At 39.3% G+C, this 122,696-nt stretch overlaps 5 protein-coding genes and 4 long non-coding RNA genes across 13 annotated transcripts; 6 read left to right on the top strand and 3 right to left on the bottom strand.

Moving 5' to 3' along the window:
* The first annotated feature begins 2,738 nt into the window (after positions 1-2,738).
* On the top strand, positions 2,739-5,372 carry Cog8 (conserved oligomeric Golgi complex subunit 8). The gene is made up of 5 exons (XM_017155795.3): positions 2,739-2,884; positions 2,952-3,424; positions 3,478-3,691; positions 3,749-3,933; positions 4,480-5,372. Exons 1-5 carry the CDS (start codon positions 2,812-2,814, stop codon positions 5,248-5,250), a joined length of 1,716 nt encoding a protein of 571 aa, XP_017011284.2. The 5' UTR covers positions 2,739-2,811; the 3' UTR covers positions 5,251-5,372.
* A 4,955-nt stretch (positions 5,373-10,327) lies between these two features.
* Positions 10,328-11,000, top strand: LOC108066976 (tabkunin 2-like). Its single transcript, XM_017155782.3, has 2 exons — positions 10,328-10,436; positions 10,526-11,000. The coding sequence occupies exons 1-2, from the start codon at positions 10,373-10,375 to the stop codon at positions 10,819-10,821; spliced, it is 360 nt and encodes a 119-aa protein (XP_017011271.3). The 5' UTR covers positions 10,328-10,372; the 3' UTR covers positions 10,822-11,000.
* A 6,841-nt stretch (positions 11,001-17,841) lies between these two features.
* Positions 17,842-18,462, bottom strand: sala (spalt-adjacent). The gene is made up of 2 exons (XM_017155774.3): positions 18,436-18,462; positions 17,842-18,372 (listed from the first exon to the last, which is right to left on the bottom strand). Exons 1-2 carry the CDS (start codon positions 18,445-18,447, stop codon positions 17,923-17,925), a joined length of 462 nt encoding a protein of 153 aa, XP_017011263.2. The 5' UTR covers positions 18,448-18,462; the 3' UTR covers positions 17,842-17,922.
* Positions 18,463-18,757: 295 nt separating this feature from the next.
* LOC108066969 (basic salivary proline-rich protein 4) lies at positions 18,758-20,019 on the bottom strand. Of its 2 annotated transcripts, none has more exons than XM_070219728.1 (2): positions 19,861-19,959; positions 18,758-19,436 (listed from the first exon to the last, which is right to left on the bottom strand). In XM_070219728.1, exon 2 carries the CDS (start codon positions 19,414-19,416, stop codon positions 18,883-18,885), a length of 534 nt encoding a protein of 177 aa, XP_070075829.1. In that variant the 5' UTR covers positions 19,417-19,436; positions 19,861-19,959; the 3' UTR covers positions 18,758-18,882. The 2 variants fall into 2 exon arrangements, with proteins under 2 accessions (XP_070075829.1, XP_017011265.2); XM_017155776.3 differs by having other exon boundaries at positions 18,759-19,436; positions 19,946-20,019.
* A 7,850-nt stretch (positions 20,020-27,869) lies between these two features.
* LOC123003241 (uncharacterized) lies at positions 27,870-95,513 on the bottom strand. 2 transcript variants are annotated; one of them, XR_006412483.2, is made up of 4 exons: positions 29,447-29,585; positions 28,523-28,604; positions 28,082-28,188; positions 27,870-28,021 (listed from the first exon to the last, which is right to left on the bottom strand). It is a non-coding gene; the product is annotated as an uncharacterized lncRNA (long non-coding RNA). The 2 variants fall into 2 exon arrangements; XR_011417529.1 differs by lacking the exons at positions 28,523-28,604; positions 29,447-29,585 and adding an exon at positions 95,495-95,513.
* LOC138912013 (uncharacterized) lies at positions 32,885-36,916 on the top strand. Its single transcript, XR_011417646.1, has 3 exons — positions 32,885-33,450; positions 33,581-36,759; positions 36,821-36,916. It is a non-coding gene; the product is annotated as an uncharacterized lncRNA (long non-coding RNA).
* Positions 53,667-55,587, top strand: LOC108066978 (uncharacterized). 2 transcript variants are annotated; one of them, XR_001770381.2, is made up of 3 exons: positions 53,667-53,765; positions 53,818-53,999; positions 55,432-55,587. It is a non-coding gene; the product is annotated as an uncharacterized lncRNA (long non-coding RNA). The 2 variants fall into 2 exon arrangements; XR_011417613.1 differs by lacking the exon at positions 55,432-55,587 and having other exon boundaries at positions 53,818-54,901.
* Positions 77,573-89,008, top strand: salm (spalt major). Of its 2 annotated transcripts, none has more exons than XM_017155793.3 (4): positions 77,573-78,183; positions 83,016-86,860; positions 87,244-87,320; positions 87,532-89,008. In XM_017155793.3, exons 1-4 carry the CDS (start codon positions 78,033-78,035, stop codon positions 87,533-87,535), a joined length of 4,077 nt encoding a protein of 1,358 aa, XP_017011282.2. In that variant the 5' UTR covers positions 77,573-78,032; the 3' UTR covers positions 87,536-89,008. The 2 variants fall into 2 exon arrangements, with proteins under 2 accessions (XP_017011282.2, XP_017011281.2); XM_017155792.3 differs by having other exon boundaries at positions 77,574-78,183; positions 87,244-87,324.
* On the top strand, positions 94,834-96,113 carry LOC108058785 (uncharacterized). Its single transcript, XR_001769973.3, has 4 exons — positions 94,834-95,082; positions 95,138-95,212; positions 95,271-95,425; positions 95,901-96,113. It is a non-coding gene; the product is annotated as an uncharacterized lncRNA (long non-coding RNA).
* Positions 96,114-122,696: the final 26,583 nt, after the last annotated feature.

Raw genomic sequence — 122,696 nt, 5'->3', positions numbered from 1 at the left:
GCTTGGAAAAATTACTTTTTTGAATCACTCCGTGATATATCAGTATCATATCAGTATAAATCAGATCATGTCAGTATCATATCAGTATCATATCAGTATCATATCAGTATCATATCAAAAGCAATGCTTTTATGAAATGTAAATTACAATTTGTCATAAAAGATTTAAAATGTTTATACATTTCTATCATTTTTCGAAAGATAAGTATTTCTGTCACACTTTTATTTCGAGTGCAGAGAGGAAGAGTGACGAAGAGAAAGAAGCGGCGCGATCGGTCGATGGATCTCAGCTCTGCGCCAGCGAAAACGCTTTTTATTTTTTTCGGTTCGGTTCGGCTTGCTTTTGTTTTTGTTTTTGCTTTTTGGTTTGCTTTTGCAGGAAAACTTTTTCTTATTTATTATTCGTCGACAAACGCTGAAAAACGACCCAGCGCAAAAAAGAAAAGACAAAAAGGCCAGAAAGCAGAGGAGTACAAGTACAGCGACAAGAAAAAGCGCCACACGCAACGAAGAACCCGAAGACAGTCTTCGGGAGCTTGGGAGATCGCGAGTGAGAGACCCCCGATTCTCCCCAGTTCTCGTAGTGCTCCAATGTTCCAAAGCGGAGAGTGCGTCTCGTAGTCTTCTTAGTAGGTCAGTGGTGGACCCAAACATTTGTTGTTGCCCGCGCTTTGTTTTGATTCATTTGCGGCCGCTGGTGTTGCAAGTACTCTTGTTGTTGCTGTTGCTGCTGCCGTGTTGTTGTTGTTGTCGCCGAAGACGAGGATTAGACGCCGCGCCGAGAACAGAGCTTGTTTTGGCGCGCATCTTCGGGACTTGATTGCGGGAGCTGCACTTAGCGAGGGTTGACTGTGCAATTCTGCAGGCTCTTTTTTTTGTTTTAATATATCATTTAAATATCATGAGTATTGTTCATTGCTGAAAAATAATTATATCTACAAAATCATTTTATTAGGTTGTTAAAAACAACCTCTTAATTATTATTAGTTTTAAAAATAAATTGGTTCTATTGTTTTAAATTATGAAATTTATTTTAGCCTTTATTGAACTGTCTAAAGACTATTAAAGCTTTCGAATCATTAAAATTCGAGTTACATATGTACGTAAGTTTCAATGTATTTTTTAGCGAAATTTAAGTTTGTAAATGTTATTTTGTAAACGTTCTTTTGTTGTCGAGATGTTATTTTAGTAACATGAAATTAAACCCTTTTTTCACAATTTTAAGTTACGAAAAATATATTGGTATGTATTTATACTTATTAAAAACTTTTTACTTTAATATAAAAGATATGGAAAATATATAAGAATTAGATTAATAATTCAATACGTAATAATTCTTTCATTTTAATTATATTTTCTAACAGCTTTTCATTGTAACTTAGAATTTCAGTTCTCCTTTTCTTCAAACGACCCTCGCTGCCATCAGTGAACTGTTGAAAGCGGTCTGCTGGCCAGGCTAACCGCAGTTTAATTATCGTTGTGTGTTTATTATGTCCTCGCCCGCCCCTCGGGGCCGCCCACCGCCCACCGTTGTCCCCATCTCCGCCCACCAGACGCGGCACGAACAGTATTGTGTTACTGCAGTTCCCCATCGTCCGTTTTTTATTGGCCACGAAGATTCCCATTGAGTAAGAATTGCGCCACCAGGCGGTAAGTTGGTTGGTAAGGGGTGAGGTGGTGGGCGCTGGGTGGCTTGTTGGAGGGAGTTCGGGTCCATCAGTGGAGTGGGTGGTCGCTGATGGATTTTCACTCCCTTCCCCCCCCCCCCTTTCCTCGACCCAAAAAACTGGTTTTCGTTGGCAATTGCCAAATAATTGCGATTGCGAAATATTTGGGTGGATGTGTGATAAAAAAAATTATTTAAAGCAAAGAAATATTTTCTTACTTGTTCTTTAAGATTGCTTTATAATACTTATGTTAATGTTAAATAAACATTTATTTAACTGACCGTGTTTTAATTAAAACTTTGGGTTCATTTTGCGAATCTGCTACCCACAAAAAAAAAGAATTGAGTCGCCTCACTGCCATTCGATATTTGGGTCACAGTAAGTGAAAGTGCAAAAATAATAACTGTGGCTGTGGTTGCGCCTGAGAAGCAGGTTCACTCCAGTTTAACGATTTAATCGGAGGTCTGGGCCACAGGAAAGTAAAGTGCGTCTCAAAATGATAGTACTGGAAACTTTAACCAGAAAAAATACTTATACCTTATGCATTTTAACCGTTTTAAGATTTTGTATAACTTTAGTATTTAATTACTTTAAAAAATTTTTTTGCAGAAACATATATTTAGCAAATTGGAAGCTCTTATGTAAAAGAAAGCATTTGAAGCTAAAACTAAGTTAAAGAATATAAATTTAATATTTCTTTCTCTCGGTTTATAACAGAAAGGATGATGAATTTTTGATGAAATTTGTAATCATTTACTCAAATATCACTCTTGTGGCAAATTTGCGATGTAATATTAATGAATTTATAACGTTTTATCTCGAAAAAAAGACAATAATTTATGTACATCTTTTATACGCTTTATAATCTTGATAATCATTTGATTTTTCGGAATAATTTTGAAAAGACGTTACCAAAGTGACATATCAGCCAGCTTCTGTTAAACTTCTACCACGCATTTTCCAACACTCCCTTTTCGCTCATATTTGCGTTGTTATTATGAGGGTGCTATGCCAGGTGGGTGTCTTCGCTGCGCCAGGAGGTTGTCTCCGCTATCGATAATTGACATCGCTAATCAGCTGTTTTTCGTAGATTAATTTCCAAGCGAAAACAAATTGTTTAAATTCGGAATTTTAACCAGAAATCAATGGATTTTGCGGACAAAATGGACTTGGAGAACGAGCGGGTGCTGAAGCTGATATTTCCGGATGGAGTTCCGGGTGGGTTTGGCCTCGAAATATCAGGAAAAGCCAAGAATCTTATGAATGTTTCGTGTTTTTTCCCCAGACAACCTGCGTGGCAATCCGGAGCTGGACAACTATTTGGCCAAACTGGGCACCTGCAAGGTGGAGCAGCTGAAGAAGGAGCAGACGCGGCTGGCGGACGAGGCGCGCAGCATTCTGGAGCAGACGCAGGACCTGGCCATTTCGAACTACAGGACTTTCATCACCACGGCGGAGAATTCGCGTTCGATTTTCAGTGAGTTTCTGCGATCGGAGGAGCAGTTGGACACGCTAGTAAGCAAGCTGCCCGATCTGAGTGTCCAGTGCGAGCGCTTCCTGCAGGACTCCTCGGATCTCAACGAGCAGAGGCGCTTAAACTCCATCACGCTGCAGAAGAATGCTCAATTGTTAGAGGTTTTGGAGCTGCCGCAGCTCATGGAGCGCTGCATCCGCGAGGCTCGCTACGAGGAGGCCCTCGAGCTGGCCGCCTATGCCACCCGCTTGGGTCAGCACCAGGGACACATTCCCGTGGTGAAGGTGGGTGCTCTATATTCTTATTTCCTGCCCAAATCTTAGCCAATCCTTTCCAGGGCATCGTTCGCTCCGTGGAGGCTTTGTGGCACACCATGCTGGTGCAGCTGGTGGCTCAACTGAGGACCGACCTGCAGCTGCCCAAGTGCTTGCAGATCGTGGGCTATCTGCGGAGGATGCAGGCCTTCGGGGAAAATGAGTTGCGTTTGAAGTTTCTGCAGGCCAGGGATGCCTGGTTGAGCTGCTGCCTGGAGGCCATTCCTTCTGGAGATGGTGGGTTATCTTCTTTGATTAATTTACCCACAGAATAATCACTAGTTAACCCCACAGCCCAGCAGCACCTGTCCAAAACCATCGAAATCACCCGCATAAACCTGTTTAATATCATCACCCAGTATAGAGCCATTTTTCCTGAAGAAGATGGCGGTTTAAAGACTCAAAGTACCAGTTTAAGGCCTCTGCAGGGCGTCAGCTGCAATGGAGATCGACTCTTCCAGGCCTGGCTGCACAATAAGGTTCGTATTCAATGTATTTTTTTATTTTATATGAATGAATTAATTCGAATTTTGAGTTTTATAGAATTGAATGAATTTGAATTTTGAGTTTAATACTATTAAACCGAAAGTAGAAATTAGAGCACTGCATGAATGGATTCAATGAATTATTTTAAATTTTTTGTTTTATAGGAATGAATTAATTAGAATTTTAAGTTCAACAGAATTGAATGAATGAATGGCATGAATTCCCAAATAATTCAAACGACAATTTCTTTTGAAGAAAAAAGAGCCATAATTTTGTAATTAAATATGTATGAATGTTATTTTCTAAGCAGTTAACATTGATTTGTTAAAAATTTTATCTGTCAAATTCAAACAATTCATAAAAATTATTTATTATTCATTCAATTCGAAATAAATTAGAAAAACAGAATTGAGTTAAACAAATCAGAAATTGCATGGCATACTATGATAAATCAAAAATTGAATGATTCACGCAGGGCTTTAGTTCGTACATACCACTTTTTTACAACCTAATAATGTGATTCCCTTCTGCTCTCCCAGATTAACGACTTCCTGCAGACGCTGGAAAAGGATCTACAATTAGGAGTGGGCTCCGTGGAGACAGTTTTAGGCCAGTGCATGTACTTTGGTCTGTCCTTCAGCCGCGTGGGAGCCGATTTCCGTGCTTTAATGGCGCCCATTTTCGTGGCAGTGATCCGCCGACGATTTGAGAGCAGCGTGGAGCAGGTGAACGAGCAGTTCGAGCGGGAGCTGGACAGATTCACGCTGATCAACAAGGTGGCGCTGCACTCGCACGCCCGCAAGCAGTTGGATCCCGCGGAGGAGTCCTTTGCTCCGCCCGAAACGCTCTTGGATTTCTATCCCCTGGCCGCCCTGTGCAATGGCTATCTGAGCGCCTTGAACGAGCTGCGTCTGTGTGCTCCCTTAGCTCTGGCCACCGATGTCACTCGCTGTCTGCAGCATTCCCTTCAGTTGGCCGCCCAGCGAGTGCTCGCCTTCTATCGGCAGGAGCAGCAGGCCTTCGCCGGCAGCGAAAGGGAGGCGTTTATTCGACTCTGCTGCTGTCTGGCCTACGACCTGGTTCCCTATATGCAGCGATGCATCCACGGCGTCTTCCCGCCGCAGTCGCTGACCGTTCACCTGGGCATTAGTTTGCTGCAGCTGGAGCAACAGCAGCTCACGTACCTAGAGCAGGCACGCATCTTGGAGCCTTTGAAGCATTTACTCCCCACCAAGGCGCTGGTGCAGCCGCAGGAATCGCCCAAGGAAACGACGACAAGCGTTGGAGTAGCTGTCACTGCCGAGGGATAAGGCAAATCAACACTTTATTGGACACTCCCATGTAAAAATATATCCATTAATTGTAGAGTTTATTACAATATTTATGCTTTCTTTACAAAGAAACTTATTAAATCAAAATTTAGCTTATTAACGACTGCTTGTGTAAATTTACTTTGCATTTACTTCTTTAACCATTTTCGTCCGTAGCCATGTTTGTCAATTATTTTCGGATATAAGAGCGTTTTAGAAAAACCAAAAAAGAGATAGAAAGAAGGTTTGTATGGCAACTTTGATCTACTCATCAAGACCTATAAACTCAGTAAATCTGTTTTAAATAGGACTTTCTAGTCAAAAGTTATGGGCCGTCTTAACTTCTTGTATTACCATTTTCGTCCGTAGCCATGTTTTTCATTTATTTTCGGATATAAGAGGGTTTTGAGGGTCTTGTTTGTTATTACGTGATAGTATTTAAAAGGGGCTTCATTTTGTTATTATTATTCAACATCAATATCAATCAATATTACCTTAATTTACTATAATTCAACAGTTCCCCAACCATATTCATGTCATCTAGACATAGACATAGTAAGACCCTTAAGCGGTCTTCCACTCAATCGTTTTGTTAATTTTCCAACATTTTCCGGTGAATAAATTCGCGTTTGGGCGCAAGTGGTTTTTCGCGCGGCGGCTGTGTGTGCTGACCCACTGGGGAACCCCCATTTACTGGGGGCCGCGAGAGTGTAATAATATTTTTACTTGGGGCTCCGGCGATCGGAAAGCGGCTCGCTGCGGTTGGCCAACCACCAGAGCCAAAGCCAAAGAGTTGCAATCAGCCCCCTCTGAATTTGGCCCGACTAAAGCTAAAGCGTCGACATGGCAGGTCAGATTGGACAGGCCGGAAAATAGGGAAGCGGCAGGAGGGTCGCTTTTATAAGCAATTTCGCGAACAATGACTAAATTTCGGGAGAAGCGAGCGGCGTTTGGTGGCTGTTGTTCTACTGCTGGTGCATCTGAACGAATCTGAATGCAACGCAGTGCGCCGAAAATTGGAAAACATGGCAGCTGAATGGACAACCGGTTGGGGAGGGGCGGATCACAAACGGATGCACTGCTAAAAATATTTGGGGTTTTTAAAAATTTAAAAAGAGATTCAGAAATTTCTGACGGTTTTGGGAAATCTGCAGAGATATGTAGGAGTTTCGGAGTAATTCTTATGTGATTTTAGGAATATTTTTTTTAAAGCCTTCTATTTGGTTCGTTTAAACTTTAAAGTAATAGTAGACGATTTCAGGGAGGGATGGTTTGTCACAGAATCCATAGAGTTTTGTAGGAGTTTCGTAGTACATTTTTCCCGAATTTTAGGAACCTTGTTTTTAAAGGCCAATTGTTTGGTCGATTTTAAATTACTCAGAGATTTGATTTCAGGGGAAAATTAGGTTGGGAGGGTTTTCTGAGGCACACCTAAATATCAAATATTTTATAAATAGTTTTTACTTTTTTTTTCTCAAAGTTGCAGGCAAAAAAGTCCTCGTTTGGAATCAGACTTTCGGAATAAAAATTGTTGCATACTTTAAGACACATTCATTGGTGATTTTAAAACTCAATATGCGACTGATACTTTTTCCGAGTGTTTCGGGATAGGGGAATAGGACATGGAAATGGGCATAGACCGTTCGGCATTCAGCGGCGACTCATCGTTCAACGTCAGCGCCGGATGCGTTTGTGGCCACGGCCTTTGTGGGAGTTCCACTTTTTGGGGGGCCGAATCAAAGGGGTTGCATCGAGATTAGGGGTAGTGAGGGGATGGGGGCACCTGGACTGGGGGCCTCTGTATTTTTAAGTCCACCACTAAATACAAACGAAAGCACTCAAGCACAAGTTGGCCACGATTTCCCAATCGCAGTCTCTCCCAATCTCCGGCCTACTCCACTCCACACACGCACAAATGGTCGGTACGTCGGCAGTCCAAAGTCCGGACTCTATAGTCCATAGTCCATAGTCCATGGTCCCGGTACGGACTCGTCATAGTACAAATGGAATTTGGGATTTTGATTGCGAATCGAAATAGATTTTGTGGTATTTGGCAAGCAGTGCGAAACAAGCGGCTAACAACCTGAGTCTGTGTGTGTGTGCCTGTGCGTCTGTGTTTGCTCTCCATGTGTGTGTTTGTGTGTTCATTTGTTACTTTGGCATGGACAACACTGCGTATACGCGCTTTATACCGTCCGTTGATTGATTGAGTTTGCGAGGCCTTTTACACGCTCGCTGCCTTCGTTTTTGCCAGCCCCTCGTTTATTTTGCATTTTTCCAAAGCCCCTACAACCGCCCCTCCCCCCTCTGTTTGCACTTCTGCCCGTTTTTGCTGGACGCTCGCTTTTCGGTTCGTTTTAATTCGTTACCAAGTTGATTTTGTTAACCTGAAAAGCCGATTTTCCTCACCTGAAAAGTGTTGCACACAAAAAATAAACAAGAGGTAAAAAATGGGAACTTTGGGCCGACTTTCGGGGATGAGAAATTGTCATTAAAAAGGACTTAATGCTATTAATAGCATAGAATAAGTTATGATTGTTAAGAAAAAAATGTATTACAAAACAATTTAATTAATAATTTTGTTATAGACAATTTTTTATTTACTCTATTTACTTTGGATTAAGAATGCAATATTAAACCTTTGTTGAATTTAAAATTGTAAATTTGTAATTTATTCTAAGCAAAAACCATAAATTCAAATGCTTTACTTTATCTAAATAAAATAAATAATAAATAAAGTATCTCTAACTACGTTAATATAATCTTATTTTGCTGGTTTTACCTTAGATTAAGATTAAGAATGCAAAATTTAAACTTTTTTAAATGGTAAATTTTTAATTTAATCTAAATAAAACCAAAAAAGATTTTTTAATAAATTAGATAAATAAATATGCTTTATTTATCTTCTAAATAAATAATAAATAATATTTAATAAATATTTAAGTTAAATAATTTCAAATCCCTGATTATTTAAGCTGCTGGGGGAAAAATATAACAAATATATTTGATATATTAAATAGATACATTTTATTTTATTCATTCATTTTAACCTACATACGTGTATAATCGCAAGGTTAAACCGCATAAAATCGCCTAGACAATTGAAATCGCTAAATTCAAAGTCTCGAGTTACCAACCCCTGTTCATTTTCCGGAAAACAAAGGAGGAAACAGAGGGTCAGTGTGGGTGGTTGGATGGCGATGCGACGCTGCTGTGCCATTGTCCGGCTGCTAATTTATCGGGATAATTGCCAAATGACCAAATGGGGAGTTTTATTACAGTATCAAGGAGTGGCAAGGGGAGCAGGGTAGGATCAGGACTGATGAGCAAAGCACAAAAATGGCCAGACACCCCAAAGGGGCGGACACATGTGGCCGGCTCTATCTCTATGTCCTCTGCCCTTGGCGCATTTTTAATTGTAATTCATAAATTACATTATTTACCGACGACTCCGGGGCAGGTTAGTTAATGATGCTGCCTCTGCCATTTGGGGATTGCTCACCCTTCTCGAAAATAGCTGGAAATCGATATGCCCCTCAGTCGATGAAAGAAAACCGCCACGAAAATGGCGTCTCATAAATGTCAACTCGGAGCTGTATACTGCCAGCGAAATTGAATTTGCCACTTAACACCGCCACCTGTCGGTGAATATGCCACTCCACTCACTCCCTCGGCGGTTTCTATTCTGCACTGATTCAATTTGGATACTTTTACTTATTCAACTTATTCGTTATGCAAAATTATTGCCGCCGCGTATTGAGTGGCATGAGCTGGGGAAAATAAGAAAGGAAAGCGGCGAGCTGGCTGTTCAACGAGTTGGAAAACACCCTGGGAGTTCTGTTCTGAGGGTAAGGAGTGCGCTTGTATGTATGTAAATTCGCAAACAAATCACTCGCGCTTGCGAAATACCCTTAGGGGAATCCTTTAGTTATCCTTTAGCGATTTTTCAAATAAACATGCAACACATTTTTTAGGAATCCACTCCCCTCCATTGAAGCAGTGAGCCAGCGGCTGCCAAAGTTTGACGCGTTTTTCGGGAAAGTATCAGATTTCCAGCTTTTTTTCAAGGCAGTGATGCCAGCTACGGCTAAAGGGTTGGAAGATTATTCGTTTTATTTGAAGGAAAAAATGTATTTAAGTTTCTGAGTTACATAAAAAACGTAATTCCTGGTTTGATTTCAAGACATTGGGCAGAGTATTTTTTTATCGATTAAACCTTAAGCTCCAAATAATTTTTGCAATTTTTAACGGAGTTATTACCGAAAAAATGAGATAGTATGCCATAGATCATTCCTTAAAAAATCGATTTTTAACGTCACACTTTAAATTTCAAATTAATTAATAGATCCTAACTTTAAGTTAGTTTTGTATACTTTAATTTAAAATCCTAATAGATTAATTTCATGAAATTCACATGTAAGAGAGGTAAGTATTTCGAAAATAAGAGATAAATATTAAAAAAAAAAAATTCCAGAGTTGGCTCGAAAATATCCAGCATCGCAGCACAGTTCCTGGCGTGTCCTGGCTTCTGAAATGATGATAATGCCGATACTCCTGTGGATACCGATAGCGATGACAACGGGCGGAGTGCGCCTCGAGGACTTTCGGCTGACATGTGTGGGCGCTTTTATAGGCTAATGGCCTGCGATGCCAGCCGCGGGCCGAACGCCTGTGACTTTGACGGATTTTCCAAGCAAATTTCGTTAGGCTTGCCTGATTAGCTTCTGGGGAATTTACACACGCATCCGCAGGGGAGCGGGAAGTTTTCACTTGTCATATCGTTTGGGGCATACTTAGCTGAAGATTTGGGAACTGCCTTTGCTTGGGGCCGTTTTTTCATTTAGTCAAAAAAATAATGATTCTTAAAAATAAATAGCTTTCTAAAGAATTAACAACAGGAATGTTGTATATAAGCATAATATTTTAAAGGATATGTTGTATTTATTTTTAATAGGTATTTTCCCTTTTTAACCTAATATCAGCTTCAAAGAGTTTTTAGATCATGTCAATTACAAATAAACTTCCATAACATGGCTTAATTCGCCATCCAGTTGAAACCAATCGCAAAATATTAGAATAGAAACACAATGAGATCGAATGGAAGTAGTTATCACAAAAAAAGATGAATCAACTTGTATTGGTTCTTATTCTAAATGGTGTCTCCTTTGCGGTGGCAGGAGTAATGGGTGAGTAACTCTATATAAAAATATATAAATTATTCAAATTCAAATAGTAACAAAAGATTGTTGATATTTGTTATTTTTTATGCTGCCAGTGCTGCCCTGTGATCAGCCAATAGCACAAAGGGGTCCCTGCGATGCAGAAATTCCTCGATGGACGTACTACAAGTCGATGAACAAGTGCGTCAAGTTCACCTTCGGCGGTTGTATGGGCAATCAAAACAATTTCCGCACTCGCTACGACTGCAGAATCAACTGCGCCCAAATCGTAAATAAATCTTCGAGACTTCATTTGCCACCGGCTTACAAAGACAAGAACGAACCACTTTTGTGTAAGAAAAAGAAGCAGAAAAGAAACGATCGAAAATCGAGAAAACCCGATTGTGACTAAAGTATTGTCTTGAACGTAGATCACATATTGTGGAATAAATAAACCAAAACCGTGATAAATATATATGGATTTATAAAAATGATTGAAACAAAAATGATCGATTGTTAAAAGCTTTTTAATTTGTAACTTTTTAATTTAATAAATTCTTTTAAATATTTTGTAAGCACATAAAAAATAAATATTCCAATTATTCTTTATAGAACTGCTGCAATGGAACTTTAAAGTTTAGGGGATAATATAAGTTTAAGCAAAAAAATTCTTCCTTTTTCTCGGTTGAAGAATAGGTTTAAAATTCTTTCAGTGCTGTCGGAAAACAGGACATCCCATGACTTAATTAGCGAATGGCGGGCAGGCAAAAGGGATCCTGCAATCCACAGCCAAGTGCACAGGAATGCGCGTCATTATGACAATGGCGGCCACCCACTTTCGCCCATCCACTTTAGCCCACCACCCCTTAACCTCGAGGGCTGAAAAATGTCGCGTTGCAACAAAGTTGAGTTAAAATCTGCCCTCTCAGCCCGCGCATTTCCAATAGTTTTCTATGGCTTCCACCTCAGTTTTTTCTCAGCATTTTTTCCGCTTTCCTCCTTTCATTTCACAATTTTTATTTCACATATCCGAGTCTGTGTGGGTGTGTGTATATTATATTACTGCAACGCGAACCAATAACCATCGAGCGGGCAGCTGGAGACGCTGACGCTATAGAATGCCATTGGCTCCGGGTCTCCGGTCCTCAATTCTCGCTCCCATTTCCCATTTCCCAGCGCCCCCGATGACCTGATTCACCTGTCCGCACCCGAGTATCTTACGGATACCAACGGCGGATGCTTTTCTTTTTCCTTTTTTTTTTTGCTTTGTTTGTTTGCCCACCCAATTTCTTTGTATTGTGGTTATGATAGCGAAGCTGGCCCTGGCTACATAGCTCCTTCCCTATCCCCTGACTGCCCCCAGTTTCCTTTCTGCGGTCCAGAAGCAATATAATTTATTGAAGTTCTGGCATTTTTCAAAATGAAATTCTTTTTAACGATGATTGAACTACGTACGTGTGTGTGTATCCCCCTATTCCTATTCCCCTTCCATGGAGCTCTGCGAGTTCGGGTTGGATGGTCCTTTGTTTGGGTTTAGCACGTTTGGCCTGTCCATTGAACGCCATATTATTGGTCGATTGAAAAGTAAAACATTTTTTATTATCCGCACGTGTGCCAGCTCCCATTCGATCCTCCTTGCACCCTGTTTTTATGACTACGAGAGAAAAAGGAAGGAAGCGTTGGAAAATATGTGAAAGACGGAAAAGCTGTGGGCGGTGGGCGTGCTCTGACCACCTGTCGTGGCAGTGGGCATCCATAAAACTTTCGACCCAACTACCCCAGGTGAGCTCATGGCTTTTATGATACTACCAACGCCCCACAGCCGCACCACCCATCACCCCACAACCGCACCACCCAAAACCTCGACCCACTTTCGGTTCCTTCATATTTGATAAGCAAGTTGGCGTTTCTTTTTCCTTGGGTTCCCTTTTACTGTTGCGCCCCATCAATATCCTTCAGCTACCCATCTCTTTCCCTCCCACTCGCTCCCTGTTCGCCATCTCTCTTTCTCTCTATTTTTCCCTCTATTTCCTGCTCCTTGCTCGGTGTGTGTGTGTGTCTGTGTGTGTGGTTATAAAAATATTTCATTCAATTTTTTATTCCTGTTGGCGCTCGCTGCCTCTCTTTCCTTCTTGGTCAACCAGCTTGCCCTCTCTTTCGCACCTCGGCTCCTGCAACATCTTCTTCTGGCCCTTCCTCTGTCTCGCTTGCACTCGCCTGCCTTTATGTCCAGCGATTTATTTTGCCGAGCCAGCGGACCACACGGTTTCTCATTTTTTCCCAGTGTGTATGTGTGTGTGTGTGCGTCGCTTTTCCTTTTGTTATTCTGTTGTCCTTTGCTCAGGTCGGCGGTGTCCTGTACACTCGGCCACCCGCTGACCCACCCACTGACCCACACCCCTGGCTCCGCACCACCACCCCCCCGCCCCACGTCTTCAGCTTCATAATTTCCCACAATCTAACTTTCTCGCTTGCGCAGTGCTGGGAAGAATTTTGATAGTTGGTTTTGGGTACATTTCAAGAAATATGTACCTATAGGTACAAAATTTTAGAAAGTAAAACCTAAATTTGAAGCATATCCAAATCCTTTTTTATCAGTTTCCCATCTATTTATCAGTAAGGTACAGCTTGTTCAGTTCCCTTAAGTTTAAAGATCATTTAGCTAACAATTTATTATACCTACATACCTTGCAATCTATTTTATTTGTTTTTGTACACGCATAATTTATTTAAATATAGTGTATGTTTAGCAATTTAATTGCAAAGCTTGGAAATCAAATTTATTAATATAAAACGATAATATATTTTAAAAAATATTTTTTAGTTGCTTCGAAGTGGAAATTTTGAAAATCAAAGGTATTAATATAAAACGATAACATATTTTTTAAAATATTTTTTAGTGGCTTCGAAAAGGATTAATATTGCTATTTTATACACTGAGAATTTCGGCACAATTTTTCCCTTTGAAATGTGTACCCTTTGTACCTTGTTTTCGTAACTATAATACCTTCGTATCTCTGGTGTGTGGCACTACAAAAAAGAAACAGCGCGTTTCCTCCTCGAATATTTCTGCGGCCGCTGCTCTTGAATCCCGGCTCCTCTTTCTGGTCAAGTTGTGGACTCGTTTCACTTTGCCTCCGCCCAGTTTAGCTAAATTCTTCTTAGTTTCGGCTCGGTTGGTCGGCATTTTCCCCCAACACCACCCAAGCCGGCCATGTTTGTTTGCACTTTTATAACAATGTCCAGTCCGGGCTTAGGCCATGTCGTGTGGTTTTTCTTTCGGGGAGAGTGATGATCTGGTGTAGAGAGGGGTGGTGGGCCCTAAAATATGATGTCATACTTCAACAGATTGGGGTGTTGCTCCGTATAAGATAAACCTTGGACATGCACGGAAGAAGAACAAAAAGTATATATTTATATTTGCGATCAACTAATTCGAATTATACTGCAAGCTTTTCTTGGATTAAAAATACGTTAAGAATACTTTAAGTAATGGAAAATAATATTTTAGTGGTTTGTATATTTATCAGTGTTTGAAATGTTTTAGAAAAAAATGTAGTCGCATAAGATCATTAGAAATTATTGATTCGTGAACTATGAACTATTTAAAAACTTTAAAAAAGCAATAAGTTGCTTAATATGACATGATAAAGTAAAGATACATATTACAATATAATTTGTCTTTAGATTGTGAGGCCAGAGAATAGTACTCAAATATTTTTACAAGTCCTGGACAATCGGGAAAATACACTCTTCAACATATCGATGGTGCTATCACTTGGATAATCCTCCCCGAAAACTACTCCATTAGAGGGCATCGGATCAGCTGCGCTATAAAACTGGAATAGACTATGAACAGCAACCTGAAACTAATTAAGATTAGGACCAAATTGAATCGTGAAAATGGAAGCTGGTCAAATATATAAATATGTATGGTATATCCATTTGTGGCAGTGTGTTTATGGCAGACAAAGAAATACAAAAACTTTTACAGGGCGAGAGAGTGTGTGTGTGCTCTAGATTCAGTCTAAGGCTATTTGGTTCGCCGGGCTAGTTCTCGGCAATTTATTTGAGCCATTAAAATTGTATGATAAAGCGAGTCCATTAATTGTGTTGCTTAATTTTCGTTTTAACGCATTTTATCAAGCCAAACAGCGAATGTCGTATCCTTGGTTCTGCACTTCCCTCCTTTACTTCCTTCTCTTCATAAATGAGGTTCTTAGCTGGTCTAATGTGTTTTTATTTGCCGCTAAGGGAAATCGATGGAGTCCAGTCAAGGAGGCGCTGACATGCCATATGCCACATAGAAAAGGCTAAGCGCAAGATAGAATGCCCAGTGATCTTTTGTGGATTTTTTTGGGGCCTGCATTTGAAATTAAATTGAGCTTTTATTAAAGCACTTTAAAGCCGGTAAGATTTTTATTTTACATACATTTTATTACATTTTATTTACATACTGGTGAAACATCGTGAAAATCCGAAAAATTTTTATCAATAACTAAATAATTATACCTATATTTTTATGATTTGCAATCGAAGTTAAATTAAGAAGTTAAGTAAGTATAATTTAAGTTCATTGTTTCTATCGTTTACATTTTTTTTTTAATATTTATATACTTAATATTTTGGAAAATAGGGAACAATGGAACTATGTTTTATTTTCGGTTTTCCTTATAATAAATTTCTAATGAGTCATGACCATTAGCCAGGATTAACCATTACAAAAACTAAATTAAAAATGTTAGTACTTTTGTGTAATTTTCCTGTAAATTTTGTCCCCAGAGACACTTATTTCATGTGTAAGCAGGACCGAAGGCATTGACCATTGAATCCTGAGAAAAGCATTCGAAAAATAAAGGGAGTGCGGGGAGTGCCAGTCCTTATTCCTTGTGGACGCTCATATCTTAACGGTTTTCGTTTATTTTTATATAAGCCCACATACATACACATGGGGTGGTGGGTGGTAAATGTAGGTGGTGGGGTCTGAGTATATATGATTTTTATTGTTATTGTTTTGTCCTTTTTATGATGTTGCACGTATCGCAGTAACTTTGCCCGAATGCTTGTGCGTACGTGTATCTTGCGATTCTTGGCTATATCCCACATAAATACAAATACACTCGCTGGCACGTATATAAATAGAAGAAAAATCGAAGGGAAAACGGGAAAAATGAAACAATAACAAAGCGAGCAGCTCGAATGAGCCACCCAAACGCAGACTTACCCATACGGTTATAATTGGGTGGCACTGAGGGTGCTGCCGCCTCACTCGGCATTTCACCCCCAAAAATCGCCTTCTTTTCGCTTTTTCCCCCTCTTTTGTTGACTTAAGCGAAAAGCGGTGGTGTGCGTGTGGGTGGTTGCCTTTTAAGGGCTGAATTCGGCCCCCTTTCCGTTTTGTGGTTGTAATTTGAAGCCAACGACAACATCGTCTTGTAGGTTTTTCTTTTCCTCTGCAGAGGGTATGTATGAATCGTTATGGATTATGATGGCATAACTTTATGCAATAAGCGCAGGTTCAACGAGCCTTTCCTGTGGTTGGCTGACATGACGGGTCGCCTTTTTGATTGGCCGAGAGGAACAAGCAAATTCATAATTCCTGCGGTCACTTTCATAATTCCCCACCCGAATGGCGTCGTCGCACATTGCGTATGCGCAATATTTTTGAGGGGTTGGAGAGAAGAGAACTTCTAGGTGAGGTCATCCCATTTCCACTTTCATCTGGTTATCTGATCCAAAGGGGGGACATAATATTTCCCATTTGACAGGATGCTCTTCCTATTTCCTGGTACTCCCATTTCATTTTTATTGCTTCACTTCGCTTCGGTTTGCCCTGTTTCCTTTTTATTCCTGCTCCAGCGGATTATCCCAGCTCCCCCTGCATCCCCATTGCCGTTATTGGTTTCCACTTTTTATTCCCTTTGAACTGGACACGGCTACATTCTGCCCTTTCCCTTCACATGTCCATGACTTTCTGTATTAAATTCTCTTCTTGTTGTCTTTTTCATTTGACGAGGCTTCAGTGAGTTTTTCAGTTTTTGTTGCAGAAAAAAGTAGATTTATTATAGATATTTTATAGTACGGACTATGTAGACCAGAGATGGAGGAAGAGAAAAAGAAAGAACCTTGTGGCTACGGGAAAGTCTCGCCACTGACACGCCCATTCAAATAGACGGGTGAACGTGATCCAAAACCGAAATTTTAAATCTTGGGAGGCAAGTGAAAATATTTTTAAATATTTAAATAAATTATAAAGATTTTAAAAATCTAAATTACCTTTTAACATTTTTTTTATTCTGTGTTGGATGATATTTTTAACTAGGAGAAATAATTTTGGGATAATCGACATTCTTTAAATAAGTATATCTTTTTAATATACAAAGGTATTATAGCATATTTTTTTGACAGTGTATTGGGAACCCATTTCGCACTTCTCAGGTGAGTTAAATATTTTTATGCCATTTTTATTTGTCCGCAACTTTCTTCTTGCTTCTCATGGCTTTTTTATTCCGTTTTTATTTTTCTAGCAATTTTTTTTGCACATTTTTATGGCGCAAATTGCTAGAAGAAGAAGCAGTGAGAAAAAACAAATTCGCCGCAAACTAAATGTGTTTGTGGTGTTTGATAGCGTCAGCAATGTTGCCGCTTGGGTGGGTCACCCTTTGGACCACCCATCGCCCTTTTGCGAGCCACTTTTCCGTTCGCCTTGAAGGAAAAACGCGAGTAGGAGGAAAGCAGCAGGTGAAGTAAATGGCAAAAAAGAGAAAAATTAATTTTATCCTTTCCATTTCCGTTGTTGCGTTTATCAGTGTGTGTGTGTGTGTGTGTGTGTGTGGTCTTCCCTCTCGCTCTTTTCACGAATGTGTGGGTGTTTTTCCCGCATATTTTTTTAGTCTTCTTCAGCTTTTGCATTATTTTAACGTGTGCTCTTTCCTCCCACCCTCGCCCACTTTTTTTCTCTTCGTTATAAATCTTGAGGTTGAGCACTCGACTGGACGCCATTTTTTATTTTTCACCTTCAGTCCCCAACCTCCTGAAACCCACCTCCCCCCTCCCCCGCTCCGCCCTCTGAGTCGCTTATTTTTCAATTCTGTCAGTTGCGTTGGTCAGAAAATGTCGCTGGGGAGCGGTCGACAGCAGCCTTTTCTCCGATTGCAAAAGTTGAGATGGGGTGTGGGTGGGTCCCCACCCTGTGGAGTATGTATATGTTTTATCTGAGAAATAATTTATAGAAGTCTCGACCGAAATGGACAGAGTAAAGGGTTCCGTTTCCTTATTTATCCCATTTTTTGTGACTCAGTTATTTCATTTTAGATACTGAAATTTGAGATGAAAGTGTGGATTCGAACATGGTGTGAGATAAGAAATAATTCAATCACTTTTATAACCTTAGAGAGTTACGTGGTATTGCATCAAAGAACACTTTTAATAGTTTTTTTCTGCATATTAAATTTTATTATAGTCGCTAGTGGAAATTCACTTTATTTTCATTAGGTATAAAATAATGTCTGAACTAGTGACGATGATGTGCATGGTGGTCGTGGTGTCCATGGTGCTCATGATGATGATCGCGGTGATGTTCGCCATGATGTTCCGGATGTTCGTGGAAATTACCCGGTCCTACAGGATTACCTCCATGATAATTACCAGGTCCTACAGGATTACCTCCGTGATAATGACCAGAACCCACAGGAATTCCAGAACCGGGCTCATAATGATTTATTGGGACTTGTCCAGCGAATCCTCCTTGACTCGGGCGAACTCCTCCCTGACCAATTCCTGCCTGGCCACCAAATCCAGCTTGACCATTCAAATTAAACTGTCCACCGAATCCTCCTTGTGCTCCGAACCCTCCTTGTCCTCCAAGTCCTCCTTGGCCACCAAAATTTCCTTGACCACCGAGTCCGCCTTGGCCAATTCCAATTTGAGCGGCAGCAGTGACCACCAATACAGACAGCGAAATCTATGGGAGTGAAAATTTAATAATGAGACCTTTAAACAACTTTTTCACAGCGAGATAACGCACCAGTAGTTTCATGACGGGAAATATTTTAGTACTGAAGTGATTTTCAAAAATCTTTACCATTTATACCAAAGCAGGGAAAATACGAGTAGGTAGCCGAAAAGAATTCTACCTGCCAGGCAGATTTTCATGGGATACCATTCCATATACGTTTATTGGAAAATTTTTCTCGGTCTTCTACCTGAAAACGGAATGTATACCAACAATGCTGGCGACATCTGGTTTTTACCATAAAATGAATAAAATATGCCTTTGAAAGGGGGGAAAAATAAGAAAGGTAAAACCCAGGGTTTTGGTGAAGAACGCATTAAAATATTTTATTTTATTTGATAGATAAGTTTAGAGAATCTCTGTTGTTGCCAAAATAAATATTTTATATAATATTCGACAATATAGGTACATATATATTTTCAACAGCTAAGTAAATGCATTTTGTTAAAATCCCGTTTTCTAAAGATCAATGATTTCGTATTTATTCTGACCAGGTGTTTCATTACCAGTAGCTCCATTACCAGGATTTGGGGTTTGTGTGCTGCCTGTGTTTCCGGAAGAATTGTTACCATGTTGATCATTGTTTGGAGTTTCTCCTTGGGGCGGTAGCTCGATCCCGGGATTGCCACTCTGAGGTGGACCGCCACCTGGACACCCGCAATATTGACAACCACCTCCTGAAGATCCTGCAGGTGGTGCGTGGTGGTGAGGGGGTGGCGGCGGAGGATACCCCTGCCAATAGTGACCACCATATGGATATCCCCCATGTGGTGGACAATGCGGAGGGGGTGGACAATGGGGAGGGGGTGGAGGAGGACCACATCCCTTCCAAAAGTGACCACCATGTCCATGGGGACGATGGTGGGGTGGAGGGGGATGAGGATGTCCGTGCCCACAGTGTCTGCCACCACGATGACCACCATGATGTCCACCATGGGGAGGCGGACCTCCATGGGATCGATGACCTCCCCCAGGAAATCGGCGACAACCCATCTGATCGAGTCTCACACAAACTGTAAAGAAATATTGGGAATATATTTACATACGTTATCTTAGAATTATATTTCTTGCAACGAAATCCCGGTGAATCACCAGCAATCTTTCTCTTATTCAAAAAAAAATATATATACTCAGACATACAAATGTGTGATTAGCTGATAGCTTGCTGAATTCAAGCATATTTAATAATAAAACAACGAATTTTATAGTGATCTAAGACCAAAAGAAAAATATATATGTATAACAATATATTAATGTTTCGGTTATAAACTGTATTAAATACATTTGATATTATTAAAGGTAAATACAAATTTCCATAACTTTGACTTGGTCTTAAGCAGTTATTCATTCGCTAAAACAAGTTTTAAATTTGTGTTATTTATGCGCACATGAAAAAATATATCTTTATTATTGTATAATTATTTTACTATACCTTACCCTTTGATAACTAAAAAATAAGCTCGAAACAGACAAAATCAAACTTTTAAATCAAAATAAATAGTGAAAGCAAAATGAGAAATACCTGCTGCCAAAATGTCTTCTTTGTTTATTTTTAAAAACACAAAGAGCCGATCAGCTGATAAACTGCCATTCACAAAAAAGTGCGGAATGGTATTTGTTTATTAAAATAAGCGATAGGTTGATCTGTAGGATTGTCGATAGCTAGAAACATATCGCCGCAAAATACAAAAAATACATTTATAAAATTTTAAACCAATTGTATTTTTTAATTTAAATTTGACATATTTTTCTGATACAGAACTAAGTTTAAAAAGATAAATATAGAACGTAATAGTCTTCATCTCTGTTATCTGTTAATATAACGTCTTCACTTGACAAGAAATCGCCCCATGAAATGAAACCTTTTAGGGTGGAAAGGAAGTCCGGGGGCATAAAGTTATGTGCGCAACGCTAAAATTTTAATTCCAAATTTAATTTTCAGCCATTTTGCTCATTTTCCCCGGATGAATTTGTCAGAGCGTGTCGCATTCGAAAACCACTTGCTGGGGACTGGAGAAAAAGACATCTCGAGAAAGGAAACATTTTTTGGCTTATGCCAAAATTACATCAAAAAGCGCTGCGGGTATGTAGGTATGTAGACAGACGTGGCAGTCCCATCTTGGGATTGAGCAAAGTGGCAGAGGGCGGGGGGTGGACCTGAAGGATTGCCGAGGTTCAGGAATGGGGGCTGGAGTGAATGCCGGGCCGTGAAGAAATGTCGGGAACCTGGAGGAAAAGTCGAGCGGACCGAGAAACGGGGTTGCTGATTGCTATCTTCATAATGACTTTGAAGTGTCAAACAATTTTGGGAAATTATCAACGCTCGCCTCTTTTGCCGTCTTTTGCAAAGGTGAAAATGAAAATTGTTCTTTTTGTTTGACTGAAACTTGATGGGGCCAAACTGAAGATATAATTATAATTTAATTGAAATGAAATTGTCGCCTAAGTCCCGTGGTATGGGAATGCGGATTCGGTCGATGGTATGGGGGAAGCTTTTAAGTTGATATTTTGCTTGGCAAACATTTGGGCAGATGCGACAAACTCAAGCAAAGGGCTTTATGAAGTGAGTCAATAAAATACAGGACAGAGTCTCCAACTATTTGCGCACCAATTTAATATGCGACTCAGGCCAGTTGAAGGAGTTCGCAAAGAAGAAGTTTCCTGAAGGATTCTAGCAACGACAAAAAAAAAGCCCCTCCGAAATCCATAGGGTTGTCAAAAGACCATGGAGGGCCAAAAAGAAAGGCGAACAATGTCCGAGGAAAATCAATTTAATTTTTACTCATGTTCATGGCGTGACCCCTCGAAAATCCAAAGGAAAAGGGGGCGAGGCCGTCCTGCTGGGCCGCCTGAGGTGGAAATTTCACTTAAGTCACTTTCAACTTTCGCAAGATGCCATCAAAGTTGGCTCCAAAGTTACTGGTCAGTTGATTTTTCCACCTCCCGGGGGCGGCGGCCATTACAACCGATATTTACATTTTACCCAACCCAAGGGAAAACCTTTTCTCGAACACGATCTCCCCCAGTGCTCTTCAAACTTATGAAAAGTTTCGGTGAATTTCTGATGATGGTTTTTTAGAAGGTGTGTTTACATTTAACTTCAGCGCACGTGTGACAACTTTTTCATCATGCATTGTCGACTTATTTTCCAGCTTCAGGGGGATTTTTTTACAAGTTTAAGTGATTGAAGAGTCTTACAAATTGTATTTTTATTTATTTACTTATGCCTCAGTTTTCGATTTTTTAAGATTATCCAAAGTGTCATTTATTACTTAAATTATTTAGTTCTTTAGTTATTTTTTAGCAAAACTAAGTTCAAAACAACATAGACTTTTTTTAACACAATCGATTTTTTAGGGGTAATTATTTTTAAGTATTTGTAAAGAAACATCAAAAACATTATTTTATATGAAGCTCGAAGTCCGAAGAAATATTTTAACCAGTCCAAAACTTATGATTAGCAAACATGTAAAGATTACATGTCAGGTCATCAGAAAAAATCATTGCCATTTATTCTAATATTTATGTATTTCTTTTATTTCGTCTTGGGTTATTCCATTAATTCCACAAAACGTTGTAAAAATCAATTTCAGTGCCCACTGTGCGCCGTAAGGAAAAACAAAATGGTATACTTGTACTGTATGGAAGATGAAGATGAAATTGGAAAATCTGACCGAGAGAGGATACAGAAAGGGGTGTGAATGGTGGGTGGTGGGTGGCTGGCACTTACATGACATGACAATAACTTTGACTTGACCATTCGACCGTTGCTCATATCTGACCATCCTTTCCATCTGCCCACGACTCCTTCCCAGATCCTTCTGCTTGTTTGTTTGTGCTGGTGCAGGGGTGGCTGCAAAGGGGGTGGCCAGACAGGGGGCCGGGGGTGGTACAGGGGGTGGGGGAGGTGAGAGATGAGTGCAGAGTGCGGCCAGGATATACAGGTACACACACTCGCACACTCACGTACTGCTCTTTTTTGGATCCGAACAAAGAGAAATATTTATGCGTTGACCAACTTGACCAACTCGGACTCCAGTGCCATTTCCAATTCAACCTCCGGCGGTCCTTGAAAGCCAAAAATTCCAAATTCAAATCCAATTCGAAATCAAAGTCTGGCCAAGGAAGAAATTCCCAGAAGGGGTTGGGTCCTCCGACTGCAAGCGTAGTCATTGCTGTTTATGATGAAAAATGCCCAAAATTACTTAGCCAGCTTCTTTACACAGTTAGAAATTATTGCATTTTTTTGTAGTATTTTCTCTTTAAATATTGCATATATTTTTTCACTTTTAGGGCCGGTTTCTCGAGTCCCTGTCAAAGTCCCTGATAGCTATCTGTTCGAAAAACTTAAATACCAGATAAACTGTTCGTAAAAGCAAATCCGCTTTCTCGACTGCTTTAATTTATCTGAACGAGAAACAATTACAGAGTGCTGTTAACGCACAGAATTGTGCTGTGAAGGGCAAAAAATGGCGTGCTTCGATTATTTCATCAGCTGTTTGGGTATAATTCAAAGGAAAAGTCAGCTGTGATTTCGTTTCTTATTCTTAGTTGGCTTTGGGAAATCAGCTGTCATTCTATCGAACCGAAAACGCTTAACAGGGACTCCGAGTCCCTGTCAAAGTTAGCTCTCACATTTATGCTCGAGAAAGTCAAAATGCCTTAGCAGGGACTTTATCTGTTCGAGAAATGTTAGCCGGCACTCGAGAAACCGGCCCTTATTCTGTTTAATTCTTAATACCAATAAAATTTATTTTTTGTAAATTTACTAAACATATATTTATTATAATCTGTAATATTTTATTTTGAGTGTACTCACTCGTATCTATGTAATGTAAGTCGGAGTAAGTGTGTTTGCAGACACATGATGACCTTTTTGGGTCCGACATCGAAAGGGTCAGTCCGAGACAACTCCACTCGAGTTTTACGTTAATATTTAATATTGCGAATAGTTGATTGAAACATTTAGAATTTTCCATGACGGGGACCAGCAGCTTCAGAACAACAAATTGCTCATCTCTGCATATCCCAATAGAAGTGCTCGATGTCCCATTTCTTTAGTTGGCTGCCTGTGATTTTATTTGGCCATCGGAAATTGAATTGGGAATAATTTAGTAACTGGATTCCACATGGCAAGTGCACACAAAATTATTTTTTGATTTTCGATTGTCAGTGAATGAAAAATAAAGGAAAATAAAGTCAAAATCAATGGACAAACCTTAAAACTTGGAGAGTCTTTTATTTTTATTTAAATCATACCGTTTATAATTACCAATAGTTTTATATTTTCACGAATCATGATAAAAATCTCTTTAAGGATTAATAAAAATTCCACGTACTTTTCAGAGGACGTAAACACAGATTACTGAACGAAATTAAAATCCCCGTGTAACTTTTATTAAGAAACAAGCGAGTAACCAGCGGGAGCCCTCTGATAGCAGTCACCCATCAGAAGGACATAACGATAATTAATAGAATTTGTTCAGGGAATACGTAATGAGGCATTGACTGGGGGACTTGATGTCCTGCAGACAGGAGACAGAAGCGGGGATGGGCAGGCGATTCTATTTTTTATTATTTTTCGATTTGCAACGCATTCATTTGGATTTTGTTGTTTTATTATTAACATTTTCATCTGGACTCCGCCATTGGTCTTTTTCCTCGTGACTTTTTTCTTTTATTCCTTTTTTTTCGTTTCGACAAACAAACTTGAATTTAAATGAGAAGAGTGGGACGCGACGCTACAGCAAGTGTAATAAAAATTAACATTAATTCAGAAACAAGAAAATGGGGGAAAATTCATATGACACGAAAGACCCAGTTGGGAAGAGAATGTTGAGGAATTTTAACAAGAAAAATATGTAAATTGTCTCGTAATAAAAACGTCCTTCCCTCCCTTTTTCACCCCCTACAAGCGCACTTATCTGCAAATATAAATTTTATGAAACATTCCCCAAAAGAAAAAATCGCTGCAAAGGAATTAAAATGGGAAAAAGTATAAAGAAACACAAAATAAAAAATCAAGTGAGAAAAAATAAAAGCAGCAAAGAAAACGGAATGAGGCCCAAGGCTTAAAGGGGGCGGCGGGGTGCGAGTTATATCCCTGCAGGACATTATTTTAAATACTAATCCGCATCAGTTTTCATTTGAGTTTTCTTCTCGACCCCGTTTCCCTCTCGTTCCATCTCACTCTGGGTCCCAGAAAATCGTCGCTGTCCCTCCTCTCTCCCGCCTTTCCCACCGCTTTTCACGTTTCGCCTGTCTGGCTGCCATCTTTGTTTGTGCTTGTGCCGTTACATAAATTCAGATGTTATCCTAAATGCGCAGCATGCACGTTATTAAAATAGCGGCAGGGCAGGCGAAAGTCGCAGACTTGCTTCATAGCAAGTGTAATGATAAAGCCGAAGGTCCCGACCCTGTAATACCTTTCTTCCAAAAGAATGATTAAAGTGAAAAACTTGACGTTTTGCTGGCATTGACAATAAAAAATCGTCAGGTAGGGGAGAGTGGGGGAATTTCGTCAGCATTTTTTCAAAGCTATTTTTTGTCCATCTTGAGACACGTTATCATATTTCTATTTTTATTGTTGAATGCGGTTAGCACCAAGCTTTAAAATGTGACATTCCCCTATTTTTTTAATTAGCTTGGTGATTTATAAAAAAATAAAATGTAAAACCAATATACTGGGGCAATCTCACCACACAGGGGGGTAAAATCACCACACAACTGGGGAAATTTCGTCACCTGAAAAATGTAGGGAGTTTAACGCCTGAAAATATGCTACACTGATCAAGCGTACCATTTTTGTTGACGTCCTATATTTGTTGCTGCTGCTGGTAGTCTGTTCGTTAGCCAGCTCGTCAAATATAAAAATATGTATTTAAAATAGGTGCGAATTTACCCTTAGCGTAGGGTGGCGAAATTTCCCCAGACCGTACTTTTTTAGAAATAATTATTTTTCTTGCGAAATTAGGCGCGAAGTTAAAAATCACTGACGCAGAAATGCACATTATAGCACTGTGTATTGAATAAAAAATCGTGAATCTTATTTCTTTTGAATTGTGGCATACAGAAAAAATTTCGTCGAGAACTAAATGTAGCTTTTGAACTGTTAAAACACATTTAATATTATAGCTTAATTATCTTGGCCTTCTGTGCAAAACAAATGCATTGGTTGTGTCTGGCCGTCTTGAAGGACTAAAACAAAAAAATTATATATTTTTACGACTTATGGATTCCGAGATATTGCAGGTGACGAAATTGCCCCTGTGACGAAATTCCCCCACTCTCCCCTACAAAAGATCAGCAATAGAAAAAACATTTTTCATGATTTACAAATTAAAGAGATTTAGTGAAATATATAAAGGATGATATAAAAGGATTTTAAAATGGTGATAAATATTTAAATATTAATATAACATATTTAAGACTTTAAAATGTTTTGTGAATTCCAATATTCTTTTTTATTGCTTCGTATGCAGGGTATTAAACCATTTTTAGATTTTTATTTTTTCTGAAAAAACACCTCTTAGTCCCAGAATATATCTGATTCGAGAAATGTACAACCCATTCTGTCGCCAGTGCGTATACGTAATCTAAGATTGTAATTAATTTGATGTTGCTGAAACAATCACATATTCGTATTGTACTTAATAAAGACACATATTTTGTTCAAAGACCGAATTTTTCCATAAATTTTTCAGTTTGCTGAGTAACATGTAATTTTAATTATTTTAAAATTTGAAATGGAACTGCCATTTAAGCAAGCTTTTTATTTCGAAAAAGTTAAGCGCGGTAAAAGGATACTCAATTTAGTTCTTTGTTCAATTGCTGGTGCTGGCCTAATCCAAAATTGTGGTAAACTGGGGAAGTTTGGGGTTTTATTCGAATTAGCGGGCGATAATTGCATGACCATATTGAGCTGCAACTGTGTTTTCAAAGGTGTAGAGATAAATGCCATGACAATTTGCCTTCCGATGCTAAGGTTTCAGGAAACAAAGCTTCGTTCAAAATGGAAAATACTCAAAGTTCGGCAAAAGGAATAAAACCTAAAAAATACTTATAACTTAATAATTAAAAAACAATACTTTTACAGGATTTTTGTTTTCTTTGCAATAACGTTAAGTACCTACGGACTTAATGTCTTTCCTTTTTTAATTACTTTCGAATAACAGGCAAATACCATGAGATCTTACTACGTAACCCTATTTATGGTTTGTTGTTTTTCCGGTTGGGTTTCTTTGAGAAATTGGACAAAGCGAACCAAACCTAGACCTAGAACCCAACCCAAAGTCAGACCCAAAAGGAGGAAAGACCCAAACAAAAATGCAATTTTATTTAATATATTGTTATGTACACTCATAGAAATTTTTCGGTAAAATCGCCCTAAAAACAAGGAAAATCGCCCTAAAACGGGGGTCAATGGCGACTAGGCAACAAAATTAGGGCAAATTGCCCTAAAAATACGGGTTAATTTGTCACACATTTAGGGCGATCTAGGGCGATTTTTCTATTTTCAAAGCTAATTGCCCTAAAAATAGGAAATGAGACCCTTAAACTAAAGGCAGTTTCCTTTAAATCCAGGGCGATTTTTCTGGACTTATAGGCGAATTGCCCTGGAAATCGGAAAAAATACCTTTAAACTAAAGGCAGATTTTCATAAATCTAGGGTGTTTTTCTGGATTTTAGGGCAAATTGCCCTAGAAATATGAAAAAATATCCTGAAACTGAAGGCAGATTTTCATAAATTTAGGGCGTTTTTCTGGATTTATAGGCGAATTGCCCTAAAAAAAGCAAAGTGCTCCCCAAAATTTCACGGCTTTTTTTCATAAATAAAAATACGATTTCATTATATTTTTTTTGTTTTTTTTTTATATTTTTGTTTGTTGTTATTTACACAATTTCTAATTATATACATTTACAAACTTTCCTACTTATTCTTATTGCTAAAAGAATTACATCGATCTTAAAAATAATGTTTTGGCTTAATGTATTTTTTGGTCTTTAGGTTGTGTGCTTCCGCCGGAGGGAATTTTAGGTCTTTTAAGGTTTATTACAATAAGTACTGATTATCAAATTTTACTTCTAATTGAATGCATAGAAATAATATATTTTTTTTGGAATGAATAGATTGTTTCTTTAAAATAGTTACAGTTTTAAGGTTTTATAATCCTTCAAGAGTTCGGATAAAGCTTTACCTTTCTTATCAGACTCTAAATGAATTTCATAAAACATTTTTTGGATAAATGTCGTGGTTTAAAACAAAAAATATTTTGAAGCACACATCAATACTTTTCAATAAGGTTCGAATTCTATAAAAAAACCTCTGACAGGTAAACTGGAAATTCACCAAGGTCAAAAAGGGCTTGTTCCCACGTTGCAACTGAATGGTTGCAGTTTCGGCTTTCCGGATTAGCAATTTTCCGTCAATGCCTTTAGATGTGTTTGCAGTTCCCCAACAGTAGCCTTCCAAACCAAGAAACTGCTTCGCGGGTCCGCAATGGTGTGCTTCGCGTTCTTGCTCCCGCCGTCCTTTTTTGTCATTGCTGTCGCACCAACACTGAATGGATCGCAAGCCAAATTAAAGTTGATTGTATCTCTATTAAATAAAAACAGTCTATTTATTGAATGAGAAAAGAAAAAGAGAAAAAGCACATACCTTCAGCGTGGCTTTCCAAAGATTTGAGCAGTTTTATTCCCTTACTTTCGCTTTTAAAAAGTGCGAAAAGTGGTTTGCGGAAGCTGGATCTCAAAGACGTTCTCAATCTAAAACAAGAAAAAAAATTGTTAGAAATTAATATAAAAATGCACTACTAACAGTCAGAATTTTCATTTAGCCTGCGATTGCGTTTGCTGCTACTTCTGGAAAAAAAGAAGCAACAAAAGCAAATTTCGGTTACTGACGAAATGACGCAATAGAAATTTGGGGGTTATTTTGGCATATGCACTTGTGAATGCGGTTTGTCCGGTGCATAAATACAGATTTCTGGTAAATATATACATCTGTACACATGTGTGTATTCTGTTGCATCATCTTTTTACCTCAAGCATTATTTACATATACACATACATATATGTATACTCTTATTAATGTTCTTACTTTGTTCTGCCACACTTCCAAAACTCTACATCTGGACCGCTGCTTCCAGTCAAATCTTTTTAAGTTTCAGCTGCATTTTCATCTGTTACAGATATGGGCACTTCCAAAAAAAAGTCCACCAAGCCAAAAACCTTAAAACTTGAAAAAAACATATTTCCACATGATTTTGCCCCGATATTAGTTTCTAATTAGTTGGATACTGAGCTTAACTACAAATTTGGAGTATAGTTTGATTATTTTTATGACAAACTCCACCAATTTACGCAAAAATCAGTTTTTGGCTATTTTTTTGTTATTTTTTGGACCTGTCTTCTGTTGTTAATTTATCCTATAGGAATGCTAATATGTGACATTTTTCTGTACTGAATGCTTCATTCACATGCTAAACTATTAAGTTATAAGCAAAACATCCAGCAATTGAGAGATAGAGGTAAAGAAATTCGCTTTACAAAACCGTCGGAAAAAATGTCCCGAGCGACATGTCCCGAGCGAATGTGGTTGAGACTGCATAAAAAAAAAACGGCAAAGAATTTTTGAGTAAAACCAAAAGCATTTCACAGCGACATGTTTGAACAACATTCTAAAAAAAATCGCAATAAAATATTCCATCAGAATTCGCTAATTTCTGGTGTTGTATGAACTTCCCCGAAATCCACTTCTATTTTTGTCCCGAGCGAATACGGCAGTTTTTTACCGATATCTTAAAAACTAAAAGCGGTACAAAATCAAGATTTTTACCAAAAAATAGAGCTTGGAAAGAGTGAAAAGAAAAGCCCATAATTAAAATTAAAATCCATTGTTTTACAATTTTTTTTCAACTTTAAATGTGTGCAAATGTCCCGAGCGACATTTTGGAAGTGCCCATATGTAAATTCAATTAGTTATTAATATCCAAATTGCACAATTATATATGTATGTACTCACCAGAAAAACCGAGAAAGAATCGCCTCCCAAGTCCTTTAATAGCGTTTACATTTTTCACTTTTTCACAAACAAAAGGTTTCACAAACACGTCTTTCGCCGCCAAGCGCCCGAAAAATTATGACAAAGTCTAGACAATGCAACTCTTTCTACCCCCACCCTTGCCACTGCAACGGACGAAAAGTAGCAAAGAAGAAGAAAAAGGTCCGCCCTAATATACACACACATTCACTTGTTTTGACCTGTCAACCACACACACATACACACAAGTATTACATATGTATCCATTAATTGCGTCTTAAAATTTCGTTTGACTCTTCCTTGTTTTTAGGGCAATTTCAGAACATTTTTTTTGCTATTTTGTTCAACGTTTTAGGGCGATTTCGCCCTAAAAAGAAGGAATTACTTTTGGAGTCGACTCATGAAAATTCGCCCTAAAAAACAGGGCAAATTGGCCTTTTTGGAAAAACTAACCCTAAAAAATATTTTCCATGGCGATTTTTCGTAACTTTAGGGCTAGCCACCCGTATAATAAGAAAATTTTTCGTAGTTTTAGGGCGACCTCGGTTTTAGGGCGACTTTTCTAGTATTTAGGTAAAAATTTCTATGAGTGTACAAATGCTAGCTTGCTTTTTTTCCTTGGCTCACGCCGAGCTTATGTAAATTTATTTATTTTTGCGTAATTTTTCTTGTTTTTACAGAAGAATAAATTCGCCTTGTTGGGCCGCCAACCCCCTCTGGGCAGAAAAAATTTAATTAGAATAAAAAGAGCGAGGCAGCGGAACCAAAGGAAAAGCGGGTGAGCAAGGCACAAAATTAAAATAAAATGAGGAAACTGGTGAAAAAAATGTAAAACAAAAAAATGCTTGGCCCAGCCGAATGCCAAGCAAAAGGAAGGATTTCGTGGGTCTGGCTGCTCCTGCTCCTGATTCTCCGTACATTTCGTCCGTAATAAGGCAAAAGTTGTGCAATTTTCATGTGTAGCTGACAGCCGACGCCAACATTTTGTAATGAGCTGCCGCCGGGCTCTGAACCTGAAGGGTCAACAGGGGGTCAGCAGAGGGTATCAGTGCTGTCAGTGGACAAAGGTTGCCACTTGGCCGCCGCCATGTCGTGTCCGCGACTTTGACTTGAGGGAATTTTCCCCACACTGACTGCCTCGTAAATTATAAACAATAAAATTGTAAAAATAAGCTCAACTGAAAAATAAGGGAATTCCTCGGGAAAAAGGGGTACAGGAAGTGGTTAGACCCTGTCAGTCGACCGGCTTAATTGCACACTTGCTTTATGACTTCATATGCCAAACAAGATACTGATGCTTATTCTGCTTTGGTACAGCTATCAACACGGAAAAAAATTATTTCGTGCTTAATTCGTAATAAAATCATTTTTAAATATTTAAGTGTCAACTTTCCATAACTCGACTAGTACTAATAATTATTATTAAAATATTATAATCTTAAATTAAATAATGGTATAGATAGAAGTGCTGGAAATACTGATAAAAATGTTTATCTTAACATTTTACATAATAAGTTAAGTATTTATACCCGTTACTCGTAGAGTAAAAGGGTATATTAGATTCGTGCAAAAGTATGTAACAGCTAGAAGGAAGCGTTTCCGACCCCATAAAGTATATATATTCTTGATCAGGGTCACTAGCCGAGTCGATCTAGCCATGTCCGTCTGCCCGTCTGTCCGTCTGTATGAACGCTGAGATCTCAGAAACTACAAAGGCTAGAAGGTTGAGATTTCCCACACATATTCTTTGGCTTTCTACGCAGCGCAAGTTTATTTCAGCCGAGCGCCACGCCCTCTCTAACGCCCACAATCGCCCACTAACGATTTTAAAATGGGTCCTGCGCCCACATCTTTAAAGATTTCCGAGAATTATAAATGCAATTTTGTTGTGTATATTTATACCTATCGAAATGTAGAAGACATTTTTCAAATCGGACCATTCATTAAAAAGTTATACGCACTCAAAATATCTACATATATCTATCTCCCTCTCACTTCCTTTAGCTGAGCTACGATTATTAGTCGGGACACCAACCCGAGTACAGCGTTCGCACTCCCCTTAGCTGAGTGACGGGTATTAAATAGTCGAGACACCAACCCGACTATAGCGTTCTCTCTTGTTAATTTTTCCAGTGCATAACTTTCAAAGGATGTCGCTCAATTATGGGGAGCTTTACGTGCTTTAGTTTGACTCAAATTTAATTACAACGTATTATGGAATTTATATGACATCCACTCGCACATATTCACTCTCAATGGCCTTCCCTCCGTCACTTTTGGTCTGGGTTGGCATGGGATTAATTATGATGTGCCCTAAGTTGCTCGCTCGGTTTAAATGAAATGTAATAATTTTCGTTGAAGGATTTTAATTTGGAATTTGAACATTGTACACACAATAAATATCCAGCTTTGGGGATGCCATAGTGAGAGGAATGTTTATATATGCCCATCTAACCAGGACATCATAAACTCGGCTTGCCAACATTCAGTTACCAACTGAAGTGGAGATGGCAGGTGTGGGGAGGGTTGTCGATGGGTTTTTTGTACTAAAAGGATTTCCACTACAGCAGGTGTTTACACTCAAAAAGGTTCAGTGATATGGGAGGGGTGTAGAGCATTTTCTCGGAGCTCAAATATTTTTAGCTCCGATTTCAGAGAAAAATTCCGAAACGACGCTATCTTTTAGCGAGCCAAAGTACCTGTTACCGTTTTGGTATACTATACTTATAAGTTAAAAAATTATATTTTAAATTAAAAATTTCGAAATTCGGCAATTTGGATTTTGGAATCTCTAGTCTTTGCTTTAACTTAAAAAATCTTTTTAAGAAAAACTTACAAACTGTTTAAAAGTAAAGAGAATATGCTGAAGACTTGAACAACACTCAAAGATAATGTCGTTGATTTCTCTTGATTGCTTTGTGTGCATAAGAGGACAAGCTTTTAAAGCACACGAGTATGGATATTGCTCTTAGTTCTCGCTGATATTCAGATCGCAGATCAACGCCGGGTAAAAAAGTAAACATACACAAAGAACTGTAAGAAACATAAAGAACGTTTACTTGCTTCCAAACAAATCTTTAAAAGAATTCAAGAGAACATCTTGATTGTTTAAAGTTTTCTTTATTTCCAACAATATCCCCATTAGCAGGGATAACCAATTTGAAGTCCGTTCGATTTTGTAGATCTCAGATACTCAGATCTCCCAACGCTTAAATCGATGGATCTTGTTTTCAGTTCTCCAAAGCCTTAATGCAAAAGAGAATTAAAAACAAAAGTACTTTAAAGGAAAGAGAGATAATAATTAAGTAACATATCTGTCAGCTGATAACCCGGCGTCGATTTTCAGAGAGCAGTCTGCGTATTCTCGAAATATAAAAGCTAAATGTGCCTCTTACTCTTCAGTCTGACTTAAATTTCGCTTACGAGTGGAAGGCTAGAAATTGTTGTGCTGTTAAAAACAAATAAACAAATAAACATTACTGTGCAATTTATGAGACATGCTCGCTTAAAAGTATATAATACATACAAAATGGGTCATAAAACGATCTTGGACTTGAACCACTTTTGTTACTATGAATTATTTAAACAAATAAAAAAAAACTGCGATAAAACAAATACACTGGAAGAAATAAAATACACGGACCTAATTAATTTTATCGTTTGTTGCACACCGTTTCGAAACCTGTTTTATGAGTGGCATAAGGACTTTTACAAAAGTTTTTTTTTACTTTACTTGAGCCATGTGGATAAAATAACAATCGATTTTGCTGAGCTATACACACGTCTAAAGAACTTCCCAGCGAAGGTTAGGGAAATCTATTTCCAATCCATTTACCTGGCCCTTGAAGAGAATGATAACTTGACCACTGTCGATTTGAGATACACTCCAGAAAGTTACCACAGTGAGCACATGGAGGTGTTTGCATTGGTGATGAGTCAGCTGAGGAGAAAGAAAAAATTGAAAGCTTTAAGAATTCATTTTTCTGGTGAGCCAAAACGTGTTTTTCTTTATCAGGATGAATAATGTATGATATACATAAACATCATTCAAAATATCATATTTAACTTGCTTGATAATTGCTAGTTTTCTAAATCTTATGTATTTCTCTTATCTAGTGTACACCATTGAAGACCTTACGGGATTCGGAAGCCTCGAAGAGCTATATTTGAATGTGAGAGTGGATATTGAAGAATTATGCAGATGCTGTTTTAACAACAAAAACTTGAGATATTTAACAGTCTTAAAGACCGAAATGATGGGACAACGGTTGGCCGATATTGTACCATATTGCAATCGGGTGATTCGATTTGATTTCCAGATGAAGTTGGATTGTGATGCCTCAGAGTACGCCCCATTAGCCAAAATGGAAAGGCTGGCACAGTTAAAGATCGACGGAGAACACGAAACAGGCACCTTAGAGCCTCTTTTTATAGCTTTTGCCAGAAAGGAACCCCAACTGCTCAAAGAATTGTTTATAGATGATGCTCGTTTAGACTGTACGGAGACAACGGCTTTATCTCAGATTAAATTGGTAAACAATTTAAGATGTGGTTTCAAGGACCCCCAAAGTATTGAGCCCATTTCGCAAATGATTTACCTTAAGAACCTGGAGGTACTTTCAAACTATACATTTTTAAACATTTCGCAGCAAATATACAAAGTACTGAAGGAGTCTCGATGGAAAAGGAATATACTTTCAAAAGAATGTCTTATGAATTTTGACCCAAAGGGGAAACTGCGCCTTGTTCTGAACCAAGTTAGTGCCTCGGATTATGGATCGTTGCTCACTTTGCCACGCTTAAAATGCCTTGAAATTAGCGGCTTTGTGCCAGGTACTCTTGTGGATATTTTCAAAATGCTGAAATTGGTACAATTGCCGAGTTTGATAATAAACACGATAAACCCCTTTTTAGAAGATTACCAAAACCTACTTAAAAAAGGCTGGAAGTTGAGACCTCAAATTCTTCCGGTGATAGACGTACAGGAAATAGACACACTTTCAACTTGTAGTTCGTTAAAAAAGTTGGTTTGTGGCTTTTCCGATACCGAAAACTTACATCTTCTACACAAGCTTTATGAGCTTGAAGATTTGACCATTACCACAAAACCATCAAAAGGTTCCCTAAAGGCTCTTTTCACCGCTCTAGCTTCAAGGGAAGTTCCATCGCTCCAATATTTTCGATTCGAATATGGAGCCATCGATTCTTTGGAGGCAGCAGAATTGGCTCGAATAACGTCTTTGAAACTCGTAAGGTGTGACTTTCTCGACGTCCAGGACATCGGAAAATTCTCAGCTCTAGCTAGACAAAACCTTGAAAGTCTTGAAATTGCCTCTCCGAAAAACTTTCATGAAACTTCACCCGGAATTCTTAAAGTCTTACAGACCTTGGAAAATAAAATAAGCATTACCACGAAAGACATTACGATAAGGACTAATCGTAAGCTGAAGTTCCTTTACCTTCAAATGTGTATTTGCGAAGATTACACAGATCAGACTCTGCTGGTTCCCCTAGCCAGTTTGAAATGGGTAGAAAACCTGATAATCACCGCTAAACGGGGCAATTTAAAAGCATTTTTTAAAGAACTATCTATAAAAACAAATCTCAAGAAAATTACAGTTGACGGCGGATTTCTTGATTTTGATGAGACACTGGAACTAGCTAATATGAAATCTCTTAAGGAATTTAATGGGACATTAAACGACTTGCGGAGTATTGATCATTTGAGACACTTATCCTATATTGAAATTGGGTATTCCTTTGATAACAGACTTCCAGAATATATGGTCGACGTTTTCGATACCGTTGAGGATGAGCTTACCGTCAGTCTAAGGAACAACAGTTTTAACAGATTTACAGAGAATATGGTATACGTTTTAGGAATTAGTTTCAACAATAAAACCGGACGATTAACACTTTATAATGCATTTGATTCTTCAAATGTCTCCAAAGACATAACTCTCCTAGCAAACCTCAAGAACTTAAAGTCAGTTCGAATTTTGGGAGTTCATGAAAGGAAATCACTTCAATATTTTATGGCCAAACTAGCATTAAGGGAAATTCTTTCTCTTCAAGAACTGATTATAGAAACTGATAAGGATTTTATGGCCAAAATAGCATTAAGGGAAATTCTTTATCTTCAAGAACTGATTATAGAAACTGATAAGGATGAAGTTAAATCTAGCGTTTTCACACTTAACGCTTTCGAATTGAAAGAAGTAACATCCATCAAGTCTTTGAGAACCCTAAAATGCGGTTTCTCTGATCCCAAGGATCTCGAAATGCTAGCTTGGTTACCGGAATTGACTTATTTAACGGTTGGCCTCAATCAAAAAGAAGTTTTAAAAAGCCTTTTCGGAAAACTTTCCCTAATTGATTTCCCAATCCCAGATCGTTTGCCTGTTGGGGGAATAGTTGCCTTCGAGATTGGATCACAAAAAATTTCTATTAAAGAAATGATTATATCCAAAGATCAAGCTGACACTTCGCTTTTGGAACTCTTGAAGATGTTGGTCCTGGTCAGTGGGTCCACTTTGCAGAGATTGATTGTCAAAGGAGCGCCAATTGTTCGATGTGAAGCCGATGAAATTTCGAAAATAATGTCATTGCAAAAGCTTATATACGGATTCAATAAATTACATGATATCATAGGTCTTTTAAGGCTATCTGAATTGACAACACTTATAATTGTGGGCAGAATTCCTCACAATGCAGACTTGGCACAGAATGAGCAGAAGGAATTTTTGATGACTCGAATACCGGACCACATTTCCCGAGATCTTATGTCTTCTAATTTTAAAAAGTCCAAAGAAAACGCTCAGCACTTGGACCGCCGAAGATTGTATATTGAGATGCCACAAGATGTGGCCTCTGTGAAAGATATTTTTCAGCCTTTGCCTGTTGGTTTAACACACACACTGCAGGAGCTGGTAATAACCTACCGATATCTGGACTTCGAAGAGGTGAAACGAATTTCACAAATCGCATCCTTGAAAAAACTGAGATGTGGATTTCGTTTTGAACATTGCTTTTCGCTTTTGCGAAGCCTTACCAATCTTGAGTGCTTGGAAATAAAATCGTATCCAAAATTCATGGAAATTTCTGATCATCTTGTGACCTGTTTTCAGGAATGCCCAAAGATCGAGTCGATAGATTTGCATTTTAATCCTCGAGTACAACTTATCAGTGCTGACTTTGTAGAACGGGCCATCGAAGCATTGAAATTGGTACGAGATTCAAAATCTCGGAGTCCATTAAAGCTAAACTGTTTCGTTAGTCAAGTTTTTGTTGAACCGGTATGAAAACTGACTAGGTTCTATTAAACTAAGTCATTTAATGATCTTGTTTATATTTCAGAATGCTTTTACCGCTGAAGAGTATTTAAGTCTATCTATTCATGAACGCCAAAAGGATAATGTACTGTGGATATAATATAATACAATAAAATACAACACTAATTAATAACAAGTAAACTTTGATGGTGATATAATATATATTATTTTAATTACTATTTTTGATATAAAAAAAATTTTGTTTTCGACATGAAGCGTTGTCTATTTGCCCCATTGTTTGACCACTTAGTCGTAAGCTCCGAGTTTTGGTAATGAACGTTGCCCAAAAATAAAAACTAAGGCACATTTCTAGCAAGCTCAGCAATAAATGGCATAATGAAGGAATTAATGAATGGACGAGGGCCGAGGCAAACCCAGAAGAGGAATGAATGAATGGAAGGAGCAGCGGGGACGAACTTATGCAAATGCAAATGAAAATTAATTTAATCCGCAGTACGAGTAAATTTTCCATTTTAATTTAATTACATGGACACTGCCTACGTGAGCGACAGCTAACCGAAGGCAGAAAAAAAGAAAGGAAATCAAATAAAAAACGGACACTTTCAAGCAACCATTTTTTCCCTCCAGCTGAGCTTCCTTTTTTTTAGCTGGGTGGATGGTCGGCCCAACTATGAAATGCTCGTGTGTCCACTTAAAGCCAATTGGCCAATTATTTTAAGCCGCAACGGTCATTTAGCTTGGATGCCGAAATTATGAAGGTTCTGTCCTTGGGGCCGGCAATTAATTGGGGCTATTTGCACAAGTCCTTGCTTATGAAATTAAAATGCAATTTTCATTAAATCGGCGCATCGTTTTCCTCTACATTCCCTCAGCCGAGCTCGCCTTATTTAATTATCCATTTTGCCTACAAGAGCTCCTCGCTAATAGCGGACTAAGCCTGGTCCGGGCAAGAAAAAAAGAAATGAGCCCGTCTGACAGCCGGAGAAAATAGAAAGCAGGACATTGCCAACGGGCAGATGAGGAGCAAGTCAAAATAACAAATTAATTAGCAAAAAAGCAATTATTCCTTCTGCGTTCTGTTTTTGCTTTCGAATCCATTTGCATTGGGCCCAATTGAATGGGAAATTACATTTCAAATCAAGCCTGATCCTTTTTGGCGGAGCAGACAGAACTGGTAAGTATAGGCAGCTAAGAAATATATGGTTATTCCATGAAGGAAAATAAAATTATATGATAGGTACCTACCTAAAAAAAATATTTCCCAAATTAGCTAGGCAAGTTATTAAACTAAATTATTTATTTTAGTTATTTAATAAATACATCAAATGATTCCCAACAGGTATATCCTTAAAAACTAAAGTTATTTAATTTTAAATATATTATATTTAATACTAAAATTATAGTTATTTATTTCATTTGCCAACTAAGAATGTTTTCCGCATGTAAAATTTCCACTCTTGCAAGAGAAAAGCGATTAGGGTAAATCGTTAACCAACCCCTTTACCCACCCAGGGGTTAATGTACTAACGGTAACATAAGCATAAACAGATTAGAAGTCACATAACATTTTCCACTTTTTATGGCTATACATAGAAACCCATTCCATCTACATGCATACTTTGCAGCCCCACAACATGGCATTCGAGCTGGACATTGAGGATGGGGATGGGCTCGGAACATTGCAAAGTGGAAGCGACATTATGTAAGAAAAATGCTAAATAAGCGCTTAATGCATAATCTGTACCGATGCATTACACACATAAAAAACAGGGGTTACTCGTGCCCCACTCCACCCCTTGACCATTTTTCCGAGCCTCTGACAACGGTTGGTCCGACTCCGGACTGGCCCAGGCAGATATGGCCATAATGTATGACTGCCATTTTATATGCGCCTTTGAAAAATGTGCTGACACTTCGAGCCGAAGCCGGAGCCCGACACTAAGAAAAAAAAGTTGGTATTGATTTTACAAAAAAAAGGTAAAAGTCAACTTTACAAAAATAATTTGGGGGTTGAGGAATCTTTTGGCATCGATTCTTCTAAACACTGCAATTTCTTTAAATGCCAGTTCCCTTGAATGAAATTATTTGGTTATGTGCCGGTTTTTCTCAGTGTCCTGGAAGCCAAAGATTGGGGGATATTCTGTGGAGCTGGAGGAAAGGCTGGACAGCAGAATGATGGCGCTGGTGCGAAAGGGTTGACCCAAACGCAATTGACCACGTGTGCGTGTCCATTTGGGGGCGGTCAGCCTTAGCTTCGGTTTGTAGCGGAGTGTGTTTTTTTCTTTTGTTGGCGGAGGGAGGGCGAAATCCTTTTTTCATTTAAATGGCATATATGGCAAAAGGCAGTTTTTATTTTTATAATCCCACCGACCAACCACCAGCCAAGGGAGCGGGCTCCAAAACCCCGGCAAGACAGCACGGAAGTGGCGAAGTCGGGAACAAATCACACGAAATTTGTAAATGTCCATTGTCAAGCGGTTGCCGACTCACCTCGAAGAGCCCCCTTACTATCCGCCTATGCAAAGTTCTTCCTGCTCAGTCCATTTATTAATTTGCCTCGAATAACTCTGCACCCCCCTGTGAGGCGAAACGTAATCCCTTCAGCACTCACCCCGGAGACTTTGCGTTTTTCAATAAGGCAAAAGGAACAATTTGCCGCACAGCAGGTGGAAATTGTCAGCAGACAGGATTGCGGGAGTGGGTGGGTGGTTGGTCGGGGACATGGGAGGATTCGCCACCCGTGGCGGAGATTTTGTGTCACTTTCTGGCGTAATTTCAGACCGACTTTGATTGGCGGCCATTAAAAATTTCGCTCGTGTCCCGCCAGTCATGTGATTGATAGTCCGAACGTGATCTATACCCAATAACCAACTAAAGTTTTATGAATTTTAATGAAAAGTTACGGCCAGCTGAAAGGGGGTCCTTTCGTTTTACTTTCCCAGAAAAAGTAGTGGGCATTATTTTAACAGAGATTGAAAAGTGACGCAGGACTTAACTTGGGTTGGTCTAATTTTAAAATAATAGATTGGTCACTATTTCACTATTAATTTTCGTTGAAACTTTTTTCGGATTTTTTTTTAAGACATTTTTTTACTTAATAAATTCATTTTAATAAATTTAATTTTGTGCTTGCACTTTAATAAAGATGCGAATTTAATTTCTTTAATTCTGAAACTTTTTAAAAATAAGTCAATTTTAAATTATCATTATAATAATTTTTTTTGTTATATATCCAATATCTTATTAACGGAAAATAATTTGTATATCTCATAAAGAGATCATTTTCTTCAATAACCATCTAATAATTTTCTCTTTTTCGACGAAAAGTATGCCACACAAATACTATCTGGCATTATCCCACCTAATACCTTGGATTTAGGCATAATTTTGGGCTGAATGATATGTGTTGTGATCTCGATTGGCAACTATTACTATGAAACTATGTCCAATGAGTTGCGGAACAGAAAATTAACTTAAGCTAATGGCAGGCATTAAGCTCGCCAGTCGTAAATCAAAATGTACGCCCCTGGCCGCCCCATTTTATGTAACCCAAACATTGTCAATGGTCCGTATGATGTCCTCCAGCCAACCCTTTCACCCCTCTAAAGTAAAAGTAGGAAAATATCAAAACAGATGCGGCAACAGACAGAATCCTTGTCATGTCCATGTTCGTGCACCTTCCTTGACATCGCCCTGACTAATGATGTGCCAACAAATTTAACGCAACCGGTTACCCGCTCCGCGATAACACCCATAACTGACTTGACTCAATAAAAAAGATGACAAAGCGCCCAATTCACTTAACAAATTTGACAATGGAAATCATATGTCATCATTATTAACAGTGAGATGATTCCATTTTCCGGCACAAGGGCCGCCGCACATATGGCCCGCTTCCACTCCGTGAAACTAAGCGGATAATTTCGAAATAATATCATAATCATAAGCGCAGGGGTTGAAACCCGCGATGTGAAGCCACCACCGCTTATTTCGATGGGTGGTGGTGCGAAAGTCAACCTGCTGGCTGCGTTCGAAGCTGCGCACTTCCATCCACACCTTCTGGAATGGGCTTTAAAATCTCCTCAATGAAAAGGGAAATTATGGTAAGCGAGAAATGAAAATGAAAATATGTCAAAAGGACAGCTACAGCTCACCCCCGAGCTGAATAGGACAATGGCTTTCCCCCTTTTGCATATTAAATTAAAATAATGAAATTTTGAAACGCTTTCGAGATCTCTTGTGGCGATGTTGTTGTTTACATTGTACGGCAATAAAGGAACTCCGGGTCCGGATAAAGGGACAGACGGAAGGACACCCCATAAGTCGCACATAAAACAAAGCAATTGGAAAATTATGCACTTGTCCTCAGTCACCACCGCCTCATCATCTCATCGCCGCCCAGAAGTATGCTTTTAATAATCAGCAAAGTGTTCCGGATAACTGAGGGTTGGCCTTGCCCTTCCGGCCGCTTAAAGGGCGGTAGGTGTGGGTGTGGGCGTGGTCGTCCTGTGCCCGAGGCCAGTTGGCCATTTGGGCTGGAAGATTTACATAAAATGAGAAAATATGTGAGTGCGCATTAAAATGTATAAAAAGTGAGCAAAGTTCTGGATTAAGTACGTTGAGGAAAGGGATCCGATGAAGGAGATTAGATGAGATGTGAGAAGATGACTTTTGGGTTCTGGAGGTGGAAACCTTTTGGTTGGGATTCTTTTTAACAGAGGTTTTGACTGACAATTTAGGGTTTTCACTTATTTCGACATTTTAATACTTTAGTTTAAGAATGGTATGTTCAAACCAAAGCGACACATTAAAGACACAACCATAAATAGTTTTTATACCATTTGTATTTTTAACTTCCTGAGTTACTAAAATGCAAATGTTTATGGTACCACATTTTACTTTTAACTTCCTGATTTACTATAACAAATATATTCCCAGATTAAAGGAGTATCGAAGCAGAGCGAATATATTTCGGTTAATTGAGTTTCCATAATGTTCCTCATTAAAATCAATTTGCAAACTTGGCATCCGTTCAGGCCATCTGGGATATCTGCCAGATGAACAGTATTTTCGGACCTCTCGGATCGAACTCTTATTTGATTAACTTAAGGTCTGAAATTATTCCATTAGGGCAGGGCGGTTCCCGATTCCCAGCCTGCGGCCAAAACATTACGGACGGGAATGGAAACCGCCCCCAAGGAAGCTGGATGAACTCACTCAAATCTACACTTGCCGGAATTCCCAAATGTCTACTTTTCAATGCGCTTAGCATTTTTAAGCTGCTTTTAATAAATTCGACACAAAATTGAATTTTCATAACGGTTTGTCCTCACTGGCACTTGTCCTTTTGACACCATCCCTTATCCTTGGGAGGGGAAACTTCAAATAGGAAGGGGAACGGGCAACGTGTGCGACACTCACTTAAAAAGTAATTCATGGACACAGTCACCCCGGTAAGTGTGTTAACAACAAAGACCTGGGGCACTTTTAAGCCTCCCTTGAACTTCTGTGTTTGTTTTTGGGAAGAAAAAACATTAACATGCTTGGGAACATCATTCACAGTACAGTTAAAAGTCTACATTTATCATTCTCATCTCTATCATATTTATTAAATAATAATTTCATGGAGATCGAAGTTACTAACAAATGTATACTTTGCAAAATTTTCTGTTTCTACCCAAATTAACGATCTATTTGTTCTTTTTTCGTACACAGGTACATATTACACAAGGTTGCAGCTTTGGATCTTTAAATATTTCCTGAAACATATTTTTTTTCGATTCTTTTAAGTCGCTGATCACGATGATCACGATAAACTCATTAAAAAACTTGTTCCAAAGAACCGTGTTGTTGTGTTGTTAAAATATCTATATTATCGCGCTTGTTTTATTAAACGTAAAAGATCTCGAAAACCATTAGTTCAACAAAATTTTTAACTGACACTATTCGAAAGAAAATACTTGGACCTTGCCGAACTTTGTGATATAGGCAGCCATAGGCAAAAACTCTTTAAAATCTTATGTATTCTATTTTTGGCTATTATTTTTTTGGTATATTTATTTTTCTAGACCCAGATATAAGAATACAAATTTCGCGATTCACCTTACCCTCTGATAGAATAAATTAAATTAAAACCGTGGTACAAACTACTTACTTTATCACTCATAATATTGGACCCTGGAAACCTAATTAAACATTATGCTTTTTAAGCTTCCTTCATTATCCTATCTTGGCCAAACCACAACGTAGTTTTTGCGCATAAATTCAAGCATTCTGCTTACTTTGAGTGCTCATTGAATGTGATATGCTTGGTAATGTTATTCATGTGCATAATGAATGTCTAAGGGCTCTACCGATTTTCACCTTGCTCAGAGTTCTTATCGCTTTTTCATCCGCTTTTGGGGTTTCGGGGTTGAGTGGGCGGGGTCAGGGGGCGGTTGTAAATTTATGCATTCAAGTCATAAACAAGGGGCAAAATTTTATTGTTATTTCTCATAATCAAGTGTCGCCAGAAACGTGCGCCCGGGAAATGCGTGAGTGCTGCGTTTACAAGAAAAGCGATAAAATTATGAAAATTTTATGTCGCACAACAGCGTAAACGAAGTTGGAGTGGACCTGGCATATATGGAGCGAACTCAATGAACATGTCATAAGCGGGGCTCGATCTCATTCCCATTCCCGAACCCATTCCCACTCCCCAACTGAACACGTTCGACGACAGTTGGACTTGTTGTTCCAGGAATCACAGCTCAGCACACGCGTGCCACAAATTGTGGTCGAGATGGTGAATACACTGAGGATAAACATAGGATTATAAAAAATACGAATTATAAATTAGAAACATTTTTACCATTTTTAAGTATTTATTTAAGATACTACCTTGTTCTTGTTTTGTAGTTCAACATTAAACAACATAAACATTATACATTATAAATTTTAATTAGAAATTGGTCTGAAGTTCTTGTTTTGTAGTTGATCATTAAAAAACCAAAATTATAAATTATACACTTTTTCACCATTTTTGGGTATTTTTAATATTCAGAATCTTCTTAACTCATTTATCTAAAATTCTTGTTTTGTTGTTTCTGATTTTTAAATATCCTTAAATAGAAATCATTTATCTATTTTAGTTGGGACTTTATCGTAGTATCATTCAAAATTCCCCAATTAAAAATATACTTCATAATTTTTTTATAAGTGTGGGTCGTGTACTAGAAAAAGGCTCAGTTTTATCATAAAAGAAAATATGACGGTGACTATCGTTATCCGTAAATCACACGTAGGTGAGCGGGGGAGCATTAAAATGTCATTGCCGTACGAAAAATTAAAATGAAATTACATAAACCAAAAAATGTCACTCAGAAACACATAAAAACGAGGGCCCCAGTAATTAGAATGCAGAGGCCAAAGTAAACCAAAGCCCGAGTTGGAGGGCACTCGGCAACACCTAGTCGAAATTCCTTAATCGAATTTGCATTAAGCGATGAGCAGCTAATAATCTGTAAACCGAATTAAAAACAGCTCCAGGGGCGTCCAAGAGGAAACAGCAAAGCAGAACCGCCGACCCCAAGGGTCGAGTCGGAAAAAATAAAAGAAATGCCAAAAGATTAGCCGGAAAGTGGGGCCGCCGCCCCGGAATGGGCTGAAAAATATTTCCGGCAAATTAAAGCCAATGAAAGTGCCTTCTACTCTCGCCAACCCTCCAGGTCCTGGCAGCCACCTCAAGAAAAACTGACAGCCATAATTCATGACCGTCTGCGATGGGTGGCAACGCCTCCTTTTCCTTGTCCTTACCGCCCCCTTTGGAGTACGCTGAAAAATTCACGACCCCCAAACAGCGGGCTAATGATAATGATAACAAACATGCCTCAAGTTCCCAAGTCAGAAACTTTTTGACAAGCCGCCCGCCGCCGCCATCCTCCTCCTCTTCCGCCTCCGCAGGATATATTTCCATATAATTCATTCGACGCCGGGCCCATCCATCCATTTTGAAAATGTGAATTCTTGCGCATCATCATTGTTTGATTGCTCGTGCTTTATATACGTATTACGTATACACACGCCGAAAAGTTTATTTTTCATTTTGCTTAGCATTTTGCAGGGGATGTCTGGCGACTTTTCACTTTCTCGCTGGAAAATCGCTTGATAAATTGGGGTCGAAATCGTTATAAGCGTTGTGCTACATCGCAGGCCCATTTATTTTTTGGGCCTCCTGCCTTCGGAAGGTACAAGTACAATGCAATAATGTATAAGTGTTTGTACATCTCAAGTTTCGAGTTAATAAATCTCTCCAATGAAAAATGAAACAAAATTAATGATCCCGAAGTTTGTATAATATTGGCTCTAGGATATTAAAATTTTGCATTTGTATAAAGAATGGCACTATAAATGTATTAAACCTTTTTTTATTTTACCTAATTTAGCTTCTGTATTTCGGAAATTCTTAATATATTTCAAGCTTTTGCTTCCGGTGAGTCATACATAACCCAACCAAATCGATTTTTAATTGATTCCATTTGGAATTCATCTCGCCACCGAATACGTATTACATAAATCGACCGGCAATCAGGCCAAAATAAATTATTAATTAATAAGTGAGTGCACAAATCGAGCGAGCGGCTCAAAACTCGAAACGCTACCAAACGAACCGAGTTCGTGCTGCATCGAATAAGGCCTGAAAAAACCTAATTAAAAATTAGTGCAGTTTTTAATTAAGAGAAATACGAAAATGAGACTTCATAACCAGTTGCCAAATGCGGTGCAATAAAACAAAAACAGAGATTAAATAAATAAGCAGAAAAAGCGCAGCAAAAAAAGGAAAACCGAAAAAAATGGGCAAAAAAATTGAACTGAATACCGAGGCGACACATAAAGGCATAAGCGGCCAAATCAGCAGCAAAAACAGCAACAACCAGCCAGAACATAACGCGTTGACAAAACGCTGTCCGCTGCCATTTATGAAACCCATGTTGACATGCGCCGAGCACAGGCTGCAGCAGCAGCAGCAGCTGCAACTGCAACGCACAGTGGTTCGAAAGCGAATGCTTTCTTTTAAGTTTTTCAAATAAATACTAAATGTGTTATTTAACGAATTTTACACTTATAAGAAAGTATAAATGTGAGACTTAAGTTTTAATAGTAGTTATATTAATTAGTGGTTAATTTAATTTAAGAAGTGCATTCATTTTAAAATGTTTCCTTTTGGATTTTCTTTTTATTTATCATAACTATTTCAATATTTATTTTTTTCCTTTACAAAAATTAAGTTTAACTTTATTTTAAATTTCTGTTTAAAATAGTAACTTATTTAATAACTTCTCTATATATTTCCACTGTGCGACGTCAGTGATTGCAATAATTTCTGAGCGAGTTCGACTGCCGTTTTGGCCAGCAGTGGCATTCTTTCCGCTTGCCGCCGACCGCCGCGCTTTATGGTCATGCGCTCCGCCAACTCGCTCCAAATTCTTTGCCGCGGCGGCGGGCGGCGGAACGTGCCATAAATTGGCCAAATCAAATCTTGGACTGCGGACGGACTGCCGCTCGGCGGGACGGGCGATTTGGGTATCGCAACCCCCTCCCTGGGGAGGGCGGATCGTGGACCGTCGCTGCCAAAGGCAACTGTCGCTCTTGCAGCTGCCCAGTTGAGTGCCGGCGGAGTTGCAGTTTCTGTGTGGTCGGCGACATCAAATCGCGATGCGTTGCACTGACCAGCAAAGCAAATCAACTGATTAAGGCACAGGCTCTTTACATCGGCCTGTCATTGAAGGGAACACTAAACTGCACTGTGAAAAAGATTTTGGGCTCGAAACAAACAATATCTCAAATTCATGGTAAATTAATGATTTAATATCAAGTGAAAAGCTGTACCTAAACCTTTTAAAACTATACTATACTGTATATAATGCGATTTCTTTAAGTTTCATTTTTAAATTCTCAGTGTAGCTTCAGGTTTCCAGTGATTTCGCACTAATCAGTGACAAGCGCTGGGCAGTTGCAACTGGAAGTGAGTTAAGTTCACACACCTTTGATTAGACCTCCAGTTAGTCAAAGTCCGTATGTCCTATTCTATGAAATTTAAAAATAACATTCGTTGTATTTGAAAATACATAGGTCTGGATATGATTATGTACTAGAGACCTGCACGAGTAAGTAAAAATATACTCGATTACTACTCGGCGATGCCGATTCCAACTGTCAAATCTGGAATCGTGGCATCGTAGAATCGTAGGCATCGGCATCGTTTTACTCATATCTGACTCGTGTTTTTTTATTAAACAAAATCAACCAAAATTCTTGTCAGAACAAGAGGAACCAATATACCCAAGATTTCACAATTGTTAGTCCTATCTACTTATGACCATAGATTAACTCTTTGACAATATGAGACCGCGAATTCTTTGAAGCAAGATAATTTTGTTTTATGTTTTACCGTCTTTGAACCCGACATACACGAAATCTTAACCAAAATGAGACCGCGAATTCTTTGGAAGAAGAAGAACCAATAAAGAACCATGTCCAAAACACGTATGGATTTGTTGTCTTTAACTAGGTTTTTCTTTTCACGTATTCTAAAAAAATGTACCCGCGAATTCCTTAGAAGAAGAGGAAATTTTATTGAAATTTATTTTTAAATGTCAAATTTGAAATTTGTTGGCGGTGCTACGATGCTACTCGTACGATTCTACGATGCTGAGTATACTCGGCATCGTTTGACACGATTACATGATTACAAAAAATAATCGTGGCATCGCCAACTTGATTACTTTTACTCGTGGAATCGGCATCGGCATCGTATCGTGCAGGTCTCTATTATGTACCTATATATTAATATATTATAAAGTTATATCTTATCGTATTTATTAATCGGTATCTTAAATTGAATTTGCATGGTCAAAGCTTATCGATATTGCAACTATTTATGTACCTATGTTAAACGCCAATTTAAAATACCGAAAGCACGCAAAAAATATTACAAATTAAGCAAAATTACTTGTAGCAAATTTGGAAATGAGCCGTCATTTGTTTAATGACAGGTCACAATCAGGCGAAAAATATAGCCAAAAATACAGATAAAAAACAAACGGCAGAGCTAACAAATTGATTGACGGCTGTCGGTCAGAAAAGGAAATGCCACTGCAACTGGCTGAGTTCAGTGGGGTGCGGATGGCGTGACAATATTGACATAGTTGCGATCACAATGGCATCTTGTGAGCTGTCCACTGGGATATATCATATATATACTGCATAGACGAGATCGCACCGATGCAAAGTCGCTGGCGTTTTGCACTGATTTGACTTTATTGAATTAGGCAACGGCGAGCGAAACGCAGCTTGGCAATAAATCAAAAACGAGTTCAAAATTTGTGTCACCTTAGCGTCCAAAACAGCATCTTGGCATCGATTGCCTCGTACGTGATCATTTTATTGAGCACATTTGACTATTATTAGGGAAATTTAACACATGACGCACTAAATACAGATTTGCGAGACATGGACATGTGTATGGCGGCTTTTCTCGTATTTATGGCATCGCGCGAAATCCAAACAAGCGGATTGCGCATACGCAGCGTTGCCGCAATGCGACAAATTTGGTTAAATTACGCGTGCACCCGGAGAACGTGCCACAAACGTAATGAGCGGTGCAAAAGTCGTGATCGCATATATGTCAGATGCAGATATATATATCTCTCACTTCGTTAGCAGCGACGCCCACAACTCACAACTCAAAACTGAAAACTCAACGGAAGTTGGCATCTATATGGCCTAATGCTCGTTTAGACAGCCTTTTGGCAGCGGCTAATCGGGCAAATAAAACAAGCCATATCTCTCCCGGCGTGCATAGCATTAAGACTCGGCTCAGATAGACAGACAGACAGGTCTGGCCAAAACAAAAATCGGAGACCGACTGAAGACTCGACTCGCATCGATTGGTGTTCGTTTTGTCATTCAAATCGCCTTCTACGGGCCATTTGCATTTTTCCTTTTTTCGTTTTCGGTTTTATGAGTGTTATAAAAATTTGCGTGATGGATACACAAAAGCGATTAGCTTATTTTTAATGTTTCAATTTTTCGATTTGCCTTTTCGGAATTTATTTGATTATTCTCGCTTTTGATGCATGCCATTTCTGGTCATAATATTTCTTTGTTTTTCGAATATAAATAATTTAAATTGCCTTTTATTTTGGTCTTTTAATTTTCGATTTCATATTGACCGTCCACAGATTGATTATATTAATTGATCCATGGATATTCAAATTGTTTAATTGTTGCCTAACTCGTTGATGAATTACCAGACTAGATTTACGATACAGCTTTGGTTACTACCTATTATTTCTTTTCAGTTCTTTTTAATATAAATATTTTCATATTTAAGCACCAACCAAAACTTAAATAAAAACTTATTTATTTATTTTAATCCTTTGATTACTACCTTTTATTTATTTTCAGTTCCTTTTAATATAAATGTTTGCCAATTTGAAAACCAACCAAAATTGAAATGAAAATGCATTTATTTACTTAGATTTTTTGAAAATTATATCGATTTAGTTGGTTTAGCTAGACCACTTTAAATACAATATACTTTATTAATGTTGAATAGTTATTTCCAACTGGTTATTTATAATATTCCTATAATTTAAAATAATAATAATTAAATAAATAATAGCATCTTTATTGTGTTTAATACTTTTGATTTTAAAGGTTTAAGTTTAAGTAATTTTTCCAGGTGATCACTAGAGCGTGACCACCCACCGTTCAACTTTGGATTGGGCTTCCCATTGGAATCAAGATAAATCCTTCAGGCGAGAAACAGCGTTTCGTCCCCAAGTTATCTTTTCCCGGCTTTTCCGCCAGACAATGGCGTCTGCGAGGAAATTAATTTTAATTGCCGGAGGTGCGTGCACAGAGCGCATTGCAATAATTGGCAAAGGCCAGGTCCTGTCGCAGGACCCCAGACAAAGAAAGATGACACTTGAGACGCCCGGACTCGGACTCAAACTCGCAGTTGGACATAATTTACGGGTGCAGTGGACGTCGGCTGAATGGAACTTGCTAAATAATTTAAAAACTTTCCTGCACTCGCTGCATAATTGAATTGGCGGTGGCGGGGGCTCAAAACAAGTGTCAAAGCGGAAACGGAAGCGGCGTCGAGAGCTGACGGGCCAAGAAGATTTCTATAAGAATTTGATTTGCCCTGGCCAGGCCAAATGGAAAAGAAACCACTCCAATGGGGGCGTGGCCGGGCGCAATCGGGGCTAACCACAAGGTTTTTCAAACTTTACTCATTTTCAAAATTACAATGTTGCCGCAAGCGTGCCGCTCACCGCAGCAACTGGAAAATAGCTAGAAAAATCTAAACGTAAGCAAAGTCAATGGGCGAAGTTGGCAACGCGGCGGCAGCTTCTTTGATGATGACAAAGCGGCAGGAGATAACGGGCCGGGCCAAAGGATGCCGAGCCACTCCCTCGACCACTTTCGCCCTTTTTCCTGCACTCACAGAAACTGGAGGTGACACATTTTTCAAATTAGTGTTTATAAGAAACTTGTTTTTACAAGACCGACAATAAAAGGCACATTTTCAATTAATACCAAATTGTTTAAATTTATTAATATTTATTTAATTACCTTAGGATGATCGTAAACCTAATAAAAAAGAACGCTAATAGGTATATATTTTATTAAAATTCTCATTTAAAGGGAAACCGAATAATTAACTTAATAAAGTTTTATATTATTTAATCAAGAAATCACTTTACACCGATATTTGTAGATTCAAGTATTCTTTAATTATATTCAAAATTATACAGAATATATTTACTTACATTTAAAAATTTAATTATTTTCAAGCCATTTTAATTTTGGTGAGTGTGCTCCTTTCTTAGCAAGTTCCTGCAGCTTCTTTGCAGCTGTTCGTCCTTAGCAGACATTTTTCTGCTGGCTAAAGTTTTGTTGGCTCAACCACTTGACGCTCGGTTACCTCAGCTTCCTTCCCGCCGGAAAACTGCCTTTGAACAGAAAAATATTGCACGCATTTTCCCGGAAAGCAACGTGGCACGAAAAAGGACGAGAAGAAGCCTACGACGACGACAAGGACGAGGAAGGATTCCTCCTTGGTGCTGCGGTAAATCAATTTCTGCAAATGAGATTTTTCAATTATAAATCAATTTTCGATTAAAATTACTTTTACGCATCTTCCTTTCAAGTTTCCCAGCCCAATCTTTCCCAGGGACTCGCTATCGCCTTTGTGTGTGTTGTTGTGCGGTAAAAAGTTTCTGACATGTAAGGGGATCTCATCCCGAGAAAAAATAAAAAAGTATATAAGGAAGTGGTTCGCGGTAATATGAGTCAGAACTTGTGATATATTAACCATATAAAATGAATATTATAAAAAATCTTTAAAACTTGTATTCTACATTTAAATTAGATAAATTGGTAATGGTATATAATGGCACATATGCAACTTTAATCAAAAGTTTTAATGATAAAGCAATCATTTTATTAAAAATGTAAAAAAATATGTCAACCTGTTGGAAAGCGATTTGTTAACAAATCAATCAAGCCCATCATCCATAATTAATTTAATTCCCTTTTTAAGACATATATTGAGGACTCACTTCCTGCATAGAAATTGCACTTTTCAGTGGAGTAGGTAGGCGTAGACCATTGGGGGCAGTTAAGTCCCAATAAAAGGGGAGAGAGCCTGAAACCGAGACGAGCCGAGACATTTGATCCGACTTGGCGTTTTGATGTGCGGTGCCAGGACGATAAACTGAGGCCAAGAATGCACCTCGCTTTATTTGCGGCTCTTAATTAAATTGTGAATTATGGCCCTCGATTTGCCAATCGCCATAAAGGCCACAAAAATATGAGTCGCGGTCGCTGCGATGGCCGATGAGTCGATGCGACGATGAGGAAAAGCTGGCCACAAACTTTTGCCGGCCATAAACGTGGCAATGGGGCTGGCATAAAATTTAACGATGGCCAGTGCAGCCCCAGTGCAATCCAAGGCAATCCCAGCAACGCCGGCCATCCCATCCATCAGAGTGAGTCGACACCGATCGATATTAAATTATAAATGAATGAATGAAGTTTTATGACACTGCCCAGTGGGGGCTGAGACTCGAGCTTGGACTTGACTTGTCGCCAAGGCTGCAGGCTTGATGGATCGCGAATGGATCCCGTTCCCGATCCCTTTCTTCCCGGCCTTTTTCACTGAGTTATGAGCATTGGGCGAAAGATAATGATGCCGTTCGATTTTCATTTTGATCGCAACGTCAGCGGCAGAGACACGGCCAATAAATCGCCGCATGTGGCACAAGCCGACTTTTGCCTCCAACATTCGTCATAAAGTGGCTGAAAGTCGGGCCCCAACTTGTGTTTATGGTCCCTGGCAATTAATAAATTTCTGGCTAGTCGAGCATAAATCGGTAACTCGCTCGAGATTTTTATAGGAGTGCTATCGGGTGTTTACGCTGTCGTAAATGAAAAAGCATATCATAACTCTCAGATAAAAATTACTATGGGTGTCGCGAAAATTCCAAATCGCAATCGACATTTTTAGAAAAAGGTTACAAAACTTTAACTTATCATAAAAAAATATAAACCTTAAACTAATTATTTTATTTATTACCTCACCCAAAAAAAAGATGATCAAAAGGAAACGATGATCAATTTAATATTATGTGGTATCAATTTTGACTTGATTTGCGGCATTTCAATTTAACATGCTCGAAATGTAAGCAGCATCAACATTATTTAATATAAATTTTACCAGTATGCCTTGGTGAAAACGATATGCGTATAAATACCAGAAATCTACCAAGCGCATATTGATTTGATCCCGGCGTGTTTTTATATTTTTGCGTGCTTATATGAAGCAACTTATTGATGACTTTTTTAAAGCCATCGAATCGGTCACAATGAAAAATCTAATTCATGTTATTTTTTCGGTAGTTTTTACTTATGAGTGCCAAGCACACCATAATGATTGATTTGCGTCAATAAAATGGGAAGAGCCCATTATGGTGGACCACATTTCGAAAGGGTTATTCAAAAGGCACACGTGCCAAAGGTCAACCGTAATAGCCACTCCCCATTTCCATCCCAAAAACCGAATAAGGAAAACACTTGGCCGCCGATCAATCACAATTCCTGTCTCCGTTTCGGTTTGTGTTTTTTAAGTTATCCGTTTTTTCCCGCTCCCATTTACCTTTTTTGATAAATGTCGCACGCCGCGTGTCAAATGCGTTTCCCAGCAGCATCCCCCATCCCCCAATGCCCGAGTGGAAAACGAAAACTGTCGCATTTTCTTGGAATTCTGTGGTGCAGCATTCTCCCAAGGATATGCTGTTACGAGGCTGCCGGGGGTGAAAGTGGGGAAAGTGGCAGCCGCTTTTGGGGCCTGTCATTGTCCCAGAGCGATTTTTTGTTGGTCGCCTTTTGTGTCGCGCAATGCCAGCACGTGGTTGCAGAGCGGGCGGGGAGTCCCCGAATCCCCCGAACCGGTGCAGATTTTATTTTCCTTCTTTTTTGTATTTTTTATTCGTCAAGCAAGCCTTTAATTTATGCAGCCCTGGGGAGGTTTTGATTTTCAGACGATTCGTGGATGGAGCTGCGCTCAACAATTGCCTCTAATTGTGGAATGGGTGGCGGGGGCTGTTGGGGCGATTCGTAGGGGAAATGAGAGACTGTAATTGAGATCAGTGAGAGTAGAATCAATAGACTTATCCAGGGTTACATAAAAAACTTTAAAAAAATCTAAATTAACTATTTGGAGTCGCAACAAGGCGTTAGGTAAAAGTTTCTTGACACAGCCAAGCTCTAAAAATAAATATATTTAAAGCTAAAACTAATCAGTTAATTTACAATGTTGCGCTATAATTAAATTTGTTATATTACAAACACATATAGCTCAAATATCGAGCAGTTGATATCTCAGTCCTCAATGAAACTATTAATACTACACTTACTTCTTTGTGTGGTTATCTCATCGATAAGTGCCAAATCTCCACGTGAGTAATTTTCTGATTTCGTAAGTTAATAATATACTAACTTAAATATTAGCCCTATGTTGTTTGCCACACAGCAAAGGGATAACGACGGGGGAAGCATTTTATATGTTCACCTACAACAAAGAAATATTTGAATGCGTCCCCTTTATTTACTCGGGATCTGGAGGAAATGATAATCGCTTTTGGTCCAAAAGGGATTGCGAGGAGACATGTCTGGCATCCGCTGAAACTTAAGTTAAATAGTTATATAATATTCCTATACAAAGTTTACTACACTCAAAATAAAATTAACCCTAAAGTCAAGGAAATCGCCCTACTTTTGTCTTCAAGACAAGCTAGCCCTAAATTTTAGGGTCACATTTTTCTATATTTTTGATTTTTTTTGACGTCATATTTCTAAATTTTAGGGTAATTTTACTAAATTTAAGGGCAAAAATTTCTAAAAAGTAGGAAATTTTCCTAAAAAATAGAAATTAAAAACAAAACAAAAAACATGTTCAATCATGATTTTTTTTTGTATATACGTTTATATTATGTACTCCTCCCTATGTACATATGCAGGCGTTGTGTGTCATGTATATTGTGAATGTTTAAGGTTATGTATTTATTATTATGTATTTGCGCTTGGATTTCTTATCTAACCAAAGCCAAATATGGTTGTAAATGTAGACTACGGGACTGCGGAAGATTGGGAATGTAGAAATTATGATTAGTTAATATTTTATATTCATGAAAAAAACTTACAATTTTTACTTGTCCGTCGTGAGAATCGAACCCGGGTCTCCCGCGCGAGGAGCGAATGGCCTACATACTGGGCCATTGTAGCACTTAAACTTGCTGTGGCAAACCGAGCATTGTATGTAAAGGGTGAAGCGGACAATACATTTGAATACTAATTGCATAATGTTGACCATTCGCGTTTTACTTATTTACATACGTATATACATATGTATATATTTATGCTAACGCAATTTATATTATGTGTAGTATATAGTAAATAGCTGAATATGAACCTAATTATTTTCAGTTTACCGCTTGCCATCAATAAAAAAAGGAATAAAAAAATGTAAAAAAAAAAATAAAAAAAAAATAAAATAACATTAAAAAAAAAAATTAAAAAAAAAAGGTAAAAAAAATTTGCTCTGGGACTCGAACCCGCGTCGATTCGATTGCTAACCAAGTGCTTTAACCGTCTGCGCCACGGGTACAGCCGGCCGGCAGTTGACAAGTTCTGGCATTGAACATTTTGGTGTGCCAGAGCATGTGAAAACAAATATTTCTATTTTTTAGAAAAAATTTCTACTTTTTAGAAAATGTTTCTATTATTTAGGGTTGGTTTCATTTTAGGGTTAGGGCACTAATTTTTAGAAAAGGTGTTGCCAAGATATTTTATTATTTTCGTTTGCCTTTCTATTTTTCAGAAAATAATTTCTAAAGTTTAGGACATTTTTTCTAGATTTTAGGGTGATTTTAGTTCATGGTAACCATTTTCTACATTTAAGAAAAACTTCCTAGATTTGAGAAAAACTTTCTTGACTTAAGAAAAATTTCCTTAGATTTAGAAATAACTTTCTTGTATTTAGAAAAAAGAAATTTTTAGGGCGATTTTCTAAAATTTAGGGTTAAATTTATTTTGAGTGTATACCTTCTTTGCATATCCTTAAAGCTGTACATCCATCACGGATCAAAAACCTATTATCCAATCCACAAAACCACTCACCGTTACCCATCAATAAAAAATATACAAAAAAAATGCTCTGCCGTCTGTCACATTAGCACATCATTCATAAGGACATGTGCCAATGGTTTTCAAATATGTTTTCCACCAACGGCAGGGAAAACAACGGGAAGAAAAACGAAAACGACGATGACGATGTCGGTCTCCCGGGCGAATTCGAATTCGCAGGCTCGGCGAGATTTGCGTTTGCCAAAATGTCAATAAACACCCGATGGACGGACAGCGGACAATATTGACATTTATTTTTATATATTTTATTTCGAGCCCCCGAAGCGCTGTGTTGCTTTCTTATTTGGTTTCATTTCACATGTCACAGGCGCCCTGACAAAATTTTATGCGAATTGGTTTCACATTTTGAAATAGTTTCATAAAAAGCAAATGCCAGGGGCCGGCCCACCCACTATCCACTTCCTACCGCCCACCCACACTCCACCCAGCGAAACACCTCCCACCCAATGCCATTTCGTTTCCCGGGGTGCCTGCCAATGCGAGTGATTTCCATTTGACATTGATGATGTTTATTTATTTCGGTGAAAATGGAAAATATACAAAATATATGTGTATCTGCAAAATGTGCACTGAGAAAAAAGAAAGTAACGCAAAAATATACAAGAAAGTATATTATAAAATTAAAAATGAATCTCAAAAAAGTACAACATTTTCGGTTTAAATTTAATTGTTTATATGTTAAAAAAAACAAGAGAGAACGCTATAGTCGGGTTGTTGTCCCGACTATCTAATACCCGTCACTCAGCTAAAGGGAGTGCGAACGCTGTGTCGGGTTGGTGTCCCGACTAATAATCGTAACTCAGCTAAAGGGAGTGCGAGGGAGATAGATATATAATTTTTGATTGCGTATAACTTTTTAATGAATGGTCCGATTTAAAAAATGTCTTCTACATTTCGATAGGTATAAATATACACAACAAAATTGCATTTATACTTCTCGGAAATCTTTAAAGATGTGGGCGCAGGACCCATTTTAAAATCATTAGTGGGCGATTGTGGGCGTTAGAGGGGGCGTGGCGCTCGGCTAAAATAAACTTGCGCTGCGTAGGAAGCCAAAGAATATGTGTGGGAAATCTCAACCTTCTAGCTTTTGTAGTTTCTGAGATCTCAGCGTTCATACAGACGGACAGACGGACAGACAGACAGACAGACAGACAGACAGACGGACAGACGGACAGACGGACAGACGGACAGACGGACATGGCTAGATCGACTCGGCTAGTGACCCTGATCAAGAATATATATACTTTATGGGGTCGGAAACGCTTCCTTTTAGCTGTTACATACTTTTGCACGAATCTAATATACCCTTTTACTCTACGAGAAACGGGTATAATTATAAAGGTTATTATTCTGACATTATGATCAAAATGAACTGACTAACAATTTTCTTTTTTTTTTAATTTAATTCAAAATTGTAAAATAGTAAAAAAATTGTATAGTTAATAGTTTAAGATTCGTCCGTTTATTAAATTTAAAGAAAATTCGTATGAGAAACCGGATTTTAAAGCTTACTTTAAATTTAACAGGCGGATGAGAAAACGGCCTTTAATATATTAATGTAATATATCAGTAAATTTTGTATGTAATTTTTAGGTCATCAATATTTTTTTAGTGCACACCGTACATATATTTACAGAAGCGTGCAAGTGTATTTGGATTTATACTTCTTGTTTGACATGTGTGGGATAGTACATACATATGTGTTTTGGTACTTGTATAATTTTACTTTTGCCGTTTATTATGATGCTTTTTTTTGCTGCTTGGCGTTTGTTTGAGAGTCTATTTTGAAGTCGGTAGACATTGATGCTTGGGTGTGGAAGAACGAGAATCCCATCGAATCCCTGATCCTGGGGCTTTGGTTTCGATTAATTTTTTTGTGCCCGGGGCGCACGACAAGTTTGACTCGAGAATCGCGATGCCTGAGAGATTGATTGCCCCGAAAGAACTTGGCCAGCTCCATCGGAATTGTGAGTGGTTTTGCATGTTTTGGCACAGTAACTTTTCGCCAGGCCCAGGGAAATTTGCTTTTTTTAGCATTTTTCTCTATCTGCCCCTTTTGTGGGCTTGTGAAAATATTTAAACACGAAATTGCAACCAATCAAACAATTTTCCAATCAAAAGCTTCTATTTTGGCAATTTTGAGACGGACCTGTGCCAAATTTTAAGTTGCATAATTCAACAAAGGGAGCTTTTTGGCAATTTCGAAAACCGAAACGAACGCAGGCTCCCACTCACCTGCCCTTTTTGCCTTTTACCTGTGTGTTCACAAACAGACAGGACATCATCGAGCCGGCTACGCAATTACCATGAACAACAACGGTGGGTTGGGTGGTTCTAGGGTTCCTGGGCTCTATGTTCCTAGATGGGGTATGCAGATGGTATAGGGTCTGCGCTGGCAAGTCGTAAATATTCCAAATGTCATTTTGAAATCCTAATTTACGCTTCGACGATCTAAAATGCACATTTGCACCCGGCGCAGCCAACGCACAAAAGCGTCCAGCGTCCAGGACGCACTGCAATTTGGGCCCCAGGACCCCCTAAAACTCCCCCTTCCTATAGCCGAACCACTGGGCAATCCAAAGGACCCCACGTCCCACGCCTCGTCAGGATTGGCATGCCTCATCATCAGTTCGAGTTCGTTTTTGCAGCGCCATTTTGTATCGAAACATGTAATCAAAATTTTCAAATTTTCCCTCTCTGTCTGTGTGTGTGAGTGTGTGTGGGGGGCGGAGGCGGGGAATGGGGGAGTGGCTGCCTGTGTACACTGGCCAAACACACTCTCACACACACGGAATGAATTACAATCAGCACACAATTCAACGAAAAATGCCGTCCAATTTCTAAAATGTGCGCCACCCACCGCCCGCCACCCACTTTTCCGACTACAGCCTCATGGGGCGCGTTAGGAAAATTAGTGCATTTTCTGGGGGGAGCGGGGAAGGAAAAGAGAGGGACGAGGGGCAATGCAATAGGCTATACCGTTGGTGGGGCCCAAAAACAATATGTTTTCCAAACGGCATTTCCATTTATGTTGCATGTTGCGCACACATTTCCGCAAATGCATTCGCCCCCATCCCCCGCCCCCTCACCTTTTGCACATATTTGCGCTCCTTTTCGTAACTGCAGCCAAGTTTCGGGGTTTCAGGGTTTTTCGGCTTTTTCGGGACGGAGGACCAAGTATCGGGTGCATTGTCTATTCCCTTTTTGTGGGGCCCAGATTGGAACGTTTGCCGTATCGGCGAACGAAACCAGAGCGCTGGAGCTGCAACTTATCGGGTTGCATTGCCCAATTGATGCGGACAATCGAATGGTTAATCGGAAGTTGTTTGCCATTTGGGCCGAATTTACCGTTCAATTCAGATGAGATCGATCTTGATTAGAGAGCAGTATTCGGTATAGTTGGGATATTAGGAACAGATCGTATATGACATATCGATAGAAAATAAGGTGTTTAATATATAATATATTTCATAAAGCATGCTCTGGTTCTTAACTAAATAATTGTTAAAAACAATAATATTTACACAAAATACTAATAGTTGATTAGTATATTTTATGGTATCCGTAGATACTAAATCACTTTAATATTTGTATTAAAAATAATTTGCTTTAAATTTGTTAATAAAAATGTTTTCCTTTCGAAATGAAAAAGAAAGTTAAGTAGGTATTCACCTTTATATAAAACCTCTTAAATATTTCATTTTGTTTACCACTATCATTTTTAAGATAAATCATGAGAAAAAACGATTTAAATTTCCCCATTACATTCTCTTTTATTAAAACCCTAATTTCATTGCTTCCAGTAATTGTTAATCAGTCATCTCAAAAATGAAAGGCTCAACCATTTAAATTGGAATGTTTATTCAAGAGATTTCCCCAAAAAAAAAAACACGAAACCCATCGAAGTGCTCGAGTCGTTGAACTTCTCCGAAAGTTCTTCTTCGCAGTCCATAAAAAGGAAAAGCTTACGAGGTGTTTGCCATGTGTCATATTCCGATGGTCCCCAACACCCGGCCGAGTCCGTATCTCGATCGGGGGATCTATTCCATTTGGGTGATGGATTTTTACGGCCTCGAACTCTCGGCTGAGGCAATAACGTGAATTCCTTTTCATCAGATCGGTCAATAATAATCAACAGCAGTAAAATTAAAAATACATTTACCAAATATTGAATTTCAATGTAAATAAATTAAAATTAAACAATCGCGTCGGGTGAGAGGCACAAAGAAAACAGAAACAAAATAAAATTTCGCCTGAAATCGAATAAAAAGCAACAGATTTTGATGACTGGGAAGATTGACGGACTCCGTGTAACGAAGTCGAATCGGAGACGAGGGAAACCTCGAATAATGATGAATTAATTGAGGATAAAATGTTTCTGGCCGTGGGGAACGACGGTGGAAATAAATAAAAACCACATACAGAACAGAGACAATCGGGCAATATCATAAAAATTATACAGTAACCAACGCGCTCTCACCGATCCAACTTCAATCTCCGTTCGGCTGTAAACGCTGCGATTGTTTTGAGAAAAGTCGTCGATGCCTCTTGGTTTCCTAGAATGGCCATAAGAACTGTTTTATGCTAATGAAGCCGCGGGGTCGCCGCACTAAATCATGCTAATGGTATGTTTCGATCGAAGGCCCTCTCCACCCCTTCATTCAAAAAAAATCCCCTCCTCTGGGCTGCTGGTTAAATTGATTAATTTAATCTAGAGAAAGAGCCGGCAAAAATGGTGCGGGACTCGCTGGCCGGGAACATATTTTCGCTTAATTTCATTTCCGCTTTCGCCGGGCCATAACACCGCCCCATACACTGAAAATAAAAAGCTAAAAAAAATTATTTTTAAAAAGTTAATTAAATTATTAACTTAAATATTCTAGTGTTCATTTAAAATATTGTAAAAAACACTTTAATTAATTCAGTAAATTGTTTGTTAATCAACAAACTTTTTATACCCGTTACTCGTAGAGTAAAAGGGTATACTAGATTCGTGCAAAAGTATGTAACAGCTAGAAGGAAGCGTTTCCGACCCCATAAAGTATATATATTCTTGATCAGGGTCACTAGCGGAGTCGATCTAGCCATGTCCGTCTGTCCGTCTGTCTGTCTGTCTGTCTGTCTGTCTGTCTGTCTGTCTGTCTGTCCGTCTGTCCGTCTGTATGAACGCTGAGATCTCAGAAACTACAAAAGCTAGAAGGTTAAGATTTCCCACACATATTCTTTGGCTTCCTACGCAGCGCAAGTTTATTTTAGCCGAGCGCCACGCCCCCTCTAACGCCCACAATCGCCCACTAACGATTTTAAAATGGGTCCTGCGCCCACATCTTTAAAGCTTTCTGAGAAGTATAAATGCAATTTTGTTGTGTATATTTATACCTATCGAAATGTAGAAGACATTTTTCAAATCGGACCATTCATTAAAAAGTTATACGCTTTATAAATTGTCAACATATATCTATCTCCCTCGCACTCCCTTTAGCTGAGTTACGATTATTAGTCGGGACACCAACCCGACACAGCGTTCGCACTCCCTTTAGCTGAGTGACGGGTATTAGATAGTCGGGACACCAACCCGACTATAGCGTTCTCTCTTGTTTTTTATATGTTGAGCTATTCAAAAACTTTCGTTCTTAAACTTTTTCCAAATTTTTTTGGAAGTACATTATTTTTTCGAGTGCAGAGTGTCCAGCACTTCTTCGTTCCGCCTGCCCTAGAGTGGCGCAATTTTTTATGCCACTCGGCAAAAGGGTTGCAAAAATGTCGGCGTCTTTTTTAATGCGTGTGTCACCAAATTTCATTTGGGGGTTGACTCTCATACATTTAACCACCAGCGAGTTATTGATCTGAATGAGGCATTGTCAATCTTGTTTGATGCATCGCCGCGTTCAAGGGGCCACGAGATTAATATTACCCCATATTCGACATATTTGGCAAAGTGTTCTGTTTCTGTTCTGGGCTTGCAAAAAGCGAATTTCCGTGTCATCTGTCAGCGGATTTGATGCGCCCTCTCAGCGCTTCGGGAATCTCCCGATTTGAGTCGCCTGTCGCCTGAGGAATATCTATCCTTTTTAGAGGTATTTTGGCTTACCATCAGGCCCAGGCAGCTGCTATTTATAAGTTGATAGTGGAGCATTTTATGACAAGTCTCACATGAGAGAATTAAATCATATATATTTTGCAGATAATTAAAAAAATTATAAAAGTAAACAAAAAATATATTGTGGCTTGTAAAATTAAAAAAGTTATACAAATGGCTAAAATAATATATTTACATTAGAAACTGCATATCAATACAGAAAATATTCATTGATATAAATAGATATTTAAATTTGGGGACTTGAAAAAGGATTCTAAGCCAAACAGAAAATCATGACAACTGTTTGTTGTCACAAAAGATGTACCATATTTCTTCTGGCCTCCACTCATAACTTCTGAACATTTTTCTGTCAACTATTTGTGTGCTCAAGTAATTCAATTTGCCGTTCAATTGACTGCCTTTAGAGCCTTCGTCTTTCACAAAATGCATAAATTTCTGGGCATCCACTTGAGGACTCCGGCCTCCTCGATCGGTTTTTCTCTCATTAGTTTCCAGTTGTTTGGACTCAACACATTTGTAACAATATTTGGGAACTAATTTTAGACGCCGAACTCGCTGCGAATTGACAGCTCGAAATATTTTAGGACAGATTTTTGACGTGCGCCCGTGATTTGTCATTGACATCATTATATGGATTCGGTGGATCTTCAGCTTCCCCCAGGAAAACGGCAGACAAACGGGCTGCACCACTTCAGCGGTGCAGGGCACTTCATTTGTGCCGCTTGGATAAACAAAACCCAGAACGAGAAAGCGGGAAAACGGGAAAAGAAAAGCTGGAGGAGGGAGCTGGAGAATCACCAAATCGGTGGCAGTTGGTTCGTCATGCGCCATGCGTCGCCACATTTTCTAATTGATTTTAAAATGTTTCAGTTCGGATAAATAATTGCGTTTTTGACATTCCCCCCACCCGCGATTCGCCGCTGAATATTCTATTCCATATTTCGGGACTCAAATCCAGAGGGGAACACCACCACCATCCCATTGAGACTTATCTTAATTGCGCACCAGACGCCCAGGCAGTCGCATCGGGAAGCTTATGGCGGCCTCCTAGTATATTACAATAATTTAATTTATGTTTGCTATTTATTATTTTCTAAATTGTTTTGGAACGTGCCGCCGCCTCGCCGTCTCTCGTCTCCCGCCTCCAATAAATTTTGAACTCTAATGATGGATCCTATTTTTGGATTTGGGCAAAGCTTTGCCTTGGCCGCACTGCGTGATCCGAGCTAATGTCCCGATCTGGTTGCCCAAAAATATTGGGCGACTAATCCTTTCGCTCCATTCGATGGATGATTTTACGTGCCGGTTAATGCGTTGGCGGGTTAAATTCGAGCATTCCAAATGGGCCTTATGAGGGGTTATAGATGCCGTAGGATAAATTGAAATGACTAATTAACTTAAAGACCGCGGACTTAATATATTTTCTATTTATGCCTTGACTCAAACTGTATTTTTATCCCTGACCCTGAGATTCAAAACCATAATTTGGCAGCATCAATAAAAGTAATTTAAACAAGAGAGAATGCTCTAGTCCAGCTAAAAAACTTTTTAATGAGTGGTCCGATTAAAAAAAAAATTAATTAATTAATTATGAAAATCAAATTATGCAAATATTTTGTTCTAAATTTTCTAAATTTAAATGTGTAATCAATTTAAATCTTAAAGTTATTTTATGTTTTCATCTATATATTTCCAAGTGCATTTCGTAGATTTGATATAAAAATATAAAAGCTTACCCTTTTTGAAGTCCCAAGTTTGAACAGTAAAGCAAATAGTGCCCACTTACCTGAGGCTCATATTTAAACATTTGCTGAAAATTTAAGCTGAGGCCAAGGCATCGCATTGCAACACATTGACTTTGATATCGATTTGGGGAGGTTTTGAGTGTAACCAAACCAGAAGACGCCTTGGGGATGGAAAGCTGGAATCGAGCAGTTTGTTGACCCAGGCGCGGAATTCCGGGGAGAAGACTCAATTGCCACCAGCGACACTTTACACCAGGCTTCCATGTTTACACGTCTCGATTTGTTGCAGGCTGCAGCCGGAGAAAGAGAAAGGGAAAGCGGAGAAAGTGACTCCACTTGAAATGGATTCGAAATGAAAATGAAGGGCCAACAGATGTGCTTCTTTGGGGGGAAAGATATGTTCATAAATGAGTCTGGACTGAGCTGAACAACTTTTTGCATATACTTGGATATTAAATTTTATTTTTAGCATAAAATATTAGGATATATTATAAATAATGAAAAAAGAAACTAAATTATTTTTCAGATTCTAACAAATAAAATAGTCCTAGTACAATATAATTACTGTTCATGAACCCCTTTGTAAAGGAGCAAGGAAGCAAAATCGTCAGCGAATAAAGTGAGAATTTTATATTGCTTCCGTTCTGGGCGACATTTCCTTCATAACTTCCCATTAATGTGCAAATCTGCGTGGGCAAATCCGTTGCCCTCGGCTGGGCAAATATTTACACTGCAAGCAAATCATTTCATAACAGTCGGCGGATGGGGAAATGTAAACATAACGCCTTCCTGCCACGTGCCGCCAAGGGGGGGGGGGGCCTATTAACCCCCGGCCAACATTGGCTAACATATTAATATACGAAATCGCTCATAAAATTATAGCAACACCCGACTGACTGGCAGCAACCCCCTTCTGTTCGCACATTGTCAAGGATTGTCAAGGACTCGGAGGGGTGACAGGCGCAACGCCCAGCAACCCCACGAATTATGAAATTATTTTCCATAATGAGGGTTTTTCCTCTGCACCCCGTCGACGAGAAGTCGGCGTTTTGTCCCGATTTCGATCAAATCATATTCATACTCGCCGGCCGGAAAATGTTGGTCGCGTGCCGCTATTTAGCGTCGATTATCCTGCCAGGATATGGCATATGCTCCATGTCTGGGTGTCTGTCTGCGATTTCTCTATCCTGTACTGAACTCTGGGTCCTGGTTTTAGTATCGACTCCTGTTATCCGCTGTCAGCGCCGCGTGTCCCGCCCCGAAGATGATTTCTCGCTTCCGGAAGGCGACATGAGTCCGCCAAAAACGGAAGCATTTCGATCTTTTCGGGCAGATTGGGTGTCAGTTTGGCTGCGGAAATGTTGTGCATATTCACTGGTAGCTTTGGGTCAGCCGTTTCTCCCGTTTCTGGCAAGTGAATCGAAACGAATCGGGAAATTCGCCCAATATGATGAGTCAGGACTAAGAAATGAATAGATAGAGATAAGGAGGAGGATTCATATTAGATGCAAAAAGAAAATAATAAAATAATATATTCTTAACTTTTTAAGTTAACGCTGTCTTTTATTTCCCAGTTAGACCTTACCTAATTTTGTTATTTTTAGTTCTATTGGATCTTAGGAATATATGTAAGTATAAATATAATTAAACATATTTCATTTTTGTTCCTTACAAATTAAAAAAACACCTTAATTATATTATGCTTAAGTTGAATTATGATGTAATGGAAATATCTTTTAGATAATGAAATCTGGCAGGAAATCGTATTTAAAAAAACGATTTCACATAAAATTTTTCTTTTTAGTTATGACTATTCATTTTAAATCGACTACAGAAAAATATGTTAAAATACCACACACTATTTTTGTATCCTTTTATCTTGCAAAATTGAGAAAAGGTTAATGGCAAAATATTTATAGGCCCCGATTCGCTCCGCTCGATGGACATTCGACTTCGGAACCGCCCCTTAGAAACGGCTTGCGATGACCTCGGGAAATTGCCAGAATGGTAATTCATCAATTTCCATTATGCCGAACAACCTTGAGCAGAATTTCTCGCACTGCCTCGACACTCCTTTGCTTAACCGATCCCACGCAAAAGGATGGCACAATTTCACGCTCAAATATTGAAAAATGATGGGTGTCAATATTTGCATATCATTTCCCAGGGCCAAGGGAAATCGGCGATCGGCGATCGGTGCGTGACGGATGCGAGTTCCCGGAAGGAGCGAGGACCGGTCCCCGATAAGCCGGAGGAAAACGCAACGCCCCCGGGCAAATCCTTTGCCAACAAAAGGGTAATGGCTGCAAATCCGTCGCGCCATATGCAAATCCGCCCACGATTCCGGGGCTCTTGAGCCGTGCTTAATTAGTACGCAAAATATTTGGCTTAATTGTCGCAAAACAAGCGGGAAACAAGAAGGATGTACAGGCTCTGCCTGGCTGGAATTATAATCCCTTCGATCGGATTTTCCGGTCAGCCTGCTTCAGCCTCTACCTGCTGCGCCCAAGTTTGCACCAATTTTCGCGCATGATCCTGCGGATCAGGGAGCGATTCCGGTGATTGATCCTGTTTGGCCCGATGTGCGGTGACCCGAAAGAAAGAGGCGAAGATCTCCTGCCCATTGTGCCAGCTCCTTTCTCTTCCAGATTCCCAATCTCCAGCTGGGCCTGCCGGGCTTACAAGCAGCAGGGGACAATCGCCGGGGCGTTGCTATTGAGACAGTTTACAGGACACTTAGCTCGGCTTAGCCGAGGATCCGCACTGCGCCCGCCGAAAGGATCGCAATTCGAAATTGATTTGTCAGCCAAGGTATTCCATTGACCACCTACCTAAGACCCGGGTCCTCAAAGTCCCTCGGCGAACTACCGCAGAGCGATTGGCATCTCCCTGACAACTCCCCACGTATAAATCAATCAATTAAACTTTTATAATGCTCCGCATGGAAAATATTTGCCAAGTCGGCAGCAAAAACCCCAAAAGACTTGGAGGACGGTTGAGTGGCGTCAGCGGGACCAGTTCACATTTACACTGAAAAAAATACCAACCTTGACCTTTTTATAAACACCTAAAAAAAATTATTCCAAAACGATGATCGATTTGATGTTATGTGGAATCAAAACGATCCGAGATACCAGAATATCGCATATCGATTTGACCGCGACGTGTAGGCTTTATTAGTATTAAGTAATAATTTGTTACTGTTAAAACTAAGGAGTAAAAACCTAAATTCATTTATTAAATTTTATAAATATCTCCTGTAGATTTGACAACCAATTTTGTATTATTTTTTAAAAAATATAGTTGGAATGTCATAAAATCTTATATTTTTTTCAGTGATTTTCCGATTTAAGTCGCAGTTGGTAATTAAAATTTCAGCTAATATATTGGAGTTGGAGCCTGAGTTTTTTTTTGGGACCAGCGTGCGACAAGCATATGACAGTTTGACAAACGGCAGACAGCCGCTGACGAGCAGCCTCCGTTTAGCCTCAGTTTCCCATTCCTTTCCCTCCATTTCCAATTCCAACTGGCAACATTAAAAGATGCTTTCTGGAATCCCGCGAATGTCCATTGGATGGGGACAAAAATTATATTAAGACGGGCACATTATAAAAGACATCGAGAATGCCTAACCAAATGGAGAAAAGGTTCTCCTCTGTCCATCGGCTCACATAACTTATTAAAAAGCAGTAGCGTCGCAGCACAAAAAATGAGGAAAACGACAGAAATTGCTCCTGAGAAATGTCCGAAAACTGTCTGAACGAAGCGCCACTTGGACAACGGGTTTTGAGGAATCTCTCGAGGGCTAAGGGGACCTTCGAAGGGTTAAGAGGGTGGCCCAAAAGAAGAACCTCTTTCTGCGGTGGGCGCCATTCATCGACTTCAGTTTGTTGGAAGTTCCACGAATTGTTTGCCATTGAACTTTCGGCAAATTCCTCTTTAAGTAGATCACATTTTAAGCAGCGATTTTCAGATAATTTGACTGTTAAAACATGATTAAGACAACTGTGGTTTGGTTCTATCCTATTATCTGGAATCCCAATTCCGGCTAACACAATTAATAAAGTTTTCACAAGTCTGTGGATGATTTCCCACTGTGAGCTATAACTATTGTGATATCAGTTCCCGTTCCCGATCGGAGTCGTAAAACCCCCTTTGAGGAGCCAGTGTTTTCCCCACAAATGCCATAAATCGAACAGATGATGATGAGACTGAGGTGGATGCCGATGACAGACACGTTCTTTGGTCCCATGGCTCACAAAGCCCGGAGCGCAGGCCATAAAATTTTCAAAAATATCATAATTTTTGATTTCCAGCGAAGAATGGAGCCAATGCCGGAGCCTGGCCATTAAAGGGTTAAAATGAAACCGTAAAATGCAACAATAAATTATGGAAAAACTAACATCAATTAAAAGTCGTAAACCCCAGAAGCTGCCGCCCCCCGAAGGAGTTGATAGGGAAATGGAAATGGAAATGCGGTAGCCGAAAAGGGGGAGGGAGGATAATGAACCGCAATCGGGTGATAGATAATAAAAGAGAAAATTAAAATGTTGTGAGAGCTGGAAATAGACAAATAGATCGAACCGCTGCCGGATTACAAAAACACTCGTTAATATCGAACACACACAGAGAAATTGAGTGAACTAAGGAGGAAAGCGAGGGATCGAGAGAGTTGTGGCATTGTTTCAATAGAAAACCCATAAAACTTGGGAAAAATTGAAGCAATATTGTGCTGAAGGAAAACAAATGCACCGGCCATAAAATCATGAAGAAATGAAAACGCAACTCGCAACGCGTTTATGGATCAACTATATGCCAAAGGCCAGATATATACAGCTCGTTCGGGTCGCGACCCCTATGCCAAGCCATACACTGAGCCAAAAACAATTGTATTTATCTAAAAAAAAAACAAATACATTTTTCATTTAATATTCTTAAAACAATGTTTGAAGGATGTTTTTTAATTTACATTTTTCCCGACTTTGTGAGTTTTAAAATTTATTTTTAAAATTTAACATGTTAGAGATTTTAAAAAATCATTAAATAATGATCTTAAAGTACAATGTTACCAATTTATTTAAACTTGGGAATATATAGGTACTATAGATCATTATATAACATTATAATTTATTATTATACTTTTTAATTTTTTTATGTGTGTAAAACATTACAATTAATTTTTTTAATTTAGTTACCTTTTTAAAGTTTAATATGACAAACTTAATAATTTTTTTAATAGGCTTCGAAGTTCGAACTATATATAATTTTTTTCTCCGTGTACTCATAGGGTTGTACTCGGGGGATTTTATGGCTTTTCAAATGTTTCCGCAAGCGTTCGTCGGGCGATCATAAAAATTTGATTTTTCCTCCGCGGCTCATCCTTGGCCTTGGACTCGAGTTGGGCGGAGAGCGAGGAGAGTTCGGAGGATGGTCTAGGGCTGTGTTTACCTACAATAAAAGATAAATCGTCTGGTTTATATGTAGAGCAGACAGCCCGGGGCACAATGAGCGCGATCAGCGATCGACAATGGGCGACGGGGCGAGGTCGTAAACAGAAACATTGTTGCGCGGCCGAGGGTTAAGTTTATGGCCAGCTCCTTCATCCTTTCGTCGAACCATACGGATCTGCGCCCGATCTACCTGTGGTACTATTACCATACTTTATACCATATTGATCCAGGGCTGCTTTCACCAAAAGTCCGCCTCTGACACGCGCTCGTAAAACCCTCTTTCTCCACGGATCGATCTGATATCGTTTGTTTATTTCCCAGAGAGTTGTGCAATTAAACCCAATTATGTCGTCGCCTTCTGCTTTTTTCGCAGTCTTATCGCAGCGAAGAGCTCACAAAATTTGTCTCTAATTGCGCCTAATTTTCAAGATCTAATTTGGATTTCTTTCGTTTTTATAGCTCTCAGATGGGCTACTGTGGAATTAGAAGTAAGAGGCTTGAACTTTGATTTCAGCGTTCTGAGAATAGAGTTTTACATCATGTGTTTTTTTTGGAGTCCTGTAAACCAGATAGATAAGATGCCATTAGGAGTAAGATGCACTAAAACTGTAATATCTGAGGCGGCAGCCTTGAAACGGTCACTATTGTTGTTATTCATCCCTAAACACTTTAATTGTAATGCTGTGTAATTGTCTTACCTTTCGCACAATTTGTTTCTTTTTCCTTTCAGTTTTTAAAACCATTGTAAGATTAACAAATGTAAATTACCACTTAACGATGAAGATTTATTTTTGATTGGTTTTTAGAAAATAATGTTAGTGTCCCAGACGACCCTTAAAGATGTGAATCTATTACAATACCATTATATATTACATTTTTATTTTATTTTTGTAAAAAAAAATTGCAACTTAAATTTGTGGTATTTTTTATATAATAAAAAACATCTAAAACGCTTGGAATTTGGATTTTTATTTATTCAAAATCTTCTGCTCTTTTTAGCTAAAATATAAGCTGTTAAAAAAAATTAATAATAATTCTACAATTCGGATTCTAGCACTTTGGTAATAAAAAGCCCTTAACTTTGCAGACAACTTAATTGACAGCATAATTCGTTACTTATTTTTGTCGAATTACAATTTGCAAACACCAATGGGAAAATACAAAAGATTGCCACTTCCCCTACCAATTCCGCCGGTTTCCCCCTCTTCACTCGACAAATTTTTGAAGTGATTTGTGCGGCTGGCCACAAGAAGCAATCGCAATCAAAACGAACGACACTCGAGTGGGCTGGGCAAATATAATTTTCGCAGCATTCAGCAAATAAATAAATAAATGCAACAAATGTGTAACGAGGAGGGGCTTCAGAAATCGCGTTAAGTGAGTGCAATTGACAAAGGAAGCCAACAATGAAATCTCGACTCTCAAATGGAGAGGAGAAGTGCTGGGTAGCGGGGAGATGATGGGCTGAAGGAGAGCTCTTCAGAAATTATGCGTGCGTGAGGAGCGATTTGAGATGCACTGCGAGAAATGTGGCAATATAATAAATGAAATAGAACATGTAAGAATGCTGAGTTTATTTAACTTAAAGGAAACTTACAGACGATTATTATCGTCTCAAACTTTTTTTATTTTTGAGTGTACTGAGCAAAAACTAAAAGTAAACATATTTTTATACAATATGGAAATTCTATTAAAATTTTAATAAAAATAAGTAAGCATTTCTTTTATTAAAAAAATAAACTAAACTGGAAAAATACCTTAAAAAAACTAAAAGTAAAAATATTTTTATACAATACGGAAATTTTATTGAAATTTCAATAAAAATAAGTGAGCATTTCCTTTATTAAAAAAATAAAATAAACTGGAAAAATAACTTTAAAAAACTAAAAGTAAACATATTTTTATACAATACTGAAATTTTATTAAAATTTCAATAACAATAAGTAAGCATTTCCTTTACTAAAAAAATAAACTAAACTGGAAAAATAACTTAAAACTTATATTTGAATTTTTCATATGATCACTTGAGAAAATATTTCATAAATAAAACATTGAATAAAAATATCAAGAAGATGTCTGAAAAATACCTCCCTGTGTAGCCTTGAAGGCCTTTCGAGATGTTTTCCCGCTGCCTAGGCAACTCTCGGCATCCACCCAACTGCGGTTGTCGGCAATCAAATCAAATTATGTCAAATATTTGATGAGTTTTGATTTGATTCGATTTGCGCAGAGACGCGACGAGCTAGAAGAAATAACAAATGCGGCTGGGACACCTGCAGCTCTCTCCCCCGACAACAGGACATCCGCAAGGACATCGGCGCCAGGACATGGGCACCCAGTCCTTATCGCACCCAGTCGCACGAGAGTTATGAGTGGGCCCAGACTTTCGACGGCGCCTCACGATCATCGAGTCGATCGAGTCTATTTTGTACCTGTTTGAGTTCATAATTCTGTTTTTGTCAACTCGCCCGATTGTTTTGTCGCCAATTGTCTGCATTTCATTGACCAAAAACCGAAACGAACTTGAGAATCAGGGCAGGTAAAAAAAGGTTCTCTACGGCTTCGATTTTTTTGTTTTTAATTATTATTGCCCGACGTTTATGTACTTCTCGAGCTAAGACAAAGGGAAATCCTTTTTTAATATTGCCTAACAGGGAGAAGAATGAGTTTTTGGGCTTAGGAATGGGACAAAGACAGTGGGGAAGGGCAAATTTATGGCCAAGCCTCAGAGTTGTTGACATTTTCCTTATCTCCCTTCGTATTTTCCTTTCGCTTTTCCTTTGCCCGCAGTGTCCTCGGCTCTATCAATGAAATATTGATCGACTTGGAGGCCCGGCCTATGAAGATATCATTATGCATCTACCTCTCTCGCCGCATTGATTTATATGCAATTATACCTGGGCCGGTATCGGGGAATATTTAAATGTCGCTCTATAAAAATCTTTATCGACTCGAGGAGTTGTAAAATTTTCGATGAACTCTCCTCGCAGCCCCGACGATCCCAAGTCTCAGTTTATTAAAGGACTCCATAAATGCATTTTTTCTGGATTTTTATTAGCTCTCCCGGTTCAGGTGTCCACCCAGTGCGATGAGATTTACGATTTACGATCCTCTTCCCGAATGGCTTTGTCCCCAAATCAGCGTTTCGACTACCGATTAACTTCAACCGATTGATTGACATGTGGCCCGGCTTAATGAACAGCGATAATGTGAGTTTATAAAACATAGTTTAGGGTTGTTTTCTTCAGAAAGGATTTCTATAAATTACCTTTTTATTTGACTAGGTAACTCAATAGTATAAATAATAAATACCACAATTTGTTTCCCCAAAATAAATTCAGTTAATATAATTAAAGCGCAGATTGGCTTCCCAAGAAAAGCAGCCCAATGAATTCCTACTCCATTTAAGTATGCTCAACCCATGGATCAGCTAATCTTAACTCCAATCTCAGAAATTTAATTTCAATTTCAGAACCTGCATATACCGACAATAATTTCGTTTAAGGCCCGACCATAGAAAAAAAGACTTGGCGGAGAAATGAGTTTAGAACGAGGCTCATAAACCAAACATCAAACGTTTTCGAGGCGATTTAAATGAGTTCGCATTTTGATAGAAAATTTCTCAGCCGAATGCGATTTGAATTTTTAATTAGCCCAAGTGAAGGAGGTAAAATGAACCACAAAGGCGGCAAAAATGCTCAACATTAAAATCAAATAAAACCTGGTTCAAATTGTTAGCATTCCGAAACGGTAGCTCGATCCAAGCCATAAAACGCACCCCAAGTCAACACTCCCCCGAAATCTCCCTCTGATCACGTAGCCCCCATCTAATATCTCCCCGCATTTTGAGGCACGTCCCCAAAATGAAGTCACGCATGCGCAGAAGTTTACTAAAATGGAGATGGGCTCGTGATAAGGAAAGAGCTTCTATTCTGATCCTTAGGTTATATCCAAAGAAATACTATCCTCTATAAGCTTTTGAAACCGGAAAATCGTAAATCAATTTATTTCTATTAATAATGGCTAATACATTTGTATTACTAAGTACTTTATTTATAAATAATTATTTATAACGTTAATATCAAATTAAAATACAAATTTTTTATCAACATTTTTCTATAATATAAGATCACTCAAAACGTAAAATAAGATACTTTTATAAATTACATATTTATAGGACTTAGACTTAATCATGTTGACAACTTAACTATTAACTAAAATTATTAAAATTAATTAATCAATTAACATTATAATACTTAGACTAAACCATGGTGATACCATAATTATTTATTGAATTAATTTAATAAAATAAATCTTTCTAAATAATTTTACCAATTCAAAAATATAAAAAATATATTTTTATTAGTTCAAGCTATTTATTTCCTTTAAATATCTACTCACGACCCTTGCTCACCTCTAGACCTCAAAACTTCACATGGCCATATATAGTTGGCCGAATGTTCTGTGGAAATTTAAATTAGGGGCTGGTCTGCCATAATTTTTTATGAGCGGCAATGAGACAAGTGTGAAAAGCGCGAGCGGCCAGAACAAACGACCGGCGAATCCTTTTGCCAGGACACGCAAGCGGTAATTGAAAGGGGGAAACGGTGAGGAACGTGACCGAAGCCCAAAACAATTACTTTTAGCTCCGCGAGTGGCCAATAATTATGCCGAAGATCGGCGGACACTTGGAATGCTCATCGCATTCCATTTTCCCATTCACTTTCGGGTCGATTTACCTCCGCCTCCGGGTTTTCCTTAGCCGCTTTTCCTCGGGGACTTTGAGGCAACCGCCGGCAGGATCCTCTGAGTGCCCTGCCCCATAAATCTGCCCGGGGAAACCGATCCGAAACCGAACGGAAGTAATTCCGTTTTTTATTTTATTTTAGTTGCATTTAATTTCTGTTTTCTTTTTACTTTCGGATATTGCTGTTGTTTTCGTTGTGGATTTTAAATTAGGGCAACAAAGAGACCGCAGACCGATATTGAAATTCGGGCTAAAGATTAACGCCCCAGGGTGAATAGAAAAGAGAGAAAAAGGGTTTTAGAAATGGGGTGACAAAACCGGAGCTTACCGATTGCATTTTTGATTATTGTTTACAATGGAGGGGGGTGGCAATGAATAATTGATGGGGAGTTAAGACGTCGTAGACGGAATCAACATTTTAAGTATGTGTTTGGAACCCGGATAAGGGTTCTTCCGAGCCACCAATATATTTTTTACGGTCTAATCACCTCTTTGGTTATTTTAAATGTTAAAAACAAATTTTTAAATATTATATTTAAATGGACGTGCCAGGAATAATTATAACTGTGTGGAAATAATTAAAAATAAATGTTATTTTTTGTTTATTTCTGTCAATGTTTATTTTCTTATAAAATTAGATCGACGCAATCCATCGATAGATTTTTTGTTACAAAATCGTAATTCTAAATAAATCAAAAAGCCGAATATTGACGACTTTGGCGGTTAAAAAGCATATCAACAGATATCTTCCTCTTTCCAAGAAAAAAAAATCTGAAATTATGTCGCATTTTAAGTTAATTAAGCAATCCTATAGCTGACCTTATTGAGATTTGGCTTATAAATATAAAAAATATCCATTCCATTGTTTATGGTTATGAAGCTAATGGATTTTGAAGACTGTTTATTCATAGCTAGACAAAATCTATCCATATCTCATGCCCATCGCAAGCATTTAACGATGGCTTTGCCATCTGCATAGACATAAAAGCGCGAAACTCGTGTATAAAATGTGTCAGGAAATAAATAGTGATCTAAGTCCACTTAAACTAAATTAAAAATTAGCAAGAGCTGTTAAATAAGCCATTTAAACATTTTATTTTAAAGATAATAATATACATTTAAGTTAAATTATTTTAATGCAATTTAGAATTTTTCCAAAAACAGTGTAATTAAGTGTGATGAAGACAAAATAAAATAACCATTTATGTTATTATTTATGACAAAGGGAAAATCGTTTAATTAAGGTTATTTAAAAAAAAATTATTTTACGAACAAATATATATTCATATAGGAGAAAAATGTAGTTTGTTGTAAGAAAGGACAAAAATAATATTTTCAAAACTCAAATAACAGAATATTGACTTGATAACATGCCCATTACACGGCGAACCCCCTTTCGAAGACCTTAACATTTTCGAAATCAGCCATGTTAAGGGCGTATAAGACTTCTGAGCAGTAACAGCAGAGAGGAACATCGCTGTTAGCAGAGTCTGTGTGCGAGAGTGCGACAGAAATAGCAGGCATTTCGAAAATGAGCGCAGAGCGCGCATATGTGCGAGAGAGAGAGCGAGGGAGGGAGAGGGAGAGAGAAGGCAACCTGTAGGCAGTCGAAGAGCGAGAGGCAGCGATACGCTGTTGTTGTTTTCGTTATGATTATGAGAGTCTATCAAAAACTTGTCTGCGCTGTCGCTATCAATGTATGAGTGGGGGTGGTGGGGGGTGGTGTGTTGGTGTGAGAGCGATTGCTGTGTGTGTGTGAGGACTGCCCTGGTGTGGGTGCGAATATGATGGCAGATATGAAAAGGGCAGATCCGCTTTTTCGTTGGTCGAAGCTGCTGCAAAATGAGCGAATATGAGCGTTATGAATTATGTATTTGCCCTGTACATAAACAAACCCTCTCTCGCACACAGACTCACACTGCCGCGCTCTCCGCTGGTGTTAGTGGCTTTTTCTTACTGGTGCGCAAGGTGGCTCTCCCCTCTCCGCCCCTCTCCCACCCCTTTTCCACCTACTTTCCTCACTTTTTTCCACTTGCCGTCTTTCTTTTGCCGTCTTTTAATATGTATTATTCCCTACTCCTCCCGTTTTCTGCATTTTATTGGCGCTCTCTCTTCGGATTTCGCTCGCTCCCCAAAAATTTATGACAGCCCCTCCCCCGCCCACTTGGCGGCAGCGACGTCGACGCAGGCAGCATTATTAATGCCTCCTTTTATTTCAGCTTATTGTTGTTTTTTCCCGAGGACCTTCGTGCCCTCTCTTTCTCAGATGATTCTATCGCATTCCTGGTGGTTCCGTAATAAAGTCAATTTCTGGGTTCAAGTAGCTCCACGGGATGGAATATTCGCTCGTAAAGTTATCCTAGATCCTTAATAGTTACTTACAGTAATGTTAAATCTTCTTAATTAACTGTAATTAAGATATTCTAGTTCTAAGCTTGATACTCCAAGGAACTTAAGTTATAATACCAGTCAAATACCATCAACGAACTCAACTTTTAAAAGTCAAAAACACTAGAACAAACAATGTTAAAGGATGTAAGAGAAACGCTTAGAAGTACCTCTAGAAAAACTTTATTTTAGCTTCTATTTTTCAAACCACAAAATGTTTTTAGTTTTAAAATTACATACATTTTTTGTCCACCAACTTATCTTCATGAATGTTTTGTGACTTATTCAAAATCAATTTAGTTTCCAACAATAAAATGTTTTCTAAGCCGGCCGAATCTGTTTACAAATGATAACCATTCAATTGTTTAATTGATTTTCCTTAAACAATCGACATTCCCTAATTGAAGGTTACTCACAATCGAATCCAAAAGCCTTCACAACAATCATCCACTCAATAATAACTCATTTACCAAATGTTTCCTATTGTGCAGCTAAAAAATGGAACCAAAAAGTTGATATCGCCAGGTGTTCCAGGCAGACAAAAGAACATTTGCAATTAAAATGGGAAGTGGTACGAAAGTTTTTAATGCCCCGACTTGAAATGCTAAAAATTCCCCATCAGCAGAGAGGGAAAGAAAATAATTAAAGAAGTGGGAGTTGCCCAAAAGTCAGAAAGCCGAAAAAAGCTAAAAACATTTTGATGAATGGTTCATAATATTCATACACACACATGAGCACCCCACACACACTGGCACAAACCCCGATGAACTGACGAATAAGCGAAGTCACCCAAGTCAGAATTCCCCGATAAAAAGGGGGGTTTTTATACGAACAATAGCGAAGAACACAAAATCTTATAAACCGAAATTAAAAAAGGCAACAACAACGCTCATAACTGCGCTGTCGAGCGAGATGGCAAATGCGGGAGCGAGAGAGAGGGAATCAAAGAGAGAGAGGGCGCAACAAATGGCAGGCTCTTTGGCGCGAGAGCGAGCGAGATGGCTGGCTGCCAAGGGCCACTAGCCCAGGGGGCGGGGGTTCCCCTACCCCACTCCTATAAATTATGATAAATTATTAATCGAGAGAGCGAGCGAGACGGGGCGTGTGGGCATTACAACAACAATGGCGCAAAGGTGAGCCGCAAAAGGCGGAAGGAAGTCTCGCTGCTGCTTCTTTTCGCCTCTCCCAACCGAACAGTGGGGGAGAGAGCGAGAGAGAGCAGCTCATAATTCGCCGAACAAGTTTCATAAACGTCTCTCAGGTAAAAACGGCGACTGCGGCTGAGCATCCTCGAGGCAAAAAAAAAAGAACCGAAAAAAAAAACGGAAAACACAAGGGAGTGAGCGGGCCGGCAAGAGTAACAGTAACAGCAATTTAATAAAAATTATGATGAGAGCGAGCGAGAGGCGCATATGAAAAATAATATGAAATGCGAGCGGGAGAGCGTGCGTGCGAGTGTGTGTGTGAGTGAGTGAGCATAAGGTGGGTTGGCTGAGTGATAGTGATTGTCAGGATGTAATAACACACACACAACCGGTTCCGCACGAAGTCGGAAACGAGGAGCCGAGCAAAGCCGAGCGCCCGACGAGCTGCGGCGGCTGTTATTCGTGGCGGCTGTTATTGTTTGTGTCACTCTTGTTTGGACGCGCGTTGCTGAACGTTCGCAGCGAGCCCTCCGTTTTCTCTCAGTGCCGCAGTCGGCCCACGTTGCGTATGCGTAACGCGCACTCAGTTCAGCCTTTAGCGAGTTTTCGACTTTTCCTGCGAGCCACACACCCAAGTTTTTCCCTTAAGTGCCGCGAAAATCCCACTAACGATGACAATCAACGGGCAGCTGTAGTTTTGGCCACCAGCTAAATGCGATAAATAAATTGAATAATACGCGCAAAGGCCAGCGGTAATACGCGTTTCCCACTGCCGACGGCAAAACACAAAAGTGCTACAAGTAACTAAAACTTAGTTATTTTTTACCAAAAATACAAAACACAAAAAGCAAAACAAAACACAGTGCAATGATCAAGCAAAGTTAAGAAATATTTCCAAAAAATAAACACACTCACACAAAGTGCTAGCCAAAAGTTCTCTTGATGAAAAATCACCTGTCCAACGTTCTGTGTGCGATGCGTAGTGACTTCAAGGATAATCACCAGGAGACCATCAATAAAATGATACAATTTGGTACAGTGAAATATGGCATTGTCAAACAGCTGAAGGATCGCGCTCGCAGCGCCGACAAAGGTGAGTTCAAAACCATCCATTCAATAAGAAATAGTAAAAAAAACAGAAACTCGCTAGAAAATAAATGTTCTAAATTGTCTTTGACATAATTGAAATTTCAAACAGACACAAATTCAGATATTTCGGAGACAAGTCAAGAAGAAAATGTACAATAAACAGCGTGGCGGCTGCCTTTTATATTTTGTTATCCTATTTGTCATTTGTAAAAGTTTTCAACACAAAAAAAAATCAAAAACCACAAAATAGAAAGTATTTTCCCATCAGCGGAACATAAAACAACATTTTCCAAACGAAAACGATTTTTATGCATAACTGAACCATTTTAAATTAGTTGACAAATTTTTCATTGTTGTTTTCCCTGACCAACGCCACTTCTCGAATTTCTTTGACAACAAGTTTGGTCCCAACCGTTTTCCATTTGACTGATAAGACTTTGAAATGGAAACCAAACATTAATAATTGTGGCATCGGAGGCAAAAATCGTAGGAAGTCCATTTATGGCTTATCATGTCTTTAAAAATGGTATATTCAAATTTAGAAACTTATGGCTGCGACTGCACCAGTTTTCCCCCCGATTATATGGCGATTTATAGACATATAAACTATATTTCTTCGGTTTTGCATTTCCAGTTTTCGATTTGATTTAATTCGAACGTTAACAGCTACTATTGGCCAATCCCCCCGCGCCCCCTGGCGATCTTGTTTTTTATGATAAATCAAAAATCGATTTCGTTTTAATGGAGCAACTTAAAAACGATATGATTTAAATATGGCTTCGGCACATTTTATATAGAAGAAATAACTTTTGGGAAAGGCACAGAAATGAGTTTGTCGCGGTGTTATGTTTATTTTTTGGAGGCCTCTCGGCAGGCGTGTTTCTTTAATTGGTTTTGAAAGCTTCGATTTTCGGACATTTGCATGCCAGCGAACTTAATTATATTTTCTGAAATTTTAAGGCTGGTGAATCAAATATATTTTACGACAAAGGGAAGTGAGGCAATATTGGTTATAACATTTCCAAAAATCAAGTTACTCAAATTTCACTCTGTCTTTCAATACAAAAATATATTTTCCTTTAATTTTAAAATTTATCATCAAAATGTAGTGGATTTTTCATTGGATTTCATTTCCCAATCACAAGTGTGTGTATATATTTAAACGCACTCATACGCTTATATCCATAATTACAAATGAGTTCACATTAAATTTGAAAATTGCTGCCCATAAGCTTTAAAAAGGTGATAAACACTTTGCCTGTGTGCGTGAAGATGAGGATATTTTTTTCTCTTTATCAATTTGTTTGGCGCGGTTTTTATTTATACACCGCATATGATGGCATATAGGTATATAAGTTGTGCGTTCGCATGTGGTGTTGTTGCTGCTTCGGGCATTAATAAATGTTAACTCATTAGTGCGGGATAATAAATTAAATTAATATCGCAAAAAATGAAAATCGAAGCAGATTCGCAGTGAGTTGGCGCTTATTTCCATATGATTTATATGGACTATATACCTTAGCAGGCAATGTGGTCGGTACAAAGCCAATTCTGTGAATATGGAAATGCTCATCAATTTGTGTCGTTTTGCTTTGTAATCGAAGTCTCGCTCGCATAACTTAATGACATTAATTATTTAATTATTTTTATTTATGCGATTTTGCTTCTTTTTTTTGTTTGTTTGCTACAGAGTGTCCCTATTAAAAATGTATGCCTAAAACTTTGATGTGGAATTCAATTGCTGCGCTTCTCCATTGTGACCTATGGCAGCCAAATCCGATCAGACCGGACTTGGATATATTATTCAATTATGCCACACACTCGATTTGCCTCTGTTGTTTTTATTTTATTTTTTTTAGGTACCTATACTTCGTGTAGTTTATTCGCATTTCTTTTTTGATTTTGCATTTTCCAATTGGCTGAACATTTGTTTCACCTCAGGCCAGCGGGCTCACGGTTGGTTCGCAGCGATTTGCATATTGAATATGACGATGGAATAATTGAAAGTCAGTCCAGAACTAAAGTCGAGTCGTATGCAAAAGTCAGTGCTAGAGGAATGAACTGAAAAATGTCGAGGTAGAGGTACGATTCCAAGGGAATTTCGAGTTCAGCACACAGAAAGAAAAGTAGATTAAAAAATTATAAATTAAAAAATATTTAAATACATATATATAACATTAAAATAGCTTTTAAAAATGATACATTCGGAATTAATCAATTTAAAATAAATCTTGCTTTTATGTGAGTTAATAATAAATTTCCAAAAAAGAATGGAATCAATGGGCTCCCCATAAATTTATATCTCAATGAAAAAATAAATTTAAATGTGTGCTTTGTTAACTTATACTTTCATATTCCTAGAAATAAATGTATTGCAATTAATTTACTTTACCCGTTCTCACCAGTAAAAAATTGATTTGCTGAAAGCTGAGAGAAACCAAAGCAAAATTTATTTGCGGCGAAATTTTGTTGAAAATATTTGGACACATAAAATGCCAAAAAGTTGACATTGGCTAATGGGTTTGATGGACAGACTGGGTTAGCAATTATGAGTATTTTGGGGCGGGGTGGGGAGGTGCCAAAGAACCCGAAGAACTCTTCAATCGTTCCAACACGAGCGATTTATTCGCTTTAGTTGCGCATGAGGAGCGGGAATAATTCATTCGAATTTAGCCAACAGACGCGGCCGAATTTATGGCTTGACTTAATCCACCTTTAAACTTGCACGATTTAATTTATATAGAAGCGGTTTGTGTATTTCAACAATGGGAAATATATAATTTCGTCTCGTTTCACAATTTCATATTTATTTATCTGGCAGATACAGAATCTGAAAGCACGGGCGGAATGAACCGCGCCGATTGTCAGTAGAACAAAATACGGTTTTGGTAGACAAAAAATAAATCTTATAACGGCTCACCAGCACACACACTCGGTAGAATCGGTATATATATAGACTTAGTTAAATGTTTGGATATTTTGTTTTGGGCGCCCACGCGTCCGAGGAACTAAAATACGGCAAACTAAAAATCAAAATCCCAATCCAAATTGAAATCGAATCGGGGGCTAAGGCAATGGCCTCTCCGACGAGGGGCAATATCTCCCTGTCTTTGGGGCAACACCAACACAATAAACCAGCCGCGTTTATTGTTATTGTAAATTTAACAATTTTATTACCAACTGCAAAATGACTTAACCATGTTCGAGACAATTTTATGTTCGTCATAATTGGAAGTTGTTTTGTTTTGCATCTGTGTGTTTTTTTCACTGCCGCCGCTGCCTGAAAGGTTTATGGCAACATTATAATTAATTTCAATTAATTAAAATACACTTTACTTATCGGCAATCATAATCATAACTCCTCGGCCGAGCGGTTTCGTTTTTGAACTGCAATTGCGATTTTTTTAATTAAATCTCTCGGGCGGCGAAAAGAGATTTTTTCGATTGAATTCTGTTCCGAAAAGTAATAATACAAATAATATTAATGCGATCGATATGCAAATGGCGCTGATAGTCGCCAGGCGCTCTATCTGCATATCTTTTTGTACTTCGACGTCCATGTATCTGTATCTGAGTATCCGTATCTGTGTATCTTTTGTGGACGAAAACAGAAAACAGAAAACTCGCCCAACTCGTTTGATTTGTGCAGAAATATGTTTTATTATATATATCGAACGAGTGGGGCCCCAGTTCGTTGGCTCTGAGTTATCATAAATTATATTTTATGTGCGTGTGCGGCAAAAGTTGCTGTTGCCGGTGTTGCTGTTGCTGTTGCTGGTGGACCAATCTTTGACTTGGTTTGCTTTTTAGGCTCGGCGCGATTAATTAGTCAGAGGCAGAGTCAGAGGCACTGGACCAGGCCAAACGGCTGTCAACTGCTTTCTCCCCTTGGACAGCTCACCTGGCAACAAGTGAGCATCAGTCGGCCAGCAGCAACATCAGCAGCAACAGCAACACGAGCAGCAGCAACAATTGCAACTGCCGGCGCTCGACTTGGAGACTAATTGTGGGCAGAAAACAAAAAAACAGCTGCGGCCGAGGGAAAAGGAGAGAGAACACATGCTTCAACAAGAAATGTAATTGCATTCAGTTGGCAGCAGCAGCAACAGCAACAGCAATAGCAACAGCAGCAACATCCCCACACCCGCCAGCAACTTTAACGCATTGCAATGAACAATTGCCGGCGATTAAGTCATATGCAGAAGGGGTGGAGAGGGGGTGGCAGGGGCCAGTTAACAGGTAGTTGAGTTATCGGGAAATGGGCAGCAATCTCAACCAGCTTCTGACTATTTTGGTTTGACTTCAGCCTATGTGCTTCTTTGGTATGCAGAGAAAACGTATGAAAATCAGCTTCACATTTGCCAACTAAATGAATAAGAAATATTTGCCTTACTATTATATCTACAAATAGGTATTCCAGATTTCTTACAATTTATAAAATAATTAAATTGGCTTTTCTAGGATCATTTCTACAGTATTTTATTGATTAATGTAATATTTATGATGCAAACATATCAACTTGATATTTTATCATTTCATAAGAGTTATAAAAATACTCATTTAAAATACCAAATGTAATATTTTTTGAACAATTTTTGTAAAAAAGAAAACATAAACTCTATACATATCAAAATGAATATCTTGAGCTTGAAAAAATATCAATCTGATCTTTTGACAATTTTTTCTGTGTAAATTTATGTTTCATTAAAGAAATTCATATTAATTATCCATATTTATTTGAAAAAGTTGTTACTTGTTGGAGCCTAGAAATTAAATTTATTACTGTTGAAAAGGAAACGTAAATAATTTTAGGAATGTCGCTTGCTTTTTTTGCAGACACCGGTAGCGATCAGGAGGAGAATGGTGGCTGCTCGCCACTGACCACGGCCACCACAACGGCCAGTCCCAGCCGGAGTCCCGAGCCGGAGGAGGAGCATCCCAGCACTCCAGAGAGCCAACAGAACGACAAGAAATTCGAGGTGAAATCAGAGATTGAACCCGTGGAGGATAACAACAACCGGGTGGCGATGACCAAGCCACGCAGCTCCGAGGAGCGGGAGCCGAACGCCAGTGGCTCCATGCCCAGTTCCCCGGTGGCGGAGGCCAGTGCCGAGGAGGCGGCCACCGAGCGTCCGTCCGCCTCCGAGAAGGAGAAGGACATCGAGGTGGATGTGGAGATGGGCGACGAGAACGAGGCGCCCATCAGTGCGCTGCCCTCCACAGAGGTTTCTCTGCCCGGAGCAGCCGGTGCTCCGGTCACCCTGGAGGCCATCCAGAACATGCAGATGGCCATTGCCCAGTTTGCGGCCAAGACCATTGCAAATGGCTCCAGCGGAGCCGACAACGAGGCGGCCATGAAGCAGCTGGCCTTCCTCCAGCAGACCCTCTTCAATCTGCAGCAGCAGCAGCTCTTCCAGATCCAACTCATCCAGCAGCTGCAGTCCCAGCTGGCCCTCAACCAGGCCAGCAAGCAGGAGGAGGAGCTGGAGGAGGATCAGGATCAGCAGGATCAGGATCAGGACCAAGAGCACGAGACCGACACGTACGAGGAGGAGGAGCGCATTGCCGACATGGAGCTGCGCCAGAAGGCGGAGGCCCGCATGGCGGAGGCCAAGGCGCGTCAGCATCTGATAAATGCGGGAGTTCCTCTGAGAGAGACCTCCTCCTCCGCCTCGCCAGGCGGGGAATCCCTGAAGAGGCGAAGGGAGCAGGGAGCTGACCAGGAGTCCCAGCCAAATCGCCGGACGAGTTTGGATCACAAGAAACGCGAGGCGGAGGATGCGCTGGCCAAGCTGAAGGAAATGGAGAACACACCGCTGCCCTTTGGCTCCGATCTGGCCTCCAGCATCATCACCCACCACGACGATCTGAATCCGGAGCCCAATTCCCTGGATCTGCTGCAGAAGCGCGCCCAGGAGGTGTTGGATTCCGCCTCTCAGGGCATCCTGGCCAACAGCATGGCCGATGACTTTGCTTTTGGTGAGAAAACGGGCGAGGGAAAGGGTCGCAATGAGCCGTTCTTCAAGCACCGCTGCCGGTATTGCGGCAAGGTTTTTGGCTCCGATTCCGCCCTCCAGATCCACATTAGATCGCACACCGGGGAAAGACCCTTCAAGTGCAACGTCTGCGGCAGCCGGTTCACCACTAAGGGCAATTTGAAGGTCCACTTCCAGCGGCACGCGCAGAAGTTCCCCCACGTGCCCATGAATGCCACGCCCATTCCCGAGCACATGGACAAGTTCCATCCGCCGCTGCTCGACCAAATGTCGCCCACGGACAGCTCGCCCACCCACTCGCCGGCCCCGCCCACCGCCTCCGGCCCCGCCTCCTTTGGGCCCGCCTTTCCTGGCCTGCAGAATCTCTACCGCCCGCCCATGGAGATCCTCAAGAGTCTGGGTGGTGCTCCGCATCAGTTTTTCCCGCAGGACTTGCCCACCGATCTGAGGAAGCCCTCGCCGCAACTGGCAGAGGAGGAGGAGGGGGAGGAGGAGCAGCCGCGGCAGGTCAAGAATGAGCCTTTAGAGGAGAAGGATCAGCGGGAGGAGGAGCAGGAGAATGCCGAGTGCTCGGAGCCCGAACCGGAGCCTCTTCCCCTGGAGGTGCGCATCAAGGAGGAGCGCGTGGAGGAGGAGCAGGAGCAGGAGCAGCTGAAGGAGCAGGATCACCGAACGGAGCCACGCAGGACACCCTCACCGGAGCACCGCTCACCGCAGCACCACCATCCGCAGCATCACCACCACCGTCACAGTCACCTGGGCTACCCACCAGTGGTTCAGCCCATCCAACCGGCTGCCCTGATGCATCCGCAGCCCTCGCCGGGCTCCCAGTCGCACCTGGATCACCTGCCCACGCCGGGACAACTGCCGCCGCGAGAGGATTTCTTCGCCGACCGCTTTCCCCTCAATTTTACCACCGCCAAGACCTTGTCCCCCGAACACCACTCGCCCGTGAGATCGCCGGCGGGAGGGGCTCTCCCCCCAGGAGTGCCGCAACCACCACCGCACCACCACCCGCACCACATGGCCCGGTCACCGTTCTTCAATCCCATCAAGCACGAGATGGCCGCCCTGCTGCCGCGACCGCACAGCAACGACAACTCGTGGGAGAACTTCATCGAGGTCTCCAATACCTGCGAGACCATGAAGCTCAAGGAGCTGATGAAGAACAAGAAGATCAGCGATCCCAACCAGTGCGTCGTCTGCGATCGAGTGTTGTCCTGCAAGAGTGCCCTCCAGATGCACTATCGCACTCATACGGGAGAGAGACCCTTTAAGTGCCGGATTTGCGGCAGGGCCTTCACCACCAAGGGCAACCTAAAGACCCACATGGCGGTGCACAAGATTCGGCCGCCGATGAGGAACTTCCACCAGTGTCCCGTCTGCCACAAGAAGTACTCGAATGCCTTGGTGCTGCAGCAGCACATTCGCCTGCACACGGGTGAGCCCACGGATCTGACGCCGGAGCAGATTCAGGCGGCCGAGATCAGGGATCCGCCGCCCTCGATGATGCCGGGCCACTTTATGAATCCCTTCGCAGCGGCCGCTTTTCATTTTGGAGCGATGCCGGGAGCTCCTCCTGGTAATCCAGGTAGTCATGGCGGCCACAATGGAGCATTGGGTTCGGAGTCATCGCAGGGCGATCTGGATGACAACATGGATTGTGGCGAGGACTACGACGATGATGTTTCCTCAGAGCATCTCTCGAATAGCCATCTGGAGCAGGAGGGCGACAGACCGCGTTCAGGTGATGACTTCAAGTCCCTGCTTTTCGAGCAAAAGCTGAGGATCGATGCCACTGGTGTGGTGAACACGAATCCGGTGAGACCTCGCTCCTCCGCCTCGAGTCATGGTCATGGGTCGGTGGGTTCCCATTCGGCACCCACCTCGCCCTCAGCCCAAAAGCCCAGCTCATCGCCCGCTCGATCAGAGGCTTCCCAAGGAGCTTTGGATCTAACCCCACGAGCTGCTCCCACCTCGGGATCGAGTTCTAGATCGCCGCTGCCCAAGGAGAAGCCGCCAGTGAGTCCTACTGTCAGTTTGCCGAGAAGTCCTAGTGGTCCTAGCCACGCCTCCCTGCTCACCTCGCCCCTGCCGCCCACGGTGGGCATTGATTGCCTGCCGCCCGGATTGCAGCATCACCTGCAGCAGCAGCACCAGCATCTGATGCAACAGCAGGCGGCAGTGGCGGCGGCAGCGGCTGCCCAGCATCATCACCACCAGCAGATGGCCGCCCTGCATCAGCACCAGGAGCAACTGCGTCGCGAGGCAGCCGAGGCGCAGCAGAAGGCCGCCGCAGCAGCCGCCGCAGCAGCAGCAGCGGCAGCAGCCCAGCGTCAAACGCCGCCGCAGCCAAATCAGCGAACGGAGGGAGCTGGTCCCCCAGGACCTCCGCCAAATCCGCTGATGGGCGCCCGCCCGCCCTTCGGCATGTTCCCCAACCTGCCGCTCTTCCCGCCCGCCACCACCCAGAACATGTGCAATGCCATGAACCAGATCGCCCAGTCCGTGATGCCAGCGGCACCGTTTAACCCACTCGCGCTGAGCGGAGTGCGCGGCAGCACCACCTGCGGCATCTGCTACAAGACATTCCCCTGCCACTCGGCGCTGGAGATCCACTACAGGAGCCACACCAAGGAGCGGCCCTTCAAGTGCAACATCTGCGATCGCGGCTTCACAACCAAGGTGAGTTTAGAAGCTATATATTTACGGGGAATTTATAGGGCACTGATAAAGAAATTTAGATATTAAATTGGGAGATATAATATAATTTTTTCATTCAATTGAAAAAATCTTAAAATCAATATTAAATCAAAGTTCTATTTTTGGGGGGTTAGCAAATGAGTTTAAAGAGTATACTTACGGGGAATTTATAGGGCACTGATAAAGAAATATTAATATTAAATTGGGAGATTTAAAATAATTTTTTCATTCAATTGAAGAAATCTTAAAATCAATATTAAATCAAAATTTTATAAATGGGGGGTTAGCAAATGAGGCTTACGCTTAGAACGAAATTTATACCAGTAAACTGATGAAAAATTTCCTTTTTCCATTTTATTTTGCAGGGCAACCTGAAGCAACACATGCTAACTCATAAAATCCGCGACATGGAGCAAGAAACCTTCAGAAATCGTGCCGTAAAGTATGTAAGTCTTCCAATCCCCATCCTAACCTATCCCATCCTATCCATTACATAGTTTCTTTAAATATTTTGTATTTTTTAGTTGAGAATATTATTTTTCATTTCATTTAAATATCATCTTATCCAACCCTTATCCCATCCTATTTATACCTCAAACCACCAATTCACATTAGCTAACCAAACATTTTCCTTTTGCTCTCTCCATTTGCAGATGAGTGAGTGGAACGATGATCGCGAATAAGTAAACACTCTAAACTATCACGATTAAGATCAAGATCGCTTACACAGCGATCAAGATCACTTGGCTCCCAGAAAATGTTTGGCGATCGCAGACCAGACTCAGTCAAGATGCAATCGATTCTCGCAATGAAATGATCTCAAGATTTAGAGCGAAATGAGGGGTGAAGATCAGTCGTGTACACAAATCTTTATATTTATAAATTGTTGCCCACAAAAATATTATTTGATTGTTGTTCCAAATGAAAAGTGAAAACGAATCCCCACTGCAAACGATGATTTTGTTCCGCCGTCGAGCACTTTCATAAACAATTTTTTATGATCCGGCGCGTTAGCGGAGAATTTCGTACACCCAAACTAAGGAGGGATCATGAAACGTATCCAAAGATGCATCAAAAGCGATTTGGGTTCCAGCTGAAAAAGTCGAAAGATCTGCAGATGGAACCAAGGGCTGCTTGGTATTGAGAGACTGATAGCGTTTCATGGTCCACAGAACTAAAAACGGAATATAAATCCAAACCCGAAACCGAATCCGAGGCAGCTGAATCCGAAGACAGAGAAGGCGTAGTAAAATCAAAATTCGAATTTAAAGCAAATCTTAAGGTATATGCTAATATAAAAATAATAGGTACCTAAGCGAGACATGTGTACATACGTATATATAAATATATATATATATGATATATTATAACCAAACCCCTCACACAGACACACGCATACGCATACATGTTAATAATTTATTTGGAATGTGCAATAATATGACATGCTATAAATTTAGATGCGAACGCCGAGCGCAGGCTTTTGTTTCCTACTAATCGTAAATTAGATTTATTTTCCACTTCTTGTACATACGTCGTATATATACACACTCACTCACACACACACACACTTTATTATTATTAAAAACAAACATTTCGAAATCCAAACGCTTTGCTTTCGAGAATGGGTTAGGAATAAAAATGGAAAAAAATCGAAAAAAAATATATGAGAAATTGTGATATTAAATGTAAAAACGAAATACAAATTACGGTTGCGGCGGCCAAGGGGGAAACCCAACAGAAGCCCCTGCAAAATGCTTTCCATATCACAGATGAGAGAACCACAAAAGATATCTAACATTCATAGTTAATTTAGTCGTTAGCCGAGGGGACAATCCCCGACAATCCCACAAAAGAACACACACCTACACACTCTAATTTCACTTCTCCGGAAGGATTAACCCCTAGCGATAAGTAAGTCTATGAGCGATCGTACATGTATTGATTACCACAATTAAATTATACACGGATGCGAAAAGTATCCCTCTCTGTTCGTAAGCATTAAGCATAGTCTCATAATTTATTACGCAAGCCCAGGCAAAAAAAAAAAACAAAACTAAAAAATGCAAATAAAAGTGAATCTATTGAGAAGAACAAATAAATATATGTATTTAAGTTATGAAAAATTAATAAGCCGTCGTTGAGTTTTCTTTTGGGTATCATCTCCCCTCCGAGGTTTATCTCGATCGGGGTTCTGGGAAAAAACTAAACAAACCGAAGACGGTTTCCGAGATTTTTCTTGGCAACAGATGGGGCTGGCTGTAATAAAAATGATTAGTCAAGTTTATTATCGTCATAATCTTTTAATTTTAATTCGAAATCGAAGCGGAGTATCGACGCGGCCAGCGGAGCCTGATCTGATCCATAGCAATGAAATATTTTTATTGCCTTTTAAATTGATATTTTACCTTCAACAAATTTTTGCTGCCTGGTTTCGTCGGTTTTTTATCGCTAGCTTTTTCTTCTTTTTTCTGGCTAACTTATTTCGGTTTTTGGTCATGTTGTCTCCATTTCGATTCCACTCAACGCGGCTCGATCGCGGAGCCCGATCGCTTGGCTCTCTGGCATTTTAGTCGTTAATCAAAAAATTTCCTGTTGACATCGCTTTGTCATCTTTTTAATGACGGACACCCGCTGAGTTCTGAGTGTGTCTTCGGTTATTGTTATTGTTTGTCCGCCGGTCTGCTTGTGGCTCATTTGCTTTTTGTGCGACTCGCCGTGATGGATGTTTGAACTGGTTTCGATTTGGAAATGTCATTTACATCTTTACATTGGCCAGGTGGCCATAAAACAATGGAATGTAGATTTCAAATTCGATTAGCGAAAAAAGATCTTTGGCTGGTGCGACAGAGAGATCTTAAGGTTTTGTTAACAAATTGTCAAAATTAATATTTAAAATTTTAATTTTATACCTAATGAAAAAAGTTTTCTTAAATCAACTGACAATCTTTAAAGCTTTTCAACCGAAATTAAAATGCATACACAATGTACTAGCAGATTTGATACTATGTATTGCAAGTGGAAGATATCTTAACTCTTGAGAAAATATTTATTTAATATTTTTTTGTAGTTTATTTATAATTTCCTACAAAATCTCTACTCAATGTAAAATCATTGGGATTGGTTTTGCAACGATTCTATTCATATTTGTAGAACTTTATTAGTTTGGTGCCCACTCTGCAATAAAATTTATCCATAGGCTCAGTTTGCTTCAACAAAACGCACTCTCCAGGCAATTTCTCCACTCGGTTATTAACTGCAACATCTGCTCTACTTATCTGCCGGATACATGACAGAGTTATGCCGTCAGTGAGTAATTAACACGGTTAATATGCCAACTTGCTGATTGTCAACTGACAAGCCGTCATCGCGGGAATGAGGGAATAACTGCGGATCGGGGCTCGGGTCTGCATATCATCCCGCCCATTCCATCACTCTGTCAGAGGATATGTATATATAGTGAAGATCTGCTGTAGGCAGTCCTGTGTCTGTCAGCGGCATTTCCCGGCACCTTGAAGATGCATTATTATAAAGGCACCTCGAGAAACGTACGTACAACCCTTGCAGCCCGAGGGTTGCGGCTCGAGTTGAGTTATTGTTCCATGTGTAATTGCCGCTCTCATTCCAACAGTTTATTTACAAGTTTTAAACCGTTTTGTCACACATCCCGTTTCAATTTTTTTCACAGCCCTTTTCTCCGCATTTTAGTTTAGTTTAATTTGGGGCAATTTAATGGATTTACGGCACAAGAGGGCAAACGTCTCCATTTGCCGCAGCCCGTTAAATGGCATCAAATTTAACTGGCGAATAAAGTGGCCGATCCACGCACTAACTGCAGCAACAACAATCGCCTGATAACTATTAAGATAACTACTGCAGCCATATTCGGATTGGGTTCGGGATTGCCAGTGGTATTGGGTCTCTGTTTGGGCTCGGAAATCCTTGAAAGCGCTGGCAATAAATGCAAAAATCCTTACAAATAATATGAGAATGGTTATGGGCAGTGTGCGGGCTTATCGCAGGCATAAAAACCAAACACACAGCCCGGCGACAACGCAAACACCGAAAACAATCTAAACAAGAAAAATTGCACAAATTGCCGGGCTTCAGTTCGGTTCTCAGCTCTTGGGGTCCATCGTCTCAGCCTCTGATATCGCAGCATCCAAACGTCATCATCATCATCGCAACAGTGGGCCGGATTCAAACTTCCATTGCTCATAAATCTGGTACTAATTGATCGACGCTTCCGGATTTTTTTATCGCCAATATTTGTTTAATGATTACATGAACACATTTAGGTGTTTCCGTTTACTTTGTTTATGCCGATCGATATCTAAAAGTGTATTGCAATTTATTATTAATTTAAAGCGGACAGGTTACTTTCAGATATAATTCAATTAATCTTTGTTACATTTGCTGATCGTTCAGCATTTAATGTCAGCTGATTTTGGAAAGCAGATTTGAGCTTGAAGATATGGCAATAATTGTTATATTTATATTGCTATCAAAAATTTATATTACACATTTAAAAAGCTAAAGAAAAAATGTTTAAAATTGATAGTAAATTAATTAATTTAACTTCTGTCAATTTAAATTTTAAATTCCTTGAATGCACAATTTTTGTTGTTTTTTTTCCACTGCTCCTAATCGTCCCACTGTGCGTCTAAACAACATTCCCAACGACACCAGCAACACCGACACGGGCAACAAAAGGCAATAACACCAACAACAACCACAGGCACTCACACACAAACAAACAGTTGGTGACGGGGGAGGGGGAGAAAACACTTCAATAGGAAAATCTAACGATTTGTTTGCATTTTTATTATTTCCTGCTGTTGCTGCTGAAATTGTCACAAAATAAAATAAAACTAACAATCATTCGGGCAAATATCAACAGGAATATGCCAATGCCCCATTGGAACCCCCGTCTCTTCATATGTAGGCACATATATATTGTAAATCCCTACCCCCACCAAATATGCAACACCCGCCTTAATGGTGTTTGAGTAGCCGTATCTGTGTATCGGCAAGTGTCAGTTTGGCACATCATTTGGCTTTGGCCCCAGCACACAATGGCGGCCTCCGTTTGAGTTTGAGTTTGAGCCGCCGCTGAAAAAGAGTTGGTCCCTGCATTTTGACGTCGGCAGATTTGGAGAGAAGTCTGCCAGAGATCGGCAGCTCCAAGAGGCTTCTGGATAACCCTGAAGACGGAAGACTGCACAGCGAAAAAGCGGAGAATTCTGCTGGTATTAATGGGCATATGCCAATGGCCTACACATAATTTAAGAACATTAATTTAATTAAGAAAAATCAATATATATTTTTTTTATAAAATTATAATAATATTCAAAAAAAATTTAACCAACAGAACAAAACGATTTAATTTTTAATTTGGTTGCTTAAGCCATTTAAAAAAAAATTAATAAAAATTAGTATCCTAGAAATTTAAGTTTGATATATATTATTAAAATTTCCTCCCATTTTATTTCAACATTTTTAAATATAAACATATTTTTCCCTGTGCTGAACTAAAATCTATCTGCAGACCTGGGCTATTTGCGAGTTGAGCTTGACACGCGCTCGCATTTAGGCAACATTATGCAGGGGATTACTCGACAGCCAGTTTTCGTTGGAGCAACATCCTCTCGAGAAAGCTATATCCCCGGTCACGTGTCAGTGACTCGTGGCTGTCTGTTTGGGTAATCGACACCATCATAATATTGCACTGGCAGTTTATGGGTGGGCTATGCCTATGATATTTGTATGATATTTTTGCGGCCTATTTGATTTACTTTTGCGGTGGCCTCAAGTCTTTCAGAAAACGCCCAAACACACTTTTGTGTAGACAGGGTATAAAGCCAGGATTAGAAGGAAAACAAAACTGGGAAATCAAAAGGTAGCTTCTGGTTTGGATGTAATATAAATTATATTTCAGAGGAAAATCTGGAAAAACCAATTTAAAATAAATATTTTAAATATATTTAATATTTATATATTTAAATATTTTTCACTTTGCTGTTGTAGACTTCTAGCTAAAATAAATGGGATATATATTTCTTTTCCTGGCTCTCATTACTGCATCCTTTAGTATTTTTCCAAGTTAAATATGATCAACATGCATCCAGTGAATGGATTCATCTTACGAATTAAGGAAGGAGGCGGAATCCACTTTTCGCTGGCACTCATCCTGGCAGCCATTAGGCCAAATGAGACTCGGGACTGGGACGCACACCACATCACTCGACGCAGACAATCGAAGGCGATTGACTTGGCTGGCACGCCCTGTCGAAGTCGGATAATTTGCGTCGTTTTCCCGCTTTCCCGCTGTCCCGCTTTCCTGCTCTTCCGCTTTCCCGCTGCAAATGATGAGGCATTAATCGGACCGATCGGACCTGCCCCCTGGGCGTGGAGCAGAGCAGAGCAAAAGGGAACGGAGATTCTGCAAGAGACAAAGCCCGGTTTGGGAATTCTAAGCGGGATGCTGATGCCGGACATTTGCAGCAGTCAGCGCGATTTACTGCTCGGCTGCTTACCCCTTCGATGGGAGGTGGGTAGTGGGTGGTGGGAGGTGGGAGGTGCTTTGGTGTGGGGAATGGCCATGTGATTACATGAAAAACACTGGAAAGCGAGTCAACTTTCAAACCAATTTTTGCCAGGCGGCAGCGCAGCGCAAAGCGGAGAGCCAAGTAGAAAATTACTACACTTTATACTCCCGATACAGAGGAGGTGGTTCCAGGGAGGGCACACAAACAACATTCCCGCAATCCCAGCAGCAATTTTCAAAATTTCAATCCCAATGCTGCTTGTTATACTCTCTCAGCAAGGTCTAACACAATTTGAGCATAGAACTGGGACATCAATGTAGCTAAAAAGAAGCAAAATTGTAATATAACAAAATACCCTACAAGAAAATTTTTTTATTTTTTTACAAGTTTTTGATACTATTAAATATTTTGTATATTTTATATTTTTAACATGAATAACTGTTCCTAATTGTATAAATGATAGTTAATATTACAGAAGGTTTTGTTTTTTAATACTTGACTTAATACTCTTTCTCGAAGGAGTTTTCTTCTTCTTCGATAGCCCGGGCAGTGATTTGTTTGTTGCTGTTGGCAATACTGTGCGGTGTGTTTGGGGGCCGGCCAGCGTTGCCAACGCTGCTGATGATGACTTACCCGGCGACTCGATCTAATTTCTCATGCTGGAATCATCGATTCATCGTTTTGTGTAGCGCTGTAAATCAACGGGACAAAGACCCAATCCGACCCGACCCGGATATGGGGCCCCGCCCTCCTAGCTCCAATCAATCCTCCAATCCAGTCAACTCCTGCCACCCACTGTCCAAATCTAAGCGCTTCAAATATATTTCCCCCGATTTGGGAGCAGAAACGCGGCATAATTGCCGTTTTGTTCGGGAGATACGATGGATGGAAAGTCGGGGGAAATGGAAATGGGTTGGAGTTGGGGTTTGGGGCAACAAATACAAATTGCACCCCTGTAGTTCTCAAGGGGGCCGGTGGCACTTTCGGGGTAGAAAAGGGATCGACCACCCAGTGGTCCCTTAAGGGTCAATAGGTGGCGTGTGTATTTTTTACAAGAGCAAAAGAGTTATCGGAGAGTGAACACTTCTATGTGAACACTTCTATATGAGTTAAAAAAATTTTAAAATGAAATTTTTGACAAGTATATAATGATTTTAATAACGAATACAACTTTATTTTGTTTATATAAAAAACAAATTTAAAAAAAGTTAAAATAATAAAATAAAAACTTAATAATGAGATAAAATAATATAATAAATGATAGAATTTTATTTCTTTTTATATTATTTATATTTAATAATGAGCAATTTAGCTGCAGGAATATTTTTAACAATAGCGGTGGTTCAGTAGCAAAACGTTTTCTTTCCTTCCATAACAAGCGGATTTTATTGGTGCTTAGATATATAAAATAAATATATAAGTACCTAATTTTATATACATAGAACTAAACAAAAATAATATTAGCGAATGTTTTTATTGCCATCGATTATACGATATCGGTAGTCGCAATATTAATCGTAACGGATTGCCATAACTACCCAACCCCGCTACCATCACTAACCCAACGTTTGCGCCAAATTTTGTAAACATTGTATTTAATTTGTCTTATTGTACATTTAAAGTGTTATATTTTGTTGTGATCTGAAGTGTCGTCAACAGGTGAGTAACACCATGAGTTGTGCAAGTGAAATACCTAATAATGTGTGATATTTAGCCATGAACAGCAACAGGCACATTCGTCGATTTGTTAAAGAGGAGAAGGAGAAATAGTGGTGCAAAGGACTCCTACGTAAGTCTTTTTAAAGGGCGCCTTATAAATATTTTTATGAAATTTTCTTCCTTTTTAGATTAAAGCCATGAGATCGTTGTTGCTGCCAGAAGGGGGTTTAAAAAACTTGCGAAGGGTTCTCACGGATGAGTTTGTTTTGGGATTTAATGTTAAAGGCCTTTCTGGAAAAAAAAGCCGTAAACTCCTTTACACATTTCTATGGTGCACTTCACGGTAGGTTATTTTTATAACTGTATTTTTTATAATACACTTAGTTTCTTGATTCAATTTCAATCTATTTACTTAGAATGCCATCTGTCTTTAATCCTATTTCTTTCTGTCTTTTTCTGCTTTTCACTTTTAAAACATGGTTTGATGTAAACAGGCTTGTATAACAAAATCTAAAAATATATATTTAAACCCATGCAGAGGGAATTATAATTTAGTCCAGAAGTTTGTTACGCAGTAAAGGAGACCTTTTCAAACCTATAAAGTAAATCCATTTAACCATGTCCGTCTGTCTGTCGGTTCAAGTTTCAAAAGCGTGAAATAAGTCTACATTTAACTGTTGGTTATTCTTATTTTATATTTATGCTTTTCTAGTCACAATTTTATTCCTGAAAGCTGCAAGGGTATTAAAACTTTGGCTTGCCGAAGTTAGTTTCTGTTCTCATTTTATTTTAAAACACTAAAATCTTATTTTTTTTAGATATTGTTTCAGAATCTGGTAATGCAGAAATATTGATTTCCAAGGCAATTCAATTGCAAAAGAAACGATTTTTTAAAATAAATTCAAATCAAATAATAACAACAATGAGGAACTCAACAAAAACGTGTCAGCAGAGGAATTTGTTCAATAAATATAAATTAAAAAAATAGAAAAATTGTCTACTTATAATACAATAAATTAATTTAACAAAAAGTATTTTTTCTTGGGAAGTTTCATAGCATTCAGCTTTTTTGGTATTGAAAACACCAACCCCATTTCATACCCCTTTTCGCCACAAAAGGGACCGATAGGTGGTCCCATTTAATACCCCTTTTCGCCACAAAAGGGACCGATAGGTGGTCCGATAGATGGTCCGATAGGTGGCCCCTTTTGTGGCGAAAAGGGGTATAATATGGGACCACCTATCGGTCCCTTTTGTGGCGAAAGGTAATGCAGAACTTCGCCATATGACCACCGCCTAGGACATGCCGTGGTAAAAGTGGATAGAAATTTACATTGCGGGTGGTATGAACGGGAGTTAGTCCCAAGCCCCCGGTGTATGGCGATTTCGCTAGTTCGGGACCAGTCCCGGCGAACTACAGGGACGTTTCAACCCGAGAGTTGCATGTGTGTGTGTTGGCCCCAGTTGCTTTTTTCGAAGGCGAGTGTTTGGGTCAAATCAAAAAATCACAACAAAATTACTTGCCTGTCATGAAATTTGCCTCGATTTTGTTTCTTCTCCAGTGCTCTTAATTTTTTTTCTTTCGGTTTTTGCTGTTTGCTGCTATTGCGGATGCAAAACGTTTTGCTATTTTATTTCCCCTTACTCGCCACTCAAAAGGAGAAGAAGAGTGTAAAGTGTTCATGTGCTCTTGAGGTTGTTTTTTTCCAAACTTTTTTGGGTTTTTTTTGTGTATATATAATTTGAATTTACAGTCGGTGGGCCGCCTTCCGCTACGTCAAATCATTTGCAGGACACTGGGACCTTTTATTTGTCAAACGATATTTTAAATATAATAAAGATGAATAATGTGATTTATGTGCATTTTTATTTTAAATATAATAAAATAGTACAAAAATATAATCAATAACTCTAAAGTTATTTACAATCATACAGAAATAATATACAACGTTAATAAAAATTTATTTTTTTGTTAACCTTATTTTTAATAATTGTCAGTTTTGATCTATACTCTTTTGAACCATTTTTCAAAGTTCCAAATAGTAACACTTGTTATGTATATTTATCGGAGTTTCTATATTGAAATCATCGACGCTTTTCCATTTCTAACTTAAACTGGAGTACTATTTTTAAAATCCTTAAACTTGGGTTTAATCTGGTTCCACTGTGCCGCATTTCCAATCAACGTGACGTATGAGTGTTTGGTTGTTTGTCAGCTCTGAGTTTTCTGTGTGTCCAACTTGGGTTTGCGATTGGGATTGTAACTGAGGGGCAGGGACTGGGAAATGGGGGCTGCAAACGTTGGCTCAATCGGTTGGTTGGCTGGCTGGTTGGTCGCTCGGTCGGTCGGTCGGTTGGTCCCGGGTGGAATATGCAATTATGTATTTTTAAGTTCATGTTTTTACATTTGCCTTTGCTCCGTCTCGCTCGCTCCCCGTGCGCATTTGCGCCCAATTGCTGTAAATATAAAATTGCAGCAATTTTCTATGACTCGCCTCGATTGGAGTCGACGACGCGAACTCCATTTTGGGGCAGGGGCACGGGCAGGGAAAAGGGGGCTCGGCCACTCTGGTGGCTTGGGTCTGATTGAACCCCACTCCCTCTGCGGTCTAACAACCACCCTGTGGGTGGTAGCGGGCCCAGTTATTATGAATTGCTGCAGCAAATTGCCAGCAACCAGCAACTAGCAACATCAACCAGCAACCAGCAACATTGGCGGGCAAAACGATTGGAGGAGGCTATAGGGGGGCTACCAACCGATTATCGGCAATCGTGCGGCATTATGGAAGATGTCTGTCTAGCCGCGGGGAAATGATTTGCGAAGGGGTCTCGGGGCGAGTCCCTTGCATGAGCAAAATGCCGGCAGCTTAATTGACTCGGCCCCGTGCAGCACACCTCTTAATTGATGCGAGCCGAGGCTGGAAAATAACCGCAACATCAACAGTTAGCCGAAAATTCATTGAATTGGCCCGAACAGTGCGAAACATTTGTCTGCCATTGCAGAGATACATATGCCAGACCCCTCTCGGATTTACACCGCAGAAAACTATTGAAAATGGGAATTGATATTTAAAGTACTTACACATTTGTAATCTTTATTTACAGAAATAAAATAAATAAATTCATCATAAATCCAAACAAAAACAAGAGTTTGGAGTTATAGAATTTACTTTATTATGTTTTTCCAAAAGAAAGTAAAAATAATCAGACAAAATACCTCTATAAAAAAGCAATAAGCTTTAGAAAAATAAAAGCTACATTTTTGCGCTTTAAAATAAATACATATATCCGATCTTTCGGTATTGAACCCAATGTCCATAAATACATAACGAAACCCAAGTAAATGAATTACTTTTATTTTTTAAAAATAAGTTTTTAAACTAGAAAATATTTATTTAAATAAATAAAATACAACTTTAAAATTTAAAGACCCATTAAAGTTAAATATAATAAATTAATACACATGTCTTCATTTTTTTCCAGTGTAGTCGCCAGTCGATGGCGGAGCCTAGCCCAGCATCTAGCAATCGACTGGCGACCGTCGTCGGCTGCACAGGTGCAAATCTCTATTGGCAGGTCAGGTGAGCGTGTTGTGGAAGGGGGAGGGGAGGAAGCAGGGGAGGGACTGAGTTTTCGCGCTTTTCGGGTGTCAACTACAAAATAACAACAAAATGTTTCGCGCTCTTATGAGTCTTGTTTCGGCCTCTTTGAGAAGCGTGATTCGAGTTGCTTGTTTTTCCTGTTGCTGGTAGCCATTGTCAGCTGAGCTCTCTTGGGATTTCGGCTATATGTAGCATTTAGTTGATGGGAAAAACTGTGTTTTGTTGAAGATATTATAATTTAACTTTGAAGACAAGTAAATTTTGTTTAATATTATCGAGAAATAATTTATCATATTTTTTTTAAAATTTATTAAATTATAAATCGAGTTTGCAAAAACTTCTCTATAAATTTCCATTCCTATTTTTTATGGATATGTCCTAAAATATGATTACAAAATTAAAATATTACCTAGATTGTTAGTTGAATTTATGCATAAGCCTATTTCCAGATTCCCAGAATCCATTAATAATGCACTATAAGCAAGACAAGTGTCTTTGCTGGACTCTTGAAAAGTTGAGCTATCGAAATGAGATGCATTAGACAGCCCGAAAAGTTGTCAATCGATTCTCGGAAAATGGCATCGCATTTGCATTAGAATTCCTCGAGTGGTCTCTGGTTCTCATGCAAATTAACTGCCCGAAAAGAATTTAATTCAGAAATTTTCCACTTGGCGTTTCATTCACAAATTGCAAAATCGCCGGCTGCCCAGCTTTGCGAATTTTTCTAGCCGCTTCGAAATCCAGATATATATGCATTTAGCCATGTAACCACCTATGCCCCTCTAACCTAATGGCACGTGTTGCGATCTCAGAATCAGAATCTGAATCCGAGGAAAAATTAAAATCGCTGTCAAAATCCTCCAGCCCAAGTCGCATTCCATTTTAATCTATTTCGAAAAAGTTGCTACCATGGGCCCACAAAACCCAACCAAATATACAATTTAAATTGCACTCTGTCGTTCTGCAGAATATATCCCATATATATGTAGAGTGCAGATACATTGCGATCGGTGCACTGATTTTTATTGCCCTGCGCGCGAATTCTTGTTTGTTTTTATTATCGCCGCTAAGGCAATTTTCGCTTTTCATCGAAATAGCTTCATTATCGTTGGAAATAGTTTTCAATTACCATTAAACGATTCGGTAAATATTATGGATCCAAACATTGTCCGGAATCGCGTACATAGTTACGGGGAACTTTGTGGGCATTGCCCTTAATAATTTTATTCAAGCATTCAAGCAGACTTCAGACTCATGGTTTCAAAATTAGGTATACATAATCTTAGATTTGCCATGGGAATAATTTAAAGCAAGTTGAACGGCACAAAAATGGTAAATCTAAACCACTGCTGACAGAAAATCGATCAAATAATGTTAAAATCTATGTAAGGCCTAAAAATAATGCAAATCGAATCGACCACATGTTATATTTGGAAGTACAAAAGAAAATGTTAAGAGCGCAATTGAAATATTTTATAAGCTTCTATTATAGCCTCTTTACAATTTAGTTGTAAAATTACAACACCTTAAATTGTTCAAAATTAAGTTTATAATTAATAATTCAATTATTTGTTTATTCCTAACAAAATATGGGAAATTTTAATATCTGTAAGCTGGTCCACCTTTCTTGCCTCGTATCTCAAACTTTAATCGCCGTTGAAATTTGTTTGCCATTTTATCTAACAAGGCGACTTAGTCAGTTCGCCAATACTTCCATATCCGCCACTGAATGCAGGCTGAACAAACCGAAATCGTTTGAATATGGAAATCAGCGCATATCGATGGCGCTGATGCTGGAGAAGGAAAACGCCAACACCAAGTGGGACTCCTGTTGCAACTCCCACTCCGATTTCAGGTCCAAGTCGAGTCCTCCAATCCGATGCCCAATGTCCGCTGGCTTTTCCCCCGATGTTTTTTTGTTTGTTTCTATTTTTTGTTGGGCTTCTGTGAACTTTTGTCTATTTGTATTTGGCCAAATGAATTGCACTTTGTCCACCTCCTGCTCGGCGCTTTCCTGTTGGATTGAGTCAGTTTGAGTTCAATGGAGAGCCCCTTACATACCCTACCTTTTCTGAAACTGTTTTTTTCTTATTATTGCTGTAACAGTGATAAAAATATCTTAAATGTATATAAATTTAAAGGCGTACAGTATATTAGCATTTAAAATATATAATAAATTATTTTCATATCAATGATATCTGTTATACAAACACGATGGGATAAAATCGATATTCGCATGGTAATTTCCTGGTTTTTTTTTTGTGTGCAATGTTATTTTTTAATATTTTTAATATTTCGATAAATAGTATACATTTTTAGAATAAAACTCTACTCTCAATATACAATTCAAAAACTAGACACTTCAGTATAGATTTTTCTGCCAGTGTGCTGCTGCATATTGACTTTGATACAGCGATAGTGAAGCGGGGCAACTGAGACGGCCGACGCACAGTGGCGCCTTTTGACTTTTTTTCGGTAATAAATCATAACTTTTGAACCAGTGAAGATAATTGAATTTTGTAAACGGCAAATGATAGATAATTGATCCACCTTTCAAATTATTGCTTGAGACAGGGAGTGGGCGTGGCAGAGGCGTACTTACAAATCGGCAAAGTCAGAATTTAAAAACAAATCCATTTTTTTCCGACAAAAAAAACTTTTTTTAAAAAGTTTTTGTTTTTTTTAATTTCTTTTTTCATGTTGTAATTTTTAAAACTTATTAAAAAAAAATAAATAAAAAATTGGAATTTAAAAAAAAAAATTTTTTTTTTTTTTTTAAATTACGTTTTGTTTAGTTTATTTTTTTATGTTTTAATTTTTAAAAACTAAAAAAAAAAAAAAAAAAAAATTAAAGTTTTTTTTTTAAAATAAAACTTTTTATATTTCATGTTTTTTGAAATAATGGTCATAATTTGGTAAACTTGGTAAATCCAATAGACTTAACATTTCTGGACTATAATTACTAGATTCTAACTCTGTGACAAGGTTGTGATTCCATGACCCTGGAATACAGTTTGGATTCGCACATACTAAATTCAATGCTTAGGCAGCGTAAGTTGTTTTGAGCTGGCAAAAGTTGCTATTTTCGTTTCTGAATAACTTTTAAACGTGTTTTTTTACAGTAACATGATACATACCAAAATTTAAGGAATCTCAAGGGCTATACAGTTTGAAGTTTTAAAGGAAATCGTTAGAGCCGTTTGTGAGAAAAATAACAGAAACTAAAAAAAAGTTTTAAAAAAATGTGTTTTGTGCATATCTTTTTAAATATTACAGTTACACAAATTACATATAGAAGGCGCTTAAAGCATTTTAAAATACCTTTTAAACAAGAAAAAGCACAAGTCTGTAGCTTCACTAGTTTAGAAGTTAAGGCCTTCCGTACTTTAGCTATTTATAGCTGTTTTCCCGCTAAACTAGCGGGTTTTTCCAAAAGTGGTAGAACTAAAGTTTCTTATATCGAGCTGTTGAACATCATATCAAATTTTCATGACTTTAAAACCATGTTTTGGACAAATCTTTCACAAGGATGCGCCATATGCAATTTCTTGGACCATGACTTTTTTCCCTTTTTTGGCTCTTAAAACCGCGGACGCAGGCGGACGCAGCTACAACTTTCGTAATATCAAGAAGAAAGTCCAAATAACGTTTTACGGAAGTATAAAAAAAATAGTATTAAATAGTTTTTTTTTATTTTCCATCAAAGTTGAAAAATATGGAAAAAATGGACGTTTCGCAAATAACTCATAACTAAGAGATGCGCATGGCAAACTGCAATATGTTTTACTTTTTTTACTCTTAACTAACACACCAATCCGTGGAAAAAAGAAGCAAAGCGATTCGATACCTAGTTTTTAAGAAAAACCCCCCGGAAGTGCGAAAAATTACCTAAAAACGGTGTGTTTTTTTAAGTGAAAAATTGTTCAACTTTGAAAATTCATATCTTTTACAAAAATTTTTTGATTTGAAAAAGGGTTACATATTTGTAATAGTGGATCAATTACCTGTCGATTGGTATGGGTCACAACTTTCTAGGACAAAGTCGAAAAAGTGATTTATTGCACGTTTTTTGGCCCAAGGCGCCACTGTGCGACGCCAGGGCCGATAACAAATCGCAGATACATAATTAAATTACAGCGTTTTAATTTCTGTAATTAGTCACGACTTCCACCCGAAACAGGGCTCGGGGCCGCGAAATCGGCGCCAGGAGGCCACCGGGAAGAGCTGGCGGCGGGGAGTCCCCGGGTCCAAGGTGCAACGCCAACTGGGTGGGTCCTCCTCCATTCTGCCCCCGTCGATCCCCAGTTAGATCATCAAAATGATCTAGTTTACGACGAGCGTGGGCCATAAATATCGGGCCATTGGAAAGCGAATAAAAAATATGCAAAATATTTGGACATTGCGTGTTGCTACCTATAAGGCGATCAAAGGGGGGTGAGGAGCGAAAACTTTGCGCGTGCGCATTCACATATAAATTAAACAAACGTCGCGCATTTCACACACGCTACTAGCCGCGACCACTTGATTCATGAAATATGCGCGCCAAGAAGCAGCAACAAGTCACATATTCACATAGTCACATCGCCACATAGCCAGCAGAAATAACATAAATAAATAAATAAATGAAAAAGTAAAATGCGAAAACAGTTGGCCACGTCGTGTAGACTCATTTAGACTCATTTGAATACCAAAATGCGGACACGAAGCGCCGTCCGCAACTTCAAGTCCACCAACTGCAGTTCGCAGACAGCGCCGACGACATTTTCTAGGCTTATTTATTTACGACTTTATTCCCAGCCAGGCGGCTTGAAGTGCATCCATCCCAGGCCCAGAGTTGGTTTTCTTTTCTTTTTTATGATCTCAGCGGTTCCCGGAGCTGCCCGTCCAGCTGCCAGTTGGCCACCAAGGCGTTTCTGGCCCACAGATCCACTCGCAGATCCGGCTGCAGGTGGTCGCTGATGCATTTGCATCGGCCCCTAATTTGGGATCCATTCTGCAGTGGATGTTCTTCAATTAGGGCTCCGCCAGCGGATTGCAGATTCAGGTGGAGAATAAGTGCTGAGGCTATCAGTTCAGCGGAAAGGGAGGGGAAGGGGGATTCTCGCAATCCAGCTCGTTAAAATATAATTTTCGAATCGTGAAAAGTAATCGGCTTTAATCGCCTTCTATAAAAATTCTTATAATTTATATAATCAAGCTATTTCCATAAAAGTGCCTTAAACATATTATTGCGATCCCATAGAAAAAGTATATGTGCACCGCAAAAAATTATGGCCGTACTTCTTGTACAAAATTGAGTTAATTCTAGGATAAAAAGGGTTGGAGTAAAACCAAGTATAATATACTCAGCCGTGTAAAAGAGTATTCAAAGAAAATCCTGTACTTAATATTTTTAGATATCTATACTTTATACTTTAATAAAAAACCTATATTATTATCTCATTCTCAAATAAGCCTTAATAGTTCCGGTACGGTTCTTTTTTTGGGTCTTGTCAAGATGCACGGCGTTGATAAATAGAAGCTCGAGCTCAAACAGCCATGTGGAAAAGTATGTTCACACACAACCACTTTCGTCCTTCCTTCGCAAATCCCACGAGCACTTACAAAGAACTAAGTATATTTGTGTATGTGTTCTTGAAGTTTTTAAAATAACGCATTTGAAACTCGGCACAAACTAGCGTCAGGATATGAAGAAAGTGCAGTTTATATATTGTTATATACACCAAGTATTTGCACATATGCTGCTATATTGCTTGATTTTGCTGATACAGTGCGTTATATGATTAACATTCTTTTGTTTCTCATTATTATTATGGAAAATAATTTTCTTTGTATATTATTTTTGCTTATTTAAAGCTTAAGTTTTATGTCTTAAATTTTAAATTTAATTTTTGCCAGACTTCCATTTAGAGAAAACTATTCTATTGAGACGCACTGCATTTACTGGGTAGATGTACATGTGTGAAAGTATATGGTCCTTTGGTGGCACACACTCGTAAAGGTCAAAAGTTTTCGTTTGCAGTTGAAACTTTTTGCGGAGCGTGTTGCACACACACACACTGGGCACTGGGCAAAAGTTGCACAAGGAGCAGTCGACTGTGAGGTCCTGGCTGCCTAAGTGCGCCATATCCTTTGGCTCGCCGATTTCGCTACCACGTCCGCCCATTCGAAAAAGGTAGTTTTCATATTTTTGGCGATAAGCAGCCCCGTCTGTGCGACTGTGTGGCATAGCGTGCACTTAGCAGGACGACCAGAGAGGGCCACCGCCCACTAACCACCTCCTTCAACCGAATGGTGGCCATTAGCCAGTGGCCTAGGTGAAGCCACCTAGGGAAAATCCCGGCAGGGAAGGGAAACATTTTCCGCCGCAAATGGCAAAGCATAAATTTATGTAAAAAGATCTGTGATTTATCACCGAAGCGAGGGTAAAAGCAAAACTTTTATTTCCACCATTTTCATCCATCCCCTTAGCCAGTAGCCAGGTTTAATTTATGGAATTTTAGTTTTAACGCCAACTTTTGGCTCGCCATCCTTGTTCGTCTTTGTTGTTTCCATTGTTCGCCCGCCGTGCGTGTACACTTGGCGAAAAATATACTTACAGTTACCGCATAGTATTTTTCAAAAAAGTTTCAAAATTTAAGTTGAATTCATACCATATGATAAAATATTTAGTCTGAATAACAACGACAAATTTAAATATTAATTTTAAAATCTTTTATCATATAACCAATACTAAATATATAAAGTGACTAATATATAAGGGATTATTTTATAATGTGTAGAGTTATATATTTCTGCTTGAAAATATTTTTTCTCAGTGTTTCTTTGTGCGAGTATATATGTATCTCTGTGAGGGGTCACCACTATCGAAACGAAATCGTAGCAAAGTTGAAAGTTTGCAACGCACATAAATCAGATGCACTTTCGGCATTTCCGCGCACATACAGAAAAAAAAGAAAAACACTGGCGAAGAAAGAAAAGCGTCCCTGAAGCTTTTCCCCCAAGGACTCGCGGCTGCAGGAAATTAGCTGACCGTCCTCCTCCCTTAGGTTCCCCTTCCCTGCCCATCCCCCCATCGATTGCAGTTATTGCAGCCATTTGTGGATGTATCTGTCTGAGCGTCTGACAAATTTCAGTCATTTGCGTTAAGTATCCTTTTTTACATGCCGGCAGGACTAATGATGAACGGGCCAACGTCAAAATTCAATTACTTCGAGGCGAGCTGACTTCTTCTGGGGGTCTGGCGGCCTAACCACCCGACAACCGGAGCTCATAAATGATGATGATGCTGGGCGGCATGAAATATAAAACAATCCCCCTAATTGCCATTAGGTACGAGTATTTTTCCTGCCCAAAAATTGCCCGTGCTCCGTTTCTTGAAGCTAATTGAGCGCCCAACTCATTAGATTACCTCGGCACGCACAGCAGAAATTTAAGCAATCGAAGGGGGAAATGTAAGGAAATTAAAGATATTACCTTACCTTGACTTAAAGCCGAAATATAGTGGCATATTTTGTTATAATTTTGATTTACATATTTTTAATGACATTACTTTGTAAATCTTAAACTAAGATTTACATGTATCTTCAACTTTCCTTTAAGAACTGCTCCAAAAACCTGTATAAAAAAGATATAACATAACATTTCGCTTTAAGAGGAATATTTCGTTTTCTGTGTCATTCAATAAATTATCGGAATAAGCCAAGGAGCAGGAATCAGGCCTATCTCTCGCATCGTATCTCATAGATACTTTCGCTCATATTTCGTGTAGCTAAGCCGGTCCTTTGCCCGATGGCAGGTCGATAGCCGAGAAGCCATTTCCCAAAATCGAACTGGCCAAATCCGCTTTGATCCCCCATATGGATGTCATAAAAAATTAAGTGAATCCCGAGCGGAAGATGTCTGGGAACAGGACCCAGAATCTGTGCGGTGCCGCATCTGGTCAAATATTTGCACTGACAAAGGGACGCGGCCCGGAATCCACTTGTGTGCGCTTCGTCAATTTGCCATAATTTCAACGCCTATCTATCCAGTCACCATCCCTGCCTCTTTCGCTACATAAGTGTGCATTTAATTTTGCTCAAGTGTATTTAAAAAAAATATCTAAAAAAGAATGTACTCGAGAGCACTTGCTGACAGCTCTTTGTTTGCTTTGTTTCTCGACACGCGACAAGTGAGCGCCGCCCCAGGACTCGAGCCCCTGCCCGAAAAAAAAATCGGGGGGTGGCTTATGCTGTTGCAAATCAGAGTGACAAGATAATAAATAAATATCAAAATATGTCATAAGGAGATTTTCAACAGCTGAGATTGGAGTTGTGAATGGAGTTTAGGGTTGCTAACTGGTGGGAGTGTTCTGTCTATTAAAAAGGACTTCGACTGGTGGCCAGTTGGTATTGAAATGCGGTTGTTGTAAAGGTTAACAGGGTTTGAAGTGGCAAAAAATTGTATTTTCAGCTGGGAACCATTATATTTATATTAAGGGAAGAATATAAAATTAAATAAAATAATTTAATATGAATTATTTCCTTATTTTGAATAACTTTTTGAGCATCGATTCTGCGCTCATGTGAATTGTTCACAACTCTTATAAAATAAAGAGTGTAATTTCCCGGCGTTGCATTTCCTGATCCTTGAAATTCATTCATATATTAATTTTACAAGGCAAAAATAAGAAAAAAATAAAAAATATTTGTAAAATATTAACAATTCAACATATTTTAATTTTAACAAGAGAGAACGCTATAGTCGGGTTGTTGTCCCGACTACCTAATACCCGTCACTCAGCTAAAGGGAGTGCGAACGCTGTGTCGGGTTGGTGTCCCGACTAATAATCGTAACTCAGCTAAAGGGAGTGCGAGGGAGATAGATATATAATTTTTGATTGCGTATAACTTTTTAATGAATGGTACGATTTGAAAAATGTCTTCTACATTTCGATAGGTATAAATATACACAACAAAATTGCATTTATACTTCTCGGAAATCTTTAAAGATGTGGGCGCAGGACCCATTTTAAAATCGTTAGTGGGCGATTGTGGGCGTTAGAGGGGGCGTGGCGCTCGGCTAAAATAAACTTGCGCTGCGTAGGAAGCCAAAGAATATGTGTGGGAAATCTCAACCTTCTAGCTTTTGTAGTTTCTGAGATCTCAGCGTTCATACAGACAGACAGACGGACAGACGGACAGACGGACAGACGGACATGGCTAGATCGACTCGGCTAGTGCCCCTGATCAAGAATATATATACTTTATGGGGTCTAGCTGTTACATACTTTTGCACGAATCTAATATACCCTTTTACTCTACGAGTAACGGGTATAAAGATAGTTCGTACCTTCTCAATGTCATGGACATAATTCCTCTTTTTTCATCATAATCCTTTATGCGAAGCCCTTTCAAAACTCTTCAGTCGAAACTATAAACTCCTCAAACCAGTTGTTGGTTTTATTATTCGGGGGCCATAAAGAAATCTCTGCATCGATGACAGCTTTGAAGTGCGAAACGAGCTCAGATGCCACTCAGCTTTCTGCTGGGATGTGAGGGCCTTAAAAGGGGTTAAACGGCAGGGCCAACTTGGGAAGGGAAGACCTGGCGACCAGAAGGAACTACCCCAAAGGACTGCACATCGGTGTCAAATTGGAAATGCTTGTCATATCCTTGATTTATTCGGCTTGATACATGGATTTTTCATTTTTATGCTCGTCACCCACACACATGTAAGCAGTTTCATAAATTATTTGTCACAATTAATTGAATTGTGTCTCTGAGGGTGTGGGTTCTGCCCATCCCGGCCCCGCCCCCAGTACACTTTCACCTCCTCCTGCATCTGCGGGCTTTTTTTTGAGAAAAATCCTGGGCACTGAACCCTTGTGACTGAACTTTTAGCCAGCAACTCTTGCACATTTTCAGGAGTTTTTGAAAAACTTTGTCACCACTAAATGAGCCACGGGGGCGGATGCCGGATGGCGGGGACAAAAGGATGCGCCTCGCTGTGTCCTGGCAAATAATTTGATGAGATACGACATATGTGCAAACAACTTTTGTGCGGTGCTTCATATAATTGAAAATCATATATAGACGCAGGGACAAGGAAATGGAAACTCTGGCCGACAATATTTTCTGACTTTCCCCCACCGATTCCACTTTGGCAATCTGAAAGCGTTATGTTTTGCGGGGCAATTTAGAGGCCAATATCCTGCTGTGAAATATGCGGTGATTTCGTTCAGACCCTTTGTTCCTTGCTGGTCGCTGGGTAGCATTAGACGCTGGATTTAGCGCTCAGAAATGATTTATGATTATGACAAATTGTTTGGCAGCAAGTGAGATACGCGATGATAGGGTGTGGCTGGGCCACAGGGTGGCAAAAGAGAAGCTTAGCAGAAATTGTGAAGTCCTTAGCCACAATGGAAGCTTGAATATGATATACCAGAAACAGTTTTGTATCTAAAAAATATAAAAGATTTTTTTATTCGATATTTAAGGAACATATTTGGTTTAAATGTCTTTCCTAATGGATTCTTTTGACTGGACCCACACAATTCTCAAAAATACAATAAGTTTTCAATTAGAGTTAATCAAAGAAGCTCGAATAACCAATTAATACCATGTTTTGGGCAATAAACCATTGGATGAATACCGAAAACTGTGCCTCTGTCAATCTCATCAACTTCGGCTGGCCAGGGTGATGGCTCTCTTTTACGAGTCTTGGCCCCGATTTCCGTGTAAAAGCCATATATCAAAGGGAAAGGGAGAGAAATCAATGCAACCATCTAGGCGGCCATTTAAATATACATACTTATATATTTTATACGTTGGGGCACATACATATACCTCGAAATGCAAAGTGGAGGAATGGAAATAAATCAGAATGCTTCCATTCGACCGCACCGAATACGAAACTGAGGCCCGTGCAATTAATGCTGATAATAATCAAATAATTAACTTTCTTAATTGAAAACAATGAAAAGAGTTTTATGCCCCCAGAAATGTTTTGGTAACATTAACACCCGACCAAGGCGTCGACAAGGGGCCGAAATCGTTGCCATTAGGGCGCTGACATTTGTTTCTAACATCGGCGACTATCTCATGAGTTCCATCTAACTGCCGTGATCCCGGGTCTATTAAATTTGAGGTTCTTTAAAAATGCATTAAAACAATGGCTTAAGCAAGCCCTGCGTTGCCCGACTAATCATAAAATGGGTAAATATTTATTTTATCCGGGGAAAAATAATAAAAATCGATGCCATAAGGCGTAGTCTATGGACCTTGGCCATAAAAATGTGACAAGACATAAAGCAAATGTCCAGAAAATGCGGTGTATACAGTGTATACACACAGGCATGCACTTGCTGTAGCACAGGATGGAGTTTTTTTGTATCGAGCCCGCTCCGAAGGACTGGCTATAAGGAAGCAACGACCAGAAATACAATAAATTACTCGACGGAAAATATTGATAAGACCCGATCCGGTCCAAAGGAGCGACAGAGAGCGCATAGCCGACACCCAGTTGATCCCAAATCCATCCGAACCGTGTTGCTTTTTTATAGTCAGTCGTCTCGACATTGTCGCCAAAGATGACGCACGTTAGACTCGCACAGGTTGACCAACTGCCGGCCAGAAAACCAGAAAAAACGGGCCAGACCCAAATGAAATGAGTTAAACGGGGCAGGTAAGCCGGACTACGCAGGCTGATAAGAACGCTGATAGAACGGACTCCTTTACCCATATGCGTTCGTGTTGTACCTATTGAAATTTGTCAAAGGCTGATGGGAAAAATGCAGGCTTGTTTTAGTTTTCGGAAGATGTAATATTGACCTAGGACAGTGTTAATAATTTTTGTTTTGTCTCTATCAAAAAACATTAAAATGTGTAAACAAAACCAAATGGTTTATAAAAAAAATAAAATACAAAGACAAAGTAAATCCAAAGATTTTATACTCAAGATTTTTCATTATGTTTTCTATCCATAGCTGTTTTTATTAAGTTTAAATATACAAATATTACATTTCAATATTTCAAACTTTGATTAAAATATGAAATTTTAATATTCGTAAAATATATAAAGTAAATATGATTAGCATTAAATCTAATATTTTCAACCATTAATATTTAATATGTTTTGTGTAATTCAAAGAATTATTTTAAGTATTCCATTTTCTTTCAGTGTATATAATTCATAACTAGAAGTAATAAAAATCAAAATCAAGACCCTAACCGTAACCGCACGATTTTATTGTTCTTGTTTATAATTAAAACATCGAATTAAACAAGTAAGCACTAACTAAGCTTTTAAACAGCAGATAAAGATTGAAAAAATATTTTTTTTATCTATCTGAAATTATGGCAATGTATTCTGTAGAATGAGTAAGAGCTCAGCTGATTTTCATACTCGTTGAATATGGATATTGGCAATATGAATTGCCGTTGGGCTAAACTTGTTCCAGCGATCGCTGATAAGATCCGCTAACGATGGGAATCGAACAACAAAGGGCATGCAGAATTACGCAGAATTCCTCGTAGGTCGCGGCATAAAAATTCATGTCGCTGCCGGAGATTCGTGGACGATAAAACAAATTAGCACCTCAATCGATTCGGCCTGGGAACGAGCAAATGTCCAGCGACACGACGACAGTTTGAACGAGTTGTAATAAACTAATAATTTATAAATTCCGCTTGATATTCAGCTGGCATAAAGCTGCAGAAATAATTCCCATGACCGGGCAGCGGCACAAATCACCCGGGAGTCGCAAAGCTCCCCGTCCGGATTTTAGGCTGACTCAAATCGAACATGCAAATAAACCGACAATTTCCCAGCACGTTCGTCTCCGGCAGAAGCAAGCCCATTAATTAACTCCGTATACCATACGAGCCATACAAATTTTGCTTTATGGGCTTTATTAGGCGGCGCTATAGAGCCCAAAAACCCGGGCTGCCAATTGGCGACAGTGTCAAATTAAAATTACAGCCGCAGCCAAACAGCCGATAGACATCCGATAGATACGCAGGCAGATTGAAAGATGGACGGACCGATAGATAGATAGTTAGATAAATAAAGGTTCAATTTTCCGTCATAAAAATCATTAGAAACGTGATTGAAATCTGTGAGAACAGTGCTGCCAGCACCAGGCGACATATCACACCACGAACATGTCGAAAACGTCTGCGCATGCGCAACTCGAGTTGGAGTTCTTACACTGTAAATAAAAAAACTCATTTATTTTATTTTGAAAATATTATACGAAATACAAAATTATTGTTTGTTGAAAAGGGTTTGTAGGTTGCATAAATTAAATATGAAAAAAAAAACAAAAGAGGCTGTTACTATTTTTTGTTTAATAAAAATTACTGTAATTAAACCAAATTATAGAGCATTGAGACTTAGCAACAAAATATAATTTCATATTTACTTTTTTTTTATTTTTATAAAGTATTATTGTTTACCAGTGTACTTGCGGCAGGTCGTATCTCACGGATACCTTCAACTGCTCGATGTTTGTAGCTGCTTGTCCCTGACACTTGAGCAATAATAATTGTCAAAGCTCTGACTCGAGTTGACTTATCGCATATATCTCCTGGTGCTGCCACATAGGTGCCTCTTCATCCGTTGAACTCGATGAAATTGTCAGAAGCCGCCGCTGGCGCCGTCGGCCCGGTGGATAGCCCTCAATACCAATTAGTGGTTCGTGAAGACAAAAGTGGACATATTTAAATTACCGTAAGTACAACGTACACCCACTCATAAGTGCCTCACCCAACAGAAGGTAATGCATGGTTAGCCATAAAATGTGATCGCCACGAAATTAACACGCGTAACAAATTGACTACTAGCTTTCTCAGCGAGACACTAAAATATTTATGAGTTCCTGCTTATGGCTAGGAATTTTCAATTATAATATGAGAGTGTGCTTTTAAAAACCGCTGAAGCTTATACTTTCTGTATAAGTTTTATAAAAAGGATCGATGAATGCGGATCTTTATTAATGGTATTAAAATAGAGGATTTCTTTGTAATATTTTTTAAAACAATTTAACAATCAATTATTTTTCTATTGCCTCTCCTCTTCCATTAGCACCATTTGCAGCATACACTATTTCCCTGAGTTAATGGGTCTCGAAATTTGAATATTTACGATATTTACCCCGTGCTTAAAGGCAATTGCAGAACAGATTTAATAACGTAAACAGTTTGCAGCACCGAGTATGAGCAAGTATCCACAAGATAGATGGCGGAGTGCTGATGCATCTGCAGCTCAGACTCGAATATTGTAAAAAATTATTGTTTACAAATAAAAAACGAAAGCCCAGCGAGGCGAAGACACATAAAAAAGTAAAAGGAACGTGTGCTGTCAGTCGGAATCGAACAGAACTGCACTGAACTCCGGTGAAGCTGGAGCTGGATCCACAATTTGTTTTCATCCATCGGGAGCTGGCATGGTATGGTATTGGTATCCCGACCTGTCTGAGGATGGGCATGAAATGGGAAATGGGGTGGGACCGGGCTGCCATGTGATGTGGCGCAAATGAATTGTATTGGCAGCTGGCAGACGGCGCGACGTCCTCCACAGTAGCTGTGTGAAAATAAAATACACAAATCAATGCATTGATTATTAATTTACGCGAATGCTGGGCAAAATCGTCGCTAATTAATTGAACTTTTCATAAAACTTTATCCGACAGATTGTCGTACTCGTATCTATACTCGTATGCGCATTTGTATCTGACACTACCGAGATGCTTTCTCCCCCGGATTTTCTCCTGGGCCACTGCTCATGTTTGTATCTGAAGCGAGCCAATGTCTCACTCGGCCAGTCCCGATGCTGGATGCTTGATTACTAATTGCAAACGATGCAGTTTTTTTGCAGCGAGGTTGGGTCCTAGAGATTGGGAACAAAAATATAGTAATTTATAAATTGTTACCATTTAATCATAGAAATAATTAAGAAGTGCGTTATTAAGCAAAATTAGCAAAACAAAAATTATGAGGGGGTATCTTTAAGGCATGTGATAATATTTAATAATATTATTATTATATTGTGTTAAGTTTTAAATAAAATTATACAAATTAAAGTTTATTTAATTAATTAAATTAAAAAAAATTATTTAACAAGAAAATTAGTAATCACTCTGTTGCTTTTTTGGTTTTAAAGACCCAAATAAATATTTTATTTTTTAAATTCTTTTCCTATATTTGAAGAGTTCTTGCTTAAGCTCATCTTCAGTCAAGTGCTAGGAAAGCCGAAGCCCTCCCATAAACTTTTCATTCCAATCTCGTGGCTGTCCCTCCCCCTGCTTTTCCGACCATCGCCGGTCGCACTTGATTGCCGCGACACAAGCTGGACCTCCATGGGTATTCGGTATTCGGAGCCACCGAACCAAGCCAGTTTCCTCTTCCAATCCCAATCTCCGCCGGGATGGGTTGGCAAGGCAACAAGAAAATTCGATGTAACAACAAGTAGATTTACAATTTGTGATACTTCCCGTACTTCAACAACTAAATAAATATTCATCTATCGATGTGGATTCCTCTCTCGCTCTTAGAGCAGTGGAAAAAATCATGTCAGGCGTCAATTTGAAAATGTTTAAGTGATTTGTTTACACGCGGCAGCGTCTATTAACGAATTTATGGTAAACAAAGGGAAGTCGTTTGTTCAGAGACCCTGCACCACCTTAAAACAGCCCCAGCCACCCACCAAACACCGCCCAGCCAACAGAACTTTTCTCCAACTCAATACAGACATAGCCAGATACAATACACTTCATAAAATATTAATCTGCTGATTTATGATTCTATTTTCCTTTTTTATTGAACTGTAGTAGAGTGGAGTGGAGCATCGGGGATGGGGAGGGGCTGGTGTCGAGTAGTTTCTCATCTGCAGGTTGGCCTTTGTTTACGCGAGTGTCGATGCATCCCAAACAAGAGTAAACATATTGATACATGGCGATGGTCCGACTATTTTCTGGGAGTTTGTACTGCTCTCCACATATATTTTACATTTTTATCCCGAATCAGGAGCACGTGTTTGACACAGATGCAAAAGGGGGTGCAGTAAGTTGCAGCAACTCAATAGAATTCTTGAGCAATGGACACAAAATATATAATCCCATGTCCTACCTTTTCTGACCTTCTACTTCTATTTTTAGAATCCAAACCATTTCAATTTGAAAGAAATAATATTTTTTATTTCTTTCTTTTAAAAAAATGTATATGAACTTTATTATATTTTCTTAAATATTAGGTATATTTATTTCTCTATGATTTATTTTATTCTGAAAAAATAATAATAAATGCATCACATATTAATTAAATTAAAATTTTTTCCAAATTTAGACTGGTTTCTTTAAAAATATCTTTCTATTCACCTGATTTAGTTTATAATACCCCCCAATCACCAGCATATAACATTCCATCCCAGAGCAAGCACCTCTAGATTTGATTGGTGTCATGCTGCGATTTGCGATACATCTTCATTAGATTCATCCATGGTGATCGTCCAACTGGTGCGGATCAAACGCTAGCCGATGTCTAAATTTACTCAAGTTCACTTTGAACTTTTCAAGAGGAATCCGTGCGATTTATGGGGCCTCCCGGCTTCTGGGCATCTTTATTCTGAACCGATTTGACGGAAGACCGCCCGCCGTTCGATCGCTGGATGAAATATGAAATGATGACATGGGAGAGTTCACAGATCAGGAGTGTTGAACCCTGGGATAGTGTGAGATATATAAATTCTCATATGCAAATAGTCGCACATAAATCGAGTCATTTAGCCCATTTGCGACGGGCGTGAATAACCGAATGACATGGCAGGAGATATTTCATCTGCCAAATTGCCAACGAATTACAAATTAATTTGGAGGCTCAAGGCGGCAGCCATGAAATTGGGCATTTTGTACGCGCGAATCGGGCGAAATTGAATATTCAAAATTCAGCCAACAAAATAATAAATATCGCGGAACTAATTGAACATCCTCTGCCTTGAACTGAGTAAATATTTGCATAAATTAGCGCCGCTTCGTGGGCCTCACGTGCACAGTCGTCGTCGTCGTCGTCGAAGCGTCAAATGCAGACAATGACAATAAGTTCCTGGCCATCCCATCCCTTACATCCTGCCGAATGCATCCCTTATCGAACTCCGGCCGGAACTTGTTTGTTGGCTTAAGCCCTGGGTGTCCTTGTATCCCTTTTTCGACGGGTGTAATTCTGCGGCAGCGTGACCAATTAATTTGATTGTAAAATGTGAAATTCGTATTAAAATCAAATACAACAAAAATGACAACGCGTATGACGGGAATATTAAAAAGGATGCCAGCCCAGCCCAGCCACCACCGGGGAAAAAGGAAACGGCAAGGATATTCAGCAGGAGCCACCCCAAGGATGCTGTAGCTGACTTTAAAGTCATGCACGGAGTTTGCGCGATTTTTATGATAATTTCTCACAGCGATTGGGTCTCGTCGGCCATCGCTGTGGATCCCATACCATACTTTCCTTACCATTTCTATTTCCGAACCCAACCCAGTCACGCAGATAATGCTGCCGGGGTTAAGGATATTTTCCGCTTGACTTTCGCCTCTTTTCTTTCATTTTTTAATAACAATTCAAATGCGCAGGTTCGTCATTCGATCAAATCGCTGAGTTGTGAAAAAGGTTTGACCCGACTTCGTTTTTTTTTGCTCCCGGTAGTCTGCGTTTTATGTCTCGTCATCGTCGTTATTGGCGAAAAAGTTTTCGGTTGAATTACCTATTTGCATATTTCGTGAAATTAACGATTGGAAAAATTAGCATAGCTTTGGATGCATCCAGGGGTTGTCGACTTGGGGGATTGGGATAACTTATCACGTTGCTCCTTAAGTGATGATAAAAAGGGGAGAAATCAAAGAGATAAAATCTTGGGGTACACAATTGGTATTAGTTCTTAAGATCTTATTTTTTCTAGCTTTACATGTCAGAAAACATAAAGAACCTCAGTTATAAGGATATTTACTCATAAGACTTCCATCTAATATCATGTGAGAATCATATAAACGAGTAAACTACTTTGAAAAACTCCAAAACGAGCACTGCAGTCGTTACCCATTTGCAACGTCAACAGTTCTGCAGAAAATCCTTGTATTTCCCGGCCATTCCATTACTCCAGAAGTGGAATACGCTTTCTTCATGTGAAACAAAGCCCCAAAAAGAAAACAAAACAAAAGTCGAGGAGCGCGGACGTGTGCATTATCCGGACAGAAAGTTATGAGCTCTCCTGCATGGAAGGCGGAATAAAATTCACTTTATATGCAGACCAATAATATTTCCATTTGGCGAATTGCCCCGGCTATCCCCTGCCACGCCCTCTGGACATGGAAGGACATGGGAGGACTGCCTGCTAGAAGTGCCGCAGAGGTAGTAAAGAACACGACGGTTTGATTGTGATATCTCCCAAAGGACACCGAGGTTCCTTGACTTGCATTTCCTGGCCGAACGGGAGCAGAATTTTCATGGCATATGACTTTATGAATGCCGGGAGCGAAACAAAGACATTTGGTGTGAAGAAATCCGTTTTGGCACTTTCCCGGAAAATTGCCCGACAATTGTTATGTGCACTCCGTGACTTTCGACTCAAAAAAATAAATAAGCAGAGGCTTTAAGTTGGACCTTAAAGCACTGTAAGGTCGGTCAACCCCTTTTGGTAATGGAAACCCTTCTCTGCGGACCTGCAATTATGACTCGGCATGGTCATTAAATCATTCATTCCGGCCCATTTAATAATTTTCGCAACAAAGCTCTTTCTTTATGAATGGGGAAGCCGAAATTATAGAAGGGCGTGCGTTTCTCGGCATAATAATTCATTAGTCTGCCGAGAAGTCGAAGGCAACCTGAAACTTGCGAAACAATAACCTAAATGGAGCCACCATTCCGCCCACTCGGCAGCCACAAAAGGAGGAAATCGGAAGGGTCCAAAGTGGGCAGAAGGTCAAAAATGATAAACGGATATGAGCAAAGGATATTTTCGTTCGTTTCCTCTTCCGATTGTCGTTGAATAATTGCAAGTCGACTTGTGCACAACAATTGCAGGATCTGCAAAAAATTTAAGCTGTCAATATTTTGACTTTTCCTGCCTGCCCTTGCCTTTTGTGAAGTGGGCGTATAATTAATGGACCGTGGGGTCGGTCCCATCAATGCGAATGGCGAAATATTGTGAATTGTGAATGCGAACTGCAAGCTTTGGGGGACGGACGGCAAAAGGGTTCGGCTCTATTGCTTTATTTATGGCGAAATAAATTGAAATGTCAACCGGGTGGGTGGAATATCATATTCGGTCTCAAACTATGAGGCTTTCGCATTGTGTCGGCCGGCGATTTCATACTCCATATGGGTCGAGTAGAGCAGTGCCATTATGTTTATTGCGGGTCCGCAGAACTACTGCCAAAAGTGCCTCGGTCGGTCAATGGGGTTCAATTACACTTTTGAAGAGGCCGCCATAAAAGCCCTGGCACAATGAGCCAAGGCATTGTCCTGCCGTCTCAAGTGTCCTGACATTCTTTAAAAGTATGGGTGCAACCCCGGCTATAACCCAGTTCGTACCCGTTAACGATGTGCCAAAGGGTTAGGGTTGCCCGCCTTCCCCTAACTAATTCATTATCGAAGTTTTCTGGAGTCGATACACTGGCAGTTCAATTTTATCTCCCTGCTGTTAATTTGGTTGTGGAAATTGTCTGTAATTCTTCGAATTTAGCTCACTATCAGCTCAATTTTATTTCTGATATTGATTTTGTTTTAGAAATTATTCGGGAAGTCCAACGAATTTTTAATAGTTTGATGGTACATAAATGAATATTATAAAAATATATTATGAACTTAATTTTAGATGAATAATTTAAATTCCACATTTTAAACCATTAAATAAATTAAAAACTTTCCAAACTAAAGAAAGCATATTAATCCCCAGCGACTGTATATATTTTGTTTAAATAACTCCATTATAACTCGGGTTATTCCTAACCCTACTTGAAATGCATGCCATATGGCCATATCTATCGCACAATATATCAAATTGTTATGATTTCCAGCCCAGCCCCAGTTCCAATCTCAAATCCCGAGGTGGGAGCGGTGGCACAAGCCTGCTTTGAATTTGGTAGCTAAAGCCCATGAATTTATGATATTAATGCGTGATTATTATGACCCTTAGACTGCTACCGAGTGTACAGGTGAGTGTGGGTGGGGCAGGTGGGCGACGTGAGGCGAAAGGCTGATGCGCCAGCAGCAATGAAAAATATGAAATTTGATTTTATGGCTTATGTGTCGTGTTATGAGTGCGCGAAAACACGACTCGCCGTACCTGTGGGGCATGTAATGGGCCTGTAATTTATGAAGGCATAAATTAATGGTACTGCGGCCGAAACATAGATTTTCAGTCCGTGCTCGTTCACCTACAATTGATTTGGGTTTTAATCGCGTACTCAAAAAAATGTCACATAGATTGGGGGGCAATTAGCACTTTTCACTTTATTAAATCAGAAATTCCAAATGATTGTAATGACAATATTTGTATGACAATTAGGCTTGTCTTTTATAGAGTGCGGAATATATATATTAATTTTTAATGCAAGTAGCCACAAAAGAGTGAAACGTTTTGGTCACACCTCGCAATAAACTTGGCCTTTATTTCACAACAAATATTTTTAAATTGAATTGCTTTTGGTAAAAAGTTAGCTGGCCTATTTAAAACATTGCGGTTTTATTATTTGTTTCAAATCTAAACTAATTTAAAAGAGTCAGCCAAAGCTACACGATATACAATAACATAATCAAATTATAACAATCTTAATAAAATAATAAAAATAAAATACTACAATTTTAAAAATATGAAATTGAACTAAGTTTCTAGTATAGTACTAAAAATAATAATATTGGAATAAGCGTTTATTATTTTAACAGTTCAATAGCTTTCAAACTTCAATATGCAATCTTTTGAATAACTTTAGTTGGGGAAATGTTCCAGAATAAAATATATCTACGTCTCCTGTTAATATCTCAATATTTTCCCTGAGTGATGGTATCTCACGTACACCTGGATTGATTTGCGACCCCATTTGAACCCGTTTTATGGTCACGTCCCCATTGAAAAGCCGGCAACTGCCTCGTGTGGGTGACTTATAGATTCCGCTTTGCGATAAGAGTTTTGCATTCATTTCGGCGTAATTCATTTTCAATTCTGATTCGTACGTGCTGCAAAATGTGGCAAGCTGCAGGGCATCGGTGGCATCAGGAAAAAGAGAGAGTTTCGCGTAGAGAGGCCGCGAATTATGAGGAATTGTGCCTAGGCTAGGCACTCGGCCAAAATGCAAATGCAAATCGGGCATTGGCAGCCGCACAGTTAGCGGTCGGTCGGGTTCCCTGATGCGTGCCTATAGTACATACATATATATCTGCATATGGTGGATGTGGGACTCGCGGCTCATAAATATGCATTTCAGATGCGGCTCCCTGGCTCCATTGTGCCGCCGTGTTGGCCGCATATTAGTGGCAAATATTGCTGGTCGCCATAAGGGCCGCATTGTGAAAATGAAATTTTCATTTATGCGTCCGCTCGGCAGTTGTTAATCAAAGGCCAGTTGCAGTTGCACAATAATCTGCAACACTTGTCCGGTCAGCCGAGCGTTATTATAATGCAAAACAGATGACAATTATCGCGGCTCGACAGGCGGCATCAAAGGGGTTTTTGTTTGTGTCATTGAATGCGGAATGCAAAATGTTAAGAACGGTAAAATCATGGGTAATAATATGAAATATTTATCTGACTGAAAAATTGATTTTTAATATTTTCACTATAATACTTAACACACAGCTCCCAGATTCTAGTCTTATAAATATCGCTTTGCTTAGTTGCTCCTGGCCAAAGTTTTCTGTTTTTATCGAGCCCACCATTCAGGAATCATTCAAACAGCAATCAGTCTTGAGATGGGTATAAAACTTTTTGAATTGTGCAGTGTCGCTCTATCGCGCCCTCTCTATCTTCTGTTGCCATCCCGCTCTGCCGCTGGCTCTTTCTACACTTTTACTGAGTTGCTGCAATGAGCAAATAAATTCACCGCATACAAAAATTTATAACGCCAACTTTTCTCATTAAATTTTATAAAAGGCGGCATATTTTAAACTTTTTCGACAATAACGGCATTATCTCACCTGGCCAAAAGGGGGTTGCCAAATGGGGTTGAGTGGGGGCCTGAGCCCTGGGGCATTGCAGTAGTTGGGTGAGCACTCAAGCGGCAACGAGACTTAATTTCTATTCATTTGCTAAAATTCATTCGCCGAGAGAAGGAGAAAAGGTTGGGAGAAGAGAGATGGAGTGACTGCGGTAAGTACACTTAAAGAAAGGGAAATAAAATTAAGATTAAATCATGCAGGATAATTTATTATTTAATTATAAAATGTTTCAAAATTCTATCAACTATCTAAGTACAAAAAAAAAACTAAAATTTTTGATATTTTTTGTGGTTTAAATTTGATATTTAAAACTAAAACGAAAGCCCTTTTTTTTAAGAACTGAAATTTGTTAATATTTTTCTTAGTGTCAATTTAAGCATGTGTGTGTGAGGAGTGGGCGGTTCAGTGGGTGGTAGCGGGATTGGCAAGCAGTCATATTGGCAGCGGAAATGGAAGCGAAACTTTTGTCTTCACACTCGTGGATATAATGCCACGACAAAATGGATGAAATTAAGAAAACTAAAGGTAAGCAGATTAAAGAAGCAAGAACAAAGACAGGGGGATGGGTTGAGGGGCAAAAAATAGTTTTCCAATTAAACTTTATCCTTTTGCTTTAATTTACCGGTTTCATGCCTTGTCGCCTCATTCGACCGCAGAGTTGAGCGGAGAAAAGCGAGCTGCAAGCCGAAATGCCATTTTAAAGTTTTCCATTTCCCATTTCCCGTCGTTCTATTCCTTTTTGGCCCAAAAAACTGAGCGACAACAGCGATTTCTTCTTCGACTGCCTCTGATTCTGCATTCGTTTGAGTGCTTCGAAAGTTTTTCAAGACTTTGATTTGGTCCCTAAAAAACTGGAAACGGATAAGCAATGTGCATGCTCCTCATAAGAACTTAAATTGTGATCAGCCGCAGAGCCAAAAACAAAAACAAGAACCAAAAACCCGAAGCCTCGAAAGAAGATCGAGGCGAAAGGAGAGAAGCCAAAAATGTGAACATTTTTCTCCCAGAATTGTTTCATGTATTCCCAATATTAATTTGGTCAATTTATATTTTATTTGGAATTTTTAAATTGGTAACGTTTTTCGGGCACATATCGCGCTGACCCATCAGGCGATGGATCACTCCAGCGGATATCTCTCAGTCTCCCATTCTTTCATTCCTGTCCCGGGTTTATTTTCCCGTGTGTGTGCGTGTTAAGTGGCTTAAATGGATCCCGGCAGGATTGTCATACGAGGGGCGTGGCGGGGGAAGCTCCCACACACATATGGAAAAATATGGTTCACCCATATTCTCCGTGATTCCCCGAAAATCTTTGCGAATAAAATTTCAAAAATCCCCCCTGAGTTTTTATTTTCGAGTCTTCCACTCAAAAAAAAATTATTTTAGAAAGGATTTGTTGGTTTATATATGGGCACTTCCAAAAAAAAGTCCACCAAGCCAAAAACCTTGAAACTTGAATAAAACATATTTCCACATGATTTTGCCCCGATATCAGTTTCTAATTAGTTGGATACTGAGCTTAACTACAAATTTGGAGTATAGTTTGATCATTTTTATGACAAACCCCACCAATATACGCAAAAATCAGTTTTTGGCTATTTTTTTGTTATTTTTTGGACCTGTCTTCTATTGTTAATTTATCCTATAGGAGTGCTAATATGTGACATTTTTCTGTACTGAATGCTTCATTCACAAACTAAACTATTAAGTTAAAAGCAAAACATCCAGCAATTGAGAGATAGAGGTAAAGAAATCCGCTTTACAAAACAGTCGGAAAAAATGTCCCGAGCGACATGTCCCGAGCGAATGTGGTTGAAACTGCATAAAA

The sequence above is a fragment of the Drosophila takahashii genome, chromosome 2L, assembly GCF_030179915.1.
Source record: "Drosophila takahashii strain IR98-3 E-12201 chromosome 2L, DtakHiC1v2, whole genome shotgun sequence".
In the NCBI taxonomy this organism is placed as follows: Eukaryota; Metazoa; Arthropoda; class Insecta; order Diptera; family Drosophilidae; genus Drosophila; species Drosophila takahashii.
Note: the sequence above shows the minus strand (reverse complement) of the source record. Positions and strands in the feature narration are given on the sequence as shown.

What these genes read in the sequence shown, in the direction of transcription:
- salm (XM_017155792.3), top strand. Translation starts at nt 78,033, where the DNA reads ATGAAAAATCACCTGTCCAACGTTCTGTGTGCGATGCGTAGTGACTTC. An exon ending in CGCTCGCAGCGCCGACAAAG is followed by an intron (nt 78,184 to 83,015) that starts GTGAGTTCAAAA and finishes CTTTTTTTGCAG; the next exon opens with ACACCGGTAGCGATCAGGAG. An exon ending in ATCGCGGCTTCACAACCAAG is followed by an intron (nt 86,861 to 87,243) that starts GTGAGTTTAGAA and finishes TTTATTTTGCAG; the next exon opens with GGCAACCTGAAGCAACACAT.
- LOC108066969 (XM_017155776.3), bottom strand. Translation starts at nt 19,416, where the DNA reads ATGGGTTGTCGCCGATTTCCTGGGGGAGGTCATCGATCCCATGGAGGT.
- Cog8 (XM_017155795.3), top strand. Translation starts at nt 2,812, where the DNA reads ATGGATTTTGCGGACAAAATGGACTTGGAGAACGAGCGGGTGCTGAAG. An exon ending in GACACATTCCCGTGGTGAAG is followed by an intron (nt 3,425 to 3,477) that starts GTGGGTGCTCTA and finishes AATCCTTTCCAG; the next exon opens with GGCATCGTTCGCTCCGTGGA. An exon ending in AGGCCTGGCTGCACAATAAG is followed by an intron (nt 3,934 to 4,479) that starts GTTCGTATTCAA and finishes CTGCTCTCCCAG; the next exon opens with ATTAACGACTTCCTGCAGAC.
- LOC108066976 (XM_017155782.3), top strand. Translation starts at nt 10,373, where the DNA reads ATGAATCAACTTGTATTGGTTCTTATTCTAAATGGTGTCTCCTTTGCG. An exon ending in TGCGGTGGCAGGAGTAATGG is followed by an intron (nt 10,437 to 10,525) that starts GTGAGTAACTCT and finishes TTATGCTGCCAG; the next exon opens with TGCTGCCCTGTGATCAGCCA.